A 144179-nucleotide genomic window follows, 5' to 3' on the forward strand; every position below is an offset into this window, starting at 1 on the left:
TGCTTCTCCCAGATAGCAAACACAAAAAGCTTTGTAATCGGATTTCCGACAAACTTTGGAAATATGAAGGCACTGGGGGGAGAGGGGGAAGAGTTTGAGAGGATGAAAAGAAGAAGATATTTAACAGAGCCCTATAAAGCTACAAAACAACGTGTACAGACTGACTCACAAGAGCCCCTATCACAGTGATGGCGAACCTATGGCACGCATGCCACAGGTGGCACGCGGAGCCATTTGTCAAGGCACGCAAGGTGCTGCCCTGTCAGCTGGCCAGCAGACATGTGCCCGCTGGCCAGCTGAGTTCACCCTTTTTGAAAGCCATTTTTCGCCCTCCCCAGGCTCCAGAGCTTTCATAGGAGCCTGGGGAGGGTGAAAAGAGCCTCCCCTGCCCCCCCCCCCGAAGCCCTCCGGAGGCTTCATGAGCTTCCCTGAAGCCTCCGGAGCGTAAAAAATTGGCCCTACAGGCAAATCGGAAGTTCGGGAACGGAGTTCCAGTTTGCTCGGAGGTTTGTTTTGACTGCTCCGGAGGCTTCAGAGAAGCGTTCTGAAGGTCCCTGAAGCCTTCGGAATGCTCAAAACGACCCTCCGAGCAAACCAGAAGTCACTTCCAGTTTGCTCGGAGGGTCATTTTTACTGCTCCGGAGGCTTCAGGGAAGCATCCTGAAGGTCCCTGAAGCCTCCGGAGGGCTTCTGGGGGGGAGGCTGTTTTTGCCCTCCCCAGGCTCTTATAAAGCCTCGGAAGCCTGGGTAGGGCACAAAAAGCATGCAAAAAATGTGGGGGGAGCGCCTGTAGTGCGCGCATGAGCACTGGGGGGTCACGCATTGCATTATGGGTGTGGCACGCCCTCACACTACCCCCTGCGCTTCCCCAACTTATGGCACGCGAGCCAAAAAAGGTTCGCTATCGCTGCCCTATCATGTCACTTCTATAAAGCTTACTTTGGATTGCTCTTTATCCCACAGTTTCCCATTCAACCAAGGTTAGAAAGAAAGACGTGCAGGCTGGTTTCAAACAACATGTTAGCCTAGGCAGTGGTTCTTTGAGAACCCAACTATTGTCTTAGCATGCTGTGTGAAGCAGAAATTGTCAAGATGTAATATGGTTTGTTAGATTAGGTGAGGTTTTAATCCCTCAGCCCTCTTAAACCACATTTTGAAAAGGATGCAGACATTTTCTCTCCCCCTGTTTATAACCATGCACATTGGAAGGACCCTGATTTGGATGTTTCCCTTTTATGACGGAATCCAATTTTTTCTTCTGCGTTACCAGTATGCACCTGCAAATGTGCATTGCTTAAAGCCCCAGAGGCAGAAAGAATCTAGATGCTTACTTTACCATCAAACCAAAATTCTATTTGTTCATTTTCTCAATGTGTCTAATGATATGGAAAAACAGTGCAAAAAAGTATAAATAGCATAAAAAAGTAAAGGTAAAGGTCCCCCTTGCACATATGTGCTATTCGTTCCTGATTCTAGGGGGCGGTGCTCATCTCCGTTTCAAAACTGAAGAGTCATCTTTGTCCAAAGACATTTCTGTGGTCATGTGGCCGGCATGACTAAATGCCAAAAGCACACAGAATGCTGTTACCTTCCCACCAAATGTAGTTCCTATTTTTCTACTTGCATTTCTACATGCTTTTGAACTGCTAGGTTGGCAGAAGCTGGAACAAGTAACAGGAGCTTACTCCATTATGAGGCGCTAGGGATTCGAACCGCCGAACTGCTGACTTTTCTGATCGACAAGCTCAGCATCTTAGCCACTGAACTACCACAATCCCTGTCATGAGTAGAGTAGAGTAGAGTAGAGTAGAGTAGAGTAGAGTAGAGTAGAATAGAATAGAATAGAATAGAATAGAATAGAATAGAATAGAATAGAATTCTTTATTGGCCAAATCTCATTGGACACACAAGGAATTTGTCTCCAGTGCATAAGCTCTCAGTGTACATTCAAACCTCAAAGTGATAAACCATTGATCATAAATCATAAGATATAATCATAAATCATAAGATACAAAGAACAATTGATAAATCATAATATACCAATAGGAGAAAGTAGTAGAAAAATAGGAGGTAAGAAAGATGAGAAAGATGATGACAAGGATAATAGCAAAACAGCCTACTACATGGTAAATATCTTTTGGCATAAGACAGTGCTATGAGAGTTAGATTTTCAGCAGAGTGATGTCATGGGGGAAGAAACTCTCTTTGTGTCTAGTTGTTCGATGTGTAAATTTGTCTCTCCAAATAGATGGAGAGAACGGAAAGCTGGATTAAAAGGCAGTCTCGAGTGGACCTGTTTTGGAAAGATTCTTCCTGGCCAATGTATTCTCTGGCTGTTGTTGAAATTGTGCCCATGTCAGGTCCAGCCAGTATAGCCATTACTGGGAGATAAAGTGTGTTGCAGCAGTTGAATAATAACTGGAAAACCAACTTCCTCTTTGGCCAATGGGCAAGCGAATATCTACCTACTGATAAACTACACACTATGATTGCTTTTTGCAGTGCTTATCAATGAACATGTGAAATAACAATGAGGAAGGATAGGAAAGATGCAAGTGGGCGTCTTTAAATGGTCTGTGCTCAAATCTCGGTGCACAATTCAGCAACCAGAAGGAAGCCTAGAACTTTGAAGAGATGGTGCCAAATAGTCAGCTGCGTTCTAGATATAGTATCAGATAATATGCAATTCCAAAACACAGAAAAGAAATTTGGTTGAGGATAATTTCAGAAACACCTTGACACTTGAATAATATTCCCTTGTTCAAAATTTGTGCTATTTCAGTATGACCTAGTAAAACTAAAAATGCTTGCCCGGGAATAGTTCTAGTCTTGTAGAATCTTATTGCTGCAATCATCCAACTTTAGTTATGCTTTGTAAAATGTTTAGGGATGATAGCTGCACTAGAACTTCCTAACCGTGTTGCCAAAGTCCACACTGGGGATTGTGAGAGTTGAAGTCACTAACAAACATCTAGAAGGCTGCACTTGAGTTTCGAATATTCATCCCACTGAAATTAACACATGGAAGGAATTTAAGAAACAAAGTTCAAGACACCATATCAAAAAGATCTCTTATTTCAATCAATATTCAAAGTCTGTGTTTGGAGAGACCCAGCAAAGAGGATCCCATGTGTTCTTAAACAGTTGGTTGAACTACCATAATTATTGGGACACCATTTTCTGAAATTTGCTTTCCTATAAAAGATCAATATTTCAGGTTATGAACTCAGGAATAGCAAGAGCACTTAGATTTATTTATTGCTCCACCATGCATTACAGCCCTCTCTACGTGGTTTTACAGATTCAGCATATTGCCCCCAACAATCTGGGTCCTCATATTAGCGACCTTGGAAGGACGGAAGTCTGAGTCAACCAGCCAGTGAGAATCAAACTGCCAAACTGCTGGCAACTGGCAGTCAGCAGAAGCAGGCTGCAGTACTCCGTTCTAACCACTACACCACTACTTCACCACCATGGAATGTTAAAGAACAGACCATGGTCTTATATGGTGACATCTTTTTAGGAACTTGAAAAACATCCTAGACCAAGCTAAATCCAAAAGCGGTAGAGAATTACTGGCACAAATCAGCCATCAACAGGCACATCCAGATAAATAACATCTACATACAATTCAAAAGAGATGATCAAAAAGTTGAAAAGGAAACAAAAAAGACCAAAACACTTCCTCTCCAGCAATCAACATCCAGATAAACAGAGATTAACACCAGACCAACAATCAGGCAGTAAACCATACTTCAATCAAGGAATCACCAACTCAGAAAAACAATTAAACAGTAAACAACAACCTAATCTAGGAACCACCAAAAACACTCCCACCAACATTGACAGGGCGAGCCACATACAATATATACAGTCTAAACAGAGAGCAAACCTTACTCCCTTCTAGCACTGATGATGTTACCAAGTTGGGCAGTGAAATGTCTTCAAGAAAACAACCAATCTCAGAGAGCACCAAGGACCCCACAACTTGAAGAATGCTGTCATATATTTCTTCAACTATACTTTCCTAATGTATACCTGGTTCCCACAACTGATCATTCCAGTATATTGAGCATTCCAGTACATTGGATGAATCTAAGACATAACAAAGTAAGCATACTGCTGAATCAGACTTAATGTTTATTGAACCCAGTGTCTGTCTATTTACAGTGAAAATTGAAACCCATGGAGCTTTGGGAAACCCATCAGTAGATAGGACCTTTTGAATGTAAAGAATTTGTTTTGCCCAGGGAGGTAAGAGAAATCTGGCATAGATTTTAGATCAAAATCTGCCAGATTGTAATCTGCCAATAAGATATTCCTCTTTCTTAGCCAAGATGACATTAATGCATTAAGTATATGATGAATGCATTGTGGAATGCTGCAGACCAAAACCATAGATTCCCAGGGGTTGTGTTTGTGAGCAGCAAGTGGCATATAAAAATAAATCATATTGGGATAACTGTGTTAAAAGCAGAATATATTAGGGAAAGTTGTATAGGAAATGGAATTTTCCTAGGGAAAGTTCTGTGTAAAAACATACAGATTTTATTTCATTTTAATAACTTGCAGAAAACTGACCGCATGGTATAGTAAGTGAATATACATTGACAGAGATCCCCATTGGACTGATGTACACATTCCTAACTTAAACCATTCATCTCCAGCCCTTGTCTGACTTTTCCTTATTTAATGGACACACTGCAATGGAGGCCTATTCATATGAAGGATATTCAGCTTTCCAAAAATTGTTCCTTCCCACCCCCCTCCTTTTTATTTTTTTGGGGAAGACTAAACTTGGGAGAAAAATAAGTGACCATCGGGATCACCCTTTTCAGGACCTCACTTTAGATCAGCCTTTCCTCTCTCATTTGTCCTTTGGCCTTCTGTCCCCAGTTCTTCTACCCTGGGGTGGAAAGTGAAGACAGTCAACCATCTAATCAAGGAGAGAAGCAACTTAGAACTGAGGAGAAATTTCCTGACAGTGAGAACAATTAATCAGTGGGACAGCTTGCCTCCAGAAGTTGTGAATGCCCCAACACTGGAAGTCTTTAAGAAGATGTTGGATAGCCATTTGTGTGGAACGGTATAGGGTTTCCTGCCTAGGCAGGGGGTTGGACTAGAAGGCCTCCAAGGTCCTTTCCAACTCTGCTATTGTATTGTATTGTATCTTTGTAGCATTCCTTACGCTGCGGCTCTCACCTCCCATACCCACAAGCCACACTCCAGCATATCTCCGTGCTGGCAGGGGCCAAGTTATTTCCTTCATTCTCCTCTTGCTGGTATTCAGCTTATCTCCCTCCTGCTATTTCTCAGGATTAGCCCACAGCAAGAAAAATGATTTGCACATGTTCGGGACAGGTAGAAGGGGAGACCCTTGGGAAGTGGTAATGGCTTCAGCAAAATGTTTCCACCTTCAGGGGAGCTGCCTGATGGCTTTGCCATCTGCTTCAGACAACCAGGAATCAAAATCTAGGGTTCTTTCCCCCCCCCTTCTTTTTAAGAGATCACGTCACCTGTGGGTTCTAAATCGTTTTGGCTTTTTACCTACACCGTCCCCCCTCTTGTTCTCCCTCTAAGGTGAAATGTGAAGCATGAGGGAGAGAGAAGGAGGGGAGACACACACACACACACACACACACACAGACAGTGCTTGAAAGTCATGAAGGGACTTTTTTTTTTCCTTCTCCGGATTCGACAAACAACAGGAAGCTCATCCACTTTCTTCTGACTTGAATTGTCCTGAATGGGTTTGTCATGGGTCACAGAAGGGTCATACAATTTAAGCTACAATTTATTCCTCTGATGTCCTCTCCCCGCAGGAAGTGGAAGCTGAGCCCAGCAGTGTCATAAACACCCATTTCTCCCAAATTTCATAATCATTTAAGATTGAATTACAAACCCAAATGTGACTCTTGACTTTCCTTTCAGATGGCTTTGGGAGCTTTCCAAAACTCAGAGGCATTGACAAGACCTTTCCTACTGAGATTTCTTCAGTAAAACATCAGCAGTTTAAATAACTGGACAGACAAGTATTTACCTCCATATTCTTCTAAAGTTAAGAGATTATCAGTAATGGCACTTTATTGGCCATTTTAGGATTCCAATGTTTATGGACACTTATATTTGGATTTTCATATTGAGAGGATTCATGTTGTTGTTAGTTGCAAAGTCACGTCCAACCTATCGCGACCCCATGGACAATGTTCTTCCAGGCCTTCCTGTCCTCCACCATCCTCTGGAGTCCATTTAAGCTCACATCTACTGCTTTGGTGACTCCAACCAGCCACCTCATTCTCTGTCGTCCCCTTCTTCTTTTGCCCTCAATCTTTCCCAGCATTAGGTTCTTCTCTAGTGACTCCTTCCTTCTCATTAGGTGGCCAAAGTATTTGAGTTTCATCTTCAGGATCTGGCCTTCTAAGGAGCAGTCAGGATTGATCTCCTCTAAGACTGATCAGTTTGTCTTGCAGTCCAAGGGACTCTCAGGAGTCTTCTCCAGCAACCATAGTTCAAGGATTCTTGAAGTGGATTCTTCAAGGATTCTTGAAGATATGAATTCTCTCAAGAATTTGTATCTTACATCAAAAGAGATTAATCAATGCCTGGTCCTTCAACCAATTAAGAGGATCATTTAAAGTAGGGGTGTCTCACCTTGAACTTCAACTTCCAGAATTCCCCAACCAGCATGTTCTAAATGATAACCAAAACAGAATGACTGTAAACGTGCCTACCTCTTTTTTTAGATTCCTGGCACATAAGCATTTCTCAGCCCATTCGTTACAGTTGAAGACATATCTAACGTATCTTTTCTTTTCAAGTTTTTTATTTTATTTTACATATACATATACATATCAATGTGTGAACAGTGTGGCACCCGGGTGTCATACATACTAATACAAATAAAACTAGTAAAATTAATCACAATTATTACATTCAACCAATTTATATATTTCTATTAATACATATTTATATTGAGCTATATATCATTATTTAATGATTCCATTTTAATATATTGCTCTAATGCCACTCACCATATTATTTACTCAAACACAATAATACCACCATTCCATTTCTAAACTTCCCTCTTGTTATTATTTTTATTTTATTATATAAAAAAGTATCTACTAATATTCCCCCTTTCTCTTATTTCTCTCTATTCTTTTAATCATGTCACCCTTTTATTTAAAAATGTTTTCTTTCTAGCCTACCTAACTTCTAATCATGCCACCATTCTAAAAAAGAAGGGGGGGGGAGAAGAAAAAAAGCAAATCAGAACAACAACAAAAAAGAGAAATCCTTTCCTTTCGTCTCTTGCCCACTTCAGTACTTTAGTTGCTATGCTTTTTTTTGACTTGCCTCCCATATTCCTCTCTTGGATCTTTATCTCTGTCTGCATCTACTTCTTGGCTGTTCAGTCTAAGTATTTCTCCCATCTCTACCCTCTTCCATTACCTAGCTTCCAAAATATCTTCCCAAACCCCTATCTCCCTTTCAAAAGTATCTTCCTGTATCTCCAATTCTCTTTTCAATGCTCTTAAAATAGTTTCCCCCTAGTTTAATTCATCAATCACTGTTATTTTTATTGTTATCTCCTCCTTGTCTTCTTCTTTTGTTCTCTGGTTCTTCGGTTCAATCTTTTCCTCCTTTTCTTCTATTAGTGCCTCTTTTTTCTGAGTGTCTTGTTCTTTACTCATCATCCCTCATATAGTATTTTCCATTTTTTCCATAATCTCCACAGGAGAGCTGTTACTCTCCACAACATCATAGGGCACCCCTTTTTGCTTCACCACCCTTACAGGGCAGTTTTGGCTCCTTTTGGAGCCCACCAGTGGGGACAGCTCAGCACAGAAATGTGGAGACCCACTCCGCATGTCCAATCCCGCCACAACATCAACCAGAAGTCAACATATCTAATGTATTTTGATCCTATTAATTGGATGAAGGAATTGGCATCAAGAGGATTCCTTTAGTGGAAGATTGATGGAAAATTCTGGGAGTTAAAGTCCACAAGTCTTAAAGTTGCCTAAATAGGATCCCCCTGATTTATAGTAAGTTATGTTTTTGATGATCTCTTCTCTATCCCAGCTAAGCTACTTCTGAGTCCTACCTGAAATACCTGTACTTCTGGTTGAGAGCCACTGCCCAAGATAATTTCACAGAACCAGAAACTAGAATGAATAATTTCCCTTTGAAAGAAAGCATTCCCTCGTCATCTCTGACAGAAAGGAAGAGACGGTGCTCCTGTTGCTGTTAGGATGAGGGGCGCAGCATCCTCGGTAACAGGCTGGGATGTTGGAAAAGCAAAACTCAGCCAAGTGTTTCCTAAAACCAAAAACCAAAAAACCAGGAACAGACCACAGAACACTGCAGCTGGGAAGCAAGCAAGAGCAGGGTAGCAAATCAAAGATTTTCCTTTCTTTCTTTTGACAGAACAGATGCCGTAGGATTGGCACAGATTCTTCCCTGGCAGGGAGTAGAAGGCCCAGGGAACTCAAAAATTCTGAGGCGGAAGAGTATGGAGAGACTATTTGTCCATAAACACAGCTGGAAGCTTTGGTGAGCAATCTGCCTTCCGCCTTTGCTGGATGGATTCCTTCCACATAACCATCCTGAGAGGAGGAGGAAGAGGAGGAGGAGGAGGAGGAGGAGGAGGAGGAGGAGGAGGAGGAGGAGGAGGAGGAGGAGGAGGAGGAGGAGGAGGAGGAGGAGGAATGCTGAGGGGGAGAGAGACAAGGGGAGGCAAGCATGTAACGCCACTGTCTTGCAGCTTATGCAGTGGAGAAATAATTAAACAGTTTTCCCTAACCTTTCAACCCTTCCATTTATACTTCCCATCTATTATACAAGTACCTTCTCAAATAGCAAAATCTTGAAACTGAGCCAGGGGGTCAAAGGGTTTATTGTTTAATGGAGATGAAACATTTTGTAAATTGTACAAAGTCACAATGTTTAGAGTAGAGGCTTCTGGGGGACTGAATCTTTCTCTCCCCTCCCCCTTCATCTCCCCCCCCCCCCAAGGAAACAGGGAGACCTAACATATGTTCTCCCTCCATTGCAGGAAATTTGGGATAAGTGTAGAACTGGTATAGACATGTTACCAAATCCTTCATATAAACCAAATGACATCTGCATTCAAATAAAAACATTCCTTCCTTCCAAATACCAGGAAATGCTAAAAGTATCACTATTCTTCTAAGGTCATGCTGAAATGAAATTTTTGGCATCCACAACACAAAGCAAGTTCACCAAAGGCCAGAAGTTGCTTTCTCTTCTTTCTCTCTGCTCCCTCCCTCTTTTTTTTGTTCAAATTCAACACATTTGCTAAGGCAATTCTCAAGAGCCCCCCTTCTGAGTCAAGCAAATGCCTGTGTGTGTGCATATGTGTGTATGTTGAATTCTGCAAGCATTTAATCTTCTTCATATGAATCCGTATAAATATTTGAGGAGAATAGACTTATATTAACAAATACTCCAGCCGTCCTTTGTTTTTTCTAGTGCTCTCCCTTTCCAGGGAAAAGAAGAGCTCGCTGTAAAACAAAGCAAATATCTTCCAAGCACGCTGTGCCAAGATAATCAAGGGGGGAAATATCCAGGGATTTACAGAATATGAATATTCTCTGTAAATAAATGGAAGAAAGAAACAGAAGGGTCTGCTAATGTGATGTGGAGATTGAAGGATATCTAAGAACATCATGTTTCCCCAAAAATAAGCCAGGTTCTTATTTTCTTTTGACCCCAGAAATAAGCACTTGGCCTTATTTTTGGGGAGATCTTATTATTTTTGAGGTGCAGGAGGCTGTTTAACCTTGGCCCGCGGATCAGCTAATCCAGAGAGGGCCAGAAGTTCTATCTCTATTTCTGGCACATTCTTGCCAGCCCTAGCATCACTGGACATACCACACTTTTTGCAACCACCACTAAGAGAAGTGGCGCAGTAGCTAGGGTTTGTGGGAGTGGCCTCCGTATGGATGACAGGTGCATGTGGGGTGTGTGGGGCACATCTCCCCTTTCCCCACTAGGAAATGGTGGGGACCGACTGTGCATGCATTTAACTATTTTAGGGGAGGGCTTATTTTCGAGGGAGGGCTTATTTTTGGGGAAACAGGGTAATAGCTATGTCAGACTGCAGGCTGCAAGTCAAACATTTCCAGTGATCACCGACTTCCAATTCAAACTCACGTAGGGATTAGTCTTGGCGCCTACAATATTTTTAAAGAGACTTTGGTTTATCTATGCACCACATTGGGAGAGGCTAGCAAAAACCACTAAAAGTAACCAGACGCCCAAGGAATCTCTCATGTGCAAGCAAAACATGCATGCCACTGCCTCAACGGAAAGAGTGGTAGGCCAGTTGGAAGGCTGGATCCGCAATTTCTGCTTCTTTCTTTGCTCTTGTTGACATGAAATTGGTAGAAACAATAAAGAGAGATTAAAAAGATCCTGGATTTGATGACACATCTGCTACTGGAGCTAGAGTAGGGTTGCCATGTTCCTTTGTGTTAAGAAAACATCATGTTCTGTTTGAAGAGGTGTTCTGTCCAAAATTGTCTTGCCTATTAACAGTAATTTACTTCTATGTGCTCTATATGGGGCTACCCTTGAAGAATATTCCAAAGCTCCAAATGGTACCAAACACAGCAGCGTGGACAATTTTGGATGTTCTTAGGGTGGCTCATGTAACACCACTGCTGCTCAAGCTGCACTGGTTGCTGGTTTGCTTCAAAGTCTAATTCAATGTGTTGGCCATTACTTTCAAAGCCTTTCATGGCATGGAACCAGGTTCTGAGGAACTACCCTGCACCAAATGGGACTGACCTACCCCATTCAATCTGGCAAATGTAGCATGCTATGGACTTCGTCGGTCAAGGAGTTGAAGCTGGTGAGGTCTAGGAGAGGAGCCTCTTCAGCTGTAGGGACATCTTGCTGCCAAAGGTGAGGTCAACCCTGTCCCATTTGACCTTCCAGAAGGGGATTAAAATCTGGCTCTACTGGTGGTCTTGGGGTCCTGATGGGGTGGGATGGGTACTCTGTATTGGGAGGTCGCTCATGAACTAATAGGGAAGATGCCACCACTGTATCATTCTTGTTCTTGTTGGATTTCTTAAATCTAATCCTGTTAATGTTAATATCGTTATATTTATGATTTTACACTCACCCAACCGGAGTTGCTTTGGATAGTAAGGTGGGCAGTCATTCATATTTAACTATTAAACTATTAAAAAGGCGAGCTTTGCAGCTGTATTTGTACTGCAGAATAAGCAGCAATCCAAGCATGATTTTTTTGGGGGTCATTCTTCCCCATTAAAGTGAGATGTATTTCTTGTTGTTTCTAACTTATACCATCTCCCATATGCCAATTTTATGCAAACCAACCCTTGGGAATGTTCTTTTTTAAAGACGATCCTGGTGGCCAACACACCCATCAGCTGTTGGGGCTGTCGGAGGATACGGAGATCGAGAAGCAATGATGGACGAACCCAAATTTCCCTGCTGTAAATGTGGTCACCTCCACTTTTTAAGATGTCTGAAGCTTTTTCCGAATGCTTTGCCTGCGGCTGCAATTTGAAGGATTTATTTTTGGGAGAGGGAGGCGTATCTTTTTCAGCGGGGAGGAGGGGAGAACCAACTATTGGGGCTTTTTCAGCAGTTGGCGGGGGGAGAGAACCAGCTATTTGAGAAACAACATATCCATTGTTACCAAATCAGTCTTTGAGATTCAAAATGTGCCAAGGGACAATTCTTTAAACCTTATTTGCCAATTTGTCATTCATTTTCAGGGGAAAAATGGCTGTGTTGAAAATTTAGCTGGATTAAAACAGAAACAAAGAAACAAGATGAGTCATGAACTTTGCTGAGTCTCATTAACTTGACTCTGCTTAAAAATATTAGCCTTCAGATGAAACTACCCATTTCTCCCTTAATATGTTTGGAATTGTTGCTCTTAAAAGAATTGTTGACCATTTCTCATTTGAGTTTTGCAATGCCTTTGTTGTAATAAAATCTTATTGACTATATAATTCAAGAGCCCTGGTGGCTCAGTGGTTAGAATGCAGTATTGCAGGCTAACTCTGCCCACAGTCTAGAGTTCGATCCTGATAGGCTCACGGTGGACTCAGCCTTCCATCCTTCTGAAGTCAGTAAAATGAGGATCCAGATTGTTGGGGGCAATATGCTGACATTTGTAAGCCACTTAGAGAGTGCTGTAAAGCACTGTGGAGCGGTATATAAGTCTTAAATGCTATTGCTATTGCTATAATAGGGATGTGGTGGCTCAGTGGCTAAGACGCTGGGCTTGTCAATCAGAAAGGTCGGCGGTTCAAATCTCTAGCGCTGAGTAATGGAGTGAGCTCCTGTTACTTGTCCCAGCTTCTGCCAACCTAGCAGTTCGAAAGCACGTAAAAAATGCAAGTAGAAGAATAGGGATCACCTTTGGTGGGAGGGTAACAGCGTTCTGCGTGCCTTCGGCGTTTAGTCATGCCAGCCACATGACCATGGAGATGTCTTTGGCTGGCTCTTTGGCTTCGAAACGGAGATGAGCACCGCTCCCTCGAGTCTGGAACGACTAGCACCTGTGTGCGAGGGAAACTTTTACCTTTATTGCTAAAATGAATAGCATCCTTCTCTCCTGTATGATCTCTAAAGTAAAAAAAATGGAGCAGTTAAAAGGCATTTGAGAAGTAAGAACAATGTCTAGGGAAAACACTATTCACAAAACATGACTGTAACATGAAGATTTGAATAATTATAGCGATTATTAGGAAATATTTTTATCCTACCCAAATGGGTTTTTTTTTAACCTGAAATAGCAAAATGGAGGAAAACCTTTCCAAGAATAAGTCTCATACGAAAACCAATCAGCTCCCACTGTCAGGATGCTCTCCCCCACCCCACCCTAAGAGAAATTACTGATTTGGGAGGGTAAGGTAGAGTTAACTTTTCTCCTTGAGCATTCAGTCTCGTGGGTTAGGAAAGCAGTAAGAAGGGTTTGGAATTAGCTAAGCTGTCTCTGAGGACCACCCAAGAGGACCTAAATATGGGGTTTCTTTTAAGTGGGGTTAGGATCAAAGAATAAAAAGGAGATTAGAGCCAATAAGAGCTAAAGGGGGAACATCTGGTCCTTTTCAAAAATCACCCATGGAAAGGTGAAGCTGCTGCTACAGAAGGAATGGGCTGCCCAGAGACTTCCCTTAATATGTACCCAGAAATTAAGAAATGGGTCTGACATGCTGCTCCTGCACAAATAATCACCTGGAGATTTCAGTCTTACTAAGGTGCAATTGATAAAAGAGTCTCTGGCTTGGAAATAAAAGAAGGAGATTTTAATTTAACTCACAAGCACCAACCAAGATCCCTGTTAATTAATCCCCCGCAGGCCAGACGATCACATGTCAATCTCAGGCATCTGCAAAAATTGCAGGATGAATTCCACCAGCCACTTCCATTGCTCAGGGTTGAGCTGCAGATTTCAATGGGCGTTCTTGTACTGTTAATCCAAACTGCCACGGGGTCCAATTGACCACAGGTTCTCGGTATGTGGGACAGACATAAAACCTCTAATGGTTTTGCCAACGGAATACATTATGTTATGCGTGCGCGTGCATTATGAACAGATTGACCAGTTTTCAGTAGGGACATGCAAATGTTTTAAAGTCAAAATAGTCCGAACCCAGAAACATCCCATTCTAATCAGACAGTTCTGACCTCCCTGAAAATGTTCTGCTGTCATTCCAACTTTACTGAAATGTTTTGACCTTGAAATGGAATTAAAAGTTGTGCTCGGAATCATTCGTTTGGAGATTGGAACACTTCTAAAATTGTTAAAGGATGTTTCAAGGTCAGAATGTTTTGGTTTTGGAATATTTCGCCAATCATTCATTTTAGATGTTGTCCTTCATGGAATCTCGCAGAATTCCATGACACTCACAGAAGTTCTCAAAGATAGTTACTCTGATCCAAGAATTTGAAATGGAACAAGCTTCTTGAAGGAAAGGCTGGGATTAGACCCTTTTAATAAGTAGGTCACTTCTTTTTGTTCCCTGCAGGGCTGATCAGGATTGACTGAGATTTTTCTGCCACCGAATAGAGTGATGGCCTCTGTCTTCATTAGCTTTAAGAAGACCAAAGATGAATTCCTATGTGACAGTTTTCTCAATGATTTCAAACTGTTCAGGAACAGTCCAACAAAATAATGCAAAAGAGCTATTGCCTTGATGTCCTACTTCTGGCTGACCTTAGCTGATCTCAAAAGGCTACACAGACTCAGACCTTCTTAATACTTGGACAGGATGCAGACAAATCTCAGGGATGTAGGCTAGACTGAGAAGTTGAAAAAACAAGCTGGAAGAAGGCATTGCCAAACTACTTACATGTTGTTGCCAAGGAAACTATATGCATGTGACTCTGAAGTCACTGGGAGTAAACTGGGATTTAAAGGAGTCCTTACCTTTTACCTGCTTGTAAGCTGTCCAAATGGATCAGCTGATTGATGCAGGAAATGGGATGGTAGAATTAACGTTGGGCAGAGAATGTTTGCTTTATACTTCAACCAGTATGATGAAATGCAATTGCTGTAAAGTTTGCAAAGAACAAGAGGATATTGGTGAAATTCTCGTGGATGGAATAAGTCTTCTTCTACATAATTTGTTACAGGGTGTGGGAAGATGTCCTCCCTTTCGTTCTGCATTTATCTCCCCAGGCTTCCTGTCTTCCCATACCTCTAAAGAGAGAAAACTCCTCCATGCATTTTTTCCCCATTGTGCTGCTAGTATCTTCGCACAGAGGAAATCATACCCATGACAAAATGTTAGAGCATTGTCTTTCGCTCCCCAAGACATTTTGGGAAATCTATCCAATTTCTCTGCCTGTAGATTTGGGGAGAATTTCAAAAGTTCTTTCATGCCCACTTCTTAGATAAACAGCATTTAAACCTGACTCCCAAAGAGCTTGTTTCAAATTATATGCTGTTATTTCTAGTCTTTCTTCTTAAATTGTTTTAGATCAAATATAGAGATTTTCTTCTTGATATGACAAAAACCATGGAAGTAGCCTAAAATAAGAGCATTTTACATTATTATTTTTATTAGCAGCCATATTGACTATTTTAAATGATTCTCCAACGTATTAGAAGTTGACAGGAAGCTGATAGTAAATGAGAATGAGAACAGAACAAGAATCTTTAGGATGTTTTAGCAAAATAATTGTTTTGTATTAATCAATGGCATTTACCACAGCAACTCAAGGTTGCAAATAATGTTCTCTCCCCTGTCATGTGGTTTCTTACAGTTTCTCATTTTTCCATCAAAGCCAAAAATTCTCAAAGGCATATGGGCGTGGACAAATTGAATATAAGTTGATAGACCTTTTTTTTTTTTACATTTCTCCAAACGTATCAATTGTTGTTTCAGTTTTGCCCAATTCATATAATTTTAGTTCATGTCTTGATTATTGTATATGCCATTCCAGAGAAACAGTTAATTTATTAATTTTCCACCCCTTATTACTGGCGCCACCGTTAGGTGCTTGGAGAATAGGTTGATCCTCTCTTCTCTGAAACAGCCCCTTAAGTATTGGAAGATAGAATTCTTTTATTGGCCAAGTGTGATTGGACACACAAGGAATTTGTCTTTGGTGCATATGCTCTCCATGCACATAAAAAGACAAGATACATTCGTCAAGAATCATAAGGTACAGCATTTAAAGAAAGTCATAGAGTACAAATAAGCAATCAGGAAACAATTTCAATAACAATATAAATCATAATGACACAAGCAACGAAGTTACAGTCCTGCAGTCATAAGTGGGAGGAGATGGGTGAGAGGAACGATGAGAAGACTAATAGTAATAGTAATGCAGCCTTAGTGAATAGTTTGACAGTGGTGAGGGAATTATTTGTTTAGCAGAGTGATGGCATTCGTTCATGAAAAACTGTTCTTGTGTCTAGTTGTCTTGGTGTGCAGTGCCCTATAACATCGTTTTGAGGGCAGGAATTGAAACAATTTGTGTCCAGGTCTGTAAATATTGCTCACAGGTCACCCCTAGCCCTTCTCTTTATTAGACTAGACCAGGGGTGGGTTCCAGTTCTAACCTCTTCTATAGAAGAGGTTCCACAAATCTACAGTGCCGTTTAGAACCGGTTCCAGCTTCCTTCCCTTCCACTTCGCACCACACTTGCCCCGCCTGCGGCTCACTGATTGGCTGGCTCACCAATTGCCCCGCCAGACGCTAAGAGTCCTATCTAAACCCTAAAGTCTTAAAGCTGTCAAGTTTGAACACCCCTGGGTTTTTTTTTTCTAAAGGGTTAGGGGGTGCAAGGGTCTTGTAACTTGACAGCTTTAAGACTTGCGTGCTTCAAATGCCAGTGTTTCTGAGCCAACATTTTGGTTGCTAAGCAAAAACATTGTTAAGTGAGTTTCACCACATTTTACAAGTTGGCCACACCCACCCAGTCACATGACTGCCAAGCCACTCCCACTCGGTCACATGGCCAGCAAGCCACTCCCACAAAGCAGGCCACACCTACAGAAGAGGTTCTAAAAAACGTTGAAACTCACCACTGGACTAAACCTATGTAGTTCGCACAACTGTTCATTGGACCATTAAGAAGACTTAAAAAGGGAATCGCCCAGGCCAAAAAATATTTCCTGGGCATCTTTAAATGGGTCTAACTTGGGAACCAATGAAACAGCAGCAAATATTCCAGCCAGGCTGGAAATTGTCCAGGCTGGAGAATCTCTGAAAGGTCTTACTCCTTAGAATGACAGGAAGCCCTGAATCAGAGTTCCCCAATCTGGTGCCCATCAAATAACTGAGCTGTCATCACTGGTGCCTTTGAATTTTGGGAGCTGCAGCGCCAATTTCAATTGCAACTATTGTGATCCTACAGCAGAATTGTTAATCAGAAATGCAGGGTGGGATATAAAGGTTTATAAGTAATGCACGTGCTCCAATAAGGACTTTCCTAACCCAGTCTACTTGCCACATCCTCAATGCCATCTTGTGTTAGTTTAGTTTTCAATAATACAGGCCATATTATCTATCACATTTCCCACACTAGGACACCCCACATTTGGGGAAAGTTGATAAACCTATTTCGTAGCCTTTTATAAACTTAATGGGGGCAAAAGTATTTCTAATTTTAAGCATGGATTCTAAAATGGTTTCCTGGTTTAGTTTATAGTGAGCAGCACCCATTTTGAAAATCCTCCTTACTGGCAGATAGAATTAGCAAGGCAGTTACATTCTTTGGGTCAAAAGCCTAATATTTTTAGGACACTTTATCTTATGGTTGAGGTAAGTTATGGCAGCCTCCGGTCTGGGGAGTGTTAATTTACAAGACTTGGAGGTGTGAATGAATTTCTTAAACTGGCAGGAATGGGGAGGGGAGAGGTGTGATTAATTGTCCCGTTGTATTATTTTGATTTGGGCTTGACAAGTTTTCTCAGGGTGCTGAACTCTAATATAAATACATGGCCAACCCAGCTGTTCAAACAGTGTGATTAATTAAACTGATTCCATGTGAAAAACAACACCGGCTCTCCTCTCAAATTGCAAATCATTTCCAATAAATAGGGGAAATAGGCAGCTGGGGGTTATGAATTGCTTTCAGAGTGATGAATCAATATAGTAACCAGCAGCCCACATGTCTGGTGGGCATTCCAGAGACCTCTATGTGATGAGGGACTGATTTGTAGAGGCTGTGAATACAGATGAGCTATCTGAGGATATCCTTAGTAGGAAATGTGTAGCAGTCTGCACTGAGCTTCTGTTTCTAAGAAGCGGAACAAGTTTCTAGTCCACACGGTTGCAAAATGGACGTATAGATGGTAAACAGAATTTTCTCAAAAGCACTGCAATCTAGTGAAAGCCAGTTAAGTAACTAGCTACTTTAATCGGAAATATTGTTTTTCCTTTTGACTTATTCCTACAAAAATGAAGGGCAAGTCAACAGATTCTATCCTTAAAAGCTACGTAGGAACAGATTGATTTTCCTGACTGTTTAAATAGATTTTCATATATTTTCCAGATATATCAGTCATCTTGTAAACTAGATCAGTATTAGGGGTTCATTCTGCAAGGCTTCACCAAATGATATGGGAGATTTTGCAGCAAGAATGACTACTGCAATGTATTTTACATGGGGCTCCCCACTCCAAAAAAAAAAAACATCCAGCAACTGCAAATAGTGCAAAATGCAATTGCTGGCTTTTATCATTAAACTTTTAGTTTAGTGCTGAAAAAATAAATGTTTATCTCTTTCATAATGATCCAGATAGGATCATTATTGTGTACTTTTTATTTTTCTTACCTAAGTGAAGGACTTTACTTTTCTCTCCAATGAAGTTCATTTTGTTAGATAGGGCCCAGTGTCCAAGTCTGTCAAGATTCTTCTGGATCTTGAGCCTAGAAAAGATATCTTTTATCTTCATTAAAAGAGGATGATTAAAAGAGGATGTAAAAGCATTTTTTTTGTTTTATTTTATGGGCTCCAAATTTTCCTTCTATGGATGACATAAGTTTTTGCATTCTGCCCTAACTGCTGCTACCTGTCCTCAGTGAGCAGCTATGTCTAGGAATGGGAGGGGGAGAGTCAATACAGGTATAAATGAGATGAGATGGAAACTGGGCCCGCTGAGCACACAGCCCAGTCTTCCACATGGCATAAGCAGAAGCTGCTTGTAAAAAGCTGCACAAAATGTTGGTTGAGAGGAAGGGGCCAGCCCGCTTAATACAGGAGCCACCTGTTTCTCATCTCATCCCAGGCTCAGCAGCACACCTTGCTAGGACTCCTGTGGGAAATATTTTCCGATGTAACTTTTCCAAAGTGCCTCACAGATGTCCCTCCCACCGTGACACAGCCATCTGAGCTTAGCTTCAAACGAGTATCCTCCTGCTAGGGGTGATGCTACAATTTCTCAGATTCTGAGCTTCAAAGAGAAACCTGCTTGTGGAATCTCAAACAGGGAAGGGCATGCCTGAAGGGGGGAAAAAAAGAATCAGCAGGGAAGATTTAAGCATCCATTTCCCCATTATTGATCTGCTTCAAATGCCCGGCCCTCCTTGTTCCTAGAGGGACTGTTTCCAGAAGAATGTTGTCAGAAGTCAGTTACATTCAATTGTCCCGGTGCTCTTCAGATGTCATGAGACTCCAGCACTTCTTCTGAGACTGCAGCCCAACGCATCTGGGCGGACATGTATGGAATAGGCATTGCAGAAGGCTAAATGTCCATGGAGAGTCTCAGTCATCCAGGTCATGGATATCCCAAAGGTGCTTTTTCAAAAGGACTTTCTTTGTTTTTCCTTGAAGACATTTCACTTCTCATCCAAGAAGCTTCTTTAGTTCTGTCTGAATGGTGGAGAATGGAAGGATTTGTACTGAAGAATCGAAGAAGCTTCCTGGATGAGAAGCAAAACGTCTTCAGGGAGAAAACAAAGACAACCCAGTTGTCTTTTGAATAAGCACCTTTGGGATATTGCAGAATGCCTGAAACCATGTGGAAGTCTTGCAGCCAACGGGAGAGTTTGCACCAGCTACTTCGTGGCTTGTAATGTAAACCTCTTGCCAACTTCCAAATGGCTTCTGTTTCACCATAATTATATCGGTAAAACTATAAAGCAGTTCATTTTTACCCTGTGATGAGTTTTTAGCTAGGCCCCCTTCTCTTTGCCCCGCATTGCAGGTCTGAGACGGTACCCTGGGGTGGCCCATTCCAAGTTAATTGCCTTGAATTGCAAAAGAAAATGCAGCTGCTCGGAGGAGCGGTTGAAGTCCATGCATCCCACCTGCAATTTATTGACTGGGATTAGATGCTTATTGTGTATGACACTTTAAATACCATTACATTGGAGTTTATACAAGAAAGCCCAAGTTTTGAAAAACTGGAATCTTAGAAGAAAACAGCTGGACCATTTGTTTATATGATAGACAGGAAAGAATCTTGTATTTGGCTCCAGGATGTTCTACAGCAGGCACTGGGTATGTCTCTCTCCCGCTCTCTCTCTCTTTCTCCCCCCCACCACCGTGTGTGTGTGTGTGTGTGTGTGTGTGTGTGTGTGTATGTGAGAGAGAGAGGGGGGGAGGGAGAGGGAGGGAGGGAGGGAGGGAGGGAGGGAGAGAGAGAGAGAGAGAGAGAGAGAGAGAGAGAGAGAGAGAGAGAGAGAGAGAGAGAGAGAGGAAGGCTATTTCCCCATTTTATTCCTCGTTTTGCATTTGACAGATCATTTTTCCATGATATGGACACCTATTCTAAGCTTTAGTCTCGAATCCTTCCCTTAGGCACCACTTACCTGCCAAACTGCCCCCCCAAACCTCCACGTTACAATACAAATCAGGGAAGGGAAGGTACTTGAGGTGTGAAAGTTTGATCCATGCCACCATGTCCGGTGGCCCAGTGCTTTCGCTGACCCAGGTGTCCCTGACTCCTACTCAAAGCTGTTGGCACACAGCTACATCAGAATGACTTAACATTTAAAATCTGTTTAGATCATCATAGGGCTTAATGGGGGAGCACCCTTCTGTGGATGATCTTAAAGAGTTGAAGGCAAAAAGAAGAGAATCGAGTAATATTTCACTGAGGGGGGGGTTTGCATTTTTCACTTAATATTTTTGGTTCTATTTTCTTTTCTCCAACTTTGTATTTGAGGTGTGGGGTTAATTTCTATTTTGGAGGCTTAATACATCTGTTTCCTGTGGTTTCCAAGAGCAAAAATGATAGGAAATCACACAACATTTTCCTGGAATTTGCTTTTGAATGTCAGTGGTGTAAGGAACTAGAAAAAGAAGGGGAGGGTCTTGGGGACTGCAAGTGTCAGCTCAAGAAAACTACTCATTCTGGAACTAGAGTGCTCCTTGCAAAAGTGCCTGTGGTGGCCCCCACAGCCACTTCCTACCCACAAAGCTCTTGGTGCTTTTCTTATTTTAATGTTCTCTATGTGTCCTGTTTTCCCCATGCATTGCTAGGAGAAATCACATACTTTTTTATTTATGAGATGAAATGCGGAGTGTGGGTCTATATGTGTGTTGCGGCAAGGTTCAGTTCTGGCTTCTGTTACTGCCAGTTTGTTCAGGGATGCACTTTGCGCACGCGCTTGATGCACCCTCCGTGCGCATGCACAGTAGTAAAAAAATTGCTTCTGCGTATGCACAGAAGTAAAAAACAAGATACTGCCAATAGAACTAGTTAGGGGGCATGGCTGGCCAAATTACTATCTACTCGTCCGAACTGGTAGGAACCCATCTCTGGATTGGGGGATCGCCTAGTTTTTGGCTGGAGCTTCTCTTATACTAGATTATATATGGTTATTCATGAAGAACGGCCATCTTGTTGTTGATGCAACAATGATGATTAGGGGACTGGAGACTAAAACATATGAAGAACGGTTGCAGGAACTGGGTATGTTTAGCTTAAGAGAAAGAAGGAGTAAGGGAGACATGATAGCAGTGTTCCAATATCTCAGGGGTTGCCACAAAGAAGAGGGAGTCAAACTGTTCTCCAAGGCACCTGAGGGTAGAACAAGAAGCAATGGGTGGAAACTAATCAAGGAGAGAAGCAACTTAGAACTGAGGAGAAACTTCCTGACAGAACAGTTAATCAGTGGAACAGCTTGCCTCCAGAAGTTGTGAATGCCCCAATACTGGAAGTCTTTAAGAAGATGTTGGATAGCCATTTGCCTGAAACGGTATAGGGTTTCCTGCCTAGGCAGGGGATTGGACTAGAAGACCTCCAAGGTCCCTTCCAACTCTACTATTGTATTGTATTGTATTGTATTGTATTGTATTGTATTGTATTGTATTGTATTGTATTGTATTGAATGGTGACTATATCAAAGGCTTTTGTCCAAATGTATGGATTGTGATTGAGCAAGAATGCTAATATGTCACTGCTGTTTCTGCTGGATTCCTGTTTTGTTTTGTTTTTACTCTTGGCTTTACTTTTTTTTTTTTCCAATTGTGAACCAGTCCAGGTTTCTGGCTTTTTCATCAAAAATATCTCACAGCTGGCCCAAAGTTTAAAACTAAGAAACAAATAAAAAAGCACTTGAGCTGGAAGGAACAAATATGTCCCGGTGCATGGATCCACTGACCAATCTAATCACCAGTAAAGAAAATCTATAGAACTACTTTCGTGAATCCATGCTGTTAAATTTATTATTTATGATTCCCCCTACCCCTATCAATTTGCAAACTCACTAATTTATTAAAATCACTGTTTGGATAACAGGAGCAATGCTAAGCAAGCTTCCCTGAGGAACATCTTCCTTCCTTCACTAATCTTCATCCAAAATGTTCAACTGCAATTGAATGTCCTGGCATATTTTATGATGTCCGCATCCAATAGGTTACCCTCCAAATATTTTGGACTCTGAATCCTCAGCACTGGGTAGATTTAAAAAAAATATAAAGATGATCATGAGTCAACCTCAACTCTCAGTGACCACACATCTACAGTACATCATTTCCTTGGCAGCAATACAGAAGAGGTTCCTTACTTTGCTTTCTTCCAGGAAGCTTCTATTCAACTTCTGAATATCACATGCATCCTAATGCTATTTCCTGGTGGCCTCATGACCAAATATCAACCAGGGTTGATCTTGCTTCTATATTGGAAGCTTAGCCATGGTCAACTGATGTTGTTACCAGCTACAGCTGGTTGGTGATAATAGAGCTTCTACTCAGTGGTGGGCTGCTGCCTGGTCGGACAGGTTTTGGCGAACCGGTAGTTGTGAGCACTGGCTGAGCCCACCTTCCCGCCCCTGCGCTATCCCTTCTGTTATGTCTGTGGCTTCGCCAACTCGCTGAAGCAAAGTCTTTCCTGATTGGCTGGAGATTTGACAGCAGAGTGGGAGAATAGAGTGGCACAAATGGCTGCCCCGTTTGACAGCTGGTATATAAAGAGCTGTCAAACAGGGCTTTTCCCTGTTGCCGGTTATGGAGCTGTTTGTTAGCCTTGTTAACTGTTACTCTAATAAAGGCCAGTTGTTTCTGTCTCGCCTGAGTCCTTGTCCTCCTGGTTCTCCCTTCAGAACACTTTCCATATATAACTAACTTTCTCGCTCATTCCCCCTGTCCACACTGCCCAGCTGAATTCCATACTGCGCCACGCCTGCTGTACTCACCGGAGCTGCCTGAGTAGATTAGCTGCTTGTTTGAAGCTATGTTTCAGGGCTGAAGGGGCGTGGGCGAGCAAAGCGAGCGCCCGCACGCATGCGCTCACAACCAGCGAACCGGTTGTTAATGTAATTGCAGCCCACCTCTACTTGCACTTCGATGTATCCAGGTAAGAGAAATTTAGGAGGTGGTATTTAGTTGATATCCCAGGAGGTCTTGGCTTTATAATGTGAGAGTGCTAGTTTGGTCTAGTGATCAAAGCACAAGGCTTGAAATAGGGAACCTCTGAGTTTTAGTCCCATCTTAGGCATGAAAGCTGAGTGGATGACTTTGGGCCAATCACCAGGAGAGTGTGAGTTCTAGTCCCTCCTTAGGCATGAAAGCTGAGTGGATGACTTTGGGCCAATCACCAGGAGAGTGTGAGTTCTAGTCCCTCCTTAGGCATGAAAATTGGGTGGGTGACTTTGGGCCAGTCCAAAGACCAACTCACTTTACAGAGTTGTTGTTGTGGGGAAAATAGGAGAAGGAAAGAGTATTAAATATGATCACTTTGAATTATTTATAAAAAATAATAATGATGGGATATAACTAAAAAAAAATCCCCAAACATCCAATAATTTAGTGGTAGATCACATGCTTGTCATACAAACCCAGCTCCCCCCCACCCAAGCACCAGTACTTTTGATATTAAGGCAATATAAGATAGCTTCTCAATATTTGGGGGGGGGGGGGTCCTGGGCCAGAAGAAGGGAAATCTAGAAAGATAGGAAGCAAGCAAACGTATATGCAATCCATGTTTCTTGGTCTCTGCCAGAATGTTAATCATCCTGGATTACTGAAAGCAGACTGATAAATGAGAGAACAGGAGAGAGGGGGGGAGAGAGAGGGAGAGGGAGAGGGAGGGAGAACACCTCCCCTACCCCCAAAAAACAGCACAATTTCAAGAAATGAAGATTGGTTGCAAGACCTGGGTATGTCTAGTTTGATGAAAAGAAGGACTAGGGGAGACGTGATAGCAGTGTTCCAATATTCCGGGGTTGCCACAAAGAAGAGGGAGTCAAACTATTCTCCAAAGCACCTGAGGATAGAACAAGGAGCAATGGGTGGAAACTAATCAAGGAGAGAAGCAATTTAGAACTGAGGAGAAATTTCCTGACAGTTAGAACAATTATTCAGTGGAACAGCTTGCCTCCAGAAGTTGTGAATGCCCCAACACTGGATGGTTTTAAGAAGATGTTGAATAATCATTTGTCTGAAGTGGTGTAGGGTTTCCTACCTAGGCAAGAGATTGGACTAGAAGACCTCCAAGGTCCCTTCCAACTCTGTTATTCTATTCTATTCTAAATATGGGGCGTTCAAGGTACAACCATAGCCCATCCTCCCCCCACCCCCGATTAAGATGAATCCAGTCTGTGTTGCACTATTTAGGGATTGTAACAGGGAGTGCCAGCGTGCTGTGTAACAGCAGATGTTTTCAATTAACCAGCATAACGGTGTCAACAGAGGACCTTCCTGACCCCCATTAGACATTGTAAGGATTTTCTTACTCCTTGGCAGAGGCCCAGGGGAAGGGCACCCTCCTTTATATAAGCCGGTTTATTTGTATGTACAAGTGCAAGGCCAGCATTGTTGCTCAGCTTCTTCAGCCAATTGCCACAGCCTCAGTGTCCTGACATGGCCCACCGTTGGCACAAATCAGAAGTGTTCCTAAGAGTGCCAGGAAAACTGTAAATTCTTCAGAAAGATCCAACGCCGTGTCATTGGGGGGGCTGAGGGGAAATTATGATGGTTTCCTCCATTGTGTTTTCATCTGTTGCAGAAATTGCTTGCAATTTTTTAGCCTTCAAGCAAGCATCTGGCTGCCTATTGTGAAGTAAACACAAAAGCTAAACTTTTGATCTAATTGAGTCAGATTTTCTGGAGATCATCTCCCAATGGTCTTTCTTTCTTTCTTTCTTTCTTTCTTTCTTGTCCTACTTGATTATGGAGATGTGGACTTGGCAGGGATTATCTGGCTTTTAATACTTTCTTAGAAGCCAAGGGAACCCCCTTGTTTTTCACTATATTTGGTAACATCATTACCCACCATGGAGATCCTCACCGGGTGAGTATAGACGTCAGAAGAAAACCTTGTGAGGGCACGACTACAACATTCTTCTGATTTTCAACTTCCACCACTGCTCAGTGGCTAAAGTACTTATTCAAAGCATGAACAATAAACATGTTATTCCCCCTGAATTCTCAGTAGCCACCTGTTGAACTCTGAGCCAAGCTGAATTAATCCACACATTTTGCTAGTTTCAGCCAAAGATTCCTAGTATACAGCCTGCCTATTTCAGAAAAGAGGCCTAAGTGGGGCCTATATTTGGACTTATTCTCCTGTCACAGTTTTAATGAATTTTCCTTCTGGAGATTCTTTCTTCACAGTAAGTAGATTACAAGCAGCACTTTCCACTTTTCATAACACAGGCCTTTGAGTCACCTTCCTGATGGGTTGTGGTACCTCATAACAGAGGAAGAAAAGTATCAGAGCTTAGCTTGGAATTCCAATAATATTGATTACCCTTGTACCGTAAATCAAATGTTCAAGCTACATTGCAGATTGTGTGTGAGAATTGAATAATATAGAAACTTAACTCTACAGATTATATGACTTCCTGAGAACAGAAGAGAAAAACAGAGTTGGAAAGGACCCTGGAGGTCTTCTAGTCCAACTCCCTGCTCAGGCAGGAAGCCCTATAGTGTTTCAGACAAATGGTTGTCCAATCACCTTAGAAACTCCCAATGTTGGGGCATTCACAATTTCTGAAGGCATTCCACTGATCAATTGTTCTAACTGCTAGGAAATTTCAAAAAATATTCCATATACTAGATTAAGGCTCAACATATTCCTTTACGTGCAAGTGGTCTTTTGCCTTTGAAATGGAAGAAATGTGTGCTTCCATAAGTGACATATGTCATCTTTTTCAAGATTATCAATTGCAAAGTTGGGCATAGGCAAAAGAAAAGTCAGCTGATAGAGACCACAAAGCACAATCTTAATCAACACACTGGTACTAGGGGTACTATGAGCCATGGCTGCAGAATATCCCATTCTTTCTCTCTCACTCTTTCATGCAAACACATTGTTCTAAGTCGTGGGTTTGCACAAGTCACTAACACATAAGCTATGGTTTACAAATAACCAATGATGACTTTGGAGACTAAAATAAAGCTCATTGTGGCTTACAGTCTATCTGTGTTTGTCTGCCTATCTATCTTAGATATACACATTGGTGAAATAAAACACAAAGTGCCCTAGTAGATTCTGAGTGTGAGACAAACATGACTGAGGTTTGCTAGCTCACCCAGGTTTCTCTGAATAACAGAATAACCAAATTGGAAGGGACATTGGAGCCTTTTAATCCAATCCCCTGCTCAGGCTGGAAGCCCAAACCACATCAGACAAATGGATATCCAACATCTTCTTAAAAACTTCCAGTGTTGGAGCAACTTCTGGAGGCAACTTGTTCCACTGATTCATTGTTCTAACTCTCAAGAAATTTCTCCTTAGTTCTAGGTTGATTCTATCCTTGATTAGTTTCCATCCATCTTGTCCTGCCCTCGGGTTCTTTGGAGAAGAGGTTGACCCCCTTCTACTTTGTGGCAGCCCCTTAGATATTGGAACACTGCTATCCAGTTGTGGGATTCAAATTTTTTTACTACTGGTTCTGTAGGCGTGGCTTGGTGGGCGTGGCAGGGGAAGGATACTGTAAAATCTCCATTCCCTCCCGATCAGTTGGGACACGGGAGGTAGAGAATAGATGGGGGCGGGGCCAGTCAGAGGTGGTGTTTACTGGTTCTCCGAACTACTCAAAATTTCCGCTACCAGTTCTCCAGCACTGGTCAGAACCTGCTGAATACCACCTCTGCTGCTATCCTATCAACCCCAAGTCCTTCTTTTCATTAAACCGGATATACTCAATGCCTGCAACTGTTCTTTCTGTTTTCACCTCCAGTCCCTACTGGGCTATGCCCAAACAGATAAAGCCTATGATGATGGCATACTTTCCACAGCATACACAGTGTGTTTCCCACAACACACTGCTCCAATCTGTTTCAGACTAGTTGAGTTTGGAAATAAAACCAGGGGAAAGCGAGAGATTGGATTCAGCCGGATGAGACAGCTCTTGAAGGCTGTCCATGATTTTGGAAGGGTTGTAAGGAGTCTGGTAAAAGGCAATCTGTGCGGGTGTTTGTGGGCCTGCCTTGAGCGCAGACAGCTCTATCTGTCTCTGTTGCATACCAATCTAGTTACAAACCTATTGGCCTGGGAGTCAAGCACGACAGCTATTTGGATCCCCCTCCTCCTCCCGTTAACATGTTTCAAGCTGCTGCCTTTATAACTACTTCCCGTAGGTGGTTGAGCAGCTGGGCCAAGGGCAAACATCACACATACCCCAGAATGTTTTGTGAGCTGCAGCTCCCCAGATGTTCAGGCCTGGAAAAATGTGTTTTTCTAAGCAGGTTCCATGACCTCCTGCTGTTTGGCTCTTTGGAATGGGGAATGCAAGACATGATGGGAAGATGTTTAGGAGTTCAGAGTTTAGTTTGGTTTCTTTCTCTTTTTCCCCAGTGGAAAGAGAGAGATGTGGGTGGGGGGAGACATCTTTTAACAATGAAATAGCTCAGATCCAGAATGGATGGAATTGGTCTTTCTCCCCAGATTGTTTTGTCTTGTTGACAAAGAAATGTGCAAATTTCATAACATTCGGAGCACACCAGAAACCAAACCAGATTTAAACCAACCTTTCGTTTCATCTAACAAGTTAGTCTCCATTAACAAGCATAGCATCACCTTATCACAGGGGTCCTCAAACCTTTTAAACTGGGGACCAATTCATGGTCCCGCTGACTGTTGCGGGTCTAGACTGGGTGGGCGTGGCTAAGTGGTCATGTGACTGGGTGGGCGTGGCTAGGTGGTCGTGTGACTGGGTGGGCGTGGCCAATTTAGCAGTCCATTTTGCCTTTGTCCTTGCTGTACCTGCCCCTACTCTACTCACCCACAGGATCACATGGCTATGAAAAACATCCTGAAAGGCTGTTTTTAAAGCATTTTAAAAGACTTTTAAAAGACTTTTAAAATACTTTTAAAGCACTATTTTGCAAGCTGGCAGCTGCTTTTCACCCACCAGCCCTGGATCACGTGGCTGCACTGGCGAGATCACCCCTCAGTCAGCTGGCCCTCCCCTGCACCCTTCAGCTTCACCTTCAGCAGCAGCGGTGTGATCAGAAGTGCAGCTCAACCGGTGAAATAACTAAACAGAAGTGCAGCTGGAGTGGATGCTTGCTGGAAGATTAGGCTGACAGTGAGGGGTGGGATGAGGGGCGGGGCTGAATCCCACCATTCTGCAGGCCGGATACTTTGTATTGGCGGGCTGTAGTTTGAGGATCTATGCCTTATCATCACCATCACCACCACCACCATGGAATAAATCAATGAATGACTAGTTTGAGGGAGCTTTTTGGGGTTGCCTGGAAAAAGTGGCAGCGTCAGCCAAACTTAGCTGCTAAGACCTCCTCAATTTTTAGGTGGGAGACTATTAAGAAGTGCCAGTTCCATTCATTAAACTGGAAAGTTGAAATGACATTCCTGGTGAAAATAGTACTACAGGTAATCCTCGACCACAATTGAACTCAAAAATTCTGATTCCAAGTGAGACATGGGTTAAGTGAATTTTGCCTCATTTTGAGACCTTTCTTGCCACAATTTTTAGGTGAATCCCTGCAGTTGTTAAATTAGTAACATGGTTGTTAAGTTAATCCGACTTTCCCATTGACTTTGTTGGTCAGAAGGTTACAAAAGGTCATCGCCTGATCCCAGGACATTGCAACCTTCATAAATATGAACCAGTTCCAGGCTTCTGAATTTTGATCATGTGACCATGAGGATACTGCAATAGTCATAAGTGTGAAAATTGGTCACTTTTTTCAGTGTAACTTTGAGTGGTCACTAAATCAACTGTTGTAAGTTCAAAAAAAGGCAGCTGCCAAAAAAGCCAACACAGTTCTAGGCTACATAAACAGAGGCATAGACTCAAGATCACGTGAAGTGTTAATACCACTTTATAATGCCTTGGTAAGGCCACACTTGGAATGCTGCATTCAGTTCTGGTCACCACGATGTAAAAAAGAGGTGGAGACTCTAGAAAGAGTGCAGAGAAGAGCAACAGAGATGAGTAGGGGACTGGAGACTAAAACATATGAGGAACGGCTGCAGGAACTGGGTATGTCTAGTTTAATGAAAAGAAGGACATGGGGAGACATGATAGCAGTGTACCAATATATCAGGGGTTGCCACAAAGAAGAGGGAGTCAAACTATTTTCCAAAGCCTCTGAGGGTAGAACAAGAAGCAATGGGTGGAAACTAATCAAGGAGAGAAGCAACCTAGAACTGAGAAGAAACTTCCTGACAGTTAGAACAATTAATCAGTGGAAAAGCTTGCCTCCAGAAGTTGTGAATGCCCCAACACTGGAAGTCTTTAAGAAGATGTTGGATAGCCATTTTCTAAAACGGTATAGGGTTTCCTGCCTAGGCAGAGGGTTGGACTAGAAGACCTCCAAGGTACCTTCCAACTTTGCTATTGTATTGTATTGTATTGAAAATTACTTGTAAACCTCCCACTTCAATTCCCAGCAGTTTGCCAAAATAGCAGTAACGCATGGCACCAAAAAACAGATATGAAACTATGTTTTCCATGATAAAAGTTGTATATAACCAGGGAGGCCAAGGCTGTATTTAGCCTCCAGAAATTTTTGATACCCCCCCCCCAAAAAAACTTCTTATTTGTGATCTCTAGAATCAATAAACATTGTCAGAAACTTGTAAATTTTAATGTGCCATACATCATTATTGAAAAGACAGGGAGCAGTCCAGTTCGGCCGAGTAGGTAGTAACTCAACCTGCCACGCCCCTGAACTGCCGGTGTCATAGGCGCCGCCATCTTATTTTTTGCTTCTGAGCATGTGCAGAAGCATTTTTTAAGTACCGTGCATGCACAGTTCCTGAGGGAACTGGCAGTAGCAGCAGCTGGAACCCACCCGACAGGAAGGTATCATATTAATTGTATTAAAAGGAAATAATTTAATTAAATGTGAAATATAATTTAATTGCAATATTTGTTTCCCTCTGGACCTCACCTATTTTGGGGGATGGGGTCTCCTGATGTCCATCTCAAGAACAAAATGCAATCCTTGGTCTAAAAAGGTTAGGCACCAGTGGTGGGTTACAGATCCCGTTGCAACCGGTACGGTGCAATGGGGCCGGGCGCCCACCACATGAACGCATGCAGTGCGCGTATGCATACTTACCACCTGCAATGCTTCAGCTGCTCGGCAGAGCATCAGGCAGGCGCCGTGCGCTCCGTGCACCTGTGCGGAAGCCCCAAAAACTTCACATACCAGTAAGGAGCGTGGGCAGGTGGGTGGGCCCTCTGGAGCACCGTACCAGAACGGTACCTTGTGCTCCTGGCAGGCCTGGGCATACCGGTAGTAACCCACCACTGTTAGGCACCCTGCTCTCCATTAGTAGCAACCGCCTTCTACACTGGGACCAACAACTTGGAAGGAAATCTGACTAGGAAAAATAAGAGTTAACTTATACGTTGAATTATATCAGCATGTAGGTTGCAATTCTAAAGCACCTGGAAAATTCTGAGTCTGTTTCTTCCTAACATTAAAAAAAATGAAGCTACGGAAGACATAGAGGGGTTGAGCATCCAATGAATCAGAAAGCTTTCCAGGTTTTTGGCATACTCTCCTAAACAACTTGCAATTTTGTTTTCAGCCCTGGAGTTGATGTAGATAAATGCTCTCCTATTATACTCCAGAATAATAGGGCAGCCCAATAAACTGCGATCCTATATATGTGAATCTGGGAATACGTTTTATTACTTCAGTAAAAATGCATAGGATTGCATTCCTGGCTAAAATACTAAACCCAACTGATTTTCTAAATAGTTTGAAACAATGAGATTTTGGTTTGAGTAAATATGCACAGGATTGCACCAGATGATAAAGGAAAAGAGAACTAGAGGGAAATAAACAAATTTTCACCAGTCTAAAGTGACCAACAGATGCCAGGCTAATCCCACCTGTAAAATGACCTGACTATGCCATCTGAAGAATGATCAGTGATGATTGCAGACATGGTATCACAACAAGAGCGAAAGGATACTTTAACACTAAAATGCCTAATAATGACTTGAGTTGGTATGAACTGGGGATCAAATCAAGACAATACAATGAGGACATGTGGGAGAAAAAGGTTGCTAAGCATATTTTTGCCCTAACTAGGAGCCAGTGAAGAAGGGACCTCTGCTTTTGGGTGTATTTATGATGAGAGTTTTATATTTTCTTTGTATAGATGATTGTTTCTTATTAATCAAAAAAGATAGGAAAGGATGAAATGGGGGTTGCCACATCCAAATCCAATATTTGCTCTATGATATCACACATGTTCATTCTACTGACCATTTCCTCTTTGGAAGAGCATCTGAAAGGCACTGTGAAGATTTTATAAAGCATCTGTAAAATACAATTACTTGGATTTAATCAGTGCTGGACTACTGAGAGAACAGTTTGAACCTGTCAATGCTAAAGAGCCTTGAAGCTGTGAATGACACTACTTTTTATAGGTTTTTATAGGACTCGCATCATGCATGACTAGCTGAGGACTCCTAGAAGGTTACATGTAGTTGGAGCCAGATGTTAGGAGATTTGTCCTTCAATGAGGGAGTGATTTTGCCAGGCACTTAAAAAGGCAAACATCAATTTCTTCCTCAAGAGCTATTCCTGGACCTGACTGTTAGATAATTCCTGACCCATCTCCAAATTTCCTCTTCTGGGAAGGATTTGAAAGGGTGGTGAACCAACAGCTTCAGAGAATTCTAAAAGAATCAGATTAACTAAATTCCTTTTGGCTGGGCTTTAGGCCTGGGCACAGTACTGAGAGAGTAGTCATGATACTTTCATGAGAGCAGGATGGTGGTAGTAATTCCAACTTGGTAGTACAAAAAAAAAGTAAGGTTCTACATTTAGGCAAGAAAAACAAACTGCACAGGTACAGTATAGGTGGTACCTTGCTCAGTAGTAGTAACTGTGAGAGGGATCTTGGAATCCTAGTGGAGAACCATTTAAATATGAGCCAGCAGTGTGCAGCAGCTGCCAAAAAAGCCAACACAGTTCTAGGCAGCATAAAGAGAGGGATAGAATCAAGATCAAATGAAGTGTTAATACCACTTTATAATGCCTTGGTAAGGCCACACTTGGAATACTGCATCCAGTTTTGGTCGCCATGATGTAAAAAAGTTGTTGAGACGCTAGAAGAGCAACAAAGATGATTAGGGGACTAGAGACTAAAACATATGAAGAACGGTTGCAGGAACTGGGTATGTCTAGTTTAATGAAAAGAAGGACTCGGGGAGACAAATTAGCAGTGTTCTCAGGAGTTGTCACAAAGAAGAAGGAGTAAAACTATTCTCCAAAGCACCTGAGGGTAGAATAAGAAGCTATGGGTGGAAATTAATTAAGGAGAGAAGCAACTTATAACTGAGGAGAAATTTCCTGATATTTAGAACAATTAATCAGTGGAACAGCTTGCCTCCAGAAGTTGTGAATGCTCCAACACTGGAAGTTTTTAAGAAGATGTTGGATAATAACTATTTGTCAGAAGTGGTGTAGGGTTTCCTGCCTAGGCAGGGGGTTGGACTAGAAGATCTCCAAGGTCCCTTCCAACTCTGTTATTCTATTTTAATTAAAATATATTTTTCTCATTTCTGATTGTGTTGTTTTAGTATGAATTTCAATTCTGGCCTGAACACTACAGTTTGGACTGTCCCTTTTCTTCTCCATCAAGTTGTGATGATTTTACCTTCAAGTATCTATTTTCAGCTTGGAATCTCCAGGAAATATACATACATGTGCTTCCTATATCAATCTCATGGGATCAGTGACGTGCGGTGAGGGTTATGGCTGGGGAGGCTGGTGACGTCATCAGGAAGGCGGGGAATGGGACCACGTGTGCAGACCACGTGTGCAGACCACGTGGTCTCGTTCTCCGCCTTCCTGAGTGAACATTAAGGGGACCGCGGCGTAGCATTACTTCCTCCACCGGCACCAGTCCCTTTCACCCCGCTCAAGCCTTGCCGCCTGCAGCCACCGCCCGCCCTCGCTGCTCCTTTCGTTGCTTGCCCGCCCGCCTCTAAGGCACGCCAAAGCCTCCTTCGTCCCCCCCCAGCGCGCGCCCTTTTTATTTCCCGCGACACCCCCCCCCCATTTCGGGAAAGCTTTCCCCATTGCCTGGGGGGTGAGGGGGGCGGCTCCTCTCCCCCCACTCCCTCCGTCCCTGCCTCTCTCCTCAGCCCCAAAGCTCCGTCCGCGCGACTCACTTCCAAGGCGATGGCTGCTCCATCCCGCTCCGGCTCTGGAAGCGACCGAAGATCAGGCTGCGTCGCTCGCTCGCTCGCCGGACTGCTTCGGCGCCATTCTGGCTACCTTCGTCCATCCGCGCCCGGGAGATGCGGAAGCAGTCCGGTGGACGAGTGACCGAAGATCTCGCTGCCTCGCTCGCTGCCTCGCTCGCTCGCTCGCCGGACTGCTTCGGCGCCATTCTGGCTACCTTCGTCCATCCGCGCCCGGGAGACGCGGAGGGAGAAATGTTGTCGGCGCCTCCAGATGACGAACCAGTCGCTTGCTTTTGTCATCGGGAGGCCGATAACATTTCTGCCTCCACGTCTCCCGGGCGCGGATGGACGAAGGTAGCCAGAATGGCGCCGAAGCAGTCCGGCGAGCGAGCGAGCGAGGCAGCGAGATCTTCGGTCACTCGTCCACCGGACTGCTTCCGCATCTCCCGGGCGCGGATGGACGAAGGTAGCCAGAATGGCGCCAAGGCAGTCCGGTGGACGAGTGACCGAAGATCTCGCTGCCTCGCTCGCTCGCTCGCCGGACTGCTTCGGCGCCATTCTGGCTACCTTCGTCCATCCGCGCCCGGGAGATGCGGAAGCAGTCCGGTGGACGAGTGACCAAAGATCTCGCTGCCTCGCTCGCTCGCCGGATTGCTTTGGCGCCATTCTGGCTACCTTCGTCCATCCGCGCCCGGGAGACACGGAGGCAGAAATGTTGTCGGCCTCCCGATGACGAAAGCAAGCGACTGGTTCGTCATCTGGAGGCGCCGACAACATTTCTCCCTCCGCGTCTCCCGGGCGCGGCCGGACGGATGTATATAATATTATATATAGTATATAATATTATATACTATTATTCCATGAAGAGAGGTGAGGCCCTGCCTCCCTTGCCTCTACTGACCGCACGTCACTGCATGGGATTGTAACTGTAATCCTTAGAGGCAAATAATAGAAACCAATACCAATAACCCTTAAATTCCAAGGTAAACCTTTCTATCAAAACTTCCTGATTATGATGTGCTGCATCAAACAAAGAAGGTTGTAAAAATGCACATCTTTCAAATCTGAAATGTTTTGCGCTCAAAACACTAAATTTCAAATCAAAACAGTTCTTTGAGGTTTAAAATGGTGAGTTTGGACCATTCTGAAAGTATCTTTAGCTCAAAACACCTGTCCATAGCGGGTTTGAATCTAAAACAACATCTTTGGGGGTCAGAGTGAGGCACTTCAAATTTCAGGCATTTCTCTTTCAAAATACAAACCCTCAAAAAGCATAAGAAAAAAGTGGACTCCAATTTAGGTGATCTCAAACGGACATAGGAACTCCTGTAGTGAATTTAGAGTTAGCAGTAATATATGTTAAAATGACATTTGCTTCTATGACTTACAGACTATGAAACAGAAACACTTATCACAGTTTTATCAAACGTCCCCCCCCCCCCCGCCCCATGTACAGGTTTGTAGACAACTGGCCAAAATAAGACACCAGTAATGTTGTTTTACAAAACACACTGCAGACTTTCACTTACCATACATGAAAAAGATTCACATGTGCACTTACCACAATATTCACCTCAATAATACAATAGTAGAGTTGGAAGGGACCTTGGAGGTCTTCTAGTCCAACCCCCTGCCTAGGCAGGAAACCCTATACCGTTCCAGACAAATGGCTATCCAACATCTTCTTAAAGACTTCCAGTATTGGGGCATTCACAACTTCTGGAGGCAAGCTGTTCCACTGATTAATTGTTCTAACTGTCAGGAAGTTTCTCCTCAGTTCTAAGTTGCTTCTCTCCTTGATTAGTTTCCACCCATTGCTTCTTGTTCTGTCCACAGGTGCCTTGGAGAATAGCTTGACTCCCTCTTCTTTGTGGCAACCCCTGAGATATTGGAACAATGCTATCATGTCTCCCCTAGTCCTTCTTTCTCTTAAGCTAAACATACCCAGTTCCTGCAACCGTTCTTCATATGTTTTAGTCTCCAGTCCCCTAATCATCTTTGTTGCTCTTCTCTGCACTCTTTCTAGAGTCTCCACATCTTTTTTACATCGTGGCGATCAGAACTGAATGCAGTATTCCAAGTGTGGCCTTACCAAGGCATTATAAAGTGGTATTAACACTTCACATGATCTTGATTCTATCCCTCTGTTGATGCAGCCTAGAACTGTGTTGGCTTTTTTGGCAGCTGCTGCACACTGCTGGCTCATATTTAAATGGTTGTCCACTAGAACTCCAAGATCCCTCTCACAGTTACTACTACTGAGCACGGTACCTCTGCAACTATCAATTTAGCAATAAAACACTAGAGCATTGGCAACTTTAAGATATCTAGGCTCCCAGAATTCCCTAGTCAGCTCAGGGAATTCTGGGAATTGAAGTCCAGACATCTTAAATTGACCAGGGTTGAAAACCATCGTACTAGAGGTATATTTTACAACATTACAGTTTCAAGTTACTTTCTTCCAGTTTCATGTTTCTCCTCCTAAGATTTATGAACACAGGAACACATGGAGTAACCTTCACTACAAAGGTGGTATTCAGCAGGTTCTGACCAGTTCTGGAGAACAGGTAGCAGAAATTTGAGTAGTTCAGAGAACTGATAAATACCACCTCTGACTGGCCCCACCCCCATCTATTCTCTGCCTCCCAAGTCCATCTGATCAGGAGGAAATGGAGATTTTGTAGTATCCTTCCCCTGCCACACCCACCAAGCCATGCCCACCAAGCCACGCTGACATAACCAGTAGTAAAAAAAAAAAAAAAGAATCCCACCATTCCTTCACTAGTCAATTTGAATGGAAACATTTCTTCCAGATAGAATGTTAATTGTTATCTGAACATTTTCTTTTACTTATCACCTTCTCCAAATCTCAGAATGAAATCTGGCCACCTTATTGTTTGGAAAATATAAAAATAATATCTCTGAAGAATGATATTAACCACATACATTTATAGATTTTATAAATTTAGTGGGACGGTGGGTGGTTTAATATTTCATTCATTCCATTTGCACACTGCCTGATGCATTCAGACATTACTAATGAGTAGCCATGACTGCCCTTGCAGAACTCAAAACTACTATAATCCTTTCCACACATTTTTTGTGCATCAAACCCTGACAGAAAATGATTCCTGCAGTAGCATATTTTCTGGCATAACAAAGAGTTCTCTATAATTCTGTTTGTTCTTTTCAGCGAACAAGTAGCAGAGCTCCCTTGAATTCAGAGTCAATCCATCTTAAACTTCCACCCTAAACAGAATAGACAGCCTTGCAAAATAATGAATTTCTTAGGAAAGCTAGACTGCAAAGAAAGGAAAGAACAATGGAGAATGGGAACTGGGAAAATGGAGCCAGGAAGCAAAAGGGATGACAGATTGGTCACTTGTATCATGTCATCAGTCCTCTTTGACCTGTTATCTAAAACAGAGAAGCCGACACAGAAAGATGAGGGTAAAATCTCATCCAAGGCAGGAAGAAGATAAGAAAAAGATAAGAGAAGGTCAATGATTTCAAAGGTGCGGGGACTTTGATGAGCCTTACTTGATTACATTTGGACTGCATTATACTTGGACTGCATTAGTTAGGGAAAAACATTTTTGAAGGGAGCCCTGTAGCTTGTTAATAAAAAGAAAATAAGAAAGGTTAATTAGCAGCAAAGAGTAACTCTAAAAGGAATGACCAACAGGGGGATTTTTAGGAAAGGCCCCTCTGAAAATTCATATTTCTGGCCTCCTTGTTGAAATATGGGAACATTTGGTGCAGCTGTAATATATCAACCCATTCCATCCCGGTTCCTCGGCGCCTTGCCAATGCTCACCAAAACGCCTGGGGACTGTTACCATCTGCACTGTAAACAGGATGCCTCAGACAAAGCTCTCAAAGCAAATTGAGTCGGATCTATCAAATGCTGCAGATTGAGGAGAAGGACGCAGAGAACACGCGAAAGGAGATCGTCTGTGGACAGAGGCTCCCCTCCTTTTCCCTCCAAGCCTCTGGCACAGGGAGAACTTGCTGGAGCACTTTGGTTAAAAAGAAAAGAGAGAGAGAGAGAGAGAGAGAGAGATGCTTTGAACTTAAACTTCTCAGATAACTTTAGCAACTTAGCACACCATTTCACAGAAGCAAAAAAAAAAAAAAGACTATTTGTAAATAGGCTAAGCAAATACTGCAAATGGAATTGCATTTCTATTTTAAACAGAGAGTGTAGCCACTTTGGATGGAAATACGAGACGTCCTGTCTACAAGGCTATTTAGCCAATGGGTTTGATGCATGTGGTTTCCGAAGATGGTTGACTTTCATCCAAGGGACACAGCTGGGATAATTTAGTCCCAAATAGCTTTTCCTTCCATGCTCCTTCTGGCGTGGTCTTTAATATACCTGCTGTTGTCAAAGCCGTTAAGTGAATACCTCAGAAATGCTTTTCTATCAAAAGTTAATTTGTGAGTGTCCGTGTGAATAAGGATTACAATGTTTTTTTTGCGGGGGACTTTTGTTGCCTTCTTTCTATGACCAGCCGGATGTAGAGAATATTTAGAGAGCAGAATAATGGATCAGCAATACAAAGGCTCCATGCAGGAGATGTACAGTAATAAATATCAGGAAGCTGTTGGGGGGGGGGAAACATGATATTATGGGGAGTTTCTATGCATAGGTGAGCCATGGTGGCGCAGGGGTTAGAGTGCAGTACTGCAGGCTACTTCTGCTGACTGCCAGCTGCCCGCAATTTGGCAGTTCAAATCTCACCAGGCTCAAGGTTGACTCAGCCTTCCATCCTCCAGGTGGGTAAAATGAGGACGCAGATTGTTTGGGGCAATATGCTGACTCTGTAAACCACTTAGAGAGCACTGTAAAGTGGTATATAAGTCTAAGTCTTATTGCTGTTGCTATAGGCTTAGTTGCAGAATAGATGAGCAACAAGTTATGTGCCAAAAAATTGATGGAAGTGAGGAAGTTCTGTTCATAGCTTTTGAATAGGAGACTAGATCAAGGTGAGGAAGCTCCATCCAGAAGACCTGCAGAAGGTGAAGTATCTATCTGGAGAACTCCTCAAGTAAGGACCTTTATGTAAAAGATCTGAGGCACCTCTGTGGAGATACCTACTGCACGTGAGGAACTCCTGTTCAAATAACTGATAAAATAATCAGTGGAAAAAACCAGACAAACAAGAGTGGGCTCTGTGCAAAGAAAGATACCATACTGAGTGACAAATCAACATGGTTTCTATGTTTGATAGAGTGACCAGTAGGCATTGTGTAGCTTCACTCCAGAAAAACTTTTGACAAACTCTCTCAAGGGCTCCTAATAAAGGCGACAGAATATCAGCTGATCTATGCTACTATTAGATCAGTGTTTCTCAAACTTGGCGACTTTAAGTCCTGTGGACTTCAACTCCCAGAATCCCCCAGCCAGCATAGCTGGCTGGGGAATTCTGGGAGTTGAAGTCCACAGGACTTAAAGTCGCCAAGTTTGAGAAACACTGATTTAGAGCCTTTTCTGAATTTTTGATACATCGAGCCCAAAGGTGTTGCCATCACTGGATTAAAGTAAGGCAGTAGTGGAAAAGAAACAGGCCTAGAAGCAGCCTTACTTTATTTATATTCAGTGCTGCTTTTTCTGCATGTCAACAGAAAGACAACACACTTCCCCGTCATTGAGGATATTGCTTATAAGCGCTATGTGCTTAGAGCTCAAAGCATTGTTAGAGACCCCACACACCCACTTCACAGTCTGTTTCTGTTCTCCTCCTCTGGGAGGAGGTTCTGAAGTATTTCTGACGGGACTTCCAGATTCTGTAACAGCTTTGTTTCCTATGCCATCCGTTTGGTATACATCCGAACGAGGCTGTGTTGTTTCTCCATGTCATATAATACATGTACATGTCTAATTTACCTTGACATGATCCCACCCAGGATTGGACTATACATATATATTAAATAATATGTAAAGAATTGATTCTCTTTTGCTCAGGGAGACACACCAGCAGTGTCAATTTAGAGCAGTGTTTCTCAAACTTGGCGACTTTAAGTCCTGTGGACTTCAACTCCCAGAATCCCCCAGCCAGCATAGCTGGCTGGGGAATTCTGGGAGTTGAAGTCCACAGGACTTAAAGTCGCCAAGTTTGAGAAACACTGTATTAGATGGATCTTACCAGGTAAGGTAAGGTAGTAATAAGATTCAGGAAATTTTGATAAACTGGAACTTATCCAGCTGATTTTGATAAGCTGGAAAAAATATTCAGATGAATTCCAGTGGAGGCAAATTCAGAAACCACAGAACACCCATGTGCAGGAAACTACTCTGCAATTTAAAGCAGAAACATATATCAACTGCTTAACATTCTTAATTTCTTTTTTTTTTAAATAAAAACCTCACTCTCTTGCTAACTCCTGCTTCTGTTCATTCTGTATTCTTCCTTTCTAGTTGAAGTATTCACTTCTTTTTCTTCTGCTATTCACTCATTAGAATCACATTTTACCAATGGTATGGAAAACAACTCATCCTATGATGCTATTCCTACTTAATGGTCTTAGTTCAGCTGAGAGCACCGCTGTAATTTCATGCATAATATTCAGAGCAGGATCACTTGGCACGAGATCAGGTATTATTGGCTAGCATCTGCTATACTCATATGTTGGAGTGGGGTGAAGAACTTTGAATCAATGTTTGAAAGGTTAGCTCATAGCAATTTAAGAAAATTATCCAAATTTTGAAAATAAATATTTGAAGAGAAAAAAATGCATCAAAATGCTTAACTTACATTTCACTAGGAAAGAGTGAGACTTCTGGACCAAGCTAAGTCCAAAAATGCTAGAGAATTCCTGGAGTCTGGCACTCAGACAAATCAACCATCAACAGGCACACAGGGATAAACAACATCTACCTATTATTTCAAATAAACAATAAAAAAGCTAAAAAAAGGAAACAAAAGGTCAAAGCACCTCCTTGCCAGCAATCAACAGTAAACAGTTTAACACCAAGATGAACACAAACCCAACAAACCAATAAAAAAAACAGCACCCTAGTGAAGGAACTATCAAATCAGACAAACAATCAAACATTTAATAACAGTTTATCTAACCAAGACCACAGAACACCAAGGTCCCCAAACATTCCTTTCAATTGGTATTACATTTCAAAATCAAAACAAATCCATGGCTCTTCCAATCCATCCAAAGGAAAAGTATGATCATTCCTTTGCTTCCAAGAAGCTTGATCTGATACTTAAAGGTAAAGGTTCCCCTCGCGCATATGTGCTAGTCGTTCTTGACTCTAGGGGGCGGTACTCATCTCCGTTTCAAAGCCGAAGAGCCAGTGCTGTCTGAAGACATCTCCATGGTCATGTGGCCGGCATGACTAAACGTCAAAGACACACGGAGCGCTGTTACCTTTCCACCAAAGGTGGTTCCTATTTTTCTACTTGCTTTTTTACCTGCTTCCAAACTGCTAGTTTGGCAGAAGCTTGGACAAGTAACCGGAGCTCACTCCGTTACGTGGCACTAGGGATTCGAACTGCCAACCTTTCTGATCGACAAGTTCGACGTCTTAGCCACTGAGCCACTGTGTTCCTTTTCTGATACTTACATTTGTCCTAGTGACACAACTGGCATTTCAGTCAACAATGAAAAGTATGCAGCATTAAATCCCTATCCCTATTCCTAGTTTTAATCTGAATTCTTAAATTTGTATAAAATTCCACTAGATTACAAATGCCCTCTTTTCTAAGGAATTCAGCTGTGTGCATTAGCTTAATATGTGGGGAGCTTGTTTTATGTGGGTGCTTGGAAGAACCGTTGCATTCAAGAATGTGTGAGATCTTTCCTCTCTATTTGGCAGAGGAAGTTTCCAAGTGCTTAGAGCCACTCTTGGCTGATAGCTGCAACTCTCTTGCAAACATCCTGACACTAGAATATTCCCTGACTGGCAACATTAAGTGGTAGAAGCTATAAGGAAAAGTTGAAATGGGTCCTAACCAGTGGTGGGTTTCCATTTTTTTTACTACTGGTTCGCTCGTGCATACACGCAACGCTTGTGCACATGCACAGAAGTGTCCGGGCTGGTGGGCAGATCCTCTCACCACCGCTAATACTGGTTCGCCTGATCCGGCCCGGATGGGGAGCAACCCACCTCTGATCCTAACATCTGAAACTCCTTCGAAACAACCAGGTGAACATAAAGCCTCCAGGCAAATGCAGAAACTCCTTTTTTTGGGGGACTGTTATTTCACCTCCAGCACTCAGACTAGATAAGTCAATATCTCACTCTTCAATAATCATGTTATTAAATAGGGGATTATTAAAATAAGCTGTGGCAAACATCCTTTTTAAAAAATTTTGCTAGCCAGTTTGTAATTCAGGCTGTGTTTGTTGCATGCATTGAGAACCTAAAATTGGAGAACCATCACTCTCAAAAAATTCCTGCCCACCATTACGTTCCTAATGGAGCTGATTGTATCACATGTTTTCTTGCAGATGTAGGAAGTTAGTACCCACCCTCTCCTAGAAGAATGAAATATTCTAGGAAATATTACAAGGGCAGAATATTTCCCCTAAAAGGGAGGCAGAAACTCTCTCACACACACACACCTGCCCCTGTCAATGGCCCATTAAAGCCTGGGCCAGTCTATTCTACATAACAAAGATCTACCTCCTTCATGCAAAGCCATAGTAGGAATTGCCCAAAGCCCTTTCATTACATCATCACCCAGCAAGATTCAACCAAGCTTGGGACTCAGGACCTACAGAGTTGCCCCTGCATGACCCCATGGCAATCTGACAACCAATCAGAATACAAGCTCAAATTCAAAGCCAACAGAGGGGATAAATCTCTCTCTCTCTCACCCGTGTGCTTTTTGCCCAGGACCTCAAACCATGTGGTCCTGTCCACTATTAAACCATCTTTCCAAATAGCCACCACGTTTCCAGTGTCTTTCTCCCCACTTGGAACTGAACCCAGATGGACGTTTCTTCCAACACAGATACATCACCACCTTGTAGCTAGTTGCAGTACAGACTGGTTTTCTGTGCTAGGTAAACTTCTTGTTGCTCCTCATCTTGAATCCTGGGTAATCAACTCTCAACCAGTGATTGACCATCTCAGCTTCTCTTGCCATTCCATTGCTGACATTTTATTTGGATCAGGAACTGCTTCTTCAGTCATGGAGATATAATCACAGCAATCAATTACTCTTTGGTAAGATGTTACAAGCTATTAATTCAATGAGCCATTACTCAGGCAGCTTACTGGCAAGTAAGCCAAGGCTCAGAATTTAGATTTGTGTAGATTTTCCACAAGTGTAACCTTGGCGCCTGCACATTTCTGTAGACCTTTATTCCTTTAAAAAATACTGTATACCTGTTTGCAATATAGGAGTGTCTGAGCATGTGTATCCTCCGTCACATACATATATTATAAAGAAAACTAATAGGTAAATTTTAAGAAAATTAATATCTGCATAATGGGTTTCTGTATATGCACTATATATGTATATTAAAGGTTGCCTGAATATACTATTAAATCACTATTGAAATTGCTTTCAGCACAACAGGGAGTGGTTGGCTTCCTTTAAGTGATTCTCCTGGTTTACTGTAACTTGTTCCAAACTTTGGATGGTTTGTTTTGCTTTATTTTTTAAATGGGGAAAAAAAAGAAATGAGCAGCAAACATCATACTTCATTTTATTATCTACTGTTGGCTTCCCTGGAATGCATTTACAACAAAACAGGATGAACTTTTTTTTTTCTCAGAGATCAGGCAAAGTTTATAAACTGCACTTTGGATGAAAGAAAACCATCACTGATGTGTTTTTATAAATAGTTTTAATGATATTTTAATACCCATGGCCTGTGTCCTGGAATCTTGCAGACATCTGAACTTTAATACTGAGCCTGGAATATATTTACATTCTTCTGTTGCCTAGTCTATTTATTGCTGTGCTGGTCAGCAATTTTCAGGAGGTGATTCACTTTTGTGCCTCATTGTGAAGATTTCTGAAACCTCCTGAAAAGTTTTGAGGACTACTTTATAGTCATGAGGGACACAGTGGCTCAGTGGCTAAGACGCTGAGCTTGTCGATCAGAAAGGTGGCTCAGTGGCTAAGACGCTGAGCTTGTCGATCAAAAATACCACTTTATAATGCCTTGGTAAAGCCACACTTGGAATACTGCATTCAGTTCTGGTCGCCACGATGTAAAAAAGATGTGGAGACTCTAGAAAGAGTGCAGAGAAAAGCAACAAAGATGATTAGGGGACTGGAGACTAAAACATCTGAAGAACGGTTGCAGGAACTGGATATGTTTAGCTTAAGAGAAAGAAGGACTAGGGGAGACATGATAGCATTGTTCCAATATCTCAGGGGTTGCCACAGAGAAGAGGGAGTCAAACTATTCTCCAAGGCACCTGAGGGTAGAACAAGAAGCAATGGGTGGAAACTAATCAAGGAGAGAAGCAACTTAGAACTGAGGATTTCCTGACAGTTAGAACAATTAATCAGTGGAACAGCTTGCCTCCAGAAGTTGTGAATGCCCCAACACTGGAAGTCTTTAAGAAGATGTTGGATAGCCATCTGTCTGAAACGGTATAGGGTTTCCTGCCTAGGCAGGGGGTTGGACTAGAAGACCTCCAAGGTCCCCTCCAACTCTACTATTGTATTATTGAATAATTGTAAGTCCCTGAGAAGGACTTGATAGGTGGATAAAAATGTCAAATCCAGTCTAAATATCTGGCTGAGTGTGTGACCAATGATACTATTTCTAATAATACCATTGGTGTTGATTAAATCACCATCAATTGCAAAAGGCAGCTTTGCTTTATTGGCTTTTTTAAAAACATAGGTTTTTTCTATGTTATTGTTGTATGCTGCCTGCAATCATTTGTTTGTGAATGATTCCCTCCCTCAAATTTGATGAATGAATGAATAAATGAATGATCAATCAGTTAAGCTAATTTATTAATACAGGTAGTCCTTGACTTAGGAACACAATGCCTCCTTCAATATCCAAGAAAGAAAAACCTCAACTCCATTTGAATAGAGATAAAGTACTTTTACTAGATATGAATTGAAAGCAGCAAAAAGGAAAGCAAGATCTGAGCCAAATAGGCACGAACAAAACATAGCAAACGATTGCCCAGCCCCCTCCCTCCAGTTACCCCAGCCCAGTGTCCAATCTTCAACTCCCTAAGGTGTCATGTGGGATGCATCTTCAAAAGGCTTCATCAGGTTGGTATGCGAGATGGTTGGCCTTGACCAAGTCCAAACATCAGCCATCAGCATGCGCAGAAGATGGTGAGAACAAAACTCCCTTCTACATAACTCTTCCAGTTCCATATAATTCCCTTAAGCAATACTATGCCCCCACCCTCCCTGTTTCTATGGCAGCCGATAGCAAGCAAGTGAAGCAGAGGCTGACAGAAAGATTTATTAAGTGAATCACTGCAATTGATAGATTAGTGACCTGGTTGTTAAGTGAATATGGCTTCCCCATTAACTTTACTTGTCAGAAGGTCAGCAAAGGTGATAGCATGACTTTGGGACAGAGCAACGGCCATAAGTATGAACCAGTTGCCAAGCATCTGAAATATGATCACATGATCATGGGTATGCTGCACAGGTTGTAACTGTGAAAAAAGATCATGTCACTTTTCTCAGTGCTGTTGTAACTTTGAACAGTCACTAAATGAACTGTTGTAAATTGAGAACTATCTATATAACCATTTAAATATGAGCCTGCAGTGTGCAGCAGCTGCCAAAAAAGCCAACACAGTTCTAGGCTGCATAAACAGAGGGATAGAATCAAGATCACGTGAAGTGTTAATACCACTTTATAATGCCTTGGTAAGGCCACACTTGGAATACTGCATTCAGTTCTGGTCATCACGATGTAGAAAAGATGTGGAGACTCTAGAAAGTGTGCAGAGAAGAGCAACAAAGATGATTAGGGGACTGGAGACTAAAACATAAGGAACGGCTGCAGGAACTGGGTATGTCTAGTTTAATAGAAAGAAGGACTAGGGGAGACATGATAGCAGTGTTCCAATATCTCAGGGGTTGCCACAAAGAAGAGGGAGTCAAACTATTCTCCAGGACACCTGAGGATAGAACAAGAAGCAATGGATGGAAAATAAGGAGAGAAGCAACCTAGAACTAAGGAGAAATTTCCTGACAGTTAGAACAATTAATCAGCGGAACAGCTTGCCTCCAGAAGTTGTGAATGTTCCAACACTGGAAATTTTTAAGAAGATGTTGGATAACCATTTGTCTAAAATGGTATAGGGTTTCCTGCCTAGGCAGGGGGTTGGACTAGAAGACCTCCAAGGTCCCTTCCAACTCTGTTATTCTATTCTATTCTATATTGAAGATCCATCATTTTCCCAATAGAATTGATACAGTATATGCTGTCTACAAGGCTGCAATCTAAATCACTACATTCTGTCTGTTCTTGTATAGAATCTAATTCTACTCCAGATTGTTTGTAGAATGTAATCTTCCAATGGGAAGTTGGCTTTCATAAGCATAATCCTTATCTGTATGAAGATTATCATGACCAGCTACATTCCATTTACTGTGAACAAATTATTAACAAAGAACTCCCTTTTTGTTTTTCTTATTTTTTTTGTTCAGGTCGCTGGAAAACTATTCAGATGTAACTGCTTGGATGACATCATATTACAAGAACTCACAAGAAACTAACTTTATAGTTACCTTTGCGCGGATGGTTTCGTTTAGCAAGCAGCCAATTTACAACTATTTTATCTGGATTTTTAAAAGCCCCCTTGCCTTTGATTTTTATTTTAAAATATTTCATGCTTGTTTATAGTGAACAAATGTTACTCAAGGTGAGAGAGAGCATTTAATGCCAAATTAAAAAAATCTTTTCAGATCTGGGCACATGAAACAGGAGCTGTCGTTGACACATGATGTGAGGGTCTGTCTTGTTAGATGATGTAATCAAAGGCCTTAGCAACATGCCAATTTTTGCATGATGTTTTAGATTAAAGTGGGGGTAAAGACTCCCTCAAATTGAGCTCAACCCTAGATGACTTCATGGATGCGTTGAAGATGATTTCTTGGCAGCACTATGGAAATGGTTACTCACTTCCTTCTTTGGGGACATTTTCTGGTCTCCTATCTAAACAGATTTCAACCTGTTTAGCTCTTCTGAGATCAGATTCATTCAGTCCTGTTGCCTAGCTAGATTAAAATAGCTATCAACATGGATATTACCATGACTTGGTTACCATGGTTTGGATTTACATTATTTACTGTCTCAAAATGAGAAGGGATAAAGGGCCACCCTGGAAAGAACTTGGGATGAAAGTTGAGTTGACTCCTCTTATTGCTCTACAATTGTTAAAGATGGATTCAATCCAATTTGAACAAAGAGAGAAGCAACCTAGAACTAAGGAGACATTTCCTGCAGGGGTGGGTTCTGGCAGTCACTACTGCTGGTTTGCTTGTGGGCATGCCGCATGCACTTGATGTGCACTCCGCGCACATGGGCAGTGCAATAGAAATTGCTCTGTGCATGCACAGAAGCAAAAAACAAGATGGTGGTGACTACAGCGCCACCCAGAAAACTGGTTTGGGGGTATGGCAGGCCTGGATTGCTGCCCGTTCCAGTGACCCAGGCTGCCAAACCACTACCAGTCCTAATCAGTAGGAATACACCACTGATTTCCTGACAGTAAGAACAATAAACCAGTGGAACAACTTGCCTTCAGAAGTTGGGGAGTTCTATCACTGAAGGCTTTTAAGAAGAGATTGGACAACTATTTTTTTTTAATGGTATAAGGTCTTCTGCTTGAGCAGGGGATTGGAATAGAATAGGGACCTCCAAAGTCCCTTCCAATTCTATTATTCTGTTATCTGTTATTGTCCTTTTCCTACAGCAGGTATGTCCAACCCATCGCCTATGGGCCACATATAGCTCTGGACAGTTAGTAATATAGCCTCCACAAATCTTAAGCTTTTAATATTATCATGAACATTATTATATGATTTTAGCGATATTTATATACACTAACCATATATTTTATATGCGACCCAAAACAATTTCTTTTCACTCAGCATGGCCCAGGCAAGCCAAATATTTGGACATCCATGGCCTGCTCTACAGAGTAACAAATGGAGGGATTATATAGATTATATATAGATATTAATCTCCCAACTTTCCTCCAAAGTTCATGAGGGACAATTTTACACACCGTAAAGCTGCTATTTGAAATAATCTTTCTCTCTTTAGATATGCTAGTTGAGATGATAAAAGTTGTAGTGTAAAGTAACCTAATGAATCCCTTTTAGAGAAGGTGACTTTTAAAGATATCGGGGCAGACACTTTCTAAAAATCTGATTCTACATTTACATACTTTCATTTTTTTTATTTGTTCATTACTGGTGGGAATGGACTGAACTGCTAATACAGATGAAATAAAGGTTCTGCCCACCAAACGGAAGAATTATTTCACCAAAATTAAAACAGAGATTTCTAGATCTTAGGGGGGTGGGGGAAATATTTCCTTCATTATATAAACATGATTCATGAAGCCTACAATCACAAGTTATGTTGATGGTCATCACCTCTGAAAAATACATGAAAAACAGATATTTTAATATGCATTAGCCACCTAAACAGTATGTGAAATTCTTATTCTCTGAGAATTAAAATGTTTGCACACACGCATATAATATAAAAAAAGATGAACGAATGGCTAGTAGTAGAACATGATATGCCTATATAAAATCATGCCTGGTGTGGGGAAAAGAGATAGGGAAAAATATTTTCTTCTTCTGTTAGACTATAAATCTTTGGCCACATAAAGAAATCAATGGATCTATCATGTAGATCTGGGATAGAGAAAAGAAGGAAGTACTTCCCACTATAATTTTTTGCTTGCAGACTTTACTGTTGTACTCATAAATTGAGGTGATGGCTTTAGAAAGGCTTACTTCACCTTTCTTAATTTGGTGGCTCCAAATGTGTTGAATCTGGAATTTGTAATCAACATAACCGGAGTGCATCAGATTGGGAAAAATATGGCAAATTCATAGAAGGCAAGGAAGCCAGAGATGGCCGTCACATACTGTAGCAACCGGTTCGCCCAGAACTGAAAATGTGAGTGCATGCGTGCACGCTTGCTTCACACATGTGCTTCACACCCACGTGCACCTTCCGTGCATGCACACAGCGTAAAAAAACTGGCGATTATATAGGATGTGATAGCACCAGGGTGTGTGGCCAGGCCCAACCGCTGGTCAGAACTACCTGAACCGGTTCGAATCAGTGGCAGCCCACCACTGAAGGAAGCTTATTAACAGCTTTAGCAAGTTTAATTTCAGAATAACAGAACAGAACAGAATAAAAGAGTTGGAAGAGACCTTGGAAGTCTTCTAGTCCAATCCCCTGCTCAGTCAGGAAACCTTATACCAGTGATGGCAAACCCTTTTCACCTTGGATGCCAAAAGGATGCGAGTTTGTGCTATCACGCATGCTATTGCACTTGCTCACATGCCCACCCCCATAATTTGATGCCCCCTGTACTGTGCCTCCTGCACATGTATATGTGACCCCCCCCCCCCAGCTTCCCCATGCATGTGCGCACAACTTTCTTTGAGCCTGGGGAGGGCAAAAATGGCCTCCCCCCCCCTTCTCCAGAGGCTGGAAACAGCCCATTTTCCGACTTCCAGGTTGTCCGTTGGGCCGTTGGGCTGTTTCCAGCCTCTGGAGAAGGGGGGGGAGGCCATTTTTGCCAAAACAGCCAAAAATCAAGGCCAAATATCAGCTGGCCAGCTCGTGCATGCATGCTGGAGCTGAAAGGGCAACACCTTGCGTGCCCTCAGAAGTGGCTCTGCATGCCATAGGTTCACCATCACAACCCTACACCATTTCAGACAAATGGTTGTCCAATATCTTCTTAAAAACTTCCCGTGTTGGAGCATTCACAATTTATGGAGGCAAATCATTCCACTTATTAATAAATCTCCAATAAATTATTCCGAGAGTTCAGTATACAGCATCTCTGAATCCCAAAAGTTGGTGCAGAAAGCTTTCATGGCTTCTGTGGGATCCAGAATGCAGATCTAAAGGGATTGTTGCTTAGTCTGCTCCAGTGCATTCTTAAGGGAACACTAGATTGTGCAGGCAAGTAAGATGCCTAGCCAGCTGCTGTGACAGCATTCTCAGAACTATCTGGCTGAATGCTATTGGAAACAAGTTACAGTACTTGTTTTAGGTGATCTGAGGAGTCAGTTCTTACCACGAAAATAGTATGTGGTGTGCAGATTTCACATAGCATCCTTTTGCAAGCAAGGACCTAGAAAAATATAGTGAAATAACTAAGTTATGCCATAAAACATAGGCATTCTGTCATTCTGTACTGCATATGGTTTTTCTGCTTCTTTATTACACACAGAAGGCATACATGCAAATACAGACCCACAGAGCTCCTACAGGAAAATCCAGATAAATGAAATAATATAAATATAAATCACTTTTCATAATTACTTGGTGTTTGTTTCTCTTTTTTTTTAAAAAAAAAGAGCTGAACAAAATAGACCTATAATATTGGCTGTAAGAAAGTCCTTTGTGGAAGCAGGAGTTGTCAAGCTAATGAGACAGATAAGATCATTTTTGGCGAAGAAAGTAGCTGCAAGAGGAAATGTATATTGTTCTAAGCCTCAATTAATTTAATTCAGTCTATCACCAGAAACAAATGATTGTGTCAGACAAAACAAAAGCTCAGCAAAAGGTTGGGGACAAGAGGGAGGAAAATGAAAGGAGTGGGGAGAACAAAGTTAATGACTCCCGATTAGAAGTTCAAAGCCCATCTGTTTATTTAGGCTGTTCACAGAGATCCATTTCTCCCAAAATAGGATATGAATAATTGAAGATTGGTTCCTGTCATGCTTTTGATAATGGTCAGCTGATGCTAGGCAAGAGAGCCAATAGGCAATACAAGATGCTTTGTGTATTTGGAAAGGAAGGAGGCAAGGAGGCTTTTGAGGAAGCGTCAGTATAAATTAGTGCCATGCAGAAAAATATTCCCCGAATTTTTTCTCTCTCAGTCCCTCATTCATATATTGGAAAGAGAAACTGCTTTTAAGGTTTATTTCAAAGAAGGAGAATGTGTTCAGAGGTGCCTCCCTTTCATATTGTGAATGAGATCTTCACCTATTTAGTTATAGTGGCCATGCCATGGTATACATAGTCATCATCACTACAATCATTTACAGCAGTCCGTGCATCAATTAATACAATACAATAGCAGAGTTGGAAGGGACCTTGAAGGTCTTCTAGTCCAACCCCCTGACTAGGCAGGAAACCCTATACTGTTTCAGACAAATGGCTATCCAACATCTTCTTAAAGACTTCCAGTGTTGGGGCATTCACAACTTCTGGAGGCAAGCTGTTCCACTGATTAATTGTTCTAATTGTCAGGAAGTTTCTCCTTAGTTCTAATTTGCTTCTCTCCTTGATTAGTTTTCACCCATTGCTTCTTGTCCTACCCTCTGGTGCCTTGGAGAATAGTTTGTCTCCCTCTTCTTTGTGGCAACCCTGCCCTGAGATATTAGAACACTGCTATCATGTCTCCCCTAGTCTTTCTTTTCATTAAACTAGACATACCCAGTTCCTGCAACCGTTCTTCATATGGTTTAGTCTCACAAAATTAAGTTTCACAAAAAGTGATTAAGAATTTTATCCCATCTTTAATATTTTATAAGTACTGTAACTCAAAGTGACAAACAAACAATATGCCTTCCTCCTCCTATTTTCTTCACAGCAACAAGCATGTGAGGTGGATTGGGCTGAAAAAAAATGACTGGCCCAAAGTCACCCAGCCAACTTTCATGAGTAAGGCAAGACTAGAACTCAGAATCTCCTGGCTTTTGGTCCAGCATCTTAACCACTAGATCAAGCTTTCTTCATGTCCTTCTTCAGGGGCTAGGGGTATTATCTAAATTAGGCAGCAATTCATGCATGAGTAGGACGGCTTCTCCAGAACCAGAAAAGAGGGAATATTTGGCATAACTGTAGAGTGTGCAACAATCTGGAGCAAGCTAAATAACACCCTGCTTCAGAATGACTGGAAGATGTCCAGGACTCGGCAGTTATACCTCTGCCACCTCCATTAGTGAGGTAAAGCTTTAAAACAGTCTCTAGAGCAGCTCAACCGTAGCAACATGCTGTCTGGGAAATTCTAGGTGGTGAAGTCCATACAGCTTAAGGTTGCCAAGACTGAGACGCACCACTCTAGAGAAATTCATCCTACCTTTTCAAGCATTTTTCGAATAAAGTACAAAACCAGAATCCTTTCTTTGGGTGAAGATTTCTAAAAAGTTGCCTCTTTGAATTAAAAGAGCTCATCACTTCTCTCAATGGAAATGTTCAAAATACTTTGGAATATGCATGATTTTACTGGCAGTCACACGGGCTATGGTTTTTATATTACTGTATTAATATACAGCCTGTTCTTACACCCACAACTCATTTAACTAAGTTGACCAGGAAAGTAATATGTTGAAGGAGCACCAAAATAGGGTGAATTAATCTAAACCTCCAGAAGAATAGATATAACCTTAAACAGAATCAGTTGTGTACATGAATAAATTAACTTTATGTCGCAGTGTGGTAACACCTAAATCCAATCAAATGGCTCTTCCTGCATACCTACCACCACCACCCAAGAAAGGATTTGCAGAGAAAGAGAGCCTGAAAAAGAAATCCTTTATGTTACCAATCTCACTGCCAATCCTGACATCTCACAACTCAACTCCCAAGCTCAGATTGGCTGCAGCAGTCAAGCCATATATTTATTTATTTATTTATTTATTTATTTATTTATTTATTTATTTATTTATTTATTTATTTATTTATTTATTTTATTTATTTATTAGACTTGTTAGCTGCTCCCTCTCCACGAAGGGACTCGGGGCGGCGTACAATAAATAAATCACATGTTACACGATTAGACATTACATGGAGGAGGTATAAAATCACAACAATTGTTACAATACATAAAACAACAATAATAATAAGGTTAAAAATTAAAATACCCCGATTTAAAATTTTAAAATGTAAAAAGTTTAAAATTGCCAGGAGGATTAGAGATAGAACTATAGTTGAGCCAGGCCAGCTAGTTGGAAAAGGTGGGTCTTGAGTTTTGTACAGAAGGAGCGGAGGTCGGTAGTAATCCTAATGTCGGGGGGGAGGTCATTCCAGAGGGCTGGGCCCATCACAGAGAAGGCCCTGCTCCTGGGCGCCGCCCTTTGGCACTGCTTAGTGGACGGCACCCGGAGGAGTCCCTCTCTGTGAGAGCGAATTGGTCGTAGGGATGTATGGGGCAGGATGCGATCCCGCAAGTAACTAGGTCCTGTGCCATGGAGCGCTTTAAAGATGGTGATCAACACCTTGAAACGCACCTGATAGACCACAGGGAGCCAGTGCAGCTCGCGCAGGAGAGGTGTTATATGGGAGTATCTCGTCCTCCCCATAATTTTAATTAAAGCCATATACCACTGCTGTTTGTCTGACCAATGGGAAATGAGGGCTCAAGATATCATGAAGTTTTGCCAGTACTCCTTTGGCCAGGAGATGGGACGCCCTTCCTAGAGAAACTGGGTGGAACTCTATATATCTCATATAGTGATTTTTTTTAATCCCTTTGATACAACTGTGAGCTACCAGAACCATTAATAAGGAAAATTAAGAGAGGGTTAAGCATATTATATGAATAGGCTGGGGAAGATCATCTGTCACTATGGGATAAGATATCATCAGTATGCTGATGATACTGAGTTATATCTCTCCAGCCCTGATGAATTAAGGGATTCTGTGGGTGTCCTTACTGGTGCCTGGAACCTGTAGGTTTCAGCTGACTGACTGGCTTTGTGTTCTAAGGCCATCTGTGGTTCTGGTTGGAGTAGCTCTGTCCCAAATGGACCCTGTATGTAATAAGGAACTCTTTCTGGCAAGGTGGCAGTCATAGCCAGGACAGCCTTTGCACAACTTTGTATTGTGCACCAGTTGTGAAGCTCTGGATTGTGAAGCTCTGCTCATCGTTACTCATGCCCTGGTTACCTCCAGAATGGACTACTGTAATGCACTCCACATGGGGCTCCCCTTGAAGAATATCTGGAAGCTTCAATTTGTACAAAATGCAGTGACACAAGGAGTTATGTGTGCCTCCAGGTGGGTATATATTACACATCTGCTCTGTGAGCTGTGTTCATTGCCAGTTTGCTTCCAGATCTAATTCAAGGTGCTGGTTTTGACCTTTAAAGGGCCAGGTTATCTGATGGGCTACTTCTTCTCTATTAAATTTACCCATGCTATTAGGAGAGGCATTCTGGAAGTCCCATCAGCCAGAATTCCATCTGACAGAAGCCAGACGTTTAGCCTTTTCCATTGTAGTACCTGCCCTCTGGAACATCATCCCTCTAGGGTGAGGTTGGCCCAAACCCTTATTGCCCTCTAGAAAGCCCTTAAAAGATAATTTTAAGCAAGTCTGTGGATCCCCTGGTAGAAGGGAGCCTGCACATTGGTTGTATTTATAACCTCTTTCTTCTCTTCTCTTGTTGATTTATTTTTATCATATTTAATGAGTTTGTACAATGTTTTAATTCCTAGTTCTATTGCCCGTCACCCAGAGTCACTTCATGTGAGATAGGCAGCCATATAAATTGGACAAATAAATAAATAGATACAATTAGTTCTTCCTGGAGACATCCATACTGGAAGGACAGGAAAATTGAGATGCAACCAACAATCAAAAATACCACAGAAATAACACAGGGGATATGGATTCTCTGATATTAAAGAGACTGGGGCTTTTCAGGGCTTATCAAATACAATAAAACATGAAGTTATTGGATTACACAAATTCTTATTACAAAATACGATTCATCCAAAGCCCTACATATTTCAGACTAGTTGCAAAAAAATTGAGGATAAGAGGTTATAAGGTAATAAATAAATACATAAAATTCATCCTAAATTCTAAGCTTTACTTTGATAACAGACTTCAAGAGTTCTTAATCTCTTTTGGGCCATGAATTCCTTGAACATCTGGTGAAACCTACAGTCTCCTTCTCAGAAAAATGCAATGTTATTCTATATGTTTATTAATCTATTAAATCAATAACAAGACAATACCCTTTTTAAGGGCACAATAATTTCAGGTACTGAGATTTACTGAACTGAACAAATAATCCAGAGAGTCTAGAGACCATAAATAGTTGTCTACCACCATTATTAAAGGAAAAGCTAAATTTCATTAAAGTTGAGTAATAAAGTAATTTATTTCTCTGCTCAAGTTCATGGACCTCCTGAAATCTATTCATGGACCCCACGTTTAAGAAACCCTGGCAAAACTGAAATAGCAGGTTTAGCTTCAGGGATTATAGAGCTATCAATTTAAAATCGGATAAGTTTTGAATCTCCAGTAAAAACACATGTTGAGTGGTTCATCTTTATGACTGGTCATGGCGTTCAGAGGCCATGTGATAACAATTTGTAGTGCTTTATGCTGGTTTCTAAGGGGGGTGGGGGGGGCAAATGCTCAATAAAATGAATGGGTTTGTTTAATAACTGCAGTATTTGCTTGACCACTGGGGAAAAGGCCAGAAAATTATTTTCAGTCACATGGATGCAATAGAATAGAATAGAATAGAATAGAATAGAATAGAATAGAATAGAATAGAATAGAATAGAATAGAATAGAATAGAATAGAATAGAATAGAATAGAATACAATACAATAGCAGAGTTGGAAGGGACCTTGGAGGTCTTCTAGTCCAACCCTCTGACTAGGCAGGAAACCCTATCCCATTTCAGACAAATGGCTATCCAAAAGACTTCCAGTGTTGGGGCACTCACAACTTCTGGAGGCAAGCTGTTCCACTGGTTAATTGTTCTAACTGTCAGGAAGTTTCTCCTCAGTTCTAAGTTGCTTCTCTCCTTGATTAGTTTCCACCCATTGCTTCTTATTCTGCCCTCGGGTGCTTTGGTTTGATTTGATTTACAGCCTCAATGATTTATGACCGTAATTCTGGGCTCAATTAGGATCATAAGTCAAGACTACCAGTATGTCTCAGGCCTTTGTCAATTGCTCTGTCAATTGTCAAGTGCAAAGAGGTGACACAGTTGACTCTTAGGGGTAAATACAGCTAGTCCTAGACTTACAAAGTTCATTTAGTGACCATTCAAAGTTAAAACAGCACTGAAAAAGTCATTTATCACTGTTTTCACACTTACGACCATACTTATGACCATTGCTGTTGTTGTGGCCCAGCAGTGGCCAGCAGAACTGGCAGCAGATTCGGACAGTGGGGAGGTTGGGATGGAACATGGGCCAGTCTTAGAGTCTGGGAAAGGATCAGATGAGGGCTCTGTGTCGGAGGCAGAGAGGGGGCCAGAGCCGTATGCCAGTTATCGGCTGCCTTCAGAGTCAGATATCAGTGTGGCAGATGAACAGCTGGAGCCTGTTCCCAGTGTGCGCATGCGCAGAGTTGCCAGACAAAGGGAACAGCTAAAAAAACAGGGGTCAACTTGGGAGTAAGGATGATGAATGGCTCTCCAAGACTCCTTGCCAAGTTTTGCAGATATCGGCCTGGCAGCTCTCCAAACCAGATAAGGTCTGTGACTGTAAATCCTCCCTTGAAAGACTTTGCTGGAAGTGAATGAACAAAATTCACAGTCAATTAATAAAAGGGGTTTTTGTCGGGACAAGGAGTTTGTTTCATGCTCTTGGGAAGCCTAGGTCAGAACAGCTGTGTCCCAAAATCATGTGATCACCTTTTGCAACATTTTGACAAGCAAAATCAATGGGAAAACCAAATTCACTTAACCGCATTACCAATGTATCAACTGCAGTGATTCATTTAACAAGAAAGGTTGTAAAATAGGACAAATTTCACTTAACAAATGTCTCACTTAACAACAGAAATTTCACACACAATTGTGGCCGTAGGTTGAGGACTACCTGTAACGCAGGAGTGTCCAAACTTGGCAACTTTAAGACTTGTGGACTTCAACTCCCAGAATTCTGGGAGTTGAAGTCCACAAGTCTTAAAGTTGCCAAGTTTGGACACCCCTGCTGTAACGCAACGAAGGTACCAACAGAAACCAACCAGGTCAGAATGGATAATCCATAAGGAAAAAAAGAGAAAAAGATCTGTAACCTCCATTAGGATCATCTATAACTGGGATTCTCAGCTTGCTATCCAGGATTGCCAAATGATGGATCTCAGTAGTTTTCAGAATCCTGGCTCCACCTGTCTTTTGCAGTAATGAATTTGTAAATATGGACAGCTAGCTTGCTGTGAAGCAGAACTTCAATCCTCAGTGTTATCTCGGTCCAAAAATACCTCTGAGCCCCAAATGGAACTTCCCAAGCTTTCTTAGAAGATAACAATGACAAGGGGTCGCAATCAGACATTTCATTTAGAAGTGCATCGTCCTATATAGAAAAAAGGCTGGAGTGAAAGAGGGATAGTAGAGAATTTCTTCTGAGGGGCCAGACAAAAACCTGATGGGATAGCAGAAAATATTCAGATAAATCAGTGCTTTATAATTTATTGTGTCCCCCAACGTAGCCATTATTTCCATAGGTCTGTTCCCCTCCCCCAATGGCCATTTCCCAACATTCCAGCATGTTCACCCAAATGTGTTCATCGAAGGGTGGGATATCCTGGTCTATGGAAGGACAGAATAATGGGTTTTTTTTTCTCCTTATCCTTCCTTTTAGCCTCTATTCTCTTCCTAACTCGGCTATTGTTTCAGAAATGCTTTGGTTCTTTTCTTTTTCTGAAAAGACATGTGATCTATATCTCTCTCTGTTCCTCCTTCAGACTTGTCCTGACTCTGCGGCAGAGGTGGGTTTATACTGCCTTGGACCAGTTCAGCTGAGTAGGTAATAACTTGGTCTGCCACGCCCCTGAACTGGTTCTATTGTTGGAACCGCCATCTTGAATTTCGGTTCTGCTCTTGCGCAGAAGTATCTTCATTGCAAAAATGTTTTTTTTCCCTTTTCCAACGTGTGCAAGCACATATCTTTTTAGGTGCAAATGTGTATGCGTATGTAGCACGTGATTGGCAGGTGCATGAGAAAAGCGAATTTTTTTGCACACCGAACCGTCAGTAATGCTGGCAGCAACCCACATCTGCTTTGCTGCTACTTCTGCCCAATAATTTCAGAGCATTGGGCAGGCTGTGTGTGTTTACAGGAGCCAGAATATTCTTGCAGATGCAAAATATCGGATAACCCATATCTATAATAGGTGAGGCATAAAGAAGGAGATGGCTGAGTGAGAGCCATTGAGTCAAAAAGATTAATGGTAAACCTCTACGCCATCCCTCTGCAGGAAGGGTGCTTCCAATAAAGAGATTCCTGTGTAAGACATACTGGATCCTTTTCACTAATGCATCTTCCAGAATTACATTCCTGATCTATTTCTATGAAAAGCAAACACAGAGATAGATACAAAGGCCAAAGCAGATGGATCAGCTCAACACAAATCAATTTCACTTGTGGTCATTGTAAGCTTTCTGTCTTTTCACTTCTGTAGCCCAAGATACAATACCTACTTTGGAGAACTTAAAGAATATTACAGCTGTATCTCTTCAGGCAGCCTCTCTGCCTGTGCTAACTTAAACCCTTCACAGATTAATGTCTCCATGGTATTTTGCAAGGAACCTTCTGTCTTTCAGATTTTTTTTTTAAAAACCCACATCTGTAAAACTAGGAACTTCGTGGAGATTCTTCTTATCATGTGAATACTTTGACTTACAAATGGAAAGTTAGTGATGGAAGATTCCACATAAAGGCCAACTTTAGTGCATCACGCATTATACAAGAGAATTGTGCAATTCTTCTTTGGCAACAAGTCATGTGAATCACAACCTCCAATCAGCAGTTTTGAATGCATTGCTTTACTTTGCTGAAGGAAGCAGGCTTCTGAGCCAAGCAAAAGCTTGTTTCCAGCTAAGGAAAGCCACCAGAAGAAGTGAGGTACAAAGTATCATACCAAGAAATCTGTTAATCCCATTCCTCAGGGAGGCAGAGAGTTCTGTTTCCACAATATGATCAAGCAGCACATTTTAGTATAGCGGGGTTATCAAATGCATTTTTTCAGATGCCGGTACCTGAAGCTTTGACTAGAAGAGTATTAAATTGGTAAGTTTATTCTCCTACTCCAGGGGTGTCAAACTCAAGGCCCGCGGGTCAGTTCAGGCCCATGGGGTACTTAGATGTGGCCCACGGGGCTGCCCCGGAAACAGTAAAGGACCGGCCCATGATCCCTCTGCCAGAGAAAATGGAGCTCGTGCCCCCTCCCCAAGCCCCGTTTTCACTGGCAGAGGATTAGCAAAACAAACTAAAAAGAAAGCAAAAGGAGAAATGTTTCCCCTTTTGTATTTAAGCATGCAAGAAGGGACAGAAGGAGAAAGGGAAAGAGGAAAGACAAAGAAAAAGAAAGATAGGAAGAAAGCATGAAGGAAAAATAAGGAAAAAGGAGAAGGAAGAAGAAAGAAGAAGGAAGAAGAAAGGAGAAGGAAGAGGGAAGGAAGAAAGGAAGGAAGATTATAATGAGAGTGAGGGAGGGTCTGAGAGAAGTCCTGCCTTAGCACTTGGCCACCACAGGGACCCCGACACGAGTGATGTCAAGCTGGCCATGCCCCCTGGCCACACTCCCACAGGTCAAACACAACCCAGATGCAGCCTTCAATGAAATCGAGTTTGATACCCCTGTCCTATTCCTTCAAGGAAAGGGTTTTAGTTAATAAGATGGAACCATTGCTGGAGTTTTTTCTAGATCACACATGACTTAAGGACTTAAGGAGTCAGGTTGAAGATTTTACAATGATGTGACCACTTAACAAGAATATCTTCAGCAACTCAAATGGCTGCTTGTTAAACATGAATGCAAGAACTGTTATCAGTTAAGGATTCATCTAGCTCTGTTTCCATCTTCAACACTTGCCAGTCGAGTGCATCTGGAAAACTTAGATAGGCCATGATGATCACGAGAGTCCTATAGTTTATTCCCAGTTTCTGATACTGAAAGGTATTCTGGTTCTGAGAATGACTGGGTATTCATTTTAGTGATGTTGGCTAACAGCTGGTGTAGATTTATCTTTCCTCAATTTATCTTAGCCTTCTTGAAAAGACAGTCAGCAGCAAAATTAGATGTTCAACAGCAGGTACGTGACTGGGAGTAAGATCAGTGCCAAGGCCTTGTAAAGTGGAGAAAAGAACAATGGAATATGCAATGGGGGAGGAGGATTTGCAAATAGCATCACTTTGTCTGGTATCCATACATCTCCCATATTGTGCTACTTTCCCCTCCAGATAGGATTATGGCAGCAAAAAGTAGAGTTGTTGCCCCCCCCCAGCCCCTAAACACATATGTACACACTGACAATTTTTAAATGATGACCAGGATTTGATAAAGCAAACCTTTTTGTTCAGGGTGCCCTACATTAATTATGAGGAAGCGAGGGGGACTGTGCCAAGCCCACCCTAAATTTGACATTTATTCCTGTCCTACTTTGAGTACATTTAAGATAATTAGAATGAGTTTTGTGAGTTTCCACTTGATTGCAAAGCCACATCCCTGGAAGAAAAAGGAATAATAGGTGCAGCAGCTGGTCATATTTAAGCTCAGTGTTGCCTTGTCCCCTTGATCTCAAACACCAGGGAAGGAGAGCTAAGATCCAGCCTCCAGTGCCAAGCCATTAGAGAACATACTGTAATTCCATAATGCAAACCAGAATGACTCCTTAACTGGGCTGAGCTGAGATGAGAATTTCTGACATAATCCATTTACATGTTTTATGGTAATCACTTCCATCTTTGGGACACATGCAAACAATGCCCCTATTAGACATTGAAGTTTGGCAGAAAGACAGATGCTCAAAACTGCTGGGTACCCAGTAGAACGCAGAGACTGAATAGATGGGAGGAACAGGAGATTATTGCAAGCAGGCAGTGTCCCAAAGCTATTACACAATGTAAATGAGTTAAGCTCTGTTTTCAGCAGGGCCGTGTCCGGAGCAAAGAACACACATGAGCTCTGTCACATCAGACCAAAGTCCATTTAAACCGGAATTCTACTTTGAAAAGTCAACTTGCAGTAATGTCACCATGCTAAGGTTACATTATTATTATCAGCTGCAGCAAAACTCTAGACATTGTGCTTTTTCCATATCTGCCCAATGTTATTCTGGCAAAATACATCCTGCTGGTTGGCTTGCAACTAAGAAGGAGAGATTGAAGTTCCTATAAAGAAACACATGCTTTACAAGCGGGTTCTGAAGGCAAAAGCTATTTCCTATTGTTTATTCTAGTACAGTGATGGCGAACCTATGGCACGCGTGCCACAGGTGGCACGCGGAGCCATTTGTCAGGGCACGCGAGGCGCTGCCCTGTCAGTTGGCCAGCGCGCATGTGCGAGCTGGGAAACTGAGTTCACCATTTTTAAAAGCCATTTTTCGCCCTCCCCAGGCTCCAGAGGCTTTATAGGAGCCTGGGGAGGGTGAAAAGAGCCCCCCGCCCCCTCCAGAGGCTTCAGGGACCATCTGGAGGCTTCCCTGAAGCCTTCGGAATGCTTCAAATGACCCTCCAAGCAATACAATACAATACAATAGTAGAGTTGGAAGGGACCTTGGAGGTCTTCTAGTCCAACCCCCTGCTTAGGCAGGAAACCGGTTTGACTTCCAGTTTGCTTGGAGGGTTGTTTTAAGCGTTCCGAAGGCTTCAGGGAAGCCTCCGGATGATCCCTGAAGCCTCCGGAGGGCCTCTGGGGGGGCGGGGGAGGCTCTTTTCGCCCTTCCCAGGCTCCTATAAAGCCTCTGGAGCCTGGAGAGGGCCAAAAAAGCATGTAAAAATGGGGAGGGGCACCTGTTATGCACACATGCACACTGGGGGGTTGCGCATTGCATTATGGGTGCGGCACACCCACACACGACCCCCCTGCGCTCCCCCCGCTTGTGGCACGCGAGCCAAAAAAGGTTCGCCATTGCTGTTCTAGTATAGTGCCAATGAGCATGGGATTTTCATTTAATGACCAAGGCTAAATAACAGGTGACCGACCCATACCCCCCATTTCAAAAACTTTCCATCTCTGTAGTCCTGTACGTTATGTGGGGGAGCTTTGCTGTATATTTTTCTTCATCCTTGACCTCCTCTTTCATAAAAATCAATGGATAAACCCAAACCTTAAAGAGACGTTCCCTTTGCCCATTTTTTCATTGATGGGTCTGTATAAACTACCCTTTAAACCGGCACAATGCAAGAAAAACAAAGAGAACCTCATTCTACTTCATGTTGAAGCTAGATGTGGAGAAGGAATATCAGACCTGTTGATCAAGCCCCGGAGGACAGATGCTAGAAATCAGTGGCATTATTTTCCATCCTTCGGAAATGGGAAACACACCAAATAGTGCATGTCTTCCAATAGCTTTAACATCACACAATTAAAAGATAAAACATCACCACTATCCAAAAAGTGGAAAAGTTGAAAAATGTTTGTCAGTAAGCATAATGTTGATATCCATATGAGTTTACAGAGAAATTGTGCAATTTCAGCCTTAATTTCTCCTTCTTGTTCTCTAAATCTGGACCATGTTGACCGGGCAATTCTGAGAGATGAAGGCTATAGATCTGGCAGGTACCCAGGCTGGGAAAGGCTTTCTAAATTAGGGGACCTTGAGCTTTTGTTTTTCCTGTTAGAGGACAAAGCCAGTAAGAACATGTTTTATACTGTTCCTTTCTCTATTCTTTTCTCCTGGAAAATGAAAGACAGGCCATCACCCCACCAACCATGGTGATAAGTCCTACAAATAGTATTAGAATGCTGGCTTCCTTTGCAATGTCTCCATATGTCTAAACTCAAAAGGAATATCCAGATTTTCCTGAAATTTATAATAACTTCCATTCTGAGAATAACAGTTGTGGAATACCTGAACGTTACAGACACAATGTTCAGTGAAATGGAGAACAAAACGGCAACTTCATACTGATAACAAATTATTATTTGGTTAACAATCCAGCACATTTAGTATACCAGCAATCTAGCAAACTGAAGTGCCTGAAGGCTAAAGTTCCATGCATCTTGATGTGCCAACATCATAATAGAATTAGGAAGTCCTTGCACCTAGACATATAATCTAGGCATATAATTGCATAAAGAAAGGTTTCATTGGGATTTCTATCTAAATATAGCTAATCAAGGATAGTAGGGCATTGCATTTTCTTTCTGGTGTCTACCAACACAGCACAATCGGAAATAATATTTTTTTGTACATGGAGTACCAGAGGACAAGCAATTCTATGCTGCTACAAGCTCAGGATGACAATTACAGAGACAGACCAGCCTTTCCCAGCTCACTGAAATACAGTATCTAATATCCCCACTTAGCATAGCAATTGGCCACTTTGCCGAGGGATGATGGGGAATGTATTGTAATATCAGGAGGGGTAGATGGGAAGAGATTGCCCAAGCTAATGAAGACTGTCATACAAAAACAAAACCAGGAAAATTTCTACTAGAACAATTGTTTGGAGATCGATGTGACCATCATCATGGCTCATCGTGTGATAGCTACTCCAACACAACACTTCAGGAGTACCTAATCAGAAGAACTAACCTGTTTCCTAATCAATCAGTCATTCATTTAAAATCCTTATTCTCTGGTATGTCTTACCATTTGGGAACTAGCTGTGAATGTCCAGTGTACATCATTTTAATATAACAGAACTGTTGTAGAGAACATTTATTACAAAAATAAACGGAGACTAGTCCCGTGTTAAGTCTGAGATGGGTTCAATCATGCAAATAGTCTTCCAAAGATCTATTGGGTTATTGTGTATATAAACACACACAGACACTAACCCAATATATCTTTATATATATAAATGCACAATAACCCAACAGATATAAAGTTATTGTTGCCTTTCCACGCTGACCATATTGCTTATTGCTGTGATCAGTTTCAGAGGAGTCTCCAACAATAAGGTTGCATTGAGAAGACACTAGAAGGTTGAAACGTGACCCATCAGAAGCTAAGTTCAGGAAGTTCAAGAACAATGCAAAGCTAAAGATAAAAGCAATTCAACCTGTGAAGCATCTCCCCAATGGGCCACTCAGTCGGCTTCCCTCATTCCTTATGGAACAATAGGAGATGCAAGCCATTCACCACTTAAAAGGATGGTAGTGTACCTAACATGGGATTGTGTATCTTTCTGAAATACAAGAGAGGGACAGACTTTTGGAGAGTTCTACAATTGGGCCATTGTTTGGATGAGAATGACCATTTCTGTATTCAGTAGAACATGCACATCTCACTGCCCAATGGGATTTGCTGTCAGTATTTCACTTTTAAGTTTGCCTCTCCATTGATCGGAAAGGGCCAAGGGGTGACTGGAGCCTCCGAAGACGCAAGGCTCAGTTGTCCATAAACAGAACCGGGCATGTTCATTCATAATAACTTTGCAATGTTTGGGAGACCATTGCTGTAAGAAAATCAATGGTTTATGTCGAAAGGAAGCCATTCAGAAAAGCTTGTGATCTGAGAAGTTTCGACAATTCAGTTTTGTGGGAACGATACATGGATGAGAATGCCAAAAGTGCGCTTAAGTTCCAATGTACATGGAAGTTTTAATGAAATCAAGACAGAACACGAAGGACTCCTGGTTTTCCTCTCCTGCCCCAGTTCCCAGCTTTGATCATCATATTATGCCAAATTGGAACTCACAGGCATAGCAGTCTTTCCTTCAGCCGTGCAGATTCTGAACTTCAGGCAAAATAATGGAATATTTCCACTTTTCTCATGTCTTTCTCAATGATCCTAATTAAGCTAGAGTTCAAGATATATTAAATTGGAAAAATGTAAATATCCACATTGCCGGTCTCTAATATTATATGCAGGTCTTGGCATATTTGGGTCTTTTCCCGTGTAAGATTGAGATTATACGACAGCCATCTGCTCAGGACATTACATCACAGAATCTAGGAGGTTACAACGCAAAGGCTCAGGATATTACCACGCAGCCAACCTCCCAGGAGGTTGCAGCACAGGACTCAGGATATCACTACAATAGAGCTCAGGATGTCATCACACAGCCCATTACCCAGGTCATTACAACACAAAAGAACAATAGGCACACAGCCAGTACCTCAGTCACACAGGATGTTACGAAACAGCTGACTAATCTGTAAACATCAACTCCATCAACTAATTAAGATGTTACAACACAGCCAACCAATCCACTTACAGCAACAAAGCTAGCACTCCACATTCCTCCACCGATATTTATAGAAAGACGGCAGCTCCGATCATGTTTTGCTCACACAGGCACGAGGCCGAAGGCACCAGCCTGAAGATGATGAGTGGGACCTCGTCGAAACATCACCAAGATACTCTCAAACTTACATGGGAAAAGACCCGAAGGCTGCCACTTAACTGTTGCATTTTCCCATGTAAGGTTGAAGATGGTTTGCCTTGGAGTACTGCTGGCAGAAGAGATTCACATGAATCCAGTTAGCAGATATTGAAGTTTCCAGCAGATTCCTTTGCCCAGCAGTTTCGGAACTAGTTCTGTGTAGGATACAATCACAGTGGTAAATTTAGACAATAAACATTACATTTCAATAGTGACCTTCTCAACATTTTGTTCCACATGAAGCAGCAAGGAGAAGGAGGGAGGGAGGGAGGGAGGAAGGAAGGCACATGACATCTGTAGAAAGTAGTCTGCTCTGGACTTCTATAAAGCATCATGAAATCATAATTTTAATTTTAGTTTCATTCAGTGGCATGGTGGCAAATTAAATGGAGGCCCCTATTTGGATGCCTTTGGTCCTGCTTCTTCTATCAAATAAATCATCAACTGACAACATAACATAGAAATCACCATGGCCAATCTTGGAGAGAGCAGCTACAAATCTTGAGCACTTGTGCAGAAATTAGCCTAGGCAAGTACTTTCAGCTGCTAAATTGGCAGTTAAATCTAACCATGGTAAGAATGGAGCCTTTTGGAATTGGGAGCAAGGTTTCAAAAAAGATCCAACAGGAGGATCAGGATATCAAATAATTTCACAGCTGCATTAGCTGCATCACTAGCATGAAAGTCAAATCCTAATTACTTTAAGGAAATAGTTAATGCTTTTACCATTTTTAAAGCTTTTCTTCCCATGAAAAAGAGGTTTCAATTTTTTTCTACCATAATCTCAGAAATTTTGAGCATTCCTTTCCCACTTCTCCTGATGTTGTTTTAGAGATTGATAGAAGTGGCAGAAGGTGAAGCCGCTCCTGCTGGTGATTGTAGTTGTGTAGGTTCATCATTCTGAAGACTTTCTGGATGTTCAGAATTTCCAACAAACATGGAAAAGCTCCCTGGGAAATTTTCACGTTCTATGGTTTCCAACTGAAATGTGGAAAATTGAAGGATGCAGATAGCTATTGGAGTATTTCTCTACCTTGCAACTTAAAGATGTGTAAAGCCTTGCTGCCTGGGGAATTCTGGGAGATGAAGTACACACATCTTAAAGTTGCCAAGTTTGAGAAACATTGTGTCAGAATTCCAAATAGCATCCCAAAGTAAATCAGAGTCCAAGGCAAAGTATTGCTGAAAGTTGCAATTTATTAAGAGAACCATGTTGGCACATCTGGGAAAACCTGAATCTAAAAGCTTCCAGGTTTTCCCCACCTAGTTGAAAGTCCAAGATCTTGGTTCACACCCACAAATCCATCACATGGTCCAATCTCCCACTGCCTTGCTGCCATCCAATTCCGGTCAGGTGCAGAGGTGCAGAGACAAAGGATGACCTTGACTTTCTAGAAAGAATTTTGTTTTGGCTACACAGTAAATAACTCCGTACAATCCCCCCTCCCATTTTCCCACAATAGAAAATGCATAGTAGAATAATAGAAAGTGCTGCAGGCCAAGATCCAAAAGAAAGATGGCTGCAGGCCTGACACATTGAATTACCGAGAGAATTGTACAATAGCATGCAAAATATTCATTCAACCATCTTGATTTTTCATAATGAAATAAGGACAAGAACACCACTTCTAAGAATGTTAATGAAGATTCCCCATTTTGTTCTCCTATGGAACACGTGTCAAAACAAATAATATTTTATGAATATCAGGAGCTGAGATCTTCTCTATTTCCCATCACATGTTCACCTGAGCCCTGAAAGGAAACCTACATGTGAATACATATGCTCTATTCAGCAGTTCAGATCAATGCTGGATCCACTTCAAGGACTCATATGTTCATAAGCTTAATAATACCCGGTTCAGGCAGGTTGAAAGACTACTCTCTTCTTTCTAAAGTGTGTTATATGCTAAGCCACATACATGCACTTAAGTCAATAGGTGATGGCACTTTACATAAATATGTGACTGTCTGCTGTTTAGTGCAATAAAAATCTGCCATATGAAATGTGGAAGCAGTTCCAAAAAAGCAGATCTCACATTTTTGCCATCGTTAAAGTCAAATTCTGACATGCTGTGATTAAAAACCCAACATCTGTACACATTTAAAATTAAAATATATAGGGATCCTTGTTTGCCTCCCTCTGCACAAATGTTTTACTGCCGACTTGCTCTCTTTAAATATTAAAAACATTACATTATTTTATTTTAGATGTCACAGTATGTTACATATCACCCTTTCACCTTGGATTTTTGGTTGAAATCCAGCTTTTAGCTGAGGAAATAGAAACCATCTGACTGTGTTTGGGAAGCCTCGGCTTGGGGCCTCGCAAACCCTGCGTTCATGCGACCAAAAGCAAACAAGCAGAGATGTAGGCTGCAATCTAAGCACACTTCCTTGGGAGTTAGCCCCATTGAACTCAGTGGAGCTTGCGCTGAAGGAGTCATCCATGAAATTCCACTCTTAGTCTCTTAAAGTCATATGCATACAGACATGCATGAGAAAATGAGCGTGCGGACTGCGGAGGATATATGCATATACAAAGAAATATGCGGTACAGGTCTATTCCAGAAGCAAAATAGTATCTCCTGAATTGGACTTAGTTATATCGTATTTATAGGATATGATATATTTAGTTATACAGTATATTCCACAATATAAAAGCCCTGCGTGCATCATTCACATGAAGAGCCTCCATGGGAATAGAGAGAATCAGAACTGCACCTCCCTGCCCCACTTCAATATTTGGGATGGAGCCAAGAGCTACAATGAGACTTTCTTCTCACCCTTGGAGTCTTTCATGGGATTAAGAAGTTGCATTTAGACTTAAAATTGCCTAGATGTCTTGCATTGGGAACAAAATGCAAATAATGTAGCCAATCAATTTGTGTTCTGCACACCCAAACCTGACTTCTCCTACCTATAGAAGTTATGCCAGATAAGCAAATTTGTGTGATTCCTCTTATTTTCCATTAAAATTTGCAAATTTTGCATTACCGGGTCAAAAATACATCAAGATGAGGTGAGCGAATAATCTTTCAAGACTTACAGAGAAAGCATGGCAGAAGAAGTGGTGAATGGACAGATGCAATTTTGTGCATTCTATATTTGAAAAGAAACATCTATCTTGCCTAGAAGTATCTTTGCAGAATTTTAAGTAAGGATTTTGAAGCTGTTATCTGGAGTCTTTTTGCAGAAATCACTCAAAATCAACTATGTTGTAGAAGCAGCTGCTAATCAATAAAGACAAACAAAATGACCATATACACACTAAAGGAGTTTGTAGGAAGAACATCATTAATGAGGTTCTTGGAATAGTCCATAGTAGACATAAAGCAGCAAATGAGAGACTGATCTATATTATAAGCAACAATGCTTCATAATATAACAAATATACGTACATTATGCAATATATTCAATAATACCATTCAGGGCATAGTAGTTATTACATCACTTCTACAATCTGCCAATTTACAAATTTAGCAACCCATGCAGCATATTGGCCCAGCATCTATATAATTTTCAATTGTTTGTTGTTTTAACCATTTAGTTATGTCCACCTTTTGGCAACTTTATAGACAAGTGTTCTCCATGCTATTCTGTCAAGCACAGCTCCTTTTAGTTGTTGGATACAATACAACACAATACAATACAATACAATACAATAGTAGAGTTGGAAGGGACCTTGGAGGTCTTCTAGTCCAACCCCCTGCCTAGGCAGGAAACCCTATACCGTTCCAGACAAATGGCTATCCAACATCTTCTTAAAGACTTCCAGTGTTGGGGCATTCACAACTTCTGGAGGCAAGCTGTTCCACTGATTAATTGTTCTAACTATTAAGTATCAGGTAATAACTGACAGACAACCAGTAACAGTAACTGATTTATTCAACTTAGTAACTGAACTGAACTGAAAGCCGGTTGACAGCTATTTATATTCTCCAGCTGTCAAGCCGGTAGCCAATAGGGGCTCGACACTCGTGCCGCCCTGGAACCTGTTTGAAACGACCAATCCTGGGCGCGCGTGGACAGGCCTCCTCTAGCGCCACCTGCTGGTGGACGCTCCGAGAATACAACACTCCTTCCCCCTTGTCCGCGCATGCGTAATCCTGGAACCTGGTTGGCCTTCTGCGCACGCGCTGCGATCTTCTTAGCTGTGGAGTGACCGCCGCCGTAGAGGGAGGATCGCTTCAAGGAAGTGTCCATGAAGGGCCAAACCGTGGAACTCCTCCCAACTCACCAGGTAGATAGCTTGCCTGTATCGGATCATTGATTTGGCCGCCGGAGCTAGTTGTTCGCTCAGATCTGGGCCGATGGGCGTCGTCGTCAGGTCTTTGTGAACTTGGAATAACATTTGGAACACTTGAGCTGTTTGATGCTGCACCGGTTTCTCTTCGCCTCAGCTGATCTATGTGCCTCCTCCACACTCTTCCATCTCCAAGGAGGACCCTATAGGAACAGGGCCCTGTTAGCTCCGATACAACACCAGGCACCCATTTAGGATCCCCTGCAAAGTTTTTAGCGAAAACTCTTTCCCCTACCATGAAAACCCTAGGGGGGGGAGAGGATGGGTAGGAAGGGGTAGCGTAAAAGGGATGCAATCTGTCTAACGTCGTACGGAGTTTCCTTCCCATTAACAACTCGGAAGGGGCTTTGCCAGTTATTGGGCAAGGGGTGGTATGCTGGCATCTTAAGAATGTGGCTACTCGTTGCTGCATTGGCAAATGAGCCATGTGTGCCAGTGATTCCTTGGCAGTGCGCACCGCGCGCTCTGCCATTCCATTAGCCGCTGGGTGGAATGGAGCCACGGGAGCGTGGCGAATGCCCTGGCGTTGGAGAAATGTCTGAAATTCTTGTGAAGTAAATTGGGGCCCGTTATCTGACACTATGATGTCAGGTAACCCATGTGTTGTGAATAAGTAGTCTAAGATTTTTATAGTGGCTGCAGACGTAGTTGAATGCATAGGGAACATTTCTACCCATTTTGACCACGCGTCAATTACCAAGAAGAAGGTGGTTCCCTCTATTGGTCCTAAAAAATCCACGTGGAGTCTGCTCCACGGCGATCTGGGTTGTTCCCATTCTCTGGATGGGGCTGCTGGTGGTGCGGGGCGGACCTGCTGGCATTGAGGGCATTCCTGTACCCACGCTGAAATGTCTGCATCCATGGAGGGCCACCAGACGTAACTGCGCCCCAGGCATTTCATACGGACAATGCCAGGGTGGCCCTCATGGAGACGAGATAGCAGTGCCTGGCGCAATTTGCTTGGGATTACTATTCTGTGTCCCCAGAGCAGGCAGCCTTGGACATATGACAGTTCCGTTCAGCGGCGATAGAATGGCAGTAGTGGCTGGTCTATATCAGAATTAGGCCATCCACTGCGGACGAAATGAATTATTTTTGAGATGATGGGGTCTGCTTTGGAATGTATTGCTATGTCTGATGCAGACAGTGGAAGTTGCAATTCATCTAAAAGGCAGATTGTTTCTGTAGGAGCTGGGTCCAATACCGGAATCGGTAAAGGGCAGCGGCTCAAAGCATCTGCATTTCCCATTGTAATGCCTGGCTTATGGATCAGCGTGTAGTTATAGGCTGATAAGAATTCCGCCCAACGGGACATGCGGGGAGATAAAATTTCTGGAGTGGGGCGGTCGCCAGCTAAAATGCCTAGAAGTGGTTTGTGGTCCGTTAGGAGGGTAAATGGCCGCCCATACAGGTAATGGTGGAAACGTTTTACTCCCGCAACGGCGGCCAGCGCCTCCTTGTCCAGCTGGCTATAATTACGCTCAGGCTTGGACAAGGTGCGGGAGTAGAACGCTATGGGGGCCTCTGAGCCGTCAGGATATACGTGGCTCAGCACTGCGCCAACTCCAAATGGAGAGGCGTCGCAAGCTAGCTGCAGGGGCCATTTCTCGTCGTATTGCGCTAGCACTGGTGGAGCTGTCAAAGCCTTTTTGACAGCCGCGAGCGCCTGCGCCTCGCGGCTGGTCCAGAGCCATGGTGCTGAAGTGTCTAAAAGTCGGTGGAGGGGCTCTGCTAACGACGCTTTGTGTGGAATGAACGACGAATAAAAATTGAGGAGGCCTAGGAAAGCCTGCAACTCAACCTTATTGGTTGGGGTTGGTGCGGAAAGGATTGCCTCCACTTTTTTTGGTGATGGTTGGATTCCATCTTTATTTATTAGGAATCCTAGGAATTCGACGGCAGGAACTCCCAATTTACACTTTGATGCCTTAAGATGGAGGCCTGCAGCCCGGAATTTTTGAAGGACCGCACGTAGGGATTTTATTAGCGTGGGGGCGTCTTTGGCTGCAATGAGCACATCATCGAAATAGGGTGTGACCCCAGGAATGCCATGGAGCAACCGCTCCATCAATCCCTGGAATATTCCTGGGGCCACACTGACGCCGAATTGCAGCCTACGACATTTAAAAGCCCCGCGGTGGGTGACTATTGTCTGTGCCAGTGCTGTGGCTTCATCAACAGGTAGCTGTTGATAGGCCTGGGCTAGATCTAATTTTGCGAATATCTTACCTCGTCCTAATGTGTGTAGTACGTGCTGGACTACCGGTACTGGGTGGGGATGTGCTTGGAGGGCTTTATTAATTGTTGTTTTAAAATCTGCGCATATTCTTACAGAACCGTCAGATTTTAGGGGAACAACAATTGGAGTTTCCCAAGGGGAAAAATCGACTGGTTGTAGAACTCCTTGTTCCAGGAGTTTGTCAATTTCCGCGTCTACTTTCGCCTTTAAGGCGAATGGTAGACGTCTGGCCTTAAGCCTGATGGGAGCTATTGAAGGGTCGAGGTTTAAAGATATTGGGGAGCCCTTGTAGCAGCCTAATGATGGTGAGAAAACATCTTTGAATTCCGCAATTAGTGGGGTGAAATTGTTAGTAGGTAAGGAAGAGTATTGCGTTGCATGGATGCCAGTTATTGACAAACCCAGAGCACTGAACCAATCGAGCCCCAATAAAGAGGCCAGGGGATCCTGTACCACTAATAATGGTAGGTGGCCTGTGAAGGAGCCATAAGTAACTAGTAGCTTAGCGCAGCCTAGGAGCTTGATGGAGTTTCCCTGGTAGTCTTTCAGGCGGCAGTTTGCAGGGCTGAGTTGCTGTACTTTGTAGTGGGGTAGAATAGATGATAATGTTTGCCAAGAAATAATTGAGCGAGCTGAGCCTGTATCTAGCTCCATAGAGCAAGGCCGGCCTTCGAGGAAGATAGTCAGGTGCATCTTACCGCGACCTCCTGCAGATGCGGATGCTGAGTCGACAACCCACTCGGGGTTGTATTCTTGGATGTCTCCCAGGGATAGAGAATTTAGGCGGCGATTTGGTGGGGCAGGTGCAGAAAAACGGTAGGCAGCATTTTGATTTTGTGGCCGGTTGTCAGGGGCGGATGAGCGGCATATTGCTGCTAAGTGTCCTTTTTTCCCGCATTTCCGGCAAATAGCTGCCCTAAATCGGCAGGTTGAGCGTGCGTGCTTGCCGCCGCAGCTCATGCAGGCGCGACTGTCTCTAAAATTTAATGATTGCAGACAATCTATTGCTAAGTCAATTTCTGATTGTATAGAGGAGGCTAGTTGTTGATGGTTTACTTGAGGCGATGGAAACTGTTGCCCCGTTGGCAACGGCTGTGGCAACCGTCTACGGTCAGGGGTTGACTGTTCGGCCATCTCCGCTGCGCGAGCCTCATCAACGGCAATTTTCAAGGTGAGGTCTGACCGGGATAGAATTCGGCGATGTAATTTAACGTCTTTCAGACCGTAAATAAATTGTTCCAACAGGGCTTCGTCCAAATCAGCAAATTCACAAGGAATAGCAGCCGCACGGAGCGCAGCCACGTAGTGGCTTATGGATTGCCCCTCTCCTTGAATGCAGTGGCGAAAATCTTGTCGCCTTGCAAAACGTGAAGGTGCTGGTTCATAATGTGTTTTTAATTTTGCCATTAACGTTTCCCAAGGCACCGTGTGTGCAGGGGTGGGAGCTGAGAGAGCTCTTGCGGTTGCGAACATCTCTGGTCCACAGTAGTTTAAAAAGATGCCTCTTTTCCTCTCCAGCGAAAGGCTTGTTAAGTCGTGTGCCAGGAGGAAACATTCAAACCTTTCCACAAACGCCTCCCAGGTTTCTGCCTCCACACGAAATGGGGCGAACATCGATGAAGTCGTCATTGTAACTTGTTTTGCTGGGTTGGATCCGCCCGTCCTCGTCGCCAGTATTAAGTATCAGGTAATAACTGACAGACAACCAGTAACAGTAACTGATTTATTCAACTTAGTAACTGAACTGAACTGAAAGCCGGTTGACAGCTATTTATATTCTCCAGCTGTCAAGCCGGTAGCCAATAGGGGCTCGACACTCGTGCCGCCCTGGAACCTGTTTGAAACGACCAATCCTGGGCGCGCGTGGACAGGCCTCCTCTAGCGCCACCTGCTGGTGGACGCTCCGAGAATACAACACTAACTGTCAGGAAATTTCTCCTCAGTTCTAAGTTGCTTCTCTCATTGATTAGTTTCCACCCATTGCTTCTTGTTCTACCCTCAGGTGCCTTGGAGAATAGTTTGACTCCGTCTTCTTTGTGGCAACCCCTGAGATATTGGAACACTGCTATCATGTCTCCCCTAGTCCTTCTTTCTCTTAAGCTAGACATACCCAGTTCCTGCAACCGTTCTTCATATGTTTTAGTCTCCAGTCCCCTAATCATCTTTGTTGCTCTTCTCTGCACTCTTTCTAGAGTCTCCACATTTTTTTTACATCGTGGCGACCAGAACTGGATGCAGTATTCCAAGTGTGGCCTTACCAAGGCATTATAAAGTGGTATTAACACTTCATGTGATCTTGATTCTATCCCTCTATTTATGCAGCCTAGAACTGTGTTGACTTTTTTGGCAGCTGCTGCACACTGCTGGCTCATATTTAAATGGTTGTCCATTTGGATGTTCAACTGTGTATCAGATTTTCAACTAGCCACATTATATTTACACATAGGTAACTAAATTAAATTACATAGCCCCCTAGCCAATCTCACATACTAGCTAAAAATAATTCACGAATCCTTTCTGAGGATGAGCTTTGTAAAAAGAACCACACAAGCTAACCTACCCAAAATTATGGCCTATTCTTAATACGTAAGGTGCAGGATCACATTGCTTTAATTTAATTAACAATTGCATAGCTCCCACCTAAAAGATCTGGGTATTTTCTGACCAGCTAACAGTCTCTGCAGTACTTGGACATAAAATATATCTTGTCATTATTAAAAGTGATACAATAAGTTGCAATAGTGCTATTTTTATAGCATTTTCCACTGACTTATTAAGAGCTCTTCTTCCTGTTAACAGCAACATTGTCATAGAATCAAATGGATTGGATTCAGCCAATGAATTCAGCCAATGATGATGAAAAAAATAATTAAGCTAATTCAGAGTCAGAATGATGCTTCTATCACTTAACAGTGAAGACTTCCTCATAACTCAATTTTTTGTGATTAAGTGGACATAACCATGATTTCTTGGAAGAAGTATGGGATCTTTTGCCTTCTCCCAAGAGATAAATGGATGGATGGATGGATGGATGGATGGATGGATGGATGGATGGATGGATGGATAGATGGATGGATGGATGGGTGAGTTGGTGGGTGGGTGGATGGACAGCTAAATGGACACACAGATAGACCCAGTTTAATCCGCAGCTCTCATTTCCTGGTGATTTTTCATCCAAGTTCCAACTCTGACCCGGCTTCACTTTTTTAAGATCAGTCAGAATTAGTTGGATGCTGCCAATCATTGGGACAATTCTATATTCTCCAGCTGCAAATCAACCTCCTGAAAGCCAGTTAGTCAGAATAGCACTCAGGGTGCATTAATATAATGAATACATATTTTAAAAGGAAGAAAATAAACTAGTGGTTGGCTTTCTGACAGATGCTTATGACTGCAGCATCCTGATGATTTGCAAGGCTGTTGCAAAAAATAAAATGATCTGACTCTTCATTTCAGTGTCAAATAATCCTTTTCAGTGGTCTTATTTTAAAAAAAAGAGAGACAGTTGAATCCATGGAAGCCTCTGTGATGATGTGAAGGAATATGTGAAGAACATGAATCTGTGGCCTTCTGCATAATGGTCCATTCATGAAAAAAAAAAAGATTCCCTTGTTGGTGTGGTTATAAAGCAATGGGTGTAGAAGTGTCAGCCAATCCCAAAAGTGTAGGGAATGACCATGTATCATGAATCAACTCTGCTGTGTGCCTAAGGAACATGGTGCTACACATTTCTTTATAATGCTCACACAATGGCCATGATCTCTCCTACCATATGGAAACAATTATTCCCCATTGTCATGCTCTACATCGGAATCTCAGATCTTCCAAGCAAACCTCTCTTAACTAATTGCATCATATTTATTCAATCCCCTTAAAAACAAAATAAAAGCTGGGAGTACTGCATTGCTTATAATAAACTCAGCATATTGTATTGTAATCTAAACTGCATAGTTATAAATTGGGAAGGACCGAGAGTTTTGAGTTACGCCCCTTGGCAAACTTTTTTAAAGGATTGCTTAAATAAGTAGTACGGAAACCAGATGTCCTTTGGTAAGAATATCTGAATAACCCAAATTTTGCTGTCTGGGTACTTTTTCTTCCTGTATCTCTGTTTTTCTCTCCTTTAAAAAAAAATAACAAAGTTTGTAAAAATATGAACAATTCTTTGGATTTATATCACACTTAGCAGCTGTGAAATAATGGATACAGCTGTTGCTATCTATGAGAAACTGATGGGGAGAATTTCTTTTAATCACTAAGCAACTAAATATTCTTATAGGAAAATTGGTTAATTTTCAGGACATAGTTCTGAGGTGGAAGGTCCTTGAGATAAAGTAAAGTGGATGATTGCAAGTATGAGTATGAATGGATGCAATCCATTGACAGACAGATTAACAGAGTTGGAAGGGGTCTTGTAGGTCATCTAGTCCAACACCCCTCCCAAGCAGGAGACCCTAAACCATTTCTGACAAATGGCAGCACAATCTCTTCTTGAAAGCCTCCAATGATGAAGCAACCACAACTTCCAAAGGCAAGCTGTTCCATTGGTTGATTGTTCTTATTGTCAGAAGATTTCTCCTTATTTCTAGGTTGAATCTCTCCCTGATCAATTTCCATCCATTATTTCTTGTCTGGCCTTCAGGTGCTTTGACCCCCCCTCCTCTCTGTGGCAGGCCCTCAAATATTGAACACAACTATCATATCTTCCCTGGTCCTTCTCTTCACTAGACTAGCCATGCCCAGTTGCCGTAACCTTTCATCTTATGTTTTAGTCTCCAGTTCCCTAATCATCTTGGTTGCTCCTCTCTGCACTCTTTCTAGAGTCTCAACATCTTTTTTATAGTGTGGTGACCAACGCTGGATGCAGTACTCTAGGTGTGGTCTTACTTTGGAAGCTCCACTGAAGTGAAGCAGCGTTTTAAGGCAAAAACAAAATATCACATCAATTGAAGTGAATGCCTGTTGAAAGGATAAGCGCACTTTAGTGTTGGAGATTTAAGAATGAAAAGGTATAGGTTAGCAGGGAAGAAAGTGGGGGACTTTAGGGAGGGACCTTGAGGGAGGAAAACAATTGCAGTTCTAGAGGAAAGGAAGGTTTAGGAGAATCTGAAAACCTTATTGCTGATGGAGAGGGCTCTGCGTGCCACCTCTGGTACGTGTGCCATGGGTTCGCCATCATGGGCATAAAGCATCCAAACAGAGAAAAATAATTTCTTTCTCACAGCAAAGGCGTTGGGGTCCACATCATTTTCTACACTACGCACCAATCAACAAGCATGACTGTTTTGGAGACATGCCCAAAAGGAGAACCTCTTCTTCAGCATTGGATTGTCCAAACTGCAAAAGAATAATTTCTGCAATTTTATAGAAGGCAACTGTAGCATATGTTCCGCATACTCCTTAGATAAAATGATGGCGTTAGATAAAACTGCCTCTGTTTTGATGTTATTAGACCTTTATGATGACCCATGAACTGTGTTAAACTGAATTGGACAAAATCTGAGGCATTTGGGGTTTCATAATGAAGGAGGCCCAAAGTAGAAATTACACATCAAAAGCATAAATCAGTGATGGCAAACCTTTTTGGCATCGAGTGCCCAAACCAAATCGTGGGTGCATTTGCCCATGCCAGAGTGCCGGAAACACGAAGAGCAGCTGGCCAGCATGTGCATGCTTCTTTGGCAATTTTCAGGCTTTTTTTGGGGGGCCGTTTCAGCTTGAAAATGGCAAAAAAATCAGCCTGTTTTTCTGACCATTTTATGGGTCATTATCTGGTGCACCAGCGCCCACGAAGACCAGCTGCTGGAAACCAGAAGAGCAGCTGGTGACGGCACGCATGCCCGCAGAGAGGGCTCTGCGTGCCACCTCTGGTACGTGTGCAATAGGTTCGCCATCACGGGCATAAAGCATCCAAACAGAGAAAAATAATTTCTTTCTCACAGCAAAGTTTTTCCAGGAAAGCTCAGGAAATCTGAAAGGAACTGGAAAGATTAAAAAAGACACACCTGTTGCGTGGATAGCATCATTATATGGTTTAGTCACTAGATGACACTAGACTTACTCCTAGTGCTTGTGACTCTGGCAAAAGTCAAGAGTTTTTGCTTGCTGCTCTGCCTTAGTTAACAAAGCTCTTTCCACTTTCTTTTTCATACCCTTTCATAAGGGTAATGGTTTAATAGGAAATTGGGCAAATCCTGATTCTGCATGTTCAGTTCATGCCTCAAGAAAGTTATCATGCAAGATGTAATGCCGATAGTCTTTTTCTATTGTCAATAATGCCACTGATTTATTGTGATGATTGTCTATCCAGATTTCAACAACCTGGTCTTCTCCAGATGTCCTGAGACAAGTTGTCAGAATTCCTAGCCAGCACTGAGTATAACGAGAAAAAGTTGTCTTTCAAAAAAGTAATACAAATGTAAAAGTAAAGAGTCACCAGGTGTGAATTGGGCAGCCATATAAATTTGCTGAATGATAATATTAAAAAAATTAAGTTGGGTGATTCTGTCCCTTTTTCACAATTATTGACTTTTACTGTTGCATTTTAGTATCACTATAATGATTCTGCTTTATTTTCAACTGCAAGCATATCTGATATGGAGGGTGATCCAAAAATATCAGTAAAGATACAAAACTAAGTTTGATCTTCATTATTCAGATGACAACTAAAGTCTCAGGGTTACTGAGCTAAGATACTGCAAACTATTGTTTGAGGATTCAGCACTCGTGGATCAAAACTCTGAAGTTCTGAAAGCAAAAGGCTATTAAAGACTTTACATGTGTCAAAAAGTAGAGAGCCTCATTCAGGAATAAGTAACTAAACATTTCCTGCAAATTATGTACCTGTCCCGGAATATTGTCCCTATGTTCTTAGATTTTGTGGCTTTCCCTACAGCTTTAAAACCCTGCCTGTTAAGAAAATGGAAGGAAAGCAAAAGAAATGAAGATACACGCTCTCCAAGAAATGAAATCTTTGTCACATCATTTTAAACTCTCTTCGAAAATATTGTTTCCTCCTGAATCAATCCCTAGTCAGAACGACAGTTATGGACCAATTCTATGCTTTCAAAATGCTGCCTTCACAATGTTTGGGGCAACAGGCTTCACCCAAATGAATAACTCTTCTGATTTCCTCTCAGGAAATTATGAACAGGGGTTGTCCTTGTGTTTTGGCAGCTTCCCCAAAAGGTGCAAAGTCACAGCACAAGATTTGTGGTAGAGAGATGATAGTGCAACTGACGTCCCTTTCACTTGAAAAGAGTTTTTTTAAAAAAAAAATAGATGAAATGCCTTAAAACAAATGCAGGCAAAAGGGGAGGACTCTTCCATCCTATTAAGGCACAAATAAATCATTTTTAGAAATCTAAAACAAATGAGCTCCATAGAAAGACTTGCAGATGATCCATCCAAATGAAATATGAAAAAAGGGGTCATCTCCTGAAAAACTGCAGATGTAAGCAGCCCATTAAATAAGCAGCAAAGATAGCAACTTGTGAGACAACAAATAGGAGGGAGCCGCATCTGTCAAAGGCAGAGCTGCCAATCATTCTTTTTTTAAAAAAAAATCCTGAACAAACATTCTTTTTTGCTTACATTAATATGGAACTTGTTATGACAACAGGGTGTCATTTAAAACAGGAAAAAAATGAAAGAGAGAGATGGAAGATCTACTTACACTTCATGTCTATCAGAGCTCAAAGACACATTCAAAACAGCTGGAAATATTTTTCTAATTATGTAAAAATAAAAACACTTTCAACAGAATATGTATTAATATTTCCCTAACATGTGTAGCCCCAAAGAGAAAAAGAGAGAGAGGGGGAGAGAGAGGGAGAGGGAGAGGGAGAGGGAGAGGGAGAGGGAGAGGGAGAGAGAGAGAGAGAGAGAGAGAGAGAGAGAGAGACCCCACTCTATTCTATTTTGTCTGTAATGTACTGGAAAAATGTCCAACATGTGATGCAATTCATAGGCCATCCATGTCTCTTGAGGCTATTTTATCTGGTGTCTGACAGCCTTACAGATTTTTGAATGAAAATATGGCAATAAATTACCCATAGTTACCTTTGGCAAGGAAAATAATAATACAGTTTTCAAGAGGTAGCCTCCAAAAATATTTGCCTTTTTTAAAAAACAAAAAAAATTCTATATCAAGTATCTGAGATATGTTATCTACTATCCCAATCTAATATTTTCCTGTTGGGAGGAAAGAAAACTGTGGTTATATACATCTTAGATCACGTTTCTGAAACTTTATACATTTTTGTTTCTGATCAAATGTATCCTAGTCATGTGTGATCCAGAGTAGAAATATATGCAGCCTGCTATATGCTTTCCAGGCCACACAAGCACACAATCACATACCAAGCAATCCAAGTGGAGAGCAGAAACATACTCACCGCACATTACTTTGTAATGCAGAAGGAAATATAAAAACGGGTTCAAAAGAATTCCAGAAGCCATGCTTTGCCATTTTCCCCTACTTTTGTTAACATTAAGATATATATTCAAAGAAATGTAAAGTCAGGAAGTATAAGAGCCAGGCAGGCTTAATGGGAGGCATTTTTCAGTAAAATGGGATACATTCACCTGTTATTTGCTAATCACGAATAAGCCACCACTGATTATCTTCACACATCATGCCAAGTTATAAACCGTGATTTACCTATCACAGTGGGTAGATTCGTACAAGGTAGCTGGGGCCAAACAACTCATAGGACTTAGTGTGAAGTCTCATATTTCATACCTGCTAAAACCCTAACATCTGAAATTGATTATATTTGTAACACTTTTCAGAACAACTTCCAGACACATCATATTTGATTGTGGCTTCTCCACACATGTTTTTCCAATGTACCTCTGTTTTTTAAGAAGGACACTGATGTATTTCAACCATATTTTTAACTAAGTAAATTCAGGTGTGCTCGGTTTCATTCTGGAAACAGTTCCGTTGCACTAAATCTCTCACCAGACTTCAACCAACCTCCGGGTCCAACATTGCATTCTGTCTTGGATTTTGGAATAGTCGTTTCAGATTCAAAGGATAGCCAGGATGGCCCTTCTGCATCCTAATTTTTAATCTGCTGTGATAATGCAGATCTCCAAATAAACCAAAAGCACATTATTATGTTATTCCAGTGGGTCTCATTAACACGACACAGGGATGCCACTGAGTAAGGTGGTAATGGTTTGAGCTGCTTTCAATTGCATATGTTGTAATTTACTGTTCACCAGCCTATGCCTTTGGGACAGGGGTAGTTAGAAATGTCAACAAATAAATAAATATTGACTCAGGCAGGTGAAGTCATGGGAAATGTTGGTGATGGCCCAATTTTTTTGATAGAAGTTAATGTCCCCTGAAAGGAACATGAATTAACCCCATTTGACCAGATAAGTAGCTTCACTTTTTGTTGTTGTTTTAAATGTTACTATCTGAAGGACAGAAAATGATGCAAACCTTCTTTCCTCCATCCTTACCCTTAAAAAAAACCCCTACCCATAGGTCTTCCGATCTTCAATATTCCCTGTGCAAGACTGAATATATTATAGGACTTTATTTCTAACTCTCTGCTGGTTTTGGCTCTGCTGCTCTGCAATTAAAGTCTGTTTGTTGACACAACCTGTAGGTCTTTGAAACCTCTATGGATTGCCAACCTAATTGAACAGTAAAAGAATAACACAGAGTTGTTGTTGTTATTTGTTTGCTAGTTTTCTTTGGTTTTGGATCAGTTCACGTAAACCAAATGATACGTTCTCCTCTGCCCTCTATTTTTTTAGCTGCACATTTTAAGGTACAGTAATAAATATTGGAGATCATTCCTAGGGTGAATGGCAGTGAAGAAAAGCAGACCAAATCAAGCCATATCCTTATGCAGCTTTTCAGATCTGCCTAGCTTCAAGACCCATAATTGTCCATCAACATGGCCTCATGATGACTGGGGATTTATGGACGTAAAGTGACATTGGTGGTATACAGATTTATTAAAGAATGGAATGGAATGGGATAGGATAGGATAGGAATAGGAATAGGAATAGGAAATAGAGTAGAGTAGAGTAGAGTAGAACAGAACAGAACAGAACAGAACAGAACAGAACAGAACAGAATAGAATAGAATAGAATAGTTCTTTATTGGTCAAGTGTGATTGGACACACAAGGAATTTATCTCTGGTGTATAAAGTCTCAGTGTAAATACGAGCAGCAAAGTGATAATTCATAAATCATAAGATACAACCAAAAAAGTGATAGTCATTAGATGCCAGTAGGAATAGGTAATAAGAAAGATGAGAAGGATAATAGTAATGCAGTCCTGCTACATGGTTAGATATCCTTAGACATAAGACAGTGCTGAGCGAGGTACATGTTTAACAAGAGTGATGGCATGGGGGGGGGGGGAACTGTCTCCGTGTCTAGTTGTTTTGGCATGCAATGCCCCATAGTGTTGTCCTGAGGGAAGGAGTTGAAACAGTTTATGTCCAGGGTGTGAGGGGTCTGTAGATATTTTCTCAGCCCTCTTTCTGACTCATGCAGTATACAGGTCCTCAATGGAAGGCAGGCTGGTCGCCATTGTTTTTTCTGCAGTTCTAACTATCTGTTGAAGTCTGTGCCTGTCCTGTTTAGTTGCTGTACCAAACCATATAGAAATACAAATGACTCAACAATTCCTCTGAAGAACTGTATCAGCAGTCCTTGGGCAGTCTGAATTTTCTGAGTTGACGCAGGAAGAACATTCTTTGTTGTGCCTTTTTAATAACGATTCTAATATTAGATGTCCATTTTAAGTCCTGAGAGATTATAGAGCTCAAAAACTTGAAGGTCTCTACTGTTGATACTGTGTTGCCTAATATTCTAAGAGGTGATAGCATAGGAGGGCTCCTTCTAAAATCTACTGTCATCTCTACGGTTTTAAGTGTGTTCAGTTCTAGATTGTTCCGGCTGCACTACAGGGCCACTTGTTCAACCTCCAATCTGGATTGTTCTGTAAAATGCTCACCATGCTTAAATTAGGTTATCACATGAAATCAACAAAAATATACATTAACTTTTCAGAATTAGGTAATGTCATTTTGATATCGCACCAAAGCCCGTTACATTGAGGGTAACCTGCTTCCATTTATGTGTGAGTAAATTTGCAATCAACGGTATCATTATATGCATGCTTATTCACAAGAAAATCCTACTACAGGACTTCCTTTGAATACAGTTACATAGCCTTAGCTAAGAATCTGGGCTGTCTACAAAATTTAAAACCTCAGTTGATACCAGGAAATCTTATTTTCTTTTTATAACTCTTATAAACAACTTTGCATGCAAAAACACAAGCTTGGGAGATCAATTTTCTACATGCTGAAGCACATATTTTTGATGTGAAAAATGTGCCTTACTCTGCATGGATTTTTGATAGTGTATTTCAAATTAGTGACACATACCCTTCATTTTTTGGTATTCATTAATATAGTAAATTTTAAAATAAAATAAAGAAGAGTTCAGGAAAAAGCATTGCTTTGCCAAGGAAAAGACATTTTGACAGTGAGCTTTTGGATGTTGCAATAATTCCATAGTATGATGAGGCACTTGATTGACCCTGGGAAGTGTTGCAAATCCCTTTTAGCCTTGGTAATAATACCATTAGTTGGAATCACAAGAATTATCTCTGGGCTGGTACAAAATTGGGGATGATAATTTGTGCAATATTGTTGTTCAGAATTGCATATATTTTGAAGGAATATCAGCTTTATTTATCTGCCAAATGTTGTGGCCCGCCAGTGGAGCTGGCAGGAGAGTCGGACAGTGAGGAGGTTGGGGAGGAGCATGGGCCAGTCCTAGAGGCTGGGGAAGGCTCGGACGAGGGCTCTGCCTCGGATGCAGAGACAGGGCAGTGATCAGGTGCCTACAGAACTAGACAGCAGTGAGGCAGAGGAACAGCTGGAACCTGTTCCCAGTGTGTGCATGCGCAGAGCTGCCAGAAGAAAAGAACAACTCAGAAATCAGGGTAGACTTGGAAGTAAAGTCACAGGTGGAAGGTGATTTCCATAGGAAATAAAAGAGAAGCGAAAGGTGAGTGGGCTTTTGCAGGAAACAAATCATTCATTCGATCATTAGATTCATTTCAGCAGTTTGAAGATATGTCTGTGAATCTCAGAGATGCTGTGCCCAGTCTTTCCTTGCACAGCACCTCATTTGGAAAATATTTTCATGGCCGCTTTCCAAGATAGATAAGGTCTGTAGTCATAAATATTCCATTGAAAGACTGTTTGCCAGGCCTTGCTGAATGTGAATGAGAGGAATTCACATTCATTTAATAAAAGGGGTTTTGTCGGGACCAGGACTCTGCCTCGTGCTTTTTGGGGAAGCCGAGGTCAGAACACCAAGCTTTCAAATGTGATTTTGAAACTCTACTACTTAAAGAAAGAAGGACCTCTCTTATCAATAGCATGTTTGATGGGTTAGATTACAAGTTTCTTTACTCTGTTTTACAGAGTGAGTTGATTACCTGTATCAGAAAAATGCTAGTTTTCCTTTAGTTTTTTTAAGTTTGAAAGAGGAAGATAAAAGATACAAATGTCACTTGCAAAAATGAGAATTCCTTCTTTTGCCACCCAAAGTTCAATGGCAGACTGTTCTTAAGATTCCCTAAAATTGCAGGAAAAAATTGCAGTAAGCAACTTTTTGAAGCAAGTGAATTCTACCAGCACTAAAACGGGAGGCTTCTCCACAATCTGATTTAAAATTTCAAAAGATAGGAGGGAAGTATATTCAATAAATAAGTAAAACAAAGAATTGTCACAGGATCCAAACAATCCTGTTCTTTGCAAATTGCTGGTGATGCTACTGAGTACAGAGCAAGCATGATATAATGTCTCATTTACTGAGTTAGAAATTTTATCTTAGGTAGTTCAGAAAATTCCAAAGCCAAGACCACACTGGAAATTAAAAATAAACCAATAAAATAAGCAGAGCTGAAGCAGTAGTTTCAGTTTATTTTTTATGAGAGTGCACCTGTTTCAGTGTGGCAATGCAAGGTTAGGATTACTGTCTATCACAGAAGCTTGGGAAAGATCATAGAACAGGGGTGTCAAACTCAAGGCCAGGGGTCCACATCCATGGGGTGGTTAGATGTGGCCCATGGGGGCACCCTGGAAACAATGAAGGAACAGCCCGCAGTGCCTCTACCAATCTCCAGCTCTCCTGAGCTCCAGTTTCACTGCAGGATGCTGTTGCAGCAGAAAACGGAGCTCAGAACCCCATTTTTGCTGGCGGAGCACTTGGGCCACCACAGGCACCCCCAACATGATTGAGGTCTAGCTGGCCATGCCCACCTGGCCATGCCCACCCTGGCCCCCAAGGTCAAACACAAGCTTGATGCAGCCCTCAATGAAATCGAGTTTGACAGCCCTGTCATAGAATCATGGGGTTTGAAGGTGTGAGGTCTTATAATGAAGGGCAGGGATCTTTAGATCACCCCGGGCAATCTTTTTAGGCTATACAGTCAATGCTTGAAGAGGTTCCTTGGGGAGGACTGGTTGCTTTTGAAAATAACTGGTTATTTGCATTCCTCTGCTAACGTTGTTATTATTTTCATGGTATTGACAGATTTATCCTATTCTCATAGTGGGCATATTGAGATTAGTTGGTCTACTGAACAGGAGCACTGGAGAGAGTCGAGGGTCAATGAGACTACATAATTGAAATCCCACTTCATTTTATGTTCATTGCAGATGCCATACATTTTTGTATGCACCCTGTTGTTGAAGATGCTCCTAACACTAAACCAACCAGATATTGTGAGGGGGTGCACATTTAATTCAGAAGAGGCTTGGTCATGCATAGGATTAAAGTATCTCCACCTTGTCAGCCATGTTGTGAGACCCAAAGCCCAGTTAATAGACCCATAGTGAATACCCAGGCCTCCAAAAAGTGGAGAGATTGAATGGCTATAAAAGCAAGCCTCTCCATTGTGGAACTCACTGTCAAGGACTCCCAGAGCTTGGCTAATTGTGATGTTGTGCCTATAAATGCCTGCCTGGCCAATAAGAAAAGGGATGGTGATATCATGAAGCCTTCCAGTATTCCAATGGTTGGAAGAATAACAGAATAATAGAGTTGGAAGGGACCTTGGGGATCTTCTAGTCCAACCCCCCTGCTCAAGCAGGAAACCCTATACCATTTCAGACAAATGGTTGTCCCATTTCTTCTTAAAAACTTCCAGTATTTCATGGGATATCAACCAATTCATGGAGGAGGTAGCTAGGGAGTCAGTATTTGCAAAAAAAGAAAGTTGTGACCCGATTATTATGCTACTGGACTCAAAAGTAAAGAGACTTGACTAGATTGCCTCTAATATACAAAAAGTCAGGTTGGTGTAGTAGTTAAGGCATCAGTTCCCTTGAAACTGGGAAACCATGAATTCTAGCCCTGCCTTAGGCACAAAACCAGCTGGGTAACCTTGAGCCAATCACTCTCTCTCAGCCCTAGGAAGGAAGCAATGGTAAATGAGTTCTGAAAATTTGCCAAGAAAACTACAGAGCCTTGTCCAGCAATAGCAATAGCACTTATATACTGCTTCATAGTGCTTTATACAGCCCTCTCTAAGCGGTTTACAGAGTCAGTGCATGGCCCCCAACAATCTGGGTCTTCATTTTACCCACCTCAGTAGGATAGAAGGCTGAGTCAACCTTGAGCTGGTAAGATTTAAACTGCCGAACTGCAGCTAGCAGTCAGCTGAATTAGCCTGCAGTACTGCACTCTAACCACTGCGCCACCTTGTCCATGAAGTCTCTGAGAATCAGACACAATTGAGCAGAGGGGAGGGAGAGTCTAGTATGTGAATAGATCCAAATGCAAGGAGATTAACATAGATGAAACAGTAGTTTCAAGAAGATTATTTTGACAGAAGAAACAAGGGAGGAAGAGCTGAGACAAAGGATCAACATTTTATTAATGCATATTCTATTTTTTTTTTTTTGTGGAATCCAAGACAATGCCTTAAGTTTTATTTTGGTATTAGTTGAGATAGAAAAGACTAAGGTGGTAAGTCAAAGACAACATGGAAGAAGTGAGGTTAAAGCAGAAATAGGACCACAGGAATATTCCATAAATTAATTCTAGTGACAAGGGCAACATGAAGAAAACTTGAATTTGTTTAGCGCATGAAAGCCACATGCTCTGCTCAGAGACTGGGACACAAGCCCGAAAAATGAATGCAAAAATAATCAAAATTCATTTAAAGCTTAAACTCAGGTCATAATTGTGAGAAAAATTCCCACTGGCAAAAAAAAAAAACATACAACGGTAATTAAGCCAACTCAGTTCCATCTTCAAATTGTACAAACAGCTGAGAGGGGCAAACAAGTTCTTTTTGACAAACTTGTCCACAGTAGCAAGAAAAACAGGAAGTGGGTGTTTATTAACAGTGTCCAAATATACCAGCCAAAATCAAATTCCCCCATGCATTGGGAGGTACCCAACAGAGGAGGAGAAATTTGTGAAATAAAAGGCCAATTAATAACAAGCTCAACCTTCATAGGTCAGCAACATTGAAACATTCCTTCATTCATATATTCCATGCAATATCTTGAACTGAAAGCAGGCTTCAAAGTAAGACATATTACGGAAGAAGTTCCAGTCTTCCCACTAAGTACATCAGTGCACTAAAATAATATTTAGTTGAGTAAGCACAACAGGCAAAGCTATAAATTAGGAACAATGAAGCATGAACATGAAAGATGAGCTTGGGTATTTCCTCCCTTCTCACATTAGTGCCACAGTGCGGAAAAGAGACTATTTTTTTTATTTTGCCTAATTATCTATAATATTCTCCCACTCATCTTTGATCACATGGAAATACATAGGAATGCATTTCTTAAAACCCATTTTCCAAGTCAAAGGGACCATTCACTTGACGTATTATTCCAGAAAGTGGATAGAACCAAGTCAATGCTGAGCTTTAGATGTGTTGAATGTATATAAAATTAAATCTCATTAACTGCTGTTAATAGGTTTATTCACTGAATTAATAATTTTCCCCATGAGTCAAATTAAAAATTATATGCTAATGTAATTTTGCCCACATTCAAGGTTTTAGTTGGATCACTGTTCCATCTTATCCTATTCAGAGAAAGGCAACAAGCTTTCAGGATGGTTTTGTTTAAATTCCCAATTCCACCACTGGATCTTGGTGCAAAAAAAAATCCTTGTAATTAATTTTGCACCCAAAGCTATTCTCTGTTTCAAAATTGAATCAAGCCTGCAATGTTTCCTTGCAAAGTTGAAGTTACTTAAAATGTTAATCTGAACTTCAATTTCAGCAACATAATTGAGGGCTGCTGAAGAAATTGTTTTGTTGTCTGTATTGTACTGAAAAAACTCTTCCTATATAGGGTAGGTTATACGCATCACTCACAACCAGGGGTGAAATTCAGCAAGTTCTGACAGGTTCTGGAGAACCGCTAGCGGAAATTTTGAGTAGTTTGGAGAACCGGTAAATACCACCTCTGACTGGCCCAGCCCCCATCTATTCTGCATTCAGTTCTGGTCGCCACAATGTAAAAAAGATGTGGAGACTCTAGAAAGAGTGCAGAGAAGAGCAACAAAGATGATTAGAGGACTGGAGACTAAAACATATGAAGAACGGTTGCAGGAACTGGATATGTCTAGTTTAATAGAAAGAAGGACTAGGGGAGACATGATAACAGTCTTCCAATATCTCAGGGGTTGCCACAAAGAAGAGGGAGTCAAACTATTTTCCAAGGCACCTGAGGGTAGAACAAGAAGCAATGGGTGGAAACTAATCAAGGAAAGAAGCAACTTAGAACTGAGGAGAAATTTCCTGACAGTTAGAACAATTAATCAGTGGAACAACTTGCCTCCAGAAGTTGTGAATGCCCCAACACTGGAAGTCTTTAAGAAGATGTTGGATAGCCATTTGCCTGAAACGGTATAGGGTTTCCTGCCTAGGCAGGGGGTTGGACTAGAAGGCCTCCAAGGTCCCTTCCAACTCTACTATTGTATTGTATTGTATTGTATTGTATTGTATTGTATTGTATTGTATTGTATTGTATTGTATTGTATTCTCTGCCTCCCAAATCTCAGTTGATCTGGAGGAAATGGGGATTTTGCAGTAACCTTACCCTGGAGTGGGGAGAGAATGGAGATTTTGCAGTATCCTTGTTCTGCCATGCCCACCAAGCCACTCCCACAGAACCTGTAGTAAAAAAAATTGAATTTCACTACTGCTCACAACCCACTCAGAACTGAAGAAGCTTCTTAGATGAGAAGCGAAAAGCCTTCAAAAAAAAGTCCCATTGCCTTTTGAAAAAAAGCACTTTTGGGACAACCATGACCTGGATGACTGAGAATCTCCATAGACATCCATCACTCTCACTCTCACTTAACAGCCACTTTTCACATGTCTTAGGTGCTCTGTGGTGGCTGGAGCCCAATGCTGGTCTCCCTGGACAGCTCTTCATCAAAAAGAAAAACTGATTGAGGTACTTAGTGTTGTTTCAAGTTGGAGAAATGGCTGATTCCAAACCCTGCCTCCTATATAGCTCCACGCAGGGTACAATAATGCAGGATGAAAACCATATTAGACTATGCCTATTTTCAATCATCCAGGTCCTGGTTTTCGCAAAGGTGGGGTATTTTTTTCCAAAAGGCAACTGAACTTGCTTGATTTAAAAAAAAAAAACATTTTGCTTCTTATCCAAGAAGCTTTTCATCCAAGAAACTTCTTGGATGAGAAGCAAAATGTTTTCATAGAAAAAATCAATCAAGTCCAGTTGCCTTTTTTTTGGGGGGGGGGGGGGGAAGCACCTTTGGGATAGTACTCTATGGGTACTCTATAGTACCCAAAAATCAAGATGCTCTGGTAGCAACTTTCCTATGACAAATTTAAAATGCATATGTATTATGATTCTTGATGAATGTATTTTATTCTCTTTATGTACAGTGAGAGCTTATGCACCAAAGACAAATTCCTTGTGTGTCCAATCATACTTGGCCAATAAAGAATTGAATTCTATTCTATTCTATTTATCAGTTGCAACTCATCAGTTTGATGCCCCCAAGGAAGTTTCCTAATCTGAACAGGATCTGACCGTGTAGCAGAACTCATGGTTGAATGACAGAATGTCAGAAGTCTTTGCAGCATACCACAAAATAAAATGAGAGTTATCAAGAAATCTCCATCCGTCTGCTAGTCTACCTGAGCAACACTAAGGTCCCAGACTGAGCTACTCCATTCTACATAATTTAGAGATGGAGGAAGCGAGATTTGGAAACCTTTACACACTAAGATATTTACTATCCCTGATCTCCTATCCACTGGGCCAGGGTGATCTAATAATGCTAATATCAAGTTTCTCTTATCAAAATAGAGAGGGAGCAAAAGGCAGTGAAAGAGAAGTTGGAGTAGAAGATCTCCAAAGTCCCTTCCAACTCTGTTATTCTGTTAGATCAAGATACGTTTCAAGAGCTGCCCTGTATGTGTCTGGGCCATCTAAGTACAAAAAGGGATAATTTTGCCATAGGCAGGAAGGAATGCTATGAACAAAATCCTTTTATAAAGGATTAAATGCCCCCTAAATGTGCGTAATTCCCCATAGCTTTCGTGAGTTGCTAATCTCTGTATAGACCAACTGAGGAATTCAAAGCTCATTGGATTAAGTAAAAAGATGGAGTGGGGAGGGGGAGGAAAGGAGAGGGAGAGGGGGGAGGGAGGAGAGAGAGAGGTGTGGGGTGCTGTTCTTTATCCAACACACATAGGGAAGCATCTTTCCTCATCCTTGAACAGCATATTGAAAGCACATGGTGCTCAGCCAATTAAAAATAGCTGCTAGTGCAGAGGATGTAGCAATTCAGAATGGGACAATGTCTCCCAAATTCCCTCTGATTAATTTTGGCACCACAATGGCTGAAAAATTGATAAAAATATAAAATTGTAAAAATAAAATGTAAAAATGCAAGTAGAAAAATAGTAGCCACCTTTGGTGGGAAGGTAACAGCGTTCCGTGCGCCTTCGGTGTTTAGTCATGCCAGCCACATGACCATGGAGACGTCTTCGGACAGCCCTGGCTCCTCGGCTTAGAAACTTTCCCCAAAGTCGGGAACGACTAGCACATATGTGGGTGGGGAACCTTTACCTTAATTGCAGTTGAAAAGGTAAAAAATATGAAGTAACATTTTATCATGCATGGTGGGCTTGTGAAAAAGTTTTAAAATATGTATACAATGATGCAGAGAATTTTAAAAATCAACATTCAAGTGAAAACATATTTTTTCTTACTAGAATTTATGGATGTTCACTTAGAAAACACTCATGGACAATTAGTTTTATATATGATGAGGGCAGTGAAATGATTATATTACACAAAGGTAGAAAATGCAGAAATGCCCACAGAAGAAGAAAGGACTTGAAGATGACAGAACATTTAGAAAAAATTAAATTGACTTGTTTGAGTAGGAAAGGAACAATGACTTTTATAAAAGACAGCAAATTCTTTATAGACTTTTTGATGGGAAAATGAACTAGTGATTTCTGGATTCATCAATTTAAAAAGGTCTGTATATGGGAAAAAGGAAACTACATTATTTAAGGGGAAAATGTTACCAAATATGTCTGTAACTGCTATAAAGGAGATAAAAAGTACTTCTTTGGCATCTGTTCTTTTCTTCACATTCTATTATTTTCAACATCTTTTCTCTTTCTTTCCTTCTATATTTTTTCATCTTTATTTTTTAACATTGTAAAAAAATATTTATTAAAAATTGGAGATAGGCAAACAAGAGGGGAGTTATTTGTGGATCCTCCCATATATTTGTCTGCAAGATACTATTTATTAATTTTAAACTTCCCCTCTTTTAAATCTTTTTCACTCACTGGTTTGATTTGTGAATGGCACCCCTCTGTACCACACTAAGTTAGCTGTTCTTCTCTCATCAAAGCATGAAGATAAGTTTGGTTGCCAAGATTCTAGAGGGTTTCCTTCCCTTGTTTCAAATTATTCGATGTTCATCCCCTCTGATAACCTCTGAACAGCCCAAATAAATAAAAGGAGAGAGGGGCTAAAGCAAAGTGGAAACAGATCCAATTCCACAGGTGCATTTTCCTAACATGGAGATATTTGTGTGTTTTTTCAGCTTACCATCATCTAGCAAGGGACAGTCAATTTTGTGGTTACCTCCATCAGCTCTTAAGATATTTAAAACTACCAAAGAGGCCCTTATTTTGTGCCTGCTTACACAGTCTGAGTAAAGTCTTCTATCCCCTCCTGAGTGTGGGGAGGCAGGGAAGGGGAAACAGAGGAAGACTCCAGGAGCAAACCTCTTCAGTTGGCCTCCGGGCTTTTGCAAGATCAAAGCACAGAGTCACTCTCAATAAGAGAAGAGGTCGAGGAGAGGGCTGCTCGATCTCAAAGAAGCAAAGGCCAGGGTTGGACAGATAAGCATTGCCCTGCCTGCGTGATGACATGTCATCTGCATAAGATCCGGTGTAGAAGTTCATGCAACAAAATTCTCAAAGAGCCTGCCTCTCACCTTTGGACTTTTCTAAAGTGACAAGCTTCCCTCTCAGGTTGTTTTCCCTTTTGCTCACAGTTGCAATATGATGCTGGATAGTTTGCAAAATTATTCCCACTTCGTGCCCACATCTCAACCAGGCCTCTGCTGCTTGTCTAAAAATCCCAGGACTGCTTTGAATGAACATGGAATAAAAATTAGATGGCGGTGTGCTTGTTTAGTGGGGCATTTGTTCTAAATGTTAAGACAATACAGATTTAGCATTGCTAGATTTTCTTTTGGGAACTAGTCCTGAATTAAGGGAGTGTAAGAAAGAGAGTGCATGTGCAAACAGATATTCATCAGATACAACTGCTTAGGAATATATATCACTGACAACAGAATTCACCGCTATGAAATGTTAGGATGGCCCCATGCTGTTGATTTTTTTTTTAAAAAAGTAGAAAAATATTTCCATTAATGGCTATTAATTATGATTGCAAAATACAACCTCCATTGCTCAATAGCGATTATCACAATTATGGCTACACTTCACAGTCAGTTACCTTGACAATATTTGGCAGACAGGAAGCATGGTAATAACCTTTATAGCAGATGAGGAAATTATCTGTAATGCACAACTTTTGAAGAAAAAAACCCCCAATAAATGCTAAGTTTTGAGGTCATTTTTCCAATTCAAAAGCCAACATTTGGAATCTCTTTTGAAGTCCAGCTGGAGGAGAGTTAGGGATCAAGGCATGGGAAGTTTAATAATCAGCATCATTCTGCTTTACAAGAGTTTGAAACATGTCATTTTTCTCCAAACTGTAATGCTTAATTATTTTTGTTGCTAAATATCATATTAGGGTTGCATATATGTTTGCCTTATCCTCCCTCCCTCCCTTCCTTCCTTCTCCTTCTCAGTAAATTGATGCTCATATACAAAACACTGTTGTTTTATTAGCCTTTCCTTGAAATCAATTTACTTCCCACCATTAAATTCAGAACTTTCTAGTAAATTTCATGAGCCACCTTATCAGGGAACTGGTCTCATGGCAGGAGATCTAGACTGGCATACGTCTTTCTTTTACAAGTGGGGTGTAAAAATATGGTTCCCATTTTTGACCATGTACTTATCTTTTGGTTATAATGGGCACAAAGAACTGGTATATCCAAGGACTCACACCATTCACAATGCTTCAAGGCACAAAAAAAACTTCACCAGAGCAATGGGAGAAGTGGAGGAAGAGAACAAACCTTTCTCGGTAGAAGAAACCTCGGTATCTCAAGCAGAGGAATAGCAAAACCTTACAGAGTTCTTTCAAAACCTTATTAATGTTACAGGCTTGCAACCAGACAAGCTAGATTAAATGTGGGTTATTCAAAGCAAATTTGTCAAGATGTAAAATAACACCTTCTCATTCTCTTAGTGTACTTTTGTCCCTAAAGGGAGCAAATGCATCAGCTGAGGTTTGATGCTGTACGGCAAACGTGTCAAACAGTAAGGCGCTTAACATTTAAGCTGCTGATTGGATTAACTCTCAGTCTGAATGCCAGAGGAGGGAAGATAAAAATTGGTATTGGAGTAAAAAAAAAATTAAGGTCACTGTTTCCAAATCTGCCTCCTATTTTTCTCCAACTTCTCATATGCAGGTTCTGGATGTGATTCACCCAAGAAGAAGATATCAGTCTAGTGTTTACTGCCCTCCTGATACAATTAATTCTGTCTATATTTCAATATGCCATGGGGCGGCGCCTAGGAGCAGAGCCTTCTCTGTGGCGGGCCCAGCCCTGTGGAATGACCTCCCCCCGGATATTAGGACCACTACAGACCTCCGCTCCTTCCGTGTTAAGCTCAAGACCCACCTTTTTCAAATATCTGGCCTGGCCCAACCATAACTTCGTTACGCTCCTGAGGGGTTTTTAATTCAGCAATTTTATTTAGGGGATTTTAAACTGTGTTTTAACTGTGTTTTTAGCTGTGTTTATTGTCTTTCACTTGCAGGTCTACTCTCCTCCATGCACAAATGTAATTGTCCTTGTTTTTTCGTATGTATGTGTGTCCTATGTGTATTTTATCTTTTTGACTGTACGCCGCCCCGAGTCCTTCGGGAGAGGGTTGCGGCTAATCAAATAAAATTTGATTTGATTTGATTTGAATATTAATATTGAATAATACTTGAATGCAGTATTAGTCCATTTATTCACAACTGTGTATATTTTATTATTCACTTATTAGATTTTGTAGCAATGACTTTAGAGCTAGGATTTTTTTTTTCTTAGTTTCATTTCCTTTGCTCTAAAGGAAAGATCTAACTCAGATTTGATCACAAGAAGTGATAGTACTGCTTTATATGGAATTAGTAAGGCCACACTCGGACTACTGCATCTAATTTGGGTCACCCCAAAACACAAAAATGCTGAGACTCTAGAAAGAATCCAGAGAAGAGCAACTAAACTGATTAGGGATTTGCAGGAAAACGTACATGAGAAATGATTATGGGAATTAGGTAAGTCTAGCCCCATGATGGCAAACCTATGGCACGCATGCCCGAAGTGGCCCGTGGAGCCACGTCGCCTGGCATGCATGGCGTCACACGTTCCTCTTCCAGGTTTCTGGCGTGGATGCCAGGGGTGGGTTGCTACCAACATTACTGGTGGTTCACTGTGTGTGCGCAGTTGCCTATAAATTGTTCTGCGCATGCACAGAACATTTAAAAAGGAGTAAAAAACATGCCCGTAACGGCATGTGCAACTGGGCAACTGGTTCGGGGGTGTGGCCAGCCTGCCGTCCCTACTGCTTCGGCGACCCAGTCACAGTTTCCACTACCGGTTCGCCCAAACCGGTGAGAACTAGTAGCAACCCACCTCTGGTGCATGCATCCGTGACAATCAGCTGTCCATTGTGCGTGTCGGAAACTGGAAGAGCTGGTCTTATGTTTTCCAGTGTGAGCATGCGCACCAGCCAGCTGATATATATACTATATACTTCCTGAAGATGTAATGTGGAAAGGTATATATACACCATTGTGGGAACTATACAGATTATGATACTATGGTCCATATAAAGAGAAAGACTAAGGAACACTGGTATAAAGAAAAATGTTAGAAAAATGTATAAAGCATCAAATGCCTGAGCAGAGGTGGAGTACATGCACTTCTTAATAATATAGAATTAGTATCTAGATTATTTGTTTTCCTTGGTATTAGAATATTATCTTTCCCTGATATGTCTGTAGTGGAATGCCATCTTGCATTTTCACAAATTGTTCTTTATACCTTTCTTGCATTTATACAACAGAGAATCTAGAGCTTACTAGAACTCTTATTGCTGTTAACTTATCTACTAGGTCTAAACATAAAGTGAGACTAAATGGTGTTCTACAAACCAGTCTCAGCCAAATTGCTTACCATGTGACTCTAAATAATTCTTTAAATGGTAGCCATAACCCTCCGCCTCTTCTCCTCTCTGTTTTATACAAATCACCAGCATTATTCTGAAGCCCTGCATGGTGTTTTTTTTTTTTGATGTAATGTAATTACATGCAGCATTTTCAATATCCCTACTAATGCCTGCCAATATAAACTTATGCAGCCTGACATTTAAATGTTTTCCATACCAAAAAGACCCTCATGAATTGTTTAAATCATGTCAGGCTTACTGGTAAAATAAATTAAATGGTGACATCATCAACTACAGAAATGTTGCTCAAAATTTTAAAATACGAAGTGGGAACTCACTGAGTAGATCAGCCATCAGCAAGAGCTTTCATCACTGTAGGAAATATGGCTCTGGAACCCGGGCCACAATAAATTTGTTCCATGCCCCTTCAAAAATGAGTAATTTGGGAGAACTTCGCTTTCATGTACCATATTGCTGCCCAGATGAACCTTACCATACATTTATCTACCACCTGAACTAGAGTAGCAGCAAATCACTTTCCCAAAGGTGTTATTTTCAAGAGAGAGGGAGGGAGAGAGAGATATTTCTCAAGCTCCTCGGGGCCGAGAAAAATTGCTGCAAAACTGAGTTTCCTGAAATGGACCACTGGACTCCTAAACAACTAAAAAACGATCTAGTAAAAAGAAAAGGCAACAAAAAGAGCAACATGCCAACAAAAGCAAATGAAACACCCCCAGGAGCAAAACAAATTAAAGTTTAATCTGTGTGCATTGTTCAATAGACTGTTAAATTGGCCATGCCCACCTAGTCACATGACCTAGCCAGACCTAGCCAGTCACATGACCACCTAGCCACACCCACCTAGCTGGTCCGGCTCCCCAACAGTCTGAGGGACCATGATTTGGCCCCCTCTTTAAAAAGTTTGAAGACCCCTGCACTAGACCTTTCAAATGAAAGGGAATATATGTGTCCCAGGGTAATGTTGCAGGTTCCAATCTGTGTCAGTCACTGAAGACAAAATCTCTGGTCCCAGTGCCCGACCCAGATTAGATCCTGCATCACAAGACCTTTGGCTGACATATATATGTCAATGTTAAATAGTAAGACCACAATTGAATGGATTGGCGCTGAAATTTGGGAGGTATGTCAAAGATCCATGTCCGTAATAATAATTAAGGACTCGTGGACTGTCTCAGTAAACACAAGTCTTCCATTAATGAAAACTTGGTATTTTTTTATTACATTGAACTAGAGCCAAAACCTCTTTCTCAATTTGGATATATAAGACTTCTGTGCTTGAAACATAAACTACAGATCTGCAAAAATCACCATAGGTTTACAAGCGCATTCTCAGGCACCCAATTTGGAAGCCTCACTGGATACTTTAGTCTTCCACTTCTGAAAACCCTAGAGAACTTCAACTGTTTCAGTCCAGCATTTTAGGGCTTCAAAGGTCTGGTCCTAATGCCACTAAATATTTTTAAGAAAGAAAAATAGCCTGAAGGGGAGAGATATACTTTGCCAGATGATTTTTTTTATAATGTTTAAAGCCAATAATCAGTCAAGATCTTCTTCAATTATCATATAAAAGAAAGAGCATGAAGAAAGCTTAACTCTGTTATTACTGGTAGCTGTGACTTATGACCAACTGCTTAGCAACTGTTTGAACTTAACCACCAACCCAGAAAAGAGGACTTATGCTCTGGATTCGAAGTTCTGTCAGTCAGGCGCCCTCCATGATCATGTGATCAAGCTTCGGTCTCTTGGCAACAAGAGAAGGAATACTTTTCTTGAGTCTGTAGGAGGCTCTGTTTTTTTAAGGAGACTCCAGATGTTGGATATCCATTTGTCTGAAGTGGTGTAGGGTTTCCTGCATAAACGCGGGGTTGAACTAGAAGACCTCCAAGGTCCCTTCCAACTGTTACTCTATTCTGTTCTGTTCTGTTCTATTCTATTCTAATCTGTTTCAGAAATTTGTGTAGTTTCCTTGACATTTCACTTAAGAGCCATAGCAACATATGACCTTACTTCATATGCAACTTTACTTAATGGCCATCACGACATGCAACTGTAACATGTAGTTTCTATTATGGTCATAAATCAAGAATAACCTGTATGTCTGGTTAAACTGCACCCATAGCAAACCATTGCTTTAGTGACAGTGATGGCCACTTAGCAATGGCATAATTTGCTTAATAAACATGGTAAAAGCTGTTGTAAAATTAGCCATGTGACCAACCTCTTTTACAACCATTACAATATATGACCCTAATGGGTAGGTAGGTTCCATTATGGTTGTATGTCAAGGACTACCTGTATTCTTTTTATATATATATATATAACAAAAGTTTTATTGGTTTTTTTCAAATAGAAGATTCCACATAATTTGATAATTTAATCATTCCTTAACCATATCATCGGGATTTCTCTATTTTTCTGACTTTGATCCTTAGATTTTAAGCAAATTGGTCTGTTCTTCGCTCTTGCATTAGTCATTTTTTTCTCTGTGTCTAATCTATCTAAGAATCAAAGACATTACCTCTAAAGCAGTGGTGGGATTCACATTTTTTTACTACCGGTTCTATGGGTGTGGCTTGGTGGGCGTGACATGGCTTGGTGGGCATGGCAGGGGAAGGATACTGTAAAATCCCCATTTCCTCCCAATCAGCTGGGACTCGGGAGGCAAAGAATAGATGGGGTGGGGTCAGTCAGAAGTGGTATTTACCAGTTCTCTGAACTACTCAAAATTTCCACTACCGGTTCTCTGGAACTGGTCAGAACCTGCTGAATACTACCTCTGATCTAAAGGAAAGATAAGATTAATATATAAGTTAAATAATTATTCAGCAAAAGCATTGTGAGCTATTGAGAACTTTTCCAACCTCACTCTTTGTTTCATCTCAATCTGAGTTATATTTTTTTGTTATTCAGTAGAAATGAGAAACTGACTTATATATAAAAGTCTTGATTTTTGGCTGGCAGAAGATTTAAGTCTAATGTTAAAATCATATTTTGAAAAAGAAAAAAGGCATAAATCGGGTTTATCCTTGGTAGATACCTGTGAATGCACAAAATTATCACCTTAGAGCAATTTCCATGCAAGAGAATTCTACTGATTTCTGGACTTCTAGACTTCTGCGAAGATTTCTGCTGTTATTATATTTGAGTCACAACTGAAAAATAATTAAGTGGATGCTTGGATGTTTTCTTGTTCCATTGCCTTCCTTTCTCTTTCTTTGCTTCTGTCTCTCTCTTTTTCTCTCACAGACAGGATGTGACGGAGATCTGGTTGCAACATCTGTCACTCCTTTGATCTCCAGGGTTGATTCAGCTGATCTGGCTGGCTAAGCGGGTGTCCCCTTCCTCCCTCATCGCTCCATGTCCGTCCCTCCTGAAGCTGTGCACTTGGTAGAAGAGGATGACCATCCCAAATAAAAGGAGTGTACTCATCTTCGGTCAAGGGCAGTAGTAGGATTCAAATAATAATAAATAATAATAATAAATATTTATTTCTTAGCTGCACCCTCTCCCGAAGGACTCGGGGCGGCGTACAATGAAACATATGAAATAAATATGTGGACAAAACAAACATATAACAGAGACATATACCGAGACATACACAAGGAGGAGGTCGGCTGATAAATAAAACAATTAAAATACAGTATTTAAAAACCCCTAGATAATTAAATATAATTAAAATACCCAGTAAAAACCCGTCAGGAGCGATATGGTTAGATCAAAGTTGAGCCAGGCCAGCTGCTTGGAATAGGTGGGTCTTAAGCTTAATACGAAAGGAGCGGAGGTCAGAGGTATTCCTAATATCCGGAGGGAGGTCATTCCACAGGGCTGGGCCCGCCACAGAGAAGGCTCTACTCCTAGGCGCCGCCCCCCGACACTGTCTAGTGGACGGCACCTGGAGGAGGCCCTCTCTGTGCGAGCGGATTGGTCGCAGGGATGTATGGGGCAGAATACGATCCCGCAAAAATTTACTACCAGTTCTGTGGGCGTGGCTTGGTGGTTGTGGCAGTGGAAGGATAGTGTAAATCTCCATTCCCTCCCGATCAGCTGGGACTCAGGAGGCAGAGAATAGATGGGATGGGGCCAATCAGAGGTGGTATTTCCACTACCAGTTCCCAGAACTGGTCAGAACCTGCTGGTCAAGGGTATACGATAGCTGCACTCCCCTGCTAGAACCTCCCCTGCTAGAACCTCCAAACAAGCTCAAGCTCATATGTACTGTTATTCTCATTCTCTCACTCTCTCTCTCTTGGTTTTTAGCTTACAAGTGTTTGGGAAATAATGATAAATTTCTGCTTCTCAGATCAAACCCAAGAATCTATGAGCCAAAAAGATACACAGTCCTATCCTAGTCAAAACAAATGCCTATCAGTGCTAAATCTTATCAGGAAGGAGGAAATAGTGTACTGTCATTAGATTTTCAGCAAGTACACACTTTTTTTTCTTACTTCTTTTCTCTACAATCACACATGCCACATGTACAAGACCAGTGCTATTAAAGTTGTAGGAGGTAAAATCAGACAACTTCTGGAGAATAATTTATTGCATTCTTTTGGGGTACATGGACAATTTTTTGCTCAAGTTAATGGCAGTCCTATAAGGAAGACCAGACTAAGAAATAAGTACCATGCAGATCTAAAACCACTTTTATTGGAAAAGTTAGAGTAACAGAATCTTGCAAGTCAGAATGTGCCTCCCTTCTTCCCACTTATATCTTCATGAGAATTAAAGGGCAGAAGCTCTCTGAGATATTTCCAAAAACCACTTTCTTGGGCAGGGCTTATTTTTCATTTATCTGATTGTTATTTTGGTAGCAGATCTTCCCTCTGTCCTTCAGGCTACCCTCCTTTCTTTGTTACAAGTCAATAGTTTTTATCTGCTAATGGTAGATTATTCTGAGATGTTCTAAGATTTAGAAAGTGCTGATAACAAGGGTTTCCTCTATTTAGTGGAAAGCATGCAAAAGTTGTTTGTCACAAAAACCACACAGGGTTACTGACACAGCAAATACTCAAAAGAATGTTTTGTCTCTGAGTTGCTTAAGCCAAGATATGAAGATTTACATATGAGAAAACATCCACTTAGGGAAGTCTAGATTTATTTTGCTTTCTAATAATTTAGAAATATTATTGGTCTAAATCCATTTTCTAAATGAAAATATCATATTAGTAGATCCATGGTTTAAATGAAAATATTGTTTTAGTATATGAAAACTGAGACTGTCATTATTATTGTCAAGCCTAAATCTAGAGATGACACAGGAAAATCCATTCACAAGAGAGAAGCAACCTAGAACTAAGGAGAAATTTCCTGACAGTTAGAACAATTAATCAGTGGAACAACTTGCCTCCAGAAGTTGTGAATGCTCCAACACTGGAAGTTTTTAAGAAGATGTTGGATAACCATTGGTCTGAAATGGTGTAGGGTTTCCTGCCTAGGCAGGGGGTTGGACTGGAAGACCTCCAAGGTCCCTTCCAACTTTGTTATTCTATTCTGTTCTCTAATAATAAAGGCCATCTAAAAAGACAGAGAGAGGGAGGGGGAGAGGGAGAGATGAAATGCACAAAGAAGATCATTTGTTATATACTACTTTGAGAGAAAGTGATAAATTATTAAAATTGTGTATACCTGCTGTGATTTCTTTATATATTTCTTTTTTATTATTATATTCTTATTTTCCTTTATTGTCTATTTCTCTTTCTATTTTTTCCTGCACATTCTATTTTTCCTTTTATTCTTTTATTTTTGAAAGTTATCTTTTTAATAGCAATTTTTAATTACATCATTGTAAAGAAGATATTAAAAAAGTGATTTCCAGATCAAATTCCTTCCATTTTTCCTAATCCACTTACAATCCTAAAGCCAATGACACTTTGTTGACGCAAAGGGGTGACGAGATTTATTTTGTGGAGATAATCCACTTTCTCCAAAATTTCCAAGTAGTTGTATCTTAGAAGTGGTCAATAAGCAATTCAAAATAAAGAAACCCCTTAATCCATAAGAAATCCACTAAATGAGTTATCCTTAATAACTTGTTGCTTGTGCAAACAAAAGATTTTTTTTTTGCGTAGAACATAATCCAAAGGATTTGCAACCGGATTTTAATTTTGAAAGCATGTAATGGGCACTCTCTCAAAATGGTTATCATGGAGGGAATTTTCAATCATAAAACACTCATTTACTAAAAGATAGATAGGAGAACCTGCTTCCCACCAATTCTTCTAGCTTTCCAAGATCCTGTTTACCATTTCAGTTTACCATATTTTTTGTCAAAAGAAAAAGATGCATTTTTTTGAGAAAAGATACAAATACTGGGGCTTCATCATTTTAGTTCTAAGAAGATCTCCAGCATAAGTACTTGTCATCAGACATAGCTTAAGAAACAAAGAAGGGGTGAAAATATTAAAATCAGCACCAAATTTCTATATATTTATTTGTTTGCTTGTCTGAAAAACTGACTGATTCAATTTCTTATCTTTGTTTCAAGAATATAATCTCAAAATTGCATAGTTCCTATAATAGAAAGAACGAGGCTGTTCAGCAGGACTTAAAATATCATGATGATTTATTTTGTTCAAAATGGTTGTGATACAACCACACGTTACTGCAGGTTATGCTGGTGTTGTAATTCCTATTAATAAGGCTGAGGAGGTCTAGATGATGCCATCCCATCTAAGTGGTTGGTCCTTTTTTTCCTCATTGATAATTATTTCCTAATAAAATATTAGAATGCGCAGAAATGAATAGGTTAACACTTGCAATTAAAGAGAAGGAGCATACCGAATATTATAGCATATGGGAACTATTCTACTGATGGTTAGAGAATAAATATGAAAGTTAGAAATGAAAGCAGACTAGTGAAATATAGAATATAGAAAATATATTAATAAAATTAAAAAAATTAAGAAGAGGATTGTTATAGTATCAGATATGTTATGTATATTAGTATTAAGTCATGAACAGACAAATATCAAGTATGGTTCTAAAATTCTAACTGTTATTGCACAGGATATTTGTTCCCAGATGACATACTGTTTAATGGGTGACTGATTGAGTGTATTAAAATAAAATTAAAAAAAATATTTAGAAAAAAGATAATTATTTCCCAAGATCCTTTTTTTTAGAGAAAGAAGCCTATTGCAATTCATAAAAACATCAATGAGTAGAAATGGCAGAGCTTCACTTCCATTGCTTCTCTTTTGCATCCAGTTGTATGTTTATTCTATAGTGTTTTCAAATAAACTGGATGGCTTTAGTGGTAACAACTAAAGGTGGACCAGACCTATAACTCAGTATCAGGCTGCTTCCTGTGTTGTTAGATTTACCTTTTAAAATAATCAGTATAGGATTACACAAACTACTTGTCTGAAGTAGTTTAATGGAATATGTGCATTCCTTTCGCCATGACACATCAAGTGCCAGTTAATGCAATCGTCAGGGTGTTGGGCTAAGCTTTTCTGAATTGCACCATTTCAGGATGTGTGTCTCTGCAAGACACCGGAGTTAAATTTCTAAAAGCTCGTTCATTTAAAAAAAACACCAACTCCTTGCAAAAGAAAAATATATTTGGAAAGAGGAGTCATCCTACTCCATGAAATATACAAAAAGCACATGGCAGAGTATTCAAACATATGTTCGCTCGCCCACCCATACCCTGAAACAGTACTTACCCAGGCTTCATCATGTCTAAACTAAATCTGGTGTAGTGAGATTTGCCTGGTCTCAGAAGGAATTCATCGATTTGCAAAGGAAATATTTTTCTCCAACATACCACAACATTTTCTCTACAGGTGCAGAGGTTTAGCACTGATACAACGTCTGGCATCCACCCTGAATACACAAAACTCAGGTCTATGGACAACAAAAAGAGAGCCAAATCAGCAAAGGGTCTAACTTAAGTGGCAGCTCCCTAGAGAACTCTAGAGATTTGCAAGAGTGATCACAAAAAGGACAACAGCAAAGATGGACATAAAGTAGGTGTGCAGTAGCAGGTTACTCTAGACAAAAGTGTAGTTGTATCACAATGCAATCCATTCGCTTTAGATGTCTCTGCAATTATTTGGTTTGCAAGATTATGCTACTTTCAATGAATTTGATCCCGGAGTTCACACTTTGGGGCCAGATTGTGGTTAAAGAAAAAATGGTTGTAATCACAGCTATCTTTTTTTTAAAGCAGGGCTAGTTTGGGGACATTTCCCTATTTGCAAATAATTTTCTTGGAAATATTTTTTGCTGCCATTTTCCTATTTGCTGCCTCCTCCCCATTTCAAAGTGAGGCAGACTTTAATCATCCCTAAATGTGTAAATTTAAAAATACCATTTCACTCTCATTCCAACACTGTCAGAGAGCAATCCCAAAAGTGCTTTTCCAAAAAGGAACTGGATTTTCTAGAACTGAAGAAGCTTCTTGGATGAGAGCCAAAACATTTTCAAGGAATAAAAATAAACCAAGAAAGTCTGGTTGTCTTTTGGAAAAGACCCTTTGGGACAACCATGACCTGTGATGATTGAGAATCTTCATGCACATGTCTGACAGCAGCTTCGAGGGGTGTAAAAATATGTTACACTTCACAGCCTCATATGTCATGTGTGAAGTCAATGGAGCAGCAGTGGATGGGATTCAAATGGCAATTATTAGCCATTCCTGGCCAAGGTGGGCACACAGTGTAATGGTATGTGGGGATGACCTTGGGAGACAGGAGAAAGAGCCACAGACTAAGCAATGTCAAATAAGAGGTAGCTGAGCCACAGAAAGAATGGGGTGTAGCAAACATTTCAGAAGGGACTCTTCCTAATTTCGTGGACTGCAAAGTCGAGGGGTTGGAGAGATGCACTTTCAGACTCCCAAGATTCTGTTAATGTAACCTTATAATCAAGCTAGTACAGGGGTATCAAACTTGCGGTGTCACATTGTTGTCACGTGACATATCACAGCTTTTCCTCCTTTTGCTAAACTGGGGTGAGCGTGGCCAATGCATGATGCATCTGGCCCACAGGCCATGAGTTTGACACCCCTGAGCTAATACTTCTGGCTGTGATTCTTGTCTGGACAGACAAGACAGACACACAGGCTCCCTTACATTCAGCCTCATATGCCATAATCCTGCTATCATCTCTCTAAACTGATATTCCAAATTGAGCCATTGAGACTTTAGGAGATACCCCCCCCCCCCATACTAGCACCTCTTGCAATACTAGGCAACATAGAATCAACAGTAGAGACCTTCAAATTTCTAGGTTCTATCATATCTCAAGACCTATAATGGACGCCTAACATCAAAAACATGATCAAAGAAACACAACAACTAATGTTCTTTCTGCACCAACTCAGGAAGCTCAAACTGCCCAAGGAGCTGCTGATTCAGTTTTACAGAGAAATTATTCTGTCTGTCATCTGCACCTCTATAACTGTCTGGTTTGGCTCTGCAACCCAACAAGACAGACACAGTCCTCAGAGGATAGTCAGAACTGCAGAAAAAACATTTACGGCCAACTTGCCTTCCATTGAGGACCTGTACACTGCACGAGACAAAAAGAGGGCCATTAAAATATTTACAGATCCCTCACATCCTGGACATAAATTGTTTCAACTCCTACCCTCAAAATGATACTGTAGAGCACTGCACACCAAGACAACTAGACACAAGAACAGTTTTTCATGAACGAATGCCATCACTCTGCTAAACAAATAATTCCCTCACCACTGTCAAACTATTCACTAAGGCTGCATTACTATTACTATTAGTCTTCTCATCGTTCCTCTCACCTATCTCCTCCCACTTATGATTGCAGGACTGTAACTTCGTAGCTTGTATCCTTATGATTTATATTGATATTGATTGTTTCCTGATTGCTTAGTTGTACCCTATGAATATCATTAAGTATTGTACCTTATGATTCTTGAGGAATGTATCTTGTCTTTTTATGTACATGGAGATCATATGCACCAAAGACAAATTCCTTGTGTGTCCAATCACACTTGGCCAATAAAGAATTCTATTCTATCCTATTCTATTTTTGCATCAGTACTCCAACACAGTTATCCAAGAGGTGTAGAACATTCTAATTGGTATGGCAGATTAATTGTATATAATTTAAATATTTTAATAGTCTCTAATACTGAACTAATACTAGCAACTCCCCAAAGGAATCTGAATATCAGCATCTGCCAAGTACATAAAAAATGGAAAGAAAAGGAGGAAAATTCAAAATATAAGATCAAGAACAGATCTTAGTGACTCAGCTCCCTTCATAATTCCTAATGGTTTGGCATTTTTCTACACTTCATTCATGGTCTAATGTGACAGAAGGGGTGGAGGGGGAGGAACAGCATACACTTTGCAGTGAGAGCCATTGTTGCTTCAGTGCCCTGCCTGGTGGGTATTTCCCTTGTCTGCTCATGATGTGCAGAAAAGAAAGGGCAGCAAAGCTGAAGAATTAAAGCCGTATGAACATATGTAATCAGGGCAGCTCTATTTGGCTGAACAGATGCAAGACAAGAAGGATAAGGACTAGCAATGGGAGCATCAGATTTCATGCCAGTGCCAACTCAGGAATGGTTGGATGGTCGTATAGCATTTCAAGCATTTCTATTTTGTATGAAAAGCCATCATTTTAGTGTTTTAGCCCATCAAAGATCAGTCCTAGAAATTTATTTTTTTCCTCTACAATATTTGCAAGCCGCCTCAATTATTTGTGACTCTAGGCAGTGAAACACAAATCAGGGTTAAACCATCTTTCATAAAATGAAAATAACAGCAATAACATTTATATTGTTAAAGTATAATGTGTTTGGGGGGGGTTGTAGTGTGAGTGTGGGTGTGTATATAAAGTGCAAGGAGAGGAAGAGTCAATGTGCCAGGGGAAGTAGGTTCAAAAAAGTGTGTTGCATGCCAAAAAGATACAACAGGGGTGTCCAAACTTGGGAACTTTAAGACTTGTGGACTTCAACTCCCAGAATTCCCCAGCCAGCCATGCTGGCTGGGGAATTCTGGGAGTTGAAGTCCACAAGTCTTAAAGTTCCCAAGTTTGGACACCCCTGAGATACAACAACCTGTCTTAGAACTGACAATGAAGGTATTGGTAGATAGCTTCAGTCTTTTAGGATTGACTATCAACAGAATAGAATCCAGCAATAAAAAAATATGCTAGACTAACACTTAGTAAATTTCAATGAAGGGCTTGAAAAAGCTATTCAGATGGGATGGTGTGTTGTGTCTATTACTTCAAATTTTGGGATCATCCAAGATATGGTTTTCCCTGTGACTGGTAGACTCCAGGTACTGCCAAACTCGTTCACTTGTTCTATTATGCACATTTATCAATAAATAAAGTTGATTCTTTTTAAAAAATCAATTGTTTCTGACTTAACCAACTACAATAAAGTACATTTGGGCTACCACAATATCCTCCTTTTCGTTTCCTAGTTAACTCTACAAACTGCCAAAATAGCAAACAGAGAAGTCATGTCATGAGAGCCGCTAGTCATGCTAGGAGTGATCAGTGGAAAAAGGAGAAGGGGCCACTCTAGTATCTGCTGGCTGGACACTATAAAAGATTGACCCTGGGATCATCCTGGCAGATCTGAAGAAGGCCGTGTGAGACAGAAGGGCATGGAGAGTGCTGATCCATAGACCGGCTGCATGCTGGACACAACTGAATGGCTGACGACAACAATGAGGCTTATTAGAGAACCCGAAGTAGTAATTCATCATCAATAAAAACCAGTGAACCCAATAATGAAGCTCTGTGTGGATTTCACCGGCTGTGCCAATATGATGTATCCAATAAACCTGTTCTTTAAGGAATCTACCTGCCTTCAATGGGTGCATTACTCAGAACCCTGGCACTGAGTTTTTCCCTTCCCTGCACCCCATCTCCCACCTTCCTTCATCAGTTCAATGCCTGCAAGTAGGAAAACTCAAAAGCTGTTTAGAAATGTTAAGCAGTTTATTGAAATTTAAAGTTGACCACAAGCCACAGTGATGCAGTGGTTAGAATGTAGTACTGCAGGCTACTTCTCCTGACCGCTGGCTGCCTGCAATTTGGCAGTTCAAATCTCACCAGGCTCAAGGTTGACTCAGCCTTCCATCCTACCAAGGTAGGTAAAATGAGGATCCAAATTGTTGGGGGTTATATGCTTACTGTGTAAACCGCTTAGAGAGGGCTGGAAAACACTGTGCAGCGGTATATAAGTCTATTGATATTACTATTTAGATCAACTTCATGAATTCTCCCAAGATTTCTGCACATCTCTAGATGGAAACATCTGCAATATAACAAATAGTAACTTAAGATAACAACAAAGGACATTCATAATAGAAATAAAGTTGGGAACTTGAGGCCCAAAATCCATTTTTCATTTGCACATATGGTAGATATCTCTCAACCCCCTGAGCAATTATATATATTTGGTGTCAAGGTTTTTCCACTTTGGATTCTAGAGGGACAATGCATAGTCTGTGAATCCTGTTGGACTCACAGCTCCTGCCTGAAGAGCAAGTAGTAGCCATGGCTAAGAGGACCTTTGCATATCTTTGGGTTGTGCACCAGTTGGACTAGGAGATTTTGCTCCTTGTTAGTAATGCACTCATGACCTCCTGTCTGGATTACAAGAAAGTACTCTATATGGGGCTACCCTTAAAGAGCATCTGCCAGCAGTTCGGCAGTTTAGTCTCACCGGCTCAAGGTTGACCCAACCTTCCATCCTTCTGAGGTGGGTAAAATGAGGACCCAGATTATTGAGGGCAATATGCTGACTCTGTAAACCTCTTAGAGAGGGTTGTAAAAAGCACTATGAAGCGGTATATAAGTCTACATGCTATTGCTATTTGTGCATAATGCAGCTGCATTAACAGTAAATGGCATCTAGTCCTTGGCACATGCAACACCATTAATTCAGTGCTCCATTGGTTGCCAGTGCATTTCCAGATGAAATCAGAAGGTGCTGGTTATCATCTTTAAAGCCCTTTATGTCTTGGGATCAAGTTACCTGATGGAGTGTCTTCTCCACATTGTTTCTACCTATCCAATCTGGTCTGGCAGGATGGGGAAACTCTGGGTCCTGTCAGCCAAGGAATGTTGGCTGGCGGGGACCAGGAGGTGTGTCTTTTCTGTCATAACATCTGCCCTCTGGAACATTCTTCCTTCAAAAATTAAGATGGCTCCAACTCCGTTGGCCTTTCATAAGTCCTGGTTATGTGTCCAGGCCTGGAGTCCCAAGTGTGTTATGGACTCCATTTTCTGATTATGTTAACATCTACAAATTATAAATTTCTCGATGCTAAATACATTTAATTTTCTTTTGGATTGTTCTGGCAATTTGGTTTTAATTGATTTTATGAGTGTTTGCCACCCAGGATTACATCTAAGATGGACAGCCACATAAATTGAACAAATAAATAAATACTATAAAAGCTATGAAGAGCCCCCTACTTTTTCAGCTGCAACCAAGAAGAATTCCTTCTCTCCCCCACTTTTTTTTTCTTTTTCTTTTGCTTCTACTCTCTTTATCTTTTGCAACAGGCGTATTTAACTGAAACCAGATTTGAATTTTGAATGCTGCCAAATGCATTGCCTTTGTAAGGACGTTACACACCTGTGTTTGCACATTCCTTTTGCTAAATCTTCCCCACCCCATCACTGTTTCCCGCAATATATTCCAAGCTTTAAACTGTTAGCCACTCAAGCAAAGATTATCAGAAGGCCTTATCATAACAATAAGGGTGTGAATAAAGACCGTTTCGCAATCCGAGGTATGATCTCTGACTATGGCAAACGTAATGCTTTAAATTTTGAATGTTAGATACAAAAAACATTTATTTTCAGGTTTTTGTAGAAAACTGCATATATTTCCACTTAGCATGAGAATGCCTAATTAATTTGCTAATATGTTTTTTGCATTCTATATTTTGGGGAAAAAAGTGTCAAAGCTTCACCATTTTAGTTTTTCTAACCGAGGCACTGTTTTTTCCCCTAATAAGAGTCCTCCAGATGCAGGGGAATTAATTGTTGGGTGTGTGTATGGATTTTCAGGAAAAGTCATGACGTGTCAAAGTCAAGGAATCAGGACTATCTGTTAAGTTGCAGCATAGAAGAGTTATTCAGTTCTATACAAACGATCTAGTCAACTAAAGTTCATCACTGAATTGGTGCCAGAGAAGGGTCAACAGAATTCAGGAGGGGTTGAAATTGGACTATTTGTGGCAACATAACTGTTTCTAAGCTGATAACGTGCTTAACTCCACCCCTCCCCCAGATCTACCTGCTCTTCTCTTACAAGATGGCATCCATGACTGTACAATTGAAGCATATTGCAAACAGGTAATCCTCAATTTATTATCACAATTGAGCCCAAAGTTTATGTTGCTACGTGAGACATTTGTAAAGTGCATTTTGCCCTATTTTTACGACCTTTCTTGCCATAGTTGTTAAGGGAAGCACAGCAGTTGTTAAGATTGTAACACAGTTGTTAAGTGAATCTGGCTTCCCCATTGACTTTGCTGGACAGAAGGTCAGAAAAGAGAATCACATGACCTTAGGACACTGTAAGTGTCATAAATATGAATCAGTTGCCAAGAGCCTGAATTTCGATCACACGATGGTGAGGATGCTATAGCAGTTGTAAGTGTGTAAAATGGTCGTACATTTTTCAGTGCCATTGTCACTTTGAACAGTCCCTAAATGAACTGTTGCAAGTTGAGGACTACCTGTACTGATACTTTCAGAAAGTGGGTAGGGCTTTAATCAGACGATCTTAAACACTAGCCTGACTTTTTGGCACCTCCCCTGCAGACTCTGCTGTCAAAACATGGTGGACTTCATCTCCCATGATCTTTGGGAATGACTGCAATATATTCCCAAATTTCAGTTTTATGGGTGGATTACAGGTAGTCCTTGACTTACGACCTCAGTTGTGCCCAAATTTTCTGTTGCTAAGTGAAACATTTTAAGTGCATTCTGCCCCATTTTGCAACCTTTCAAGCCACAGTTGTTGAGTGAAACTGGCTTTTTTCATTGAACTTGCTTGTCAGAGGATCACAAAAGGAGATCACATGATCCTGGGACACAGCAAAGGTCATAAATATGAAGCAGTTGTCAAACATCTGAATTTTTGTCACATGACCTTAGGGATGCTGCAAAGGTTGTAACTGTGAAAATTGGTCCTAAGTCACTTTTTCCAAAGCCATTGTAACTTTGAACAGTCACCAAATGAATTGTTGTAAGTCAGGGACTACCTGTATAACTCTTCTTAATGGTTTTGGAATGCACCTTTGAAATGGGGAAGGTGCAAATAAATAAATTTCTAATCTACACTTTTCCACGCCAAATGCTGTCTTCATTTCTAGGTTTTATCCTGGAAGATGTAAAAGAGCCTCATAGTCAGAAAGTTAAAGAACTTTACTCTCTTCTTAGAAATGAACAGAAGAGTGACAGGAAATTACTAGCAACATGCAAATATAAATATGTCATAGTGTGACTAAACTATATAATAAGCCTATCTGCATAATACAGAAAGTTGTTAGCATGATATCCAAAATGGTGGGGAGTGGAGGACTGAAATAATTTGAATGGAAAGCAGGTGTGTTAAATTTGATGCAAATGTAAAAATGAATACTGTCATCTATCTATAACCAACATATCTCACCATGATGGGAAAGAATGTGACAAAATGAATATAAGCTTTGGTTCAGCCTAATTTAAAATGGATTTGGGTGGAACAACTTTTCATTTTGTAAAGAAAGGCTATCTTACACTGTATTCATGTAAAATGATGGCTAGGTAGTTTTAGTATCATGTAACATACTCAATTTAATTAAAAAAACTGGTGACTAATAGGAAAAAATAGTCTATTTGATTAGTAAACCAATGTAATCTTAGTAATATTTCTTCTTCCCTTTCCCAGTGCACACTAGCATGCATTAAATAAAAACATAACTGCCATGAAGGAAATTTACAAAGGCTTGAATTCCCTATAGGAATTTCTTTTTGGAGTCCACTTTCAAAAGCTGACATTTTTGCAGCAAATCCACCCACCCAAAGCATATTCTACACTAGGATTTCCTTGGCTGAAATTTTCCTCTACATGTGTAACTTGTATATCAGATGTGAGTGTGCATTTCTCACAGGTACACTATCTTGTGAAAATTGGATACAATTATATAAAGGTATCAACGATTTATGTGAGAAAGAGCATTTTATGGGTGCATATATAGTAAACTGCACAAGAACAGTGAAGATTTTGTTCAGACCTCATAATTGTATTACTTTATCTTGCACTTGAAGTTTTCCCCACTGATGGTGCAATTCAGATGCAATCCCATATAAAACCACAAAACCTATTTAACTAAATTATTTTTAATTGACTATCTCCTACCCAGAAACCTTGTCTGCTTCTTTCTGTAAGAAATGCCAAGTCTGAGAGTTATTAAACTGATGTCATTCCATCAGTCCTATATTAATTCTGACTCTAAGCAGGATGGAAGCTTACAAAGGATCTGGGGAAGATGTCACAAAATATGTAGGGGATAATACCATGTTTCCCTGAAAATAAGACCTCCCAAGGTAATAAGCCCAATTTGAGTGCACACACTAAAAAAGCCCTCACCTGAAAATAAACCCTCCCTGAAAATATAGTAACATGGCAGCAGCCATGAGGTGACCACGCTCACTGCCTCCTGCACCTCAGAAATAATAAGTCATCCCCGAAAATAAGGCCAAGTGCTTATTTTGGGGGGTCAGAAGAAAATAAGGCCCTGTCTTATTTTCAGGGAAACATGGTAGTAGTTCCCTGAGGTCAGGACAGAGAAAGGGGAGACATTTTATCAACTATTTTTCTTGGGGTTTTCTAAATGTTTTTTTTTTAATTTAGGGGAATCCACATTTCTACATCTCAATAGTTCTGAGCACCTATGTTTCTGTCAGATTGACAATAACTGGGCTTAATCAGCTTGTTTCTGGGCTAGGTGCTTATTAGAGTAATTAGCTGCAGACTATGAAAGAAGCAAGCATCCACATAGCTCGCATCCTGACTTAGCTCCTCTTTTAACCACACCCAGATTGACTCTCTCCAGAGCAAAGATATTCAGTTGCCATGAAATACTTAGCAAGGCATTAGAACAGAGGTCTCGAAATCTGGCAACTTTAAGACCCATGGACTTCAACTCCCAGAATTTCCTCAGCCATCTATGCTGTGAGAGGAATTCTGGGAGCTGAATTCCACAAGTCCTAAATTTGCCATGTTCAGAGACCCCTGCATTAGAATATAGTAGGTAGGTAGGTAGGTAGGTAGGTAGGTAGGTAGGTAGGTAGGTAGGTAGGTAGGTAGGTAGATTCAATAGGCCATCCAATTCTAGGCAGCATACAACATGAAACAGTTAAAAATAGAATAATACAAGATTCATATGAAGAAATACCCAGATATAAATGTCAACCCCATCACAACAAACATTCCACAAAAGTTCTACACTAATCCAAGGTCTAGTTAATGAACACCACGGCTAAAAGCGTGGGTTCCCTCTGGAAAGGGAGAAGAAAGAGGAAAGAGGGTGGGCTAGGTTTAGAAAAATCTGATCATTACACAAAACAGTACAGTTTTATGAAAAATACTGCTAGCTCACATGAATCTTTGAAATGCAATCCATCCTCACCAAATCTAATCCGGTTTTCTGTTCTTTTCAATAAGGGCAGGCTGGGTATTTTTCCCCAGAGATTACATGCATGTATGTATCCCAGCATGCCTAGAGCAAGAAATGCTGATATTATAAGGCAAGCAACATTTGTGAGCCCAAGGTTGAGACTCTCAGTATACTTTTCCAAGAATGGCCAACCAAATACGTACTTCTGGAAATTTGAGATAAGCCACAGACTTGCTTGAATGTTGACCTAATTCCAAGAGATGTATGGTTTAAGGTTTCCCTTACACCAGGTCTATCAAACTGATGGCTCGCAGGCCAGATGTATCAAATGCAGGCCACGCCCAACCCAGGTATGCAAAGGCCAAAAACATCATGTTACATCATGATACATCACGTGACACGATCAAGTTTGATACCCATGCCTTAAACAGATTCCATTACATTTTTGTGGTTAAGAGCAGGTGATGTGCCCTTCTTAATCCTCTTTTAAAACAATAGACAGCTAAGGTTTAAAATGAACTAAAACTTGCAACAAAAGACAAGTACTATTCAACACCTTCATAAATCATCTAGACAAGGGGATAGAAGGGGAAATCATCAAATTTCCAGAAGACATCAAGCCAAGGGGAATTACTAGAACTTTGGAAGATAAAGTTGAGATTCAGAAAGATCTTGACAGGTTTGAACACTGGGCCCAATCCAGCAAGACACAATTCAGTGGTGAGAAAAGTCAGGGCCTGTGCTTAGGCAGGAAAACCCAAATATATAGTCACAGAATAGGCTCAACGGTAGCAGTTGTGAGTGAAAACTAGGTGTCCTAATGAAGGACTGAAGTATGAGCCAGCAATGTGCTGCAATTGCCAAAAAAACCACTGCAGTACAAATAGTATCAAAATCACATGAAGCGATAGTGTCCGCTTTTTACTGCACGTTAAAACCACATTTGGAATAATGCATCCAGTTCTAGCAATAGCACTTAGACTTATATACCACTTCATAGTGCTTTACAGCCCTCTCTAAGTGGTTTACAGAGTCAACCTATTGCCCCCAGCAATCTGGCTCCTCACTTTACTAATCTTGGAAGGATGGAAGGCTGAGTCAACCTTGAGCTGGTAAAACTCGAACTGCTGAACTGCTGGCAACCGACAGCCAGCAGAAGTAGTACTGCTTTCTAATCACTGCGCCACCAAGGCTTATGACACAAAAAAGATGCTGAGACCCTAGAAAGAGTACAGAGAAGAGCAAAAAAGATGATAAGGGGTCTGGAGGCTAAACTGTATGATGAATGGCTGAAGGAACTAGGTATGTCTAGTTTTACAAAGAGAAGGACTACCAGTAACATGTTAGCAGTCTTCAAGTACTTGAGGGGCTCTCATAGAGAAGAGAGGAGTCAACTTATTCTCCAACGCACTAGAGGGTAGGACAAGAAGTAACAGGTGGAAAACCATTAAAGAGAGATTCAATCTAGAACCAAGGATACATTTCCTGAGAGTGAGAACAATTGATCAGTGGAATGGCTTACCTCCAGAAATTGTAACTGCTCCATCACTGTCGGGGTTTAAGAAGAGATTAGACACCATTTATTTGAAATGGCATAAGGTCTGCTGTTTGAACAGGGGGTTGGATTAAAAGTCCTCCGAGGCCACTTTCAACCTATTATTCAATGTTTTCTCTATCCTCCCAGCACTAATCAGATCTGACCTATCTTAAGTTTCTTGAGCTTCACCAAGATCAGCTAGATGTTACCACCTGCTATAACACAGGCAAGGATGCAGGCCACCTTGCACTTAACTACATTGAAGCATGCCTGCTATGCCAGAAGACCAGTAAATCTCCTCCTTTTTCCCAGCCCATTATTGAAATGGACTTATGTATCATATACATTCCAGACAACTGGCTGTTCAATCTCTTCTTAGAAATCTCCAATGATGGAGTACCCACAGATGTGTCTTTATTCCCCTCTAATCACTAATCAGGCTTCACTATAACCATTTCCCTTCCAGTCCTTGCCTTTTCCATTAATGGTTTATTTCTGAGTTCCTTCCAATTCCATTTTTCCATCCTTGCCTTCAGTTTCAGACACGAAGTTCTCTCTCCATGCCTAACCAGGGAGAGAAGTGGGTAGCCTTCTCTATTTCAACATTTAGGAAGGGATAGTTTTCTGCTTATTTGCTCCTTGACATTGTCGGCTTCAGTCCAAACAACTGCCATAAGAGGAAAGGCAGGGCATTTAATTGGTGTTAGAATTTTACATCCCAGCTCTCATTCAATTATAAATCATGATGCAACCCCATAGGAGGAAACATGGCAGAGTAATTTGTTTTCTTCAAAGTAGATCTTCAGACACATTTACATTTTGGCGATTAATTTGATTTAACGCCACTGAGGCCGTCCAATTCTTTTCTCCCTATATAATCGATTTAGCACACTTTCACTAATCCTGCCATGGAAAGCTGAGTTATATCAGTATTAAATAACAGGTGTCCTTTACCAGGGAGACTCCATTAAACAACTAATCAATGCAAGAAACAATATACTGACCGCTGCCTGTACAGTTCAAGATGTAAAACAGCATTGCTATTACAGACAATTATTTCATAATACCTAATCTTATGTTAAGAAGGAGAAGGAAAGAGAAGGGATAAATTGGAATGTTGCAACATGGGATCAGCTGGGGCTTAGCTTTGTTCTAAGGGACAATAAGTCTGTGATCCTGACGTGAAAGTGGGACAAACAATTGACATTTAAAGGCTTATTGTCCTGGGGAAGGTGTGGGGAAAGCCTCACCAAAAGGTCCCCATTCTTCTAACTGTCTGTAATCCAACTATGGTAATTAGGAGTTGTGAGTGCCTACGGATATATATTCAAGACAAAAGCAAAACTGTACCAGAAAGAGACAGATTGGGAGCACTCAATAAGTGTGTATGATTAGCTTAGATAAACCCATATCCGCGTAAATGGATTGTTTTTAATTAAAAATTAAAACCTAACCTATAAGTCCAGTCCCCTGCCTTGATTACTTATTTATCTTTTTGTAAGTTCTTCAAATAATTGTCTATTAATTGCATGCATTTTGTTAACTTCTGGCATGGTGCAACACATTTTAATGTTATCTCTTTAACAGTTGTTTTATAATGAAGAATGGGCATATAAAGATTGACCACACACAAATATAAACTACATTTAGATGCTTCATGAGGATTTGCAAAGTAAAGACTGTATTCACTTCAGATTTCAAGGAGGGGGATATCACTTTTGTACTTTTCCTATCTCACACGATAAAAACTTTTCTGCAGGCAGAAATCTCACAGTTCAAAACTTTGTGAATATTTCTTCTCCAGGAGAAAAGAATCCACCCCAACTTTTCATTGGTTTTTCTATCTGCAGACAATTGTTATTGAGTCATTAATTGGATGTTTAACTCTATGGAGCTCAGGGCAAAGTGTCTCCTTGTCTTTCATTCTCAGAATAATCCAACGAGGAGATAGCCTAGGACTACATGTGGAAAAACAGAGATTTTAATCCAGTCTATCCATCACTAGATTACAAATTCGCCAGAACTGCTGAACCTGATCTGCACAATGCAATCCATTCCCCCATAATAGCAATCTACTACTATCTCATTCTACTAGATATACAAACAAGATTTTTGCTGATTAATCAAACGTTCAACTGTAATCAGTTTCATATGCTCATCCATACATCCCCATCACACAATTCCCTTTTGGCTAAGAAATGTTGTGCAAAATGCAGGAAAGGAGTTAGAAATAGTAAGCTAAACAAATTAAAGGCATGAAATACTATTCTGAAACAAAGAAATTAAATGGAAGAAGAGACTTATAAAGGAGCTTGAAGAAAGAGACTATAGAGACAAGCAATCGAGACAAAACAATCTGCTGAGAAAGAGATCTGTGAAAGAAATGTAATCTCTCTTAAAAGGAGATCGGGCTGTGAGCTGGGTATGATGAGAAAGTAATGATTATAAGGCAAGAAGGAACTGTACCATGCTGGCAGGAGTATAAAAACAACCCTGGGTTTTGAGAAAATAATAGATGGTGGTGCCTAGGAATGGAAGAAAAAGGAAAGAGAAATGCTTTCTTGATCATGGCTGCCACATGCAGGAGAAACCCCAGATTCTGAAAAAAGCTTAGCATGGGGAAGCACCATGAATATAGGTAAATATTCAGATGGCTCCATTCTTCTGGCCTTTTAATAGGCTTTTTCTCCTGGCCATTGGGCCAAAAGTGTTGGATGAGCCCATCCAATATGGTATGATCTAATTTTATTTAAGTTTAATAGAAAGAAGGACTAGGGGAGACATGATAGCAGTGTTCCAATATCTCAGGGGTTGCCACAAAGAAGAGGGAGTCAAACTATTCTCCAAGGCACCTGAGGGTAGAACAAGAAGCAATGGGTGGGAACTAATCAAGGAGAGAAGCAACTTAGAACTGAGGAGAAATTTCCTGACAGAACAATTAATCAGTGGAACAGCTTACCTCCAGAAGTTGTGAATGCCCCAACACTGGAAGTCTTTAAGAAGATGTTGGATAGCTATTTGTCTGAAACGATATAGGGTTTCCTGCCTAGGCAGGGGGTTGGACTAGAAGACCTCCAAGGTCCCTTTCAACTCTGGTCTTGTATTGTAATTCAAATATCCTATACTGGATGTTTCTGTAGGGGTTTTTTGGAGGGGGGGGGTTGTGGATCCTTTGTTTTTAACTATACATAACTATATATAAGCCTTCCAGAGTCACTGTTAAAAGTTGGGCAGCTAGAGAAACCATTTAAATACATTAAAAATGTGATTTTGATTCCATACCCACAGCCTAAACCTAGATAATCCATTTTCTTCAGTTTTTTCTTCAACCACAAACTGATTACCTTTCTCAACAATGTTCCTGGCAATGGTTGAATTCAAAATTTGTTACTACCAATTTTTGGGTGGGGCTTGGTGGGTGGGGCATGGCTTTGTGGGTGTGGCATGGCTTTGTGGGCGTGGCAGGGGAAGGATACTATATAATCTCCATCTCCTCCCCACTCCAGGGGAAGATTACTGCAAAATCCCCATTTCGTCCAGATCAACTGGGACTCAGGAGGCAGAGAATAGATGGGGGTGGGGGCAGTCAGAGGTGGTATTTACCAGTTCTCCAAACTACTCAAAATTTCTGCTACCTGTTCTTTGGAACTGGTCAGAACCTGCTGAATACCACTTCTCCTTCTTCTGGGGGAAGAAGCACTGGAGACAAACCAGTAGTTATCTAAGGTTGCCAGCACAGATTTTGGCTTTTTCAAGGCAGATGACACCACTACCTCCATGAAAGAAATATTCACTATTAGCAGGAGACTTTTACTGGCCAGGAAGAGTGGAGGATTCAAATTTTTAATTGCACAGTTGATGTTGCAGAGATCTCTGTTCACCTTCAACAAAAAAGGCTCAAACTCATCCTAAATAACTTTGCAAGATGTAGCCTCCGTTGGACCTGCCCAGGAGTGTCTAGTTCAGCAAATTCAAACCACATTATCTCCTAGATGTCCTCCAGACTCACAGTGACCCAACAAATATTCTACTTGTTCACCTTTACCCAAAAGCAGGGGTGAGCATAAGGTCCAAAAATTCACCTGGATGCTGATTTGTTCTCTTTGCAAGTGCCTAGAAAAGAAAGGAAAAATGGACCACTGCAGAAAACTCCCTAGAAATAAATTCAGAATTCAAAAGCAGCAAGAAATTTTAGTACTGAGACCATTAACATTAGGAACGTCTCTGAAAATCAGCACCTGAATTACTGAATTCCACAAGGAAAAGCTAAATGGAGCTTTTGTCTGGGGCTAAAACTATTTTTTTATCAATAGCCGTATGTACTGAATTGAGTGTCCTACAGAGTAGATAGTGACATTTGTTTGAAAAGATCCAATGGGGTGAGAGAAGAGGAATTCAGGCTCAGAGGGGTTTCTTTTCCCTCAGTCTGGGTGAGTGGCAGGTTCTGATTGAAACCAAAGACTACAGAATCAACTCTATCAGTCGTGGTAAACCCCATGACATGCATGTCAGAGGGGACATGCCGTGTTTTGGGTGACATGCCAGCATTCACCAATACCTGACAACAACTATTTTTGAAAGCACATCCCATTCTCCTGTGATTTTCAAAGGCCATGGAGGCCACCTGAGAATGGGGTGTGGTCTCATACAGCCTCCAGGGCTTCCAAAAATCACAGGAGAATAGGCCATGCTTTTGAGTGGTTTTTGGAGGCTCCAGAGGTCACAGAAGAGCATTCTCCCAAATCACTTCAAGAAGGAAGGCCTTTTGAGGCCTTAAGTAGGCCACAGTGGCATGTCAACAGAAAGACAACACACTTCCCCGTCATTGAGGATATTGCTTATAAGCGCTATGTGCTTAGAGCTCAAAGCATTGTTAGAGACCCCACACACCCACTTCACAGTCTGTTTCTGTTCTCCTCCTCTGGGAGGAGGTTCTGAAGTATTTCTGACGGGACTTCCAGATTCTGTAACAGCTTTGTTTCCTATGCCATCCGTTTGGTATACATCCGAACGAGGCTGTGTTGTTTCTCCATGTCATATAATACATGTACATGTCTAATTTACCTTGACATGATCCCACCCAGGATTGGACTATACATATATATTAAATAATATGTAAAGAATTGATTCTCTTTTGCTCAGGGAGACACACCAGCAGTGTCAATTTAGAGCAGTGTTTCTCAAACTTGGCGACTTTAAGTCCTGTGGACTTCAACTCCCAGAATCCCCCAGCCAGCATAGCTGGCTGGGGAATTCTGGGAGTTGAAGTCCACAGGACTTAAAGTCGCCAAGTTTGAGAAACACTGATTTAGAGCCTTTTCTGAATTTTTGATACATTGAGCCCAAAGGTGTTGCCATCACTGGATTAAAGTAAGGCAGTAGTGGAAAAGAAACAGGCCTAGAAGCAGCCTTACTTTATTTATATTCAGTGCTGCTTTTCTCTGTATGTAGTTTTACCTTTGCTCCCATTTTCTATCTCTCCCACTGTCTCTCTCTCTCTCTCTCTCTCTCTCTCTCTCTCTCTCTCTCTCTCTCTCTCTCTCTCTCTTTTTTTTTTTTTCTCCTCTGTTTGCAGGTTAATGATTTCTAAATGAACCAAAGGTTCCTGTCTCTTGGGCCTGCTGATTCGCCAAGTCCTATACTCCTTCTATTAAAATAAAAACACTTCATCCTTTGATACTCCAGTGATGGGTGCCAGGCATTCAACACTTATGTGAGCTTGACCGTCCCGGTTAAAAAGATAAACTGGAGCCATTTATTTGAAAGTTGGAAGGTAGATCCATTCTGCCCTGTCCTGATTTTAGGTAAAGGGAAAAAATCTCCCCATTCAAGAATAGTTGATGGAAACTCAATTATCTTTCCTAGGAGCAGGGAGCTCTGCAGGGTAGGGTCAGAAAAAAATCAGGATGGGAGCCTTGATAGTGGATAGAACTTTAATTACACCGTTGTGGCTACAATCTTGTCTGTTTTGACCATCCCCTGAACAAAGAATATAATATCAATATTTAAAAAAATAGTCAAGCCTAAAAAAATCTGATGCACAATTGAAATTGTATACAGGTAGTCCTCGACTTACAACTGAAATTTGGAGTGGAAATCTGGTTGTAAGTCATTATGGTTATAAGTCGAGGTATCCATGCAACTGGAAATAATTTTTGGCCTTTTTTGTGGCAGTCTTTAAGTGAATGTGGAGTCTTTAAACAAATGTGTCAGTCAAGCAAATGGTGAAATCATTAAGAATGATTTCATTGGAATGAGTAATTGGAATAGGTGGTTGTTTGGGGGGGAACCTCCAAAAAACATCATTAATTGTGCTCATGTGACTGAGGAACACAAGCCATGCAACACATGGCCCTGTGACCGCAGAGGGGCAGGATGACCAAATACAATAGCTATGGTCGCGGTAATTTTGAATAGGTGTAAAAGTGGTTGGTCGAAGGCTACCTGCACATATTCACTTAGCTACATCAAACACCAAGGATCTATTAAATTCAATTCAGCCTGCATTGCAAGAAAATGTTGCAATAGACAAGATTTGGATCTTGAAACAAGATGCATTTAATGATCCCCAGAACAATGGTCTCGAGGGAATTAGTTTTCCTTGTTTTTAAAAGTGGGATAATGTTTTCAAGTGCTCCTGGATTGAATTCAATTTGACTCTCAATAGGCTGGTGTTCCCATATCTACAATCTCCAAAGGAAGATTATTTCACCCTCAATTATGGGCTAGTCATTGCATTGGATCGTACTGTGAATTGAAGTATGCAAAAGTGCCTTGCAAAGATTAACACGCAGGAAGAGCACCTTTGAAACAATTACCTGATGAAGCCCAAAATGACAATGACCTAAAATCCTTACTAGAAAGACAGCCACTTTCTCAAGTTCTCCAGACTGATGAAACAGCACAGAAGATCTGAGTAAGCTTGCTTCAGATTTTGCTACCGCCAACAAATGATTTTTTTTAAGAAGAGACCAAACTAGCAGCTACTGGTTTTGTCTGGGAAACACAAGCGTCCCTCCCTGTCATAAAATGTGCAACCTCTGCACTTTACCCAAAACTAGGAAAGCATTAATTGTCCAAGCTGAGGAACTTTGAGCAAAAACGGATCAAGGAGCTGGATGCATGCAATCCTTTTTTCGCCCCCTCTTTAAACTGAAGCATGTGTATTTCTAAAACTTTTGCGGGCTGTGGAGAAATGATTATTACGTATTTATTCGAGTATAACGCGCACACGTGTATAACGCGCACCCCTAATTTTCAATTAAAAATCGGTATAAAATTTTGTTTCACACCAAGCATTGTAATTGACAAAAAAACGTTGTTGAACACGTGCGGCCATGATAAAAATCATTTATTGACAACGTAAACTGGTATAAACACAATACCGAAATAAAATTACCGGTAACAATATTTATTTAAAATGCTTCAAAGTCAGATTCATCATCAGATACACTAAAGAGTTGTTCCCATTCTACACTGAATTGTACAAAAGCAATGCTTACCGTAACGTGTGAGCGAGGCGAGGAAATGAAGCGGCGACCATACAGCAGATAATTAGAATTCTCACCCCCAGTTCGGGCCGCCCACTGTACACGACGAGGGGACGTTTTTTTTTTCTTCGCCCTCGCGTACAGTGAGCGGCTGCAGCCCGGAAAAGGCGCAGTGCGAATTTACAATTCGCCTGCGCCCTCAATGGACCGGCCGCCACTGCCACCCCAGCCCAGCCCTCGTTTATAACGCGCACCCAAACTTTGATTTCTTTTTTTGGTAGAAAATTTTGCGCATTATACTCGAATAAATACGGTATCTCTTTTTTTAAAACCATGATGTGATTTGATTGGCAGTAAAAAAAATATGCCTAGAAAATAAAATGTGAGTGCAAATTTCTCAGCAGCTAAAAACGATATGAGACTGCTTCAGGATGGGAAGTTTCAACTATGGCCAATGAAGTATGAGGAGCTGTTCTGCTCCACCGTGAAGCCTTTGGAAGTGAGCAGTGGGCAGTAGATGGCTCCGTGGACAGGCTCCGTGTTGGTGTTCTCCACAACTAGGAGATGAATGTGCAAAATACCAACAAAATGTCAGAAGGTCCCAAAGGGAGATCATATTACTCATGTTTCTCATTTGTGGCTCTGTCTGTGAATGGGAGGTCCAAACACTTTTTCTGCACTTTCTTGTCTTCTTCCTGTCCCTCTGAGTCATATTCCCTAAGAGAATAATTTTCTCCTGATTTATATTCACTCAATGCTTCTCTATACTTCCTATACTCACATGTAGTTCCATCATCACCATTCACTGGAGTACAATGTGAAGAATTACCCTCTTTGGTTTGCCATTTCCTTAGACACTCAGACAATCTTAGAACCAGTTCATGTTTTCAGAGATATATATTTAAGTCCTTTATTCATAATTAATCCTGTGCTTTTACCTCCCTGTATGCATTCAGCATCTCGATTCCATAGGATCAGACCACTTTTATTCATGTCTATTATAGTCTTTCAATTTTTCTTAGTTTTACGGACGCATATTTCTCAATTTTCCCCCCTTTCCTTTACAATTATGTTACCCAATACTCTTATATTCCAAATCTTAGCTTTGATCATCCCTCTATGGGTTTATTTGTATGTATCACTTCTATCCCTCATGACTTTAGTCAACTGAGCTGTTGTGATTTTTCTGTAACTGATCTTTGGTTTTGGATCAGTGTCGGTTTAAGCCTCAGTAGGCTTGTAGAGACACAATATAAAATTTTAAAACAAAGTATTTTGTTGATGCTGTTGCTGATAATAACATGACCTTTTTTTTACAATAGCTTTTCCCTTGAGTGTTTTTTTAAACACCCTATGTTTAATTTTCAACATTCAAGCGGGTAACAAGAATTCCCAGCTCCCACACAATTTCACACTTGGCTACAATACCCGTGACAACAATGTGAACACACTTGGCACTTCAGATGTCTTGCTGGATATCCTTTCTACAGGAGAAGCCAATATTCCCAAATACAGCTGTGGAAGGAAGGACAATGTTCTGGCTCTTCTTGATTCAGCTGACAGGGGCATCTCTATCCAGATGTCAACATTAGTTGTCAACTCTTTGGACCCCACATCAAGAAAGAGACTTTACAAGTCTGGCTGGAACTTTATTGATATAGGCTATTAAAATTTTGGATGCCTGACTAAGTTTTCCCCTCCCTTTCCTTTGTACTCTAGTGAGGAATCAGTCTTAGCTTCTTTATCGTGGTTTCTTTCTTTCCTTGGTTTAAATCATGGTTTTGTAACCCTCAGTTCTCTCTGCAGGCCTCCACATAACACATTTTAATTTAGCAGAGTTTTATCCATCTTTATTGTACATGCATCACATATATTATTCTCTACTACTAATAATAGTAGTAGTAGAAACAATCCCAGTCACTTTTGGCACATTTTGACCCATACATCATGAGGGCAACTATTACCCATTTTACTTCAACCCTCCTTATGCTGTTCTCTACTATTTAGAATCCTATGCTTGCACAGAATCTATGTTAGCTGGATTGCTATTTCCTGCATTCCATCAGCTAAGTCATATATGCAGTGTATTAACACACACTCAATTTGATAGTGAAATCCAGATGGTTGGGCATGTAGTTCCCATATGGGGGAGGGGAGCAAGCTACTCCCACTTTCAAGCTAAAATGATACAGACCAGGAACAGTTTTAATCACTGATTAGCTGCTCGTATAGATCTGAAACACTTTCAAGAGTCTCAACTCTCCTCTTTGTACGTTACAGCAGTGCCCAGGATGTCTGTGGTTAATACTTACCCGTCCACTTGTAAATTGGGACTGTCAGTTTCACATCATGAACTGTTTACCTACCCCACTCCACACCCCACCCCAAAAAGTTAATTGGGAAGCATGTATTTCCTTTACATATCTGTCAGGATGATGTGCTGCTTGAGACATCTGTTGTTTACAAGCCTAAGGACCAGGAACTTGTTTCCCTCTCATGAAAGAAAAGTGTCTGTAGATTTTAGTTTAGAAGATGAAAGGACAAATAAAAGAACATATTAAAAATGCAAGCAATTATGAAAAGGATGCATACAAGCCAATTTTCCTTGTCTCTTTCACGGCATTCTGGATTAGCTGCTGAAGCCTAATAGTGGTATACTATTACCACTATTAGTATTAGTCAATACTCAATAAAGTAATTGCTTTTTTTTTCCAAACCTGTTACAAACCTGTTATGGAATTTGGTTTCAAAAGTTGTAATGCCCAGTTGGATCTTAAATGATGAGTCTAATTTACAGACATGGGTTCTGCTAATAATTGATTAACTACTATTGATGAATGCATTGAATTGTCCCCTTAGAGGCAGTTTACCTAGCTGCGGTTTCAGAATAATAGCATAACAAGAGTTGGAAGGGACATTGGAGATCATCTAGTCCAACCCACTGTCCAAGCAAGAGATCCTAAATGCCATTCCAGACAAGTGGCTCTCCAGATTCTTCTTAAAAGCCTTCAGTGATGAAGCACCCACAACTTCTGAAGGTAAGCCGTTCCACTGGTTAATTGTTAATTGTTAACAATTAACCAGTTAACAATTGTTAGTTTCTGTAGAGTCCATCCTGGCTACTATTGGAATCAGGATTAGCCCATGTTCTAATTTCAACTGCTCATCTTTAAAGAGCCGATTCATGCTTTTAAAGATTCAGCTCCAGCTAACACTTTATAAAAAGAGCCTCCAAGTCTGCTGTAAAATTATGGAAGTGAACAAATGCCGCGTTTGTTCACTACAGAGAAGTTGGACTTTATGACTGAGGTTGTTTCTATTTAGCCACAGCACTTACAAATCTTTCCTGGCTCAACTTAAAAATAAAAATAAAAAATCAAAGTCCTTTGTGCTAGGCACGGACATGCAATAAAAAAGCGAAAAACTAGGCTGTAAAACATGAGCAGCAGATACTATCACTGGTTGTTACGTAATGCCATAGTTTTCAGCAGCTGGTGGAGGTGGGGGGAGCCCCCACAACAATCTGAGTCCATAAATACTCTTCTACTTCCTCATCTTCCTTCCCTGAATCTCTAGTGCGTGTTACAGAATGTGTGAGCCGGAGGGGATGCTAAGGTGGACTTCACCAATTGCCATCTGATAACGTCTTGTGGGTGGGTGAATTTCCACCCATAAGGGTCATGCTAGATGAGACCCTGCCCAAGACCAGTGGATCCCAAATGAATTTTAACTGGCTGAATTTCCACAGCACCCAATCTTCTTTGGTGAAAAAGGGAGTAAATAACAATCCTCTGTAAAACATTTGTGATAATCTTGGTTATGGACTACTGCCTAATTATTATTTTTCTGTATCTACCCTGATTCCCTGAAAATAAGACCTCCCCGGATAATAAGCCCAATCAGGCTTCTGAGCGCATGTGCTAAAATAAGCCCTCCCCTGAAAATATTGCAACACAACAGTAGCCATGAGGTGGCCATGCTCACCTCTTCCTGCACCTCAAAAATAATAAGGCCTCTCCAAAAATAAGGCCAAGCACTTATTTCGGGGACAAAAGAAAAAAAGACCCTGTCTTATATTTGGGGAAACACAGTACTATAGCTGCCAAGATCTTTTGCTCGATACTTGTTTGATGTTCAGCTTCTTTTAAGCTAAGGGTCAAGTTTGCCCATGGGTTAAACTACAAAAAGTAGAGGATTAGGATAAACATTAAAACTGATTAATTGAATTATAGAATAACGGAGTTGGAAGGGACCTTTGAGCTCTTCTAGTCCAACCCCCTGCTCAAGTAGGAAACCATTTCAGACAAATGGCTGTCGAATCTCTTCTTTAAAGGCTCCAGTGATGTAATTCCCACTACTTCTGCAGGCAAACCATTTCACTGGTTAATGAATTATTTTCCAGTCATGAAGAAGCAGAGGTAGAGTGAATAGGAGCACATCTACAGACCTTATGCATTTTATTGTAGAATATACCTTTAATAGTACTATGTGTATGTGTGAGAAAGTATCACTTTACAACTCTCTATCAACTTAAGTCTGAAGAAGCAACAGGATGTGTTATGCAAAGTATTGAAAGCAGTTCTCTTGATTTTCAGTACCTGGTGCTGTCACAGTGGAAAGGTATATCCTCAACTCAAATATACCACTCATCCAAGATTCGTACTGTTAAGAATAAATATATTGCTTTTTAGGAATGAATTGTTATCAAATAGGATGAACACAGAATTTATTTAAGAAGTAAATGGATTACAGCTTGGAGCATACGCAATGGGCAGATTAGACTTTGGTCTTTTAATAGGGTACTAGCTAATTTTCAAAGTGTAAATTTACCTCCAAAAAATTCCAAAACGATTTATCAATGGCATTTGATGTCATGCAGAATCAACCAAATATATTAGAACAGTTAGCATTTGTGTTGAGAAGTCAAGAACCTGTAGCTGATTTTTTTTTAAATGTTTTGGGGTTACCTCTACATATTAAATTCTTCTGGATATTATGTTTTATGAAACATGTGCCCCACATGGAAATTTAAAATACTCATTTGCCTAGTGTTGAGTAGAACTTCAGGCAAGGGTAATGTTAGATTCGGTCAACGAGAGAACAGACTCCGGACAAGAAGTGACTTAACAGCTCTTTATTAATAGTAGTAGTGATCCAGCTTGCTCTGTGGTCTGAGGGTTCCCCTTTTATAGGGATCGGGTACGCCTCTCGACCAATCAGAATGATACCTGGTTCCCGCCCTAACGGCGGACCTGAGTGGAGACTTGCTGCGATATATGTTAATATCTAACACCCCTCCCTTCTTAGATGGAGTGTTCCTGTTAGTAACAAAGTCTTTTAAATATGTTGGTTTTTGTCTTACACGGGTGGATCGTCGTAGTTCGGGTTGAACTGGAGTGCTCTCGGGATCGGCTTGTTCTGCTCTCCCTATTTCGCAGTTGGGGTTCTGGAGGCTTTCCTTGTTGGGGAGCTGTTCCGATTCGCTATCGACCGATGGTTCTACCCTGGGTTCCAAGGTGTTGTGCTCTTCTGTGTTTGGGCTCTCGGGTTGCTGACTTTGCGCTAGCACATAGTCCTCATTTCCGGATCGTAGTTCTGAGTGTGCAAGGCGACCCCGGAGTTGATCAATGTGCCTTTTCCAGTTCCTTCCATCTTCTAGCTCCAGCAAATATGATCGTGGACCCGTGATACCAATTACCGTTGCCAGCATCCACAATGTTCCCCCTGCATAGTTGTGGGCGTATACCGAATCTCCTATGCTAAAACTCCGAATTCTGCTTGTAGAGTCTGGGGGCGCTGTGGCAGAGTAATTTGGGTGAAGATGGTCCAGGTGAGACCGTAGACGGTGGCCCATGAGCAATTCAGCGGGGCTCCTACCCGTCGTTGCGCTGGGGGTAATGTGCTGAATTAAGAGGTAATGGTCAATGCGTGTTTGCCAATCACCTGGACCCATCCTAGCGAGGGCCTCTTTTGCAGATCGCACCATTCTCTCAGCCTGTCCGTTCGATGCCGGATGGAATGGCGCGACAAGGGCATGCCAAATTCCCTGACTTGCTAAATATGTTTCAAATTGCATGGCCATGAATTGAGGCCCGTTATCGCAAACCAGGAGGTCGGGCAGGCCATGAGTGGCGAAAAGTCGCCGTAGCACCTTAATGACTGCCTCTGCCGTGATTGAAGTCATTAGGACTACTTCTAGCCATTTGGAGTATGCATCCACAACTATAAGAAACGTTTGTCCCTGGACTGGTCCTGCGAAATCAATGTGTATTCACGACCAGCGTGCTTTCGGCTTCTCCCATTCCGTGGCGGTTGCTTCAGGGGGTGCTGGTCTAGACTCTTGGCACGGATTACAAGTGGCCACCCATTCCTCTATCTCTTTGTCCATGTTTGGCCACCAAACGTAACTCCTTGCTAACGCCTTCATTCTAACGATTCCCGGATGCCCAACATGTAACGCTTCTAAAACATTTCTTCTCAAAGCATATGGAATAACAACTCGATCCCCCCACAACAAACAACCCTGTAACACTGATAGCTCATCCCGTTTCGCCCAAAACAGTTTAAATTCCGGCCCCACGTTTCCCTTGGGCCACCCCCTCCAAACCCAAGTTTGAACTTGTTTTATTACATTGTCCCTAGAAGAGAATCTGGCAACATCGCATGAAGAAACAGGTCCTGAGTCCAAACAGTCAATTAATAAAACCGGTACCTCGGGAGTGGGGTCTGGCAAAAGTTCTGGAAGTGGGCAATGGCTGAGTGCGTCTGCATGCCCTAGAGTGGAGCCCGGTCGATGTATTAGTTTGTAGGAGTACGCTGCCAGGAAAACAGTCCACCTGGTCATGCGTGGAGAAAGTGAAACTGGTGTGGGGCGGTTTCCCGCCAAAAGTCCCAACAGCGGTTTATGGTCTGTGATGAGTTCGAAATCGCGGCCGTAGAGGTATTCGTGAAAACGTTTGATTCCAGCTACAGCGGCTAAAGCTTCTCTGTCCATCTGGCTGTAGTTCCTCTTGGCTGATGAAAGAGTCCTTGAATAGAATGCGATGGGTGCTTCGTTCCCGTTTGGCATGCGGTGGCTGAGAACTGCGCCAACGCCGAATGGTGATGCATCGCAGGTCAATACCAGTGGTAGCGTCTGGCTGTATTGCACTAGTAGCGAGTCGGTGGTGAGCAGACGCTTGACTGCGGCAAAAGCGGCTGCCTCGGAACGTCCCCATCTCCATGTTGCGTTCTTGGCGAGGAGTCGATGTAGTGGTTCAGCAACGGTCGCTTTCTGTCTCAGAAAAACGCTGTAGAAGTTAAGTAGTCCGAGGAAGGCCTGCAACTCGGTCTGATTTCGTGGTGTGGGGGCATCCTGGATCGCCTTAATTTTCTTCGATGTAGGGTGTATGCCCAGACCATCGATTCTATATCCCAGGAATTCTACACTAGGCACGTTAATTTGGCATTTCTCTTTTTTGAGGCGGAGACCCTTCTCTCTGATTCTGGCCAAAACAGTTCTGACTCTCTTTAATAGTTGCTCCTCGTTTGCAGCGGACACCAAAACGTCGTCAAAATATGGGACGACTCCTGGTATCCCTTGCAATAACCATTCCATGACGCTCTGGAACAGACCAGGGACAATACTCACACCGAATTGTAACCGGTTACATTTGAATGCGCCTCTGTGCATCACTATAGTTTGGGCCTCCGCCATGGCGCTATCCACAGGCAGCTGCTGATACGCTTGTGCCATGTCTAATTTTGCAAATATCTTTCCTGGCCCCAACGAGTGCAATAAGTGTTGGACTACTGGCACAGGATATGCGCTTTGTTGTAGCGCGACATTAATTGTGCATTTATAGTCCGCGCAGATGCGGACTGACCCGTCTGGTTTAACTGGGGTCACGATGGGTGTTTCCCAACGCGCGTGATCCACCGGTTCAAGGATCCCTTGCTCTACTAGTTTGTTGATTTCTTTGTCTATTTTGGGGCGGAGCGCAAAAGGCACTCTTCTTGGTTTAAGTCGGATTGGCACCACATTTGGGTCTAGATTGAATGAAATAGGTTTACCCACATACTTACCAAGACCGGGGCTGAACACATCCTCGAACTCCTTAAATATCTGATCAGCGCTGTTGTTCTCCACGGCGTTGATTCCGGTGACTTCCAACCCCAGGGCTCCAAACCAATCCAACCCTAGAAGGTTCTGTAATGGCGCGCTGGAGACGGTTACAGGCAGCTGGGCTACGATGTCCTTAAACTGGATCCGGAACGTGCCTTGTCCCACGATGGGGACCCTGTTCCCCTGGTAGTCTCGTAGCAGGATGTCTGGTGTGCGCAGTTGGCTCTTTTTGAGGCTAGGGATGGCCTTTTTTATGGCGGACCATGAAATGATCGTTAGGGACGATCCTGTGTCAACTTCCAGCTCACAAGGGGAGTCCTCCAGGAGGACTGTGACTTTCAGCTTTTTAGGTCGCTTGGTGCGGACCTGACCTATCGTGGTGAGATAGGTTCGCAGTTCCTCTCTCTGGGTCAACTCTATCTCAGCATCGGTATCTGGGAATACTCTCGCTCAGCGTTTTGGTAATACGCTCGCTCAGCTCTTTGTGTGTAATCTCTCTGGGAATATCCCCCTTCAGCTCTTTGTGAATACTCTCTCTGGGTAAACTCTCTTGGGGTTCTCTCTGGGCACCCTTTTTGCTTTCGCCAAGCCCCTGGGTTGGGCTTCTGTTGGCGGTACATGGGAGGCTGCCGTTGTGAGGCAGGGACTTCGCTCCGGCACACTCTTGCGATGTGCCCAAGTTTGTCGCAGTGCGAACAAACAATGTTTCTGAACCGACAAGTAGACCGGGGGTGGTTCCCTCCGCAGCTTGCACAGGGTGGCAAATGGAATTCGGGTTTACCCACCGGTCTCATGTGACTGCTCCACATACGGTGACTGTCCTCGAACTCGGGACCCTCGACTTCTGGGTCGGTGTCCTCATAATAAACTCTGGCGTGTCTGGATCCGGTCTGGGCCGCGCTGTATCCACATTGTATGGTCTCGGATGATCTGTCCGCTGATTCGGCCGCTCTCGCCTCGTCGAGTGCAATCTGTAAGCTTAGATTGGACTTTGCCAACAACCGTTTCTGAAGGGAAATGTCTCTTAACCCGCATATGAGGCGGCCCAGGATTTGCTCGTCCAGATCCCTGAATCCACAATGTGTGGCTGCCTTCCGTAGAGCTGCAACGTACTGGTTGATAGATTCCCCCGCCTTCTGGTTCCTCGTGTTGAATCCTTGGCGGCAAACGTGGCGGGACGGTTTTGGCGCGTAATGTGTTTGCAGCATTTGTTGCAGCGCCATCCATGTTACTGCTTGTATGGGCGTTGGTTCGGAGAGATCTCTGGCCGTCTCGAAGACTTCTTTCCCACAGTAGCTCAGGAATATGTTCTTCTTACGAGAGTCAGGCACTCCCGCGTATTCGTTTGCTTCGAGAAAACACTTGAATCTGATCATGTAGGACTCCCAGTGGTCGTTCGTTGGGTCGAACAGAGCTGGAGGAGTGTGCATCGCCATCTTGTCTGCGTTTGAATTTGCCGCGCTGAGATGGCTGCCGGAATTTCCGCCGAATTCCTAGGCTGGATCGAATCCTTGGATTCTGGAGGTAGCATCTTCGTCCTATCTGTCTCTCGATCCCACCTTCATCGCCAGTGTTAGATTCGGTCAACGAGAGAACAGACTCCGGACAAGAAGTGACTTAACAGCTCTTTATTAATAGTAGTAGTGATCCAGCTTGCTCTGTGGTCTGAGGGTTCCCCTTTTATAGGGATCGGGTACGCCTCTCGACCAATCAGAATGATACCTGGTTCCCGCCCTAACGGCGGACCTGAGTGGAGACTTGCTGCGATATATGTTAATATCTAACAGGTAATATATAATTTTTTGTGTGTACCTGTATGGAGTCCCGATCGCACTGTTTAAATGCTTAGATAGGGCCCAGATCTTGCTATGGATATGCTACACATCTGCTGTCAAAATGTTTGCAAATTCAGTTCAGGGTGTTGGTTTTCCATGTTCTAAATTATTTGTAGCCAGGTCCTGGGCTTGCTTATCTCAAGGAATGTCTCCTATTTCAGCTATCTCACCTCAGGATACAAGATGTGCCATGTCTACTTTTTGGCAGCCGAGATGGAAAATCCCTCAAACATCTTTCTTGCTGATCTAAAAACACAGTCCAATACATTAAGGAATTAACTGCTTTTCAGGGCATCCAACTCAACCACTCCACTCTTTTTCATGGCAGTTTTTACCTTTCCTCTGACAAGTCCATGCCCTACACAAATGATCAAATCAAACATTCACAGGTACATGGTTAGTAGGAAAATGGTTTAAAAACTTGTATGAATGCAATATTAATGAATTTGTACTCTATGACTATTATTAAGTGTTGTACCTTATGATTCATGACTAATGTCACTTGTCTTTTGTATGTACACTGAGAACATATGCACCAAAGACAAATCCCTTGTGTGTCAAATCACACTTGGCCAGTAAAGAATTCTATCCTATTCTATGAATGCAATATTAAGGGTAGGAATTGGAAAGCAAGGACTGTTTGAAACACTCCTGTTCTCATCCTCAATCTCCCAAATAGTTCAAAATGGAGACCCAAAAGAAAAGCTTCCAGTGGCATCACTCTGACACTAAAGTTGTGGGAGAAGATAAGGGAAACTGAGCCACAATCCCTGACCCAGAGGGAACTGCTCAGCTCTCCTTTAATTTAGCAGCAATTTTAAGATTAGCAATGGTTGATTGATTATGCAGAATGGGAACAATTACCAACCTAAAATGACCTTGCCCACCCTGGTGCTCTCCAAATGTGTTGGAACAGAGATGTGTGCTGGCTATAAGTGATTGACAATAACAGATGAGCAGAAGGCTGATATCTAGGACAAGGTCCCAACCAGATCTTGTCCCTGAGATGAATCAGTTGAGGTATGGAAGCCTCAATTGGTCCTCCACTGGCAAATCATGTGATGAGGAAGAGGAAACTTTTTGACCTCCAGCACAACAAACTATCTTCTCGTCCTTGTGGTTTTTCATCCAATTTCAGGTTATTGGAATTTGGGCAGCTTGGTGTCTTGTATTTGTAACTGATTTTCAATCAGATAAAACTACTTTAAAATGAAGCCAGGTTTTAGGAATTTTCCACTGTTTGTTAGGCTTCTAATGAATGGAATTTTAAAAATTTGAACAGAAAAGCTATTAGAATAAAAATCCTTCCGTAAAGTACATCAGCCGCAGAAGCCCTTAAGCAATGGATAATCACAATGAACTGTCAGAATTACTGGGTCAGTCAAAGGACTGGCAAATAGATTGCTTGCTGTATTGAGTAGGCAGACTAGAACACGGTGTGGTTTTATACATTTTATCACCCTTCAAATCATGATATAATTATGCCCATCATTAATGCATAGTTTGCTCTATCTTGTTTTTATTTTTTCTAATGGTAAAAAAAATAGCTGTAGACCTAGGGCAGGGGTCAGCAAACTGTGGCTCTGGAGCTGCATATGGCTCTTTCCTCCCTCTGCTGCGGCTCCGTCACCAGTCGGTGCCACAATTTTGAGAGGAGCTTCGGGGGGGTGGGGTGGAGAAGCACAGCGCACCAGGAGAAGACTCTCTGGCAAGGGGAGGGTTTTCTAGTTGTCCCCACAATTAATAGGGCTTTCAGTTATGACAGGTAGAGGAAAAGGAATGCCACGCTAGGAGGAGACTCTATGGTGGGGGAACTGAACTTCCGGTCAGCTCCAGAATTGAACAGGGGGCTTCCGGTTAGGACCTTTGTGGCTCCCGGTGTTTTCTTTTCCGTGGGAAATGGGTCCAAATGGCTCTTTGAGTGTTTAAGTTTGCCGACCCCTGACCTAGGGGATTTCTACCACTTGGTCAAAGTGGGTCATTTAGTAGACTCTTTCCTGGATTATCTCCTTGGCTTCTTCAGATGAAGTGGACATCATTGCCAATCATGTAAAAATCTCCCATACAGGCAGTTCTTAACTTACAGAGCAAGAAGAAGGTTTCTAAGATTAGGAAATGTATCTCTGAAGCATATCCTTCAGTCTTGTATTCTCCAAATTATTAAGGTTATTCCATCTGGACAATATTCAGGTCAAGTAAGTTAGGCTACAAAACAGGACCAAGAAGGGGAACCCAAGTTCAGTCATGAAACCCAAATAACAACTTTTACTTTGTTCTTAAGCTTGCTCTTTCATGGGGTTGTCATGAAGATAGAGGGAATTCTCTGGAAATTATGAGGATTGAAATATAACATGTTTTGAGTATAGCAGATATAGAAGAAAGTGACAATACTGATATTGAGATCCAGTTTAGTGTAGTGGTTAAGGTGCTGGCCTAGAAACCAAGAGACCATGAGTTCTAGTACTACCAGGCTGAGTGACTTCAGGCTAGACACTCTTCTCAGCCCACACTTACTCGGGCCACTACACAGGGTTGCTGTTGTGGGGGAAATAGAAGGAGGAAGGAGTATTAGGAATGTTCATGCTGTGAGGTAAAGGTAAAGACACTAGGGATTCAAACCACCGAATTGCCAAGCCTTCTGATCAACAAGCTGAGCGTCTTAGCCACTGAGCCACTACGTCCCCTATGCTGTGAGTTATTTATAAAGCAACAAAAGAGGGATAAAATTCTAATAAATAAATATGTCAGTATCATTGCCAGTTCCTGCAATGTTTCAGTGAAACTCAGTCGCTCATGTCTGTGGCCAAACAAATTCAGTTTATGCTTTAAAAGGCACCCTTAAGAGTTCCATAGAAAAATCAGTTTATGATAGATAGATAGATAGATAGATAGATAGATAGATAGATAGATAGATAGATAGATAGATATAGATATAGATATAGATAGATAGATAGATAGATAGATAGATAGATAGATATAGATATAGATATAGATATAGATAGATAGATAGATAGATAGATAGATAGATAGATAGATAGATAGATAGATAGATAGATAGATATAGATATAGATATAGATATAGATAGATAGATAGATAGATAGATAGATAGATAGATAGATAGATAGATGATAGATAGATATAGATATAGATATAGATATAGATATAGATAGATAGATAGATAGATAGATAGATAGATAGATAGATAGATAGATAGATAGATATAGATATAGATATAGATAGATAGATAGATAGATAGATAGATGATAGATAGACAATAAATAGATAGATAGATAGATAGATAGATAGATAGATAGATAGATAGATGATAGATAGATAGATAGATGATAGATAGATAGATAGATGATAGATAGATAGATAGATAGATAGATAGATAGATAGATAGATAGATAGATAGATAGATGATAGATAGATGATAGATAGTTTTAGATAGAGTTCCCCTGAAGGCAGAACCTTTGAAAATTCAGTTGAATTCCTCCCCCGCTCCAAGTTACAATGGAAGGCTCCTATTAAGTACAGATCTGGTACTAAAGTTAATTCCCTTTGCAGGAGCAGCAGCAACCCATCAAGTGAGGGTTATCAGTGGAAATGTGTGTAATTGCCCTGTCAAACAGCTGAAATGCTCTCCCCTTTGGCTTACACCACTTCAAAATGAAATTCTTTCTTTGGCATGGTTATGCCTGATATGCAGGCATCAAAGGAGAGGCAACAGGTCATCACTGCCCCAGGTGATATATCTACCTTCTAAAGAGAGGGAGGAATGAGCAGGAGTGGGGGGTCCAGAGACAAAGAGGTAAGGATGGGCGGGAGGGGGGAGCGGAGCAGAGAAAGGAGAAGCCCTGAGAAAAGTCAGGCAGGAGTTCAGGAATTTTTCTTCCCGGTGCTTGCTCATCCTCTCCAGATGGGGGCTGCAGTCCTAGAATTAGAATTAGAAAGGAGAAGCTATCAGGCCAACTGGCCAAATGTCTGTGAAGATGGAATGCCAAAATACTTTGCAGCATCACCAGGAAGAGGGGATAATTTGGTCTGTTTGTTCCCGATCACTTTTCTCTCTTAAGTTGTTTAACTATGGCAGCAATGACAAGAGATAAAATATTTGGATACCAGGAAGATTTAACAGACTCTCTTGTCCAAATATTCTATTTGGGAGGACCACCTCACCCCTTCTCAGCAATCACATACAGTAAAAGAATCCAATCTTATCTGCTCGACGAGAGATCAGGCTGGAGCCTTTTATGGCATCAGTCGCCATTATTCCAATCCTCTTTTCACACCCATGACCTTGTTGTGCACTCAGCAACCAATGTACATCATATTTATAAAAAGAAGCCAAAAACTGGAAGCAAAGATGAGAGAATGTGTTGTCAAATTGAACTGAACAATAGCCAACCCATCCATTGTCTGGAAACACACAGAAGAAACTCTCGGGAGGGACATGGGAAAGAAACATGATTCAAGTTATTTTTATTTGCATAGCAGAAGAAGTAGCACAGACATGCACACACACACACACACACACACACACAGAGAGAGAGAGAGAGGGAGGGAGGGAGGGAGGGAGGGAGGGAGGGAGGGAGAGAGAGAGAGGCTAGAAACCTGACTGAGCAAACCAAATATTCTGACTCCCCAAATCAGAAAATACTTATTTAATTCTGAAATGTATTAAGGCCATTAAATATTTTTGGGAGTATGGCAGAGATTCAATGTCCCACACCCATGAACAGTGAGTCTTCTATTCCTACTCAAAAGATAAACCATACCTCAAGATCAAGAAACTCTAGAAAGAGAAGAGCAGAGAAGAGCAACAAAGAGGATTAGGGGACTGGAGGCTAAAACATATGAAGAACGGTTGCAGGAACTGGGTATGTCTAGTTTAATGAAAAGAAGGACTAGGGGAGACATGATAGCAGTCTTCCAATATCTCAGAGCTTGCCACAAAGAAGAGGGAGTCAAACTATTCTCCAAGGCACCTGAGTGTAGAACAAGAAGCAATGGGTGGAAACTAATCAAGGAGAGAAGCAACTTAGAACTGAGGAGAAATTTCCTGACAGTTAAAACAATTAATTAGTGGAACAACTTGTGTCCAGAAGTTGTGGATACTCCAACACTGGAAGTTTTAAAGAAGAGATTGGACAACCATTTGTCTGAAATGGTGTAGGGTTTCCTGCCTGAGCAGGAATTAGACTAGAAGATTTCCAAGGTCCCTTCCAACTCTGTTATTCTGTTAAGATCCTTCAATTGGCCACAAGTACAATATTAACAACAATAAGATTTGTTGTCTTCTTCCCTAATTATCTCCCAACCACTTAGTACAACTCTACAGCAATATTCTATGTGACAATCACTCCTAGGAAATATGGTTTCATTCCCAGACTGTTTTCCCTAGAACCTCTTCTTGTATCTGGGATACTTTTGTATTTCAAGCACCATGGAAGGAGATAAGAAAGAAGAAAGAAAGCATGAGCATGTGAGAGCGAATGCTGTACAGATGTCTCCACAAGAGAGATCAGAAAACTCAAGACACTGACTACAGCTATGTAATTGAGGTCCCAGTCTTTATTTATATAGCTCACAGGTGCAATCTAGATTGCAAATTTGTATATTTGTTGGAAGTTATTCTCTGATTAAAATTCCAATTTGAACCAGATCACTCAAAAAGAAGAAACATATAATCCAAAAACAGGTTATCAGTTTCTTTATGATGATTTATAGCTTTTGGATGGAGGGGGTGCCTTCAAGTCAGCTTTTAATCCTGGTGACTGCCTGCATGACTCCCTGAAATTTTCTTGGCAATGTTTTTAGGTGTGATTTGCCATTGCCTCTTTCCTAGGGTTGAGAGAGAAAGATTGGCCCTGGGTCACCCACACCCAGCATTATTTGTGACTAAGGGAGGACTAAAATTCATGATGTTCCAGTTTTTAATCCGATGCCTTAACCACTGGCTACAGATGCAAAAACTGGAACTCATTACTTATGTGTAAAAAGGAAGCATAACATTAACATCGTGTTTGCACGACACTCCTAACATGGTTAAACAATCCATAGTTTATTCAATTAGCCCATATTTTCTAGGCTTCCACTGTACTCAAACCCGAACTATCCTCAGAAGAATATAGAGTGTAATGTGATTGTCCGATTTGTGGTTCAGCGATGCTGTGCAAAGACTTATCTCAAATGAAGAGTTGATCTGTATGCCTGACACTCAACCTGCTCTCAAGGAGCTAACTGTTGGTAACCTTTGCTCTCTCTTTTTACAACACTTTTATCTTTAAACCAAATCTGAACTGTCAAAAACAGAAGACTGACTTCTGCAATAGAAGACACAGGGCTTCCTTACTTGTCACGTGGAGTAGGAAGTCACCACAGCTACATGAGATGATGTCTTGTGATTTCATCTGACTCAGCACACAGGAATTGGTGCAAAATGCAACTGCTGATTTGCTGTTGTTTCAAAAAACAGTGGAAGATAAGTCAAAAATATGTGAGCAGAGGATTGGCTAGAAAATCCAGTATAGTCAGATTTACGTTCCACAAGGGAGGTGCTGTTGTTTTTAAGAGGATTAATTTAAAAGACGTTAAAGGATACAATGGGGTTTTTGAAATCCCTCCAGGAAGCTTTGATGTAATAAAATAACAATATAGACAACATGTATGACAAATAACAACAGTCTGTCTGTCTGTCTGTCTAGCTTGTATCACTTGGATAGATGATAGATAGATAGATAGATGATAGATAGATAGATAGATAGATAGATAGATAGATAGATAGATAGATAGATGATAGATAGATAGATAGATAGATAGATAGATAGATAGATAGATAGATAGATAGATAGATAGATAGATAGATAGATAGAACAAATAAACACAAACACAGCATGTTTCACATGAAGAGACTCAAATACATATACAATAATGAAGCCCTTCAAATATGTATAAAACAAACCAGGTCAGTTCATGTCAGAATGCTTTTTATAGACTATAGCTCAGTCTTTAATGCCATTTTACCAGGCATCCTCATTGAAAAGCTGACCTGAATTTCCCTCCCCTCATTTGTGACTGGGTCAAAGACTTCCTGACAGACCATCCACAAACAGTAAGGGTTGGGTCCTTGACATTTTCCACCATGAAGCTCAGCACAGGGCTCAGGGCAGCACAGGGCTCAGCCCCTACCTGTACTCACTGTCTGTACATCCTCAAATCCATCCAACATCATAATAAAATTTACAGACGACATAACTGTGCTGGGGCTTATAAATAGAGGGGACGAATCAGCATACAGGGAAGAAGTCCAGAAGGTATCCACATGGTGTTCAAAAAACAACTTACATCTAAATACTAGCAAGACAAAGGAGATGGTGCTGGATTTCCAGAAGCCCAGGAACATGCCCCAATGTATATTGGGGTGGTGGGGCTGTGTGGAGAGGGTTTCCTCTTTTAAATTCTTGGTAGTGCTCATTATTCAAGATCTCACCTGTAAAAATAACACATCCCTGGTGGTTATTAAGGCCCAACAGAAACTACATTTCCTTAGAGTCCTACAGAAAAATTAGGCGGAATAATGGCTAATGACTTCTTTCTATCAGTCCACGATAGAAAGTGTCCTCACATACTGTATAACAGTATGGTAGGCTGATTTAACAGGTGTAGGCAGGAAGGCATTAGAGAAAGTGATCAAATTGGCACAAGAAACCATTGGTTGCCCTCTAACGCCACTGGATGACATTACCAGGTTTCACTGTTTTAGCAGACTAAGGAAGATACTTAGAGATGATTCACACTCTGGCCAGTGTCTCTTTTCACTTTTACCATCGGGCAGAAGACATTGAAGTATAGCCAGCTGGACAAACAGATTTAAAAACAGCTTCTATCCATGAGCTGTCAGACTCCTAAACACAATCACAATCACTCCACGTACATATGGAAATGTTTGACTAATTTTTCTTTCCCCAATTACTTGTATAAATAGGGAACTGTTTTGTCTTGTATTTTCTGTTATAGATTGCACCAGTAGAGATTAAAGCAATTTTGTCATATACATGATGCACAATGCACAACAGCTCGAGTCCTAACCAAAGACCTAGGAACTGTTAACATCGGAGGATATAAGCTGTTCCAAGTAGGGTGGTTTTTTGTAGAGTCAGAATGTTCAAGTCTGATCAATTTAGAATTTCCAAATAGCAAGGTAGCCTTTTAGGTATTGGTCCCAGGGCTCCAATTACAATCGGGACAACACATGATTTCTTTTTCCACAGTCTCTCAACCTCAATTTGCAAGTCCCAGTACTTTGTGATTTTTTCTTGCTGTTTATCTTCAGTTCATACATCACCAGGTATTGCAATGTCAATGAACCAAACTTTTTTCTTTTTTTTTTTTTCTTTTTTTTTTTTTTTATTAAAAGAGTTTTGTACAAACAAATTTTCCCCCTTTTCACCCCCCCCCATACAATATAAATCTCATACAAATGCTATACCCCCCCGCAAAAATTCACATTCAAATATTATACCAAACACTTTACCCCCTCCCCACCCCCATCTTAAAATAGATTACTCATAACCCCTCTCCTCCCAACAAAAACTATAGAGATTAGTCTTAAATTAATAATAACACATTGATCATTTTCTAAGCTAATTTAACATCTATAACTCTTAATATAAATTTCTCCTAGCCTAACAATGTTTCATTAGTCCCATCTTCTAATTTATTCATACATATATATTGCCCCACCCTCCACCCTAACCCTCCCCCACCTCCCGCACAAACCCACCCCCCTGACTTCCGCTGTATACCACTCTAATAATTCCAAACATCCCATATACTATTTACTCTGATCATCTATCGATCTAAACATTCTTACCTAAAGGCTAGATAATAACTCCTAGTCTGGTATTTATTCTGTATATAATCAATCCATTTTGCCCATTCCTGTGTGTAATCCTCCTGTTTCTGAGCTTTTAAGAAAGCTGAAATTTTTGCCATTTCAGCGAACCCCGCCACCTTCTGAATCCATTGATCAATTGTTGGCAAAAAATCTTTTTTCCAATGTTGCGCAATCAACAACCTAGCTGCTGTAACCATATACAAGGCCAATTTTGTTTCCCCTTTGGTAAAATCCTTAACTATACCCAATAAAAACATTTGTGGAGTGAATTGTATTCTTTTCTTAAATACATTCTGCATAACCCACCATATTTTTATCCAAAAAGCTTTAACCTTGTTGCAAGTCCACCATACATGAAAAAAGGTAGCATCTAAACACCCGCATCTCCAACATTTTGGTTGAACATTTGGGTACATGCATGATAATTTTTTAGGATCTAAATACCATCTGTAAAACATTTTATAAAAATTCTCCCTTAAATTCTGTGACTGTGTAAATTTAACATTCTGAACCCATATTTTTTCCCACGTTTCCAACATAACCACTTCCCCAAAATTCTGAGCCCATTTAATCATACAATCCTTAACCAATTCACTTTCTGAGTCTCTTTCTAACAGTACATTATATATTCTTTTAACTTGTTTTGGACCAGTCTCTTTTATCTGCTTAATCAGTTCCACTTCTTTATCCATAAAGCCGACCCTGCGATCTTCTTCCCATCTCTTCTGAAGCTGTATGTAATGTAACCAATTTAAAGTAATTCCTTCTTCCAACAGCTGTTCCAAAGTTTTTAACTTCCATTCGCCCCCATCAGCAATAAGCACATCTTTATATAAACAACCCCCGAGTGACTTAATATTCATAATCCCCATGGTGTCTGCAAGATCCAACCAAAGCGGTATTTTATAATCCCAATTGGGCCGGTGCTTCTTCCATATTCTCATCAAGGCACTACGGAGAACATGGTTGTTGAACACTTTATCCACCCTGTCTTCATAAAAAAGATATGCATGCCATCCCAGAACAAGATCATGGCCTTCTATATTGAGCAATTCCATTTTTGTTTTCCCAAACCAATCTGCTACATGCGTTAATACCGCAGCTTCATAATACAATCGAAGGTTTGGGAGTCTGAGGCCACCTCTTTCACGTGTATCTTGCATAATCTTCATCTTTACTCTCGGTTTTTTCTCCTTCCAAACAAATTTATTTAATGTTGTTTGCCAATTTAACAAGGTTTTATCTGACTTGAGCACCGGAATCATCTGGAATAGAAAGATAAATCTAGGTAGAATGTTCATTTTAATTGCTGAGATCCTTCCAAGCAAAGACAATTGTAACTTTTTCCACGCTTCAAGATCTTTCTGTATCTTTTGCCACAACACTTCATAGTTATTTGAGAAAAGTTTTGTGTTTGATTCTGAAATTTGTATTCCTAAATATTTAACTTTAGAAACTATTTCAAAACCTGCTAAACTTACAAGTCTCTTTCTTTGAGTCTCTGTCATGTTTTTAACCATCATTTTCGTTTTGTTTTGATTTAGTCTAAACCCAGACACCATGCCAAATTCTATTATGATATTTTTCATCTGGATTATTGATTTCAAAGGATGTGAAAGGGTAACAACCAGATCATCGGCGAATGCTCTAGTTCTGTATTCCTTTTGCCTGATAGCTATGCCATCTAAGGATTTTGAGTCCCGAATTGCGTTCAACAAGACTTCCAAAGTTAAAATAAATAACAATGGGGATAATGGGCAACCTTGTCTTGTGCCTTTTTGTATCTCGAAAGTTGTTGACAAATTTCCATTAATAATAAGTTGTGCATTTTGTTGCTGATAAATTGCTCCAATCGCCTGCCGCAATCGTGGTCCCATATCCATCTTTTCCAAAGTCTTGGTTAGAAAGTTCCAATTCACTCGATCGAAGGCCTTCTCTGCATCCAAGAAAACCAGCACTGCAGAGATCTGCTTATTCTTATCAAGATAGTCAATTAAATCTATGAGTTGCCTTACATTCTCCTTCATATGTCTACCTTCAATAAATCCTGCTTGATCATGATGAATAATCTCTTGAATAACCGGCATCAATCTGTTGGCTAATACTTTAGCAAATATTTTATAATCTGTGTTCAGAAGAGATATCGGCCTGTAATCCTCTGGTTTCTTAGGGCCCTCTTTATCTTTAGGTATCAATGAGATAAAAGCCGCTTTCCATGAGAGAGGTATTTTACCTCCTTGTTGTATATTACAAAATAGTTGTGTAAGATATTCAATCATTTCCAGTTGTAAAGTTTTATAATACATTGCAGTCAAACCATCAGTCCCTGGAGCCTTAGCTAATTTAAGTTGATTTATAACTAAAGTGATCTCATCAGCGGTTATAAGACGTTCCAAATTTGCCTTTTGAAGCACAGAAATTTTTGCAACCCTTTTTCCTTCCAAAAAATCATCTATTAACTTGTTCTGTATATTATCCTGTACATATAGCTTAGTATAATAGTCCACAAATGATTTTTTAATCAACTCTTGTTGATATACCATCTTCCCTCGAAACTCAATTTTATCAATAATTCTATCATTCATATTCCTTCTCAAAGTATATGCTAACCATCTACCAGGTTTATTAGCGTTGGCAAAGGTGTTATGTTTAGCAAATTGCAAATTGGTTGCTGTTTGTTCTGCTATAAGCATCTGAAATTGATCTTTCAACAGCTTTAGCGCCATCTGGAGCGCCTGGTCATTCGGGTTTATTATAAGCAGCTGTTCTTTACGTTTTATTTCATCTTCCAATTCCATTCTCCTTTTCTGTCTAATTTGTTTGTGTTTAAAGTTCATATGTATCAGGACCCCACGCATATAAGCTTTACTTGCATCCCAAACTATTTCAATGGGAGTGCCCTTATTCATATTAAAACTAAAAAATTCCTTCATGTGTTTTTTAAGTTCATCAACATTTTTTTCATATCTAAATAAATTTTCATTTACTCTCCAAGACCTTCTTGGCCTCATCCCTAATTCAATTTGTAACCACACCGGACTATGATCGCTAAGTGACCTGGCGAAAATCTTGGATTTCTTGGCTTTAGGAAGTAGATCCGGTGTTAACAAAAAGAAATCAATCCTTGAAAAGGATTTATGTCTATCTGAGTAGAAAGAAAAATCCATCTCATTTAGATGTTGTGTCCTCCAAACATCTTTTAATTTCAAATCGTCTTGTAAATCAAAAAAAGCCTTTGGTAATTT

The sequence above is a fragment of the Natrix helvetica genome, assembly GCF_964273705.1.
Source record: "Natrix helvetica genome assembly, chromosome: 1".
Taxonomy (NCBI): domain Eukaryota; kingdom Metazoa; phylum Chordata; class Lepidosauria; order Squamata; family Natricidae; genus Natrix; species Natrix helvetica.